This window comes from Camelina sativa, chromosome 19, assembly GCF_030686135.1.
Source record: "Camelina sativa cultivar CO46 ecotype springtype chromosome 19, ASM3068613v1".
Classification (NCBI taxonomy): Eukaryota; Viridiplantae; Streptophyta; class Magnoliopsida; order Brassicales; family Brassicaceae; genus Camelina; species Camelina sativa.
This window is the reverse complement of record NC_141898.1, coordinates 21,342,689-21,486,867: the sequence shown is the minus strand read 5'-3', so window position 1 is coordinate 21,486,867 and position 144,179 is coordinate 21,342,689.

Sequence of the window (144,179 nt, the reverse complement as noted above, 5' to 3'; positions counted from 1 at the left end):
GTCCAATACATTGGATTGTCATATATGCTGACCCTAAAAACAGTAACAAAGCTGCTTACTTCTTAGAATCAATGTTTTCTCAGTTTTAGCTTGTTTTGGGATAAAACGGGTTTAAGTATTGTCTAAACACTCCAAATTCATCTCGAATTCTTAAAATTAGTCAAATGCATTGGATTGTTACATATTTTGACCCTAAAAAGAGTAACATATCAGTTTACTGCTTCCAAACAATGTTTTCTCTCGGTTTTAGCCTGTTTCTCGTTTTAACCACGTTTTGGGATAAAACGGTTTTAAGTGTTGTCTAAACACTCCAAATTCATCCCGAACTCTTACAATTAGTCAAATGCATTGGATTGTCACACATTATGACCTTAGAAACATTAACAAAGAGGTTTACTGCTTCCAATCAATGTTTTCTCGGTTTTAGCTTGTTTCGGGACATATTGGGTAAATTGTTGTCTAAAATCCAAATTCATCCCGAACTCTTACAATTAGTCAAATGCATTGGATTGTCAAACATTCTGACCCTAGAAACAGTAACAATGCTGGTTACAGCTTAGAATCAATGTTTTCTCGGTTTAAGCCTGTTTTGGGATAAAACGGGTTTAAGTGTTGTCTAAACACTCCAAATTCATCTTGAATTCTTAAAATTAGTCAAATGTATGAAACCGCACACACACCTTGTCCGTACATCCGTCCGTACAACCATCACCATTGGGCCGTCCGTACAGCTAAAGGCCTACCAAGCTCAACCCATGAGGATCACGAGTCCATTCCATGCTCACCAGCCTCCAACGGTCACAAGAGCTTCTCGATCCTTCTCCTCATAGCCGTTAGTGTAGAGTGCGCAAGTGGGAAGGATCACATGTCTTCTTAAGGACATGTCGCTATCTTTATATGTAAATGTGCCTAGGATCATCTTAGTATATTCTTTTGTATATGTCTATAAGTAGATTGTAATTATGTTCTAAATGAGGTAAGAAGAGATAATATCTCTTTCTCCACAATACTCTCTCTATACTCTCTTACTATACTCTCAACGATTCTCACTCTCTTGTTATTCAAATCTTCTCACTAAACTCATAATCGATCCTATTAATTCTTACATGGTATCAGAGCCTGGTTGCTCGTCATTCTAAAGTTTTTGATCATCACTTACTTCCGCTTCTCCTTCTCTCTCATTTTCTGTTTTTTGACTTGAAAGTCATTTTCTTTAACCGTTGGATAATAGCTTTACCTAACGGTCTCTTCATCATGGAAAGTGTCAAAACCATGGTTGTTCCGGTGACTCTCAAGGGAGAGAACTATCTGCTGTGGGCGAGGACCACGAAAACTGCCCTTTGTGGCCGAGGCCTTTGGTCTCACGTTGAGAAGAGCGAAGCTCCGAGTGGTGAGGCCACCAAGGACGGCAAGGAACTTGCCGGAGATGAAAAGAACAAATGGTTCCAAGAAGACCAAGGGGTCTTAGCCATCATTCAAAACTCTCTAGATGCCCCCATTCTTGAAGCCTACTCCTACTGCGAGACGGCGAAGGACTTGTGGGACACCCTCAAGAACGTTTTTGGTAATATTACCAATGTCAATCGTATCTTCGAGATTAAAAGGGCCATCAATAACCTCAACCAAGAGGATATGGAGTTTACAAAGCATTTTGGGAAGTTTAGGTCCCTTTGGGCTGAACTAGAAATGCTGCGACCGGCGACAATTGATCCGGCCATACTGAACGAGAGGCGTGAACAAGACAAAGTGTTTGGGCTGCTCTTGACCCTAAACCCCTCCTACAATGATCTCATCAAACACATCTTGCGGTCAGATAAACTCCCAAGCCTTGATGATGTTTGTAACCAAATTCAAAAGGAGCATGGCTCCATGGGATTGTTCGGCAGCAAGGGAGAGCTGGTGACCGCTAACAAAGCTGAGATGGCATCAGCAAACAAAGGCTACTACCGACCGGAGGACAAGAACAACCCGCCGGTTTGTGAGCACTGTAAGAAACTTGGCCACTTCAAGAGCCGCTGCTGGATCCTACATCCGCATCTAGCACCACCACCGGGAACAATCCGAGGTGGACGACCAAACCGCGGAGGACAACCGAGAGCTCACCAAGCAACTGCCGTGGGGGAGCCATTGATCTCTGAGCAGCCTCAACAAGTGACCGGTGGAACTGCTGCAGCATCGTCCGAGCTGGTAAGGCGGTCCGACCTTGATGCGCTCATCAAAGCCCTCAAGGAGGCCACCGGTAAGGCGTTTCTTACTTCAAACAAAACTAAGTCTCTTATTGTTGATTCTGGTGCATCTCATCACATGATTAGTGATTCTAGGTTAATGAGTGATATTAAGCCTGCTAATGGTAATGTTGTGATAGCTAATGGTGAGAAAGTTCCAATTAAAGGCATAGGGAATTTAAAGTTATTTAACAAAGAAACTAAAGCTTTCTATATGCCAAATTTCACATCTAATTTGCTATCAGTTAAGAGGGCCACCACTGATTTAAATTGTTATGCAATATTTGGTCCTAACAAGGTTCATTTTCAGGATATTGAGACAAGTAAAGTTCTTGGTCAAGGAGGTTCCAAGGATGATCTATATGTGCTTGAGGACTTGAATCTATCTTCTTCTACTGCATCTTGTTTTAATTCGGTTATTATTAAACCTAGTGATTCTATTTTACATGCTAGGCTAGGACATCCTCATACTAGAGCTTTATCATTAATGTTTCCTAATATTTCTTTTAAAAATGATGAGTGTGAGGCATGTATTCTTGGTAAACATTGCAAGGCTGTTTTTCCTAAATCTATGACTATTTATGAAAATTGTTTTGATTTAATCCATTCAGATGTTTGGACTTCCCCTTGCTTGTCTAGAGAAAATCAAAAATATTTTGTGACTTTTATTGATGAAAAATCAAAATATACTTGGCTGACCTTGCTTCCTTCTAAAGATAGAGTTCTTGAAGCCTTCACTAATTTTCAAAAATATGTGACTAACCATTATAATGCAAAGATTAAAATTTTGAGATCAGATAATGGAGGAGAGTATACAAGCCATGCCTTCAAACAATACCTAGCAAACCATGGGATTATTCATCAAACAAGCTGTCCATATACACCCCAACAAAATGGTGTTGCTGAAAGGAAGAATAGGCACCTCATGGAAGTGGCAAGATCCATGATGTTTCACACCAATGTTCCAAAGAAGTTTTGGGGAGATGCTGTTCTTGCGGCTTGCTACCTCATTAACCGGACACCAACCAAAGTTCTTCAAGACAGTTCACCGTTTGAGGTAATAAACAAGGTAAAACCCTCATTTGATCATTTAAGAGTATTTGGCTGCGTGTGTTATGTGTTGAAGCCAGGAGAACTGCGCGACAAGCTTGATGCTAAGAGTGTTAAGAGCATGTTCCTTGGGTACTCGACGACTCAAAAAGGCTACAAGTGCTACGAGCCGAACATGAAGCGCGTTTTTGTCTCTCGTGATGTTAAGTTCGTGGAGTCTAAAGGCTTCTATGAGGAAAAGAACTGGGAGAGCCTTCGAGACTTGTCCACCTCACCATCTGACCGAGCTAACAACCTTCGCATCCTTCTCGAGAGACTCGGTGTTGACAATGCCCCCGCGTCAACACCTGCACCCCCAGTCAATACACCGGCCACTTCACCGCCGGAGTCTCTAGACTATGATCCCTCGGCTGCACTTGATGAACACTCGGCTGAACTTGATGAACAATCCGATGATGAAAATGGTTTAAATTCAGTTCCGGTGGACAATGCTTCCGGTGATGAGGATTATGTGCCCACCGAGGAAGACAATGACGATGAGGCCACACCACAGGAAGTTATCCCACTTCGCCGCAGTGAACGCCTCAAGTTTCCCCCCTCCAATTGGCGAAACACTCGGGTCTACTACAACAACGTTGCTGTAGCTCATCCGATTCAAGCGGTATGCACCTTGGCTCATTTTCCTCCACACCATCAAGTGTTTCTTGGCAAGATTGATGCTCATTGGATTCCCAAAGACTATGAAGAAGCCAAGAATCATAAGGAATGGTGTGATGCTGTCAATGCCGAGAAGAATGCAATGGAGGCCAATCATACATGGGACGAGGCTGACTTACCCAAAGGCAAGAAGGCTGTGACATCCAGGTGGATCTTTACCATTAAATATAAGAGTGATGGGGAGATCGAACGCTACAAAGCCAGACTCGTTGCAAGGGGGTTCACTCAAACGTATGGGGAGGACTACCAAGATACGTTTGCACCGGTGGCCAAACTTCACACGGTTCGAGTTGTTCTCTCTCTTGCAACCAACCTTGACTGGGACTTATGGCAAATGGATGTTAAGAACGCCTTCTTACAAGGAGAGCTCGAGGATGAAGTTTATATGAGGCCACCTCCGGGTTTAGAAGACATCATTGGTCCCGGGAAAGTATTAAAACTGAACAAGGCGATTTATGGACTCAAACAGTCCCCTAGGGCTTGGTATCACAAGTTAAGCACCACACTCCTTGAGAAAGGCTTCCGCAAATCAGAGGCTGACCACACTCTATTCACCTTACCAAGTGAAAAAGGTATTATAGTCATTCTAGTTTATGTTGATGATATCATCATAACTGGAAGTGACAAGGTAGGCATTCAAGAGACTAAGGCTTACCTTAAGTCAGTTTTTGATATCAAAGACCTAGGAGAACTTAAATATTTTCTTGGTATAGAAGTATATAGGACTAATGAAGGATTGTTTTTATCACAAAGAAAATATGCTCTTGATTTATTGAGTGAAGCAGGGAAGCTAGGTTCAAAAGCTGTATCTACACCCCTTGATGAAAACTATAAGGCCGGAGGAAAGGGGGAGTTTGATGCAGCTCCATTTCAAGACGTCAAGCGATACCGGCGGCTAGTAGGTAAGCTTATATACCTTACTATCACTAGACCTGATATTTGCTTTGCTGTTAATCAGGTGAGCCAACACATGCAAAGTCCTACCGTGCATCATTGGGGTATGGTGAACCGCATCCTCAAATATCTCAAGGGCTCGCCGGGGCAAGGCATATGGATGGGTCGAAATGAAAGCACGGAGCTAGTAGGGTATTGTGATGCGGATTACGCCGGAGACCGTGGAGACCGTCGCTCCACTACAGGCTATTGCACGTTCCTAGGAGGCAACTTGATCACATGGAAGAGCAAGAAACAAAAGGTGGTATCCCTATCAAGTGCTGAATCGGAGTATAGAGCCATGAGAAAGTTAACAACCGAGTTGATGTGGCTCAAGGCACTCATCAAGGATCTTGGAATCGAGTCACCTAAGCCTATTACTATGCATTGCGACAATGAGGCAGCTATTCACATCGCAACAAACTCGGTGTTCCATGAGAGAACCAAGCACATTGAAGTCGACTGCCACAAAGTCCGAGAGCAAATTAAACTTGGAGTTGTTCTACCATGTCACACCGAGAGCTCTGAACAATTGGCTGACGTTTTCACCAAGGCGGCCAGTCCACAAGTGTGTGAGTACATTCACTCCAAACTTGGCCTCAAAGATCTTACTCGGCCATGATTGTCTTCACATGATGCCCACACTCTTTTTCCCTTAAGTATAGTTTTTCCCAAGTGGTTTTCTATACTAAGGTTTTTAATGAGGTGGGTGTGCATGAGTCCAAGCTTGATCAATGCTCATGATCAAGCTTGAGGGGGAGTATGAAACCGCACACACACCTTGTCCGTACATCCGTCCGTACAACCATCACCATTGGGCCGTCCGTACAGCTAAAGGCCTACCAAGCTCAACCCATGAGGATCACGAGTCCATTCCATGCTCACCAGCCTCCAACGGTCACAAGAGCTTCTCGATCCTTCTCCTCATAGCCGTTAGTGTAGAGTGCGCAAGTGGGAAGGATCACATGTCTTCTTAAGGACATGTCGCTATCTTTATATGTAAATGTGCCTAGGATCATCTTAGTATATTCTTTTGTATATGTCTATAAGTAGATTGTAATTATGTTCTAAATGAGGTAAGAAGAGATAATATCTCTTTCTCCACAATACTCTCTCTATACTCTCTTACTATACTCTCAACGATTCTCACTCTCTTGTTATTCAAATCTTCTCACTAAACTCATAATCGATCCTATTAATTCTTACAAAATGCATTGGATTGTTACATATTTTGACCCTAAAAAGAGTAACATATCTGTTTACTGCTTCCAAACAATGTTTTCTCTCGGTTTTAGCCTGTTTCTCGTTTTAACCATGTTTTGGGATAAAACGGTTTTAAGTGTTGTCTAAACACTCCAAATTCATCCCGAACTCTTACAATTAGTCAAATGCATTGGATTGTCATACATGCTGACCCTAAAAACCGTAACAAAGCTGCTTACTTCTTAGAATCAATATTTTCTCAGTTTTAACCTGTTTTGGGATAAAACAGGTTTAAGTGTTGTCTAAACACTCCAAATTCATCCCAAACTCTTAAAATTAGTCAAATGCATTGGATTGTCACACATTATGACCCTAGAAACAGTAACAAAGCTGTTTACTGCTTCCAATCAATGTTTTCTCGGTTTTAGCCTGTTTTCTCGGTTTAAGCATGTTTTGGGATAAAACAGGTTTAAGTGTTGTCTAAACACTCCAAATTCATCCCGAACTCTTACAATTAGTCAAATGCATTGTATTGTCATATATTAAGATCCTAGAAACAGTAAAAATCTGTTTACTGCTTACAATCAATGTTTTCTCGGTTTTAGCCTGTTTTCTCGATTTAAGGATGTTTTGGGATAAAACGGGTTTAAGTGTTGTCTAAACACTCCAAATTCATCCCAAACTTTTTCCATTAGTCAAATACATTGGATTGTCACACATTCTGACCCTAGAAACCGTAACAAAGCTGTTTACTGCTTAGAATCAACGTTTTCTCAGTTTTATCCTGTTTCGGGACAAAATGGGTATAAGTGTTGTCTAAACACTCCAAATTCATCCCGAACTCTTACAATTAGTCAAATGCATTGGATTGTCATACATTCTGACCCGAAAAAGAGTAACAAAGCTGCTTACTTCTTAGAATCAATGTTTTCTCGGTTTTAGCCTGTTTTGGGATAAAACGCGTTTAAGTGTTGTCTAAACACTCCAAATTCATCCCGAACTCTTACAATTAGTCAAATGCATTGGATTGTCAAACATTCTGACCCTAGAAACAGTAACAATGCTGCTTACAGCTTAGAATCAATGTTTTCTCGGTTTAAGCCTGTTTTGGGATAAAACGGGTTTAAGTGTTGTCTAAACACTCCAAATTCATCTCGAATTTTTAAAATTAGTCAAATGCATTGGATTGTTACATATTTTGACCCTAAAAAGAGTAACATATCTGTTTACTGCTTCCAAACAATGTTTTCTCTCGGTTTTCGCCTGTTTCTCGTTTTAAGCATGTTTTGGGATAAAACGGTTTTAAGTGTTGTCTAAACACTCCAAATTCATCCTGAACTCTTACAATTAGTCCAATGCATTGGATTGTCATACATGCTAACCCTAAAAACAGTAACAAAGCTGCTTACTTCTTAGAATCAATGTTTTCTCAGTTTTAGCCTGTTTTGGGATAAAACAGGTTTACGTGTTGTCTAAACACTCCAAATTCATCCCAAACTCTTACAATTAGTCAAATGCATTGGATCTTCACACATTATGACCCTAGAAACAATAATAAAGCTGTTTACTGCTTCCAATCAATGTTTTCTCGGTTTTAGCCTGTTTTCTCGGTATAAGCATGTTTTGGGATAAAACGGGTTTAAGTGTTGTCTAAACACTCCAAATTCATCCTGAACTCTTACAATTAGTCAAATGCATTGGATTGTCACATATTAAGATTCTAGAAACAGTAAAAATCTGTTTACTGCTGACAATCAATGTTTTCTCGGTTTTTGCCTGTTTTCTCGATTTAAGCATGTTTTGGGATAAAACAGGTTTAAGTGTTGTCTAAACACTCCAAATTCATCCCGAACTTTTTCAATTAGTCAAATGCATTGGATTGTTACACATTCTGACCCTAGAAACAGTAACAATGCTGCTTACTGCTTAGAATCAACGTTTTCTCAGTTTTAGCTTGTTTCGGGACAAAATGGGTAAAAGTGTTGTCTAAAAACTCCAAATTCATCCCGAACGCTGACAATTAGTCAAATGCATTGGATTGTCAAACATTCTGACCCTAGAAACAGTAACAATGCTGCTTACAGCTTAGAATCAATGTTTTCTCGGTTTAAGCCTGTTTTGGGATAAAACGGGTTTAAGAGTTGTCTAAACACTCCATATTCATCTCGAATTCTTAAAATTAGTCAAATGCATTGGATTGTTACATATTTTGACCCTAAAAAGAGTAACATATCTGTTTACTGCTTCCAAACAATGTTTTCTCTCGGTTTTAGCCTGTTTCTCGTTTTAAGCATGTTTTGGGATAAAACGGGTTTAAGTGTTGTCTAAACACTCCAAATTCATCCCTAACTCTTACAATTAGTCAAATGCATTGGATTGTCACACATTCTAACCCTAGAAACAGTAACAATGCTGCTTACTGCTTAGAATCAACGTTTTCTCAGTTTTAGCTTGTTTCGGGACAAAATGGGTAAAAGTGTTGTCTAAAAACTCCAAATTCATTCCGAACTCTTACAATTAGTCAAATGCATTGGATTGTCACACATTATGACCCTAGAAACATTAACAATGCTGCTTACTGCTTAGAATCAATGTTTTCTCGGTTTAAGCCTGTTTTGGGATAAAACGGGTTTAAGTGTTGTCTAAACACTCCAAATTCATCCCGAACTCTTACAATTAGTCAAATGCATTGGATTGTCACACATTCTGACCCCAGAAATAGTAACAAAGCTGTTTACTGCTTCCAAACAATGTTTTCTCTTCGTTTTAGCCTGTTTCTCGTTTTAACCATGTTTTGGGATAAAACGGTTTTAAATGTTGTCTAAACACTCCAAAATCATCCCGAACTCTTACAATTAGTCCAATGCATTAGATTGTCATACATGCTGACCCTAAAAACAGTAACAAAGCTGCTTACTTCTTAGAATCAATGTTTTCTCAGTTTTAGCCTGTTTTGGGATAAAACAGGTTTAAGTGTTGTCTAAACACTCCAAATTCATCCCGAACTCTTACAATTAGTCAAATGCATTGGATTGTCACATATTATGACCCTAGAAACAGTAACAAAGCTGTTTACTGCTTCCAATCAATGTTTTCTCGGTTTTAGCCTGTTTTCTCGGTTTAAGCATGTTTTGGGATAAAACGGGTTTAAGTGTTGTCAAAACACTCCAAATTCATCCCGAACTCTTACAATTAGTCAATTGCATTGGATTGTCACATATTAAGATCCTAAAAACAGTAAAAATCTGTTACTGCTTACAATCAATGTTTTCTCGGTTTTAGCCTGTTTTCTCGATTTAAGCCTGTTTTGGGATAAAACGGGTTTAAGTGTTGTCTAAACACTCCAAATTCATCTCGAATTTTTAAAATTAGTCAAATACATTGGATTGTTACATATTTTGACCCTAAAAAGAGTAACATATCTGTTTACTGCTTCCAAACAATGTTTTCTCTCGGTTTTCGCCTGTTTCTCGTTTTAAGCATGTTTTGGGATAAAACGGTTTTAAGTGTTGTCTAAACACTCCAAATTCATCCTGAACTCTTACAATTAGTCCAATGCATTGGATTGTCATACATGCTGACCCTAAAAACAGTAACAAAGCTGCTTACTTCTTAGAATCAATGTTTTCTCAGTTTTAGCCTGTTTTGGGATAAAACAGGTTTACGTGTTGTCTAAACACTCTAAATTCATCCCAAACTCTTACAATTAGTCAAATGCATTGGATCTTCACACATTATGACCCTAGAAACAATAATAAAGCTGTTTACTGCTTCCAATCAATGTTTTCTCGGTTTTAGCCTGTTTTCTCGGTTTAAGCATGTTTTGGGATAAAACGGGTTTAAGTGTTGTCTAAACACTCCAAATTCATCCTGAACTCTTACAATTAGTCAAATGCATTGGATTGTCACATATTAAGATTCTAGAAACAGTAAAAATCTGTTTACTGCTGACAATCAATGTTTTCTCGGTTTTTGCCTGTTTTCTCGATTTAAGCATGTTTTGGGATAAAACAGGTTTAAGTGTTGTCTAAACACTCCAAATTCATCCCGAACTTTTTCAATTAGTCAAATGCATTGGATTGTTACACATTCTGACCCTAGAAACAGTAACAATGCTGCTTACTGCTTAGAATCAACGTTTTCTCAGTTTTAGCTTGTTTCGGGACAAAATGGGTAAAAGTGTTGTCTAAAAACTCCAAATTCATCCCGAACTCTGACAATTAGTCAAATGCATTGGATTGTCAAACATTCTGACCCTAGAAACAGTAACAATGCTGCTTACAGCTTAGAATCAATGTTTTCTCGGTTTAAGCCTGTTTTGGGATAAAACGGGTTTAAGAGTTGTCTAAACACTCCATATTCATCTCGAATTCTTAAAATTAATCAAATGCATTGGATTGTTACATATTTTGACCCTAAAAAGAGTAACATATCTGTTTACTGCTTCCAAACAATGTTTTCTTTCGGTTTTAGCCTGTTTCTCGTTTTAAGCATGTTTTGGGATAAAACGGGTTTAAGTGTTGTCTAAACACTCCAAATTCATCCCTAACTCTTACAATTAGTCAAATGCATTGGATTGTCACACATTCTAACCCTAGAAACAGTAACAATGCTGCTTACTGCTTAGAATCAACGTTTTCTCAGTTTTAGCTTGTTTCGGGACAAAATGGGTAAAAGTGTTGTCTAAAAACTCCAAATTCATTCCGAACTCTTACAATTAGTCAAATGCATTGGATTGTCACACATTATGACCCTAGAAACATTAACAATGCTGCTTACTGCTTAGAATCAATGTTTTCTCGGTTTAAGCCTGTTTTGGGATAAAACGGGTTTAAGTGTTGTCTAAACACTCCAAATTCATCCCGAACTCTTACAATTAGTCAAATGCATTGGATTGTCACACATTCTGACCCCAGAAATAGTAACAAAGCTGTTTACTGCTTCCAAACAATGTTTTCTCTTCGTTTTAGCCTGTTTCTCGTTTTAACCATGTTTTGGGATAAAACGGTTTTAAATGTTGTCTAAACACTCCAAAATCATCCCGAACTCTTACAATTAGTCCAATGCATTGGATTGTCATACATGCTGACCCTAAAAACAGTAACAAAGCTGCTTACTTCTTAGAATCAATGTTTTCTCAGTTTTAGCCTGTTTTGGGATAAAACAGGTTTAAGTGTTGTCTAAACACTCCAAATTCATCCCGAACTCTTACAATTAGTCAAATGCATTGGATTGTCACATATTATGACCCTAGAAACAGTAACAAAGCTGTTTACTGCTTCCAATCAATGTTTTCTCGGTTTTAGCCTGTTTTCTCGGTTTAAGCATGTTTTGGGATAAAACGGGTTTAAGTGTTGTCTAAACACTCCAAATTCATCCCGAACTCTTACAATTAGTCAATTGCATTGGATTGTCACATATTAAGATCCTAAAAACAGTAAAAATCTGTTTACTGCTTACAATCAATGTTTTCTCGGTTTTAGCCTGTTTTCTCGATTTAAGCATGTTTTGGGATAAAACGGGTTTAAGTGTTGTCTAAACACTCCAAATTCATCCCAAACTCTTTCAATTAGTCAAATGCATTGGATTGTCACACATTCTGACCCTAGAAACAGTAACAAAGCTGTTTACTGCTTAGAATCAACGTTTTCTCAGTTTTAGCTTGTTTCGGGACAAAATGGGTATAAGTGTTGTCTAAACACTCCAAATTCATCCCGAACTCTTACAATTAGTCAAATGCATTGGATTGTCATACAGTCTGACCCGAAAAACAGTAACAAAGCTGCTTACTTCTTAGAATCAATGTTTTCTCGGTTTTAGCCTGTTTTGGGATAAAACGGGTTTAAGTGTTGTCTAAACACTCCAAATTCATCCCGAACTCTAACAATTAGTCAAATGCATTGGATTGTCACACATTCCGACCCTAGAAACAGTAACAAAGCTGTTTACTGCTTCCAATCAATGTTTTCTCGGTTTTAGCCTGTTTTCTCGGTTTAAGCATTTTTTGGGATAAAACGGGTTTAAGTGTTGTCTAAACACTCCAAATTCATCCCGAACTCTTACAATTAGTCAAATGCATTGGATTGTCACACATTCTGACCCTAGAAGCAGTAAAAAAGTTGTTTACTGCGTACAATCAATGTTTTCTCGGTTTTAGCCTTTTTTCTCGGTTTAAGCATGTTTTGGGATAAAACCGGTTTAAGTGTTGTCTAAACACTCCAAATTTATCCCGAACTCTTACAATTAGTCCAATGCATTGGATTGTCATACATGCTGACCCTAAAAACAGTAACAAAGCTGCTTACTTCTTAGAATCAATGTTTTCTCAGTTTTAGCCTGTTTTGGGATAAAACAGGTTTACGTGTTGTCTAAACACTCCAAATTCATCCCAAACTCTTACAATTAGTCAAATGCATTGGATCTTCACACATTATGACCCTAGAAACAATAATAAAGCTGTTTACTGCTTCCAATCAATGTTTTCTCGGTTTTAGCCTGTTTTCTCGGTTTAAGCATGTTTTGGGATAAAACGGGTTTAAGTGTTGTCTAAACACTCCAAATTCATCCCGAACTCTTACAATTAGTCAAATGCATTGGATTGTCACATATTAAGATACTAGAAACAGTAAAAATCTGTTTACTGCTGACAATCAATGTTTTCTCGGTTTTTGCCTGTTTTCTCGATTTAAGCATGTTTTGGAATAAAACAGGTTTAAGTGTTGGCTAAACACTCCAAATTCATCCCGAACTTTTTCAATTAGTCAAATGCATTGGATTGTTACACATTCTGACCCTAGAAACAGTAACAATGCTGCTTACTGCTTAGAATCAACGTTTTCTCAGTTTTAGCTTGTTTCGGGACAAAATGGGTAAAAGTGTTGTCTAAAAACTCCAAATTCATCCCGAACTCTGACAATTAGTCAAATGCATTGGATTGTCAAACATTCTGACCCTAGAAACAGTAACAATGCTGCTTACAGCTTAGAATCAATGTTTTCTCGGTTTAAGCCTGTTTTGGGATAAAACGGGTTTAAGAGTTGTCTAAACACTCCATATTCATCTCGAATTCTTAAAATTAGTCAAATGCATTGGATTGTTACATATTTTGACCCTAAAAAGAGTAACATATCTGTTTATTGCTTCCAAACAATGTTTTCTCTCGGTTTTAGCCTGTTTCTCGTTTTAAGCATGTTTTGGGATAAAACGGGTTTAAGTGTTGTCTAAACACTCCAAATTCATCCCTAACTCTTACAATTAGTCAAATGCATTGGATTGTCACACATTATGACCCTAGAAACAGTAACAAAGCTGTTTACTACTTTCAATCAATGTTTTCTCGGACTAATTATAAGAGTTCGGGATGAATTTGGAGTGTTTAGACAACACTTATACCCATTTTGTCCCGAAACAGGATAAAACTGAGAAAACGTTAATTCTAAGCAGTAAACAACTTTGTTACTGTTTCTAGGGTCAGAATGTGTGACAATCCAATGCATTTGACTAATTGTAAGAGTTCGGGATGAATTTGGAGTGTTTAGACAACACTTAAACCCGTTTTATCCCAAAACATGCTTAAAACGAGAAAACAGGCTAAAACCAAGAAAAAATTGATTGGAAGCAGTAAACAGCTTTGTTACTGTCTCTAGGGTCATAATGTGTGACAATCCAATGCATTTGACTAATTGTAAGAGTTCGGGATGAATTTGGAGTGTTTAGACAACACTTAAACCCGTTTTATCCCAAAACATGCTTAAAACGAGAAACAGGCTAAAACCGAGAGAAAACATTGTTTGGAAGCAGTAAACAGATATGTTACTATTTTTAGAGTCAAAATATGTAACAATCCAATGCATTTGACTAATTTTAAGAATTCGAGATGAATTTGGAGTGTTTAGACAACACTTAAACCCGTTTTATCTCAAAACAGGCTTAAACCGAGAAAACATTGATTCTAAGCTGTAAGCAGCACTGTTACTGTTTCTAGGGTCAGAATGTTTGACAATCCAATGCATTTGACTAATTGTAAGAGTTCGGGATGAATTTGGAGTTTTTAGACAACACTTTTACCCATTTTGTCCCGAAACAAGCTAAAACTGAGAAAACGTTGATTCTAAGCAGTAAGCAGCATTGTTAATGTTTCTAGGGTCATAATGTGTGACAATCCGATGCATTTGACTAATTGTAAGAGTTCGGGATGATTTTAGAGTGTTTAGACAACACTTAAACCCGTTTTATCCCAAAACATGCTTAAACCGAGAAAACAGGCTAAAACCGAGAAAACATTGATTGAAAGCAGTAAACAGCTTTGTTACTGTTTCTAGGGTCATAATGTGTGACAATCCAATGCATTTGACTAATTGTAAGAGTTCGGGATGAATTTGGAGTGTTTAGACAACACTTAAACCCGTTTTATCCCAAAACATGCTTAAAACGAGAAACAGGCTAAAACCGAGAGAAAACATTGTTTGGAAGCAGTAAACAGATATGTTACTATTTTTAGAGTCAAAATATGTAACAATCCAATGCATTTGACTAATTTTAAGAATTCGAGATGAATTTGGAGTGTTTAGACAACACTTAAACCCGTTTTATCCCAAAACAGGCTTAAACCGAGAAAACATTGATTCTAAGCTGTAAGCAGCATTGTTACTGTTTCTAGGGTCAGAATGTTTGACAATCCAATGCATTTGATTAATTGTAAGAGTTCGGGATGAATTTGGAGTTTTTAGACAACACTTTTACCCATTTTGTCCCGAAGCAAGCTAAAACTGAGAAAACGTTGATTCTAAGCAGTAAGCAGCATTGTTAATGTTTCTAGGGTCATAATGTGTGACAATCCGATGCATTTGACTAATTGTAAGAGTTCGGGATGATTTTGGAGTGTTTAGACAACACTTAAACCGATTTTATCCCAAAACATGCTTAAACCGAGAAAACAGGCTAAAACCGAGAAAACATTGATTGGAAGCAGTAAACAGCTTTATTACTGTTTCTAGGGTCATAATGTGTGACAATCCAATGCATTTGACTAATTGTAAGAGTTTGGGATGAATTTGGAGTGTTTAGACAACACTTAAACCTGTTTTATCCCAAAACAAGCTAAAACTGAGAAAACATTGATTCTAAGAAGTAAGCAGCTTTGTTACTGTTTTTAGGGTCAGCATGTATGACAATCCAATGCATTGGACTAATTGTAAGAGTTCGGGATGAATTTGGAGTGTTTAGACAACACTTAAAACCGTTTTATCCCAAAACATGCTTAAAACGAGAAACAGGCTAAAACCAAGAGAAAACATTGTTTGGAAGCAGTAAACAGATATGTTACTATTTTTAGAGTCAAAATATGTAACAATCCAATGCATTTGACTAATTTTAAGAATTCGAGATGAATTTGGAGTGTTTAGACAACACTTAAACCCGTTTTATCCCAAAACAGGCTTAAACCGAGAAAACATTGATTCTAAGAAGTAAGCAGCTTTGTTACTCTTTTTCGGGTCAGAATGTATGAAAACCCAATGCCTTTGACTAATTATTAGAGTTCGCGATGATTTTGGAGTGTTTAGACAACACTTAAACGCGTTTTATCCCAAAACAGGCTAAAACCGAGAAAACATTGATTCTAAGAAGTAAGCAGCTTTGTTACTGTTTCTAGGGTCAGAATGTGTGACAATCCGATGCATTTGACTAATTGTAAGAGTTCGGATGATTTTGGAGTGTTTAGACAACACTTAAACCCGTTTTATCCCAAAACATGCTTAAACCGAGAAAACAGGCTAAAACCGAGAAAACATTGATTGAAAGCAGTAAACAGCTTTGTTACTGTTTCTAGGGTCATAATGTGTGACAATCCAATGCATTTGACTAATTGTAAGAGTTCGGGATGAATTTGGAGTGTTTAGACAACACTTAAACCCGTTTTATCCCAAAACATGCTTAAACCGAGAAAACAGGCTAAAACCAAGAAAAAATTGATTGGAAGCAGTAAACAGCTTTGTTACTGTCTCTAGGGTCATAATGTGTGACAATCCAATGCATTTGACTAATTGTAAGAGTTCGGGATGAATTTGGAGTGTTTAGACAACACTTAAACGCGTTTTATCCCAAAACAGGCTAAAACCGAGAAAACATTGATTCTAAGAAGTAAGCAGCTTTGTTACTCTTTTTCGGGTCAGAATGTATGACAATCCAATGCATTTGACTAATTATAAGAGTTCGGGATGAATTTGGAGTGTTTAGACAACACTTATACCCATTTTGTCCCGAAACAGGCTAAAACTGAGAAAACGTTGATTCTAAGCAGTAAACAGCTTTGTTACTGTTTCTAGGGTCAGAATGTGTGACAATCCAATGCATTTGACTAATTGAAAAAGTTCGGGATGAATTTGGAGTGTTTAGACAACACTTAAACCCGTTTTATCCCAAAACATGCTTAAAACGAGAAAACAGGCTAAAACCAAGAAAAAATTGATTGGAAGCAGTAAACAGCTTTGTTACTGTCTCTAGGGTCATAATGTGTGACAATCCAATGCATTTGACTAATTGTAAGAGTTCGGGATGAATTTGGAGTGTTTAGACAACACTTAAACCCGTTTTATCCCAAAACATGCTTAAAACGAGAAACAGGCTAAAACCGAGAGAAAATATTGTTTGGAAGCAGTAAACAGATATGTTACTATTTTTAGAGTCAAAATATGTAACAATCCAATGCATTTGACTAATTTTAAGAATTCGAGATGAATTTGGAGTGTTTAGACAACACTTAAACCCGTTTTATCCCAAAACAGGCTTAAACCGAGAAAACATTGATTCTAAGCTGTAAGCAGCATTGTTACTGTTTCTAGGGTCAGAATGTTTGACAATCCAATGCATTTGACTAATTGTAAGAGTTCGGGATGAATTTGGAGTTTTTAGACAACACTTTTACCCATTTTGTCCCGAAACAAGCTAAAACTGAGAAAACGTTGATTCTAAGCAGTAAGCAGCATTGTTAATGTTTCTAGGGTCATAATGTGTGACAATCTGATGCATTTGACTAATTGTAAGAGTTCAGGATGATTTTAGAGTGTTTAGACAACACTTAAACCCGTTTTATCCCAAAACATGCTTAAACCGAGAAAACAGGCTAAAACCGAGAAAACATTGGATTGTTAGCATGTATGACAATCCAATGCATTGGACTAATTGTAAGAGTTCGGGATGAATTTGGAGTGTTTAGACAACACTTAAAACCGTTTTATCCCAAAACATGCTTAAAACGAGAAACAGGCTAAAACCAAGAGAAAACATTGTTTGGAAGCAGTAAACAGATATGTTACTATTTTTAGAGTCAAAATATGTAACAATCCAATGCATTTGACTAATTTTAAGAATTCGAGATGAATTTGGAGTGTTTAGACAACACTTAAACCCGTTTTATCCCAAAACAGGCTTAAACCGAGAAAACATTGATTCTAAGAAGTAAGCAGCTTTATTACTCTTTTTCGGGTCAGAATGTATGAAAATCCAATGCATTTGACTAATTATAAGAGTTCGGGATGAATTTGGAGTGTTTACACAACACTTATACCCATTTTGTCCCGAAACAGGCTAAAACTGAGAAAACGTTGATTCTAAGCAGTAAACAACTTTGTTACTGTTTCTAGGGTCAGAATGTGTGACAATCCAATGCATTTGACTAATTGAAAAAGTTCGGGATGAATTTGGAGTGTTTAGACAACACTTAAACCCGTTTTATCCCAAAACATGCTTAAATCGAGAAAACAGGCTAAAACCGAGAAAACATTGATTGTAAGCAGTAAACAGATTTTTACTGTTTTTAGGATCTTAATATGTGACAATCCAATGCATTTGACTAATTGTAAGAGTTCGGGATGAATTTGGAGTGTTTAGACAACACTTAAAACCGTTTTATCCCAAAACATGCTTAAAACGAGAAACAGGCTAAAACCGAGAGAAAACATTGTTTGGAAGCAGTTAACAGATATGTTACTATTTTTAGAGTCAAAATATGTAACAATCCAATGCATTTGACTAATTTTAAGAATTCGAGATGAATTTGGAGTGTTTAGACAACACTTAAACCCGTTTTATCCCAAAACAGGCTTAAACCGAGAAAACATTGATTCTAAGCTATAAGCAGCATTGTTACTGTTTCTAGGGTCAGAATGTTTGACAATCCAATGCATTTGATTAATTGTAAGAGTTCGGGATGAATTTGGAGTTTTTAGACAACACTTTTACCCATTTTGTCCCGAAACAAGCTAAAACTGAGAAAACGTTGATTCTAAGCAGTAAGCAGCATTGTTAATGTTTCTAGGGTCATAATGTGTGACAATCCGATGCATTTGACTAATTGTAAGAGTTCGGGATGATTTTGGAGTGTTTAGACAACACTTAAACCGGTTTTATCCCAAAACATGCTTAAACCGAGAAAACAGGCTAAAACCGAGAAACATTGATTGGAAGCAGTAAACAGCTTTATTACTGTTTCTAGGGTCATAATGTGTGACAATCCAATGCATTTGACTAATTGTAAGAGTTTGGGATGAATTTGGAGTGTTTAGACAACACTTAAACCTGTTTTATCCCAAAACAAGCTAAAACTGAGAAAACATTGATTCTAAGAAGTGAGCAGCTTTGTTACTGTTTTTAGCGTCAGCATGTATGACAATCCAATGCATTGGACTAATTTTAAGAGTTCGGGATGAATTTGGAGTGTGTAGACAACACTTAAAACCGTTTTATCCCAAAACATGCTTAAAACGAGAAACAGGCTAAAACCAAGAGAAAACATTGTTTGGAAGCAGTAAACAGATATGTTACTATTTTTAGAGTCAAAATATGTAACAATCCAATGCATTTGACTAATTTTAAGAATTCGAGATGAATTTGGAGTGTTTAGACAACACTTAAACCCGTTTTATCCCAAAACAGGCTTAAACCGAGAAAACATTGATTCTAAGAAGTAAGCAGCTTTGTTACTCTTTTTCGGGTCAGAATGTATGAAAATCCAATGCATTTAACTAATTATAAGAGTTCGGGATGAATTTGGAGTGTTTACACAACACTTATACCCATTTTGTCCCGAAACAGGCTAAAACTGAGAAAACGTTGATTCTAAGCAGTAAACAACTTTGTTACTGTTTCTAGGGTCAGAATGTGTGACAATCCAATGCATTTGACTAATTGAAAAAGTTCGGGATGAATTTGGAGTGTTTAGACAACACTTAAACCCGTTTTATCCCAAAACATGCTTAAATCGAGAAAACAGGCTAAAACCGAGAAAACATTGATTGTAAGCAGTAAACAGATTTTTACTGTTTTTAGGATCTTAATATGTGACAATCCAATGCATTTGACTAATTGTAAGAGTTCGGGATGAATTTGGAGTGTTTAGACAACACTTAAACCCGTTTTATCCCAAAACATGCTTAAAACGAGAAACAGGCTAAAACCGAGAGAAAACATTGTTTGGAAGCAGTAAACAGATATGTTACTATTTTTAGAGTCAAAATATGTAACAATCCAATGCATTTGACTAATTTTAAGAATTCGAGATGAATTTGGAGTGTTTAGACAACACTTAAACCCGTTTTATCCCAAAACAGGCTTAAACCGAGAAAACATTGATTCTAAGCTATAAGCAGCATTGTTACTGTTTCTAGGGTCAGAATGTTTGTCAATCCAATGCATTTGATTAATTGTAAGAGTTCGGGATGAATTTGGAGTTTTTAGACAACACTTTTACCCATTTTGTCCCGAAACAAGCTAAAACTGAGAAAACGTTGATTCTAAGCAGTAAGCAGCATTGTTAATGTTTCTAGGGTCATAATGTGTGACAATCCGATGCATTTGACTAATTGTAAGAGTTCGGGATGATTTTGGAGTGTTTAGACAACACTTAAACCGGTTTTATCCCAAAACATGCTTAAACCGAGAAAACAGGCTAAAACCGAGAAAACATTGATTGGAAACATTGATTGGAAGCAGTAAACAGCTTTATTACTGTTTCTAGGGTCATAATGTGTGACAATCCAATGCATTTGACTAATTGTAAGAGTTTGGGATGAATTTGGAGTGTTTAGACAACACTTAAACCTGTTTTATCCCAAAACAAGCTAAAACTGAGAAAACATTGATTCTAAGAAGTAAGCAGCTTTGTTACTGTTTTTAGGGTCAGCATGTATGACAATCCAATGCATTGGACTAATTGTAAGAGTTCGGGATGAATTTGGAGTGTTTAGACAACACTTAAAACCGTTTTATCCCAAAACATGCTTAAAACGAGAAACAGGCTAAAACCAAGAGAAAACATTGTTTGGAAGCAGTAAACAGATATGTTACTATTTTTAGAGTCAAAATATGTAACAATCCAATGCATTTGACTAATTTTAAGAATTCGAGATGAATTTGGAGTGTTTAGACAACACTTAAACCCGTTTTATCCCAAAACAGGCTTAAACCGAGAAAACATTGATTGTAAGAAGTAAGCAGCTTTGTTACTCTTTTTCGGGTCAGAATGTATGAAAATCCAATGCATTTGACTAATTATAAGAGTTCGGGATGAATTTGGAGTGTTTACACAACACTTATACCCATTTTGTCCCGAAACAGGCTAAAACTGAGAAAACGTTGATTCTAAGCAGTAAACAACTTTGTTACTGTTTCTAGGGTCAGAATGTGTGACAATCCAATGCATTTAACTAATTGAAAAAGTTCGGGATGAATTTGGAGTGTTTAGACAACACTTAAACCCGTTTTATCCCAAAACATGCTTAAATCGAGAAAACAGGCTAAAACCGAGAAAACATTGATTGTAAGCAGTAAACAGATTTTTACTGTTTTTAGGATCTTAATATGTGACAATCCAATGCACTTGACTAATTATAAGAGTTCGGGATGAATTTGGAGTGTTTACACAACACTTATACCCATTTTGTCCCGAAACATTCTTAAACCGAGAAAACAGGCTAAAACCGAGAAAACATTGATTGAAAGCAGTAAACAGCTTTGTTACTGTTTCTAGGGTCATAATGTGTGACAATCCAATGCATTTTTACTAATTGTAAGAGTTCGGGATGAATTTGGAGTGTTTAGACAACACTTAAACCGGTTTTATCCCAAAACATGCTTAAACCGAGAAAACAGGCTAAAACCGAGAAAACATTGATTGGAAGCAGTAAACAGCTTTATTACTGTTTCTAGGATCATAATGTGTGACAATCCACTGCATTTGACTAATTGTAATAGTTTGGGATGAATTTGGAGTGTTTAGACAACACTTAAACCTGTTTTATCCCAAAACAAGCTAAAACTGAGAAAACATTGATTCTAAGAAGTAAGCAGCTTTGTTACTGTTTTTAGGGTCAGCATGTATTACAATCCAATGCATTGGACTAATTGTAAGAGTTCGGGATGAATTTGGAGTGTTTAGACAACACTTAAAACCGTTTTATCCCAAAACATGCTTAAAACGAGAAACAGGCTAAAACCGAGAGAAAACATTGTTTGGAAGCAGTAAACAGATATGTTACTATTTTTAGAGTCAAAATATGTAACAATCCAATGCATTTGACTAATTTTAAGAATTGGAGATGAATTTGGAGTGTTTAGACAACACTTAAACCCGTTTTATCCCAAAACAGGCTTAAACCGAGAAAACATTGATTCTAAGAAGTAAGCAGCTTTGTTACTCTTTTTCGGGTCAGAATGTTTGACAATCCAATGCATTTGATTAATTGTAAGAGTTCGGGATGAATTTGGAGTTTTTAGACAACACTTTTACCCATTTTGTCCCGAAACAAGCTAAAACTGAGAAAACGTTGATTCTAAGCAGTAAGCAGCATTGTTAATGTTTCTAGGGTCATAATGTGTGACAATCCGATGCATTTGACTAATTGTAAGAGTTCGGGATGATTTTGGAGTGTTTAGACCACACTTAAACCGGTTTTATCCCAAAACATGCTTAAACCGAGAAAACAAGCTAAAACCGAGAAAACATTGATTGGAAGCAGTAAACAGCTTTATTACTGTTTTTAGGGTCATAATGTGTGACAATCCAATGCATTTGACTAATTGTAAGAGTTTGGGATGAATTTGGAGTGTTTAGACAACACTTAAACCTGTTTTATCCTAAAACAAGCTAAAACTGAGAAAACATTGATTCTAAGAAGTAAGCAGCTTTGTTGCTGTTTTTAGGGTCAGCATGTATGACAATCCAATGCATTGGACTAATTGTAAGAGTTCGGGATGAATTTGGAGTGTTTAGACAACACTTAAAACCGTTTTATCCCAAAACATGCTTAAAACGAGAAACAGGCTAAAACCAAGAGAAAACATTGTTTGGAAGCAGTAAACAGATATGTTACTATTTTTAGAGTCAAAATATGTAACAATCCAATGCATTTGACTAATTTTAAGAATTCGAGATGAATTTGGAGTGTTTAGACAACACTTAAACCCGTTTTATCCCAAAACAGGCTTAAACCGAGAAAACATTGATTCTAAGAAGTAAGCAGCTTTGTTACTCTTTTTCGGGTCAGAATGTATGACAATCCAATGCATTTGACTAATTATAAGAGTTCGGGATGAATTTGGAGTGTTTAGACAACACTTATACCCATTTGTCCCGAAACAGGCTAAAACTGAGAAAACGTTGATTCTAAGCAGTAAACAACTTTGTTACTGTTTCTAGGGTCAGAATGTGTGACAATCCAATGCATTTGACTAATTGAAAAAGTTCGGGATGAATTTGGAGTGTTTAGACAACACTTAAACCGGTTTTATCCCAAAACATGCTTAAACCGAGAAAACAGGCTAAAACCGAGAAAACATTGATTGGAAGCAGTAAACAGCTTTATTACTATTTCTAGGGTCATAATGTGTGACAATCCAATGCATTTGACTAATTGTAAGAGTTTGGGATGAATTTGGAGTGTTTAGACAACACTTAAACCTGTTTTATCCCAAAACAAGCTAAAACTGAGAAAACATTGATTCTAAGAAGTAAGCAGCTTTGTTACTGTTTTTAGGGTCAGCATGTATGACAATCCAATGCATTGGACTAATTGTAAGAGTTCGGGATGAATTTGGAGTGTTTAGACAACACTTAAAACCGTTTTATCCCAAAACATGCTTAAAACGAGACACAGGCTAAAACCGAGAGAAAACATTGTTTGGAAGCAGTAAACAGATATGTTACTATTTTTAGAGTCAAAATATGTAACAATCCAATGCATTTGACTAATTTTAAGAATTCGAGATGAATTTGGAGTGTTTAGACAACACTTAAACCCGTTTTATCCCAAAACAGGCTTAAACCGAGAAAACATTGATTCTAAGAAGTAAGCAGCTTTGTTACTCTTTTTCGGGTCAGAATGTATGACAATCCAATGCATTTGACTAATTATAAGAGTTCGGGATGAATTTGGAGTGTTTAGACAACACTTATACCCATTTTGTCCCGAAATAAGCTAAAACTGAGAAAACGTTGATTCTAAGCAGTAAACAACTTTGTTACTGTTTCTAGGGTCAGAATGTGTGAAAATCCAATGCATTTGACTAATTGTAAGAGTTCGGGATGATTTTGGAGTGTTTAGACAACACTTAAACCCGTTTTATCCCAAAACATTCTTAAACCGAGAAAACAGGCTAAAACCGAGAAAACATTGATTGAAAGCAGTAAACAGCTTTGTTACTGTTTCTAGGGTCATAATGTGTGACAATCCAATGCATTTGACTAATTGTAAGAGTTCGGGATGAATTTGGAGTGTTTAGACAACACTTTAACCCGTTTTATCCCAAAACATGCTTAAAACGAGAAACAGGCTAAAACCGAGAGAAAACATTGTTTGGAAGCAGTAAACAGATATGTTACTATTTTCAGGGTCAAAATATGTAACAATCCAATGCATTTGACTAATTTTAAGAATTCGAGATGAATTTGGAGTGTTTAGACAACACTTAAACCCGTTTTATCCCAAAACAGGCTTAAACCGAGAAAACATTGATTCTAAGCTGTAAGCAGCATTGTTACTGTTTCTAGGGTCAGAATGTTTGACAATCCAATGCATTTGATTAACTATAAGAGTTCGGGATGAATTTGGAGTTTTTAGACAACACTTTTACCCATTTTGTCCCGAAACAAGCTAAAACTGAGAAAACGTTGATTCTAAGCAGTAAGCAGCATTGTTAATGTTTCTAGGGTCATAATGTGTGACAATCCGATGCATTTGACTAATTGTAAGAGTCCGGGATGATTTTGGAGTGTTTAGACAACACTTAAACCCGTTTTATCCCAAAACATGCTTAAACCGAGAAAACAGGCTAAAACCGAGAAAACATTGATTGAAAGCAGTAAACAGCTTTGTTACTGTTTCTCGGGTCATAATGTGTGACAATCCAATGCATTTGACTAATTGTAAGAGTTCGGGATGAATTTGGAGTGTTTAGACAACACTTAAACCCGTTTTATCCCAAAACATGCTTAAAACGAGAAACAGGCTAAAACCGAGAGAAAACATTGTTTGGAAGCAGTAAACAGATATGTTACTATTTTTAGAGTCAAAATATGTATCAATCCAATGCATTTGACTAATTTTAAGAATTCGAGATGAATTTGGAGTGTTTAGACAACACTTAAACCCGTTTTATCCCAAAACAGGCTTAAACCGAGAAAACATTGATTCTAAGCTGTAAGCAGCATTGTTACTGTTTCTAGGGTCAGAATGTTTGACAATCCAATGCATTTGATTAATTGTAAGAGTTCGGGATGAATTTGGAGTTTTTAGACAACACTTTTACCCATTTTGTCCCGAAACAAGCTAAAACTGAGAAAACGTTGATTCTAAGCAGTAAGCAGCATTGTTAATGTTTCTAGGGTCATAATGTGTGACAATCCGATGCATTTGACTAATTGTAAGAGTTCGGGATGATTTTGGAGTGTTTAGACAACACTTAAACCGGTTTTATCCCAAAACATGCTTAAACCGAGAAAACAGGCTAAAACCGAGAAAACATTGATTGGAAGCAGTAAACAGCTTTATTACTGTTTCTAGGGTCATAATTGTTGGGATTTATGAGACAAAGCTCACAAGAGAGGGTAGACAAACACTTGGTGAATGAATCCCCCTTTACCCACAACAAACTAACTCATTCTCAAGGGGGAGGAGAGAACATCAACTTGTGATGAACTCCCCATAAACAAGCTAGATAGAACCCAAATACTAGAGAGTAAGCGGATCCTACCTAGGAGAAGCACTAGTTTGAGACTATCCCCTTCTAGTATCACAACACTTAGAGTTTGTGTACTTAGGAGAAGGAGGATTAGAATCAGTAATCTAGGCTAAGTAAAGCAGTAAATAAAGAAGAGTTTAGGTGGGTTTGAGAAGAGAATTAGGCTGCCATAAGGGCAGCCCCTAACCGCTAATCACCTAAACAATCTACATTGTGAATATGAACAAGAACACAAGTAGAGAGGGGAAATCGGATTCTCTTCTATTAATAATAATGTGATGTTTTACATATGAGAGATTACATCTTAATATAGAAAAAAACAAGGTCCTATGACCGTTAGACACAAAGAGAGAAGGGGAAGGTATGAAAGTGACTTGTAGCCGTTTGTCTCGAGTAGAGGAAGAAGAGAGCGACTTCTCTCTTCCTTCACCTAACCAAAAGCACACGTGAATCTCCCTTCCTTCCTTTTCCTTCTTCCTTCCTTTTCCTTGTGAGATGGGCCTCTCTCTCTTGTAAGGCCTCGTTTTCCTTCTCCTAAGCCACTCAAACTTCGGCCTTTCCATCACATGGACCGAGAGCAGCCCTAAGAGCACGACCGTACGGACGGGCCTTCTCTTCATCGTACGGACGGGCCTTCTCTTCATCGTACGGACGGGCCTGTACGGACGGGCCTGTACGGACGGGCCTGTACGGACGGGCCTGTACGGACGGGCCTTCTCTTCAATGTGTTCACGGCCTAACTGGCCGCTCACCGGACATGGGTCCGTTCACGGACCGTTACATGGTACCGGACACGGTACATGGTCGCTCACGGACACGGACATGGCCTTACCGGCCTTTACATGGCCTTTCCGGCCTTTCTTCTCTTCTTCCAAGGCTCGGCCTTACCGGCCTCTCCTCTCTCCTCCTTGGTACATTCTAATACTCCCCCGCACGCTTGATCGGTGGGACACCATGGGGACCAAAGATCAAGGGTGGACTAGTGTCATCTACCTCATTAAAAACCTCAACAAAGAAAACCTCTTGGGATAAAACTTTGTTAAGGGAAAAAGAGTATAGACTCCACTATCCATGATGTCCCTTGACCTTGGTTTGCAAAGAACTAGTTCCCTTCTCTTCATGATTTGAACCGCTCCTACTCCTTAGCCCACCTTGCCTTTAGCACATTCCTTATGATCTCCATCCTTGCGCCTTTAGAGTTTCTTTGAGGCTCTCATAGTCTCCTTTACCCCTTAAACAAGTGATAAAGAAGAAAAGAATAAGTGTTTGCTATGAGGAATATCAAAGAAAATTTCTAAAAATGTGACAATTTAAGAGAACATATTAAAGAGTAAAGACTAGTAATGAAGCTAAGGTAATGAATTTAAGAAATTTAAATAGAGTAGAGTTTAGAGCACAGCCTTTATGGTGTTTTGATGGATAGGAAGGAGAGAGTTGATCACTGATGCGGTTTGGAATTCCTCCTTGAGACCGCTTCTCTAACCATGGTTTTAAACCCGGCTAGCTTTATTCGTCAGACTGACATATGCCCACTGAATCAGGCATAACTTTCGAACGGCTGCTCGGATTGGTATGATTCCACTTCCACTGGCAAGATGACTCTGTGGTCTCGAACTTTAATGAAGAACGCGGAAGCCGAATCGCAGTGGAAGGGTTTCGTCCGAGTCGATCTTTGAGACGCTTCGGCTGAGCTTTAAGTAAAGACTTTTGCTTGTGGCCGAGCAGAATCTGTGAGGTACGGTCTGAAGTCACTTGATCTCCCCCGTAACCTTTACTTGATGATGGGCTGAAACCTCATCACCTCAGTTGAAGCCTTGTGCATCACCGTTCTTGTGCACATCCAATCAACAGTTGAAACCTTGTGCATCACCTTTCCTAAAGACCATTGTGCACATCCGATCAACAACTTGGCACTAACACACATGCTCTTGGACTGATTCATCACCTTCCACCAGCTTAACAAAGACTTGGTGGCCCTTGGTTCTAACTCCAGGCATTGTGCTGCGCTCTTACATGGCTATCTTGTAGCCTTCAACCTCGCCACTTCTTCTCCTTGAGATAGTGAGCGAACTCCACACAATCTTCAATGCTGAAACTGAAACCAAAAATCAATGGAACAGATTCTAAACAAGAGATTGTTAGAGATTAGAGTATAGAGAATAATACTGAAATTAAATAGAGAATTTAGAGAATTAATAAGAGTATATATGGAGAATAGAAAGTGAGAGTATAAGGGAGAGTATTGGCGGTAGTATAAGATGAATGGAGAGTAGAATAGAGAATCTGCTCAAGAGTTCTTATGGACAGAGTTTAACTCTGTTTTCTTGAGTTGAAAGAAGCTTTGACAGCCAAGAACATCCAAGAAGACAATCTCTTTTGGTGCTTTAATGGCTGAAACACAATGGACCTTATGGAAAATTAGTTTCTCCAAAGGTTTAACAACAAAACTCCTTGTAGAATCACTTAAACAAGTGTTCTTCAAGAGATTAAGGCTTTAGATCCACGAAGATAACATATAGAAGATGTTTTTCGTGGTCCCAAGCAAAGAAGAAACAACAAAAGCCTTTGGAACAGCCTATTGTCCAACGGTTAAAAGAATGCATCTTGGAACAGCTTTAGTCTAGTTGACCAAGCGGACATGAGATGCGAAAATTAAGATCTCTCTCTTCTTCAAGCTTGAATCTGGACACACCATAGGGCCAGAAACAAAACTTTCTCAACATTGAGAAGAAGAAGTAGCGATTTAGTAATTAAGCCTTTAAAGGAAATTTAACAAAAGCAAAATTAAACCTCTAGAGGAAAATTAACTAAATCCTAAGAGAACTAAATCCTAAGAATTTCGTGGCTCATACAAGCACACAAAAACGTGAATCCTTACCAAGAACAAAACCGATTTGCTCCTTGGTTCATCACCACCTCATTTAAACCCAAGCTTTCACCAAATCGGTAAGCCTAAAGATGAGGTTTTAAAATCGATTTCTTTCACACACTTGGTCTACAAATTCTAACAAGACAAGAGACCAAGCTTACTCAACAATGAGCTGCTAGAGAATCGATTTAACAACAAAAGCAAAATTAAAGCTTTAAAGAACTAAGCTAAGCGAATTAACACCTAAGCTAGGATTAAAACTTTAACTAAGCTAACTCCTAAGAAAACGACATTGAGAATGAGTTTGAATCACCAAGAACAGAACCTGCTCTGATACCATGTTGGGATTTATGAGACAAAGCTCACAAGAGAGGGTAGACAAACACTTGGTGAATGAATCCCCCTTTACCCACAACAAACTAACTCATTCTCAAGGGGGAGGAGAGAACATCAACTTGTGATGAACTCCCCATAAACAAGCTAGATAGAACCCAAATACTAGAGAGTAAGCGGATCCTACCTAGGAGAAGCACTAGTTTGAGACTATCCCCTTCTAGTATCACAACACTTAGAGTTTGTGTACTTAGGAGAAGGAGGATTAGAATCAGTAATCTAGGCTAAGTAAAGCAGTAAATAAAGAAGAGTTTAGGTGGGTTTGAGAAGAGAATTAGGCTGCCATAAGGGCAGCCCCTAACCGCTAATCACCTAAACAATCTACATTGTGAATATGAACAAGAACACAAGTAGAGAGGGGAAATCGGATTCTCTTCTATTAATAATAATGTGATGTTTTACATATGAGAGATTACATCTTAATATAGAAAAAAACAAGGTCCTATGACCGTTAGACACAAAGAGAGAAGGGGAAGGTATGAAAGTGACTTGTAGCCGTTTGTCTCGAGTAGAGGAAGAAGAGAGCGACTTCTCTCTTCCTTCACCTAACCAAAAGCACACGTGAATCTCCCTTCCTTCCTTTTCCTTCTTCCTTCCTTTTCCTTGTGAGATGGGCCTCTCTCTCTTGTAAGGCCTCGTTTTCCTTCTCCTAAGCCACTCAAACTTCGGCCTTTCCATCACATGGACCGAGAGCAGCCCTAAGAGCACGACCGTACGGACGGGCCTTCTCTTCATCGTACGGACGGGCCTTCTCTTCATCGTACGGACGGGCCTGTACGGACGGGCCTGTACGGACGGGCCTGTACGGACGGGCCTGTACGGACGGGCCTGTACGGACGGGCCTTCTCTTCAATGTGTTCACGGCCTAACTGGCCGCTCACCGGACATGGGTCCGTTCACGGACCGTTACATGGTACCGGACACGGTACATGGTCGCTCACGGACACGGACATGGCCTTACCGGCCTTTACATGGCCTTTCCGGCCTTTCTTCTCTTCTTCCAAGGCTCGGCCTTACCGGCCTCTCCTCTCTCCTCCTTGGTACATTCTAATAATAATGTGTGACAATCCAATGCATTTGACTCATTGTAAGAGTTTGGGATGAATCTGGAGTGTTTAGACAACACTTAAACCTGTTTTATCCCAAAACAAGCTAAAACTGAGAAAACATTGATTCTAAGAAGTAAGCAGCTTTGTTACTGTTTTTAGGGTCAGCATGTATGACAATCCAATGCATTGGACTAATTGTAAGAGTTCGGGATGAATTTGGAGTGTTTAGACAACACTTAAAACCGTTTTATCCCAAAACATGCTTAAAACGAGAAACAGGCTAAAACCGAGAGAAAACATTGTTTGGAAGCAGTAAACAGATATGTTACTCTTTTTAGGGTCAAAATATGTAACAATCCAATGCATTTGACTAATTTTAAGAATTCGAGATGAATTTGGAGTGTTTAGACAACACTTAAACCCGTTTTATCCCAAAACAGGCTTAAACCGAGAAAACATTGATTCTAAGCTGTAAGCAGCATTGTTACTGTTTCTAGGGTCAGAATGTTTGACAATCTGATATGATCCTCCCAAGGATTCGACGCCTTCGAGTTGGTTGATAGAGACACCTTGATTCTAAGTACGACGAAGCCTCAAGAATAAGGATGGTGGAATGAATGGTCGCACAAGAGTTGCGGAAAGACTCTTGATATACCGGTTTGATCTTTCAGCCTCGCACCAAAAAGATCGGATCTCTCAGCCTCGCACCAAGGAGATCGGGGTTTTGACTATCAGAATCACACTAAGTAGTCAGTTTTGATTGTTGGAATCACACCAAGCAATCGGTTTTGTTCACAAAGAACAGAAGAGAATCACTCTCAAAAAGAAAAGGTTTTGATAAAAAGTTGGATTGTTGATTATTTCTTTACTCTTACATGAGTTTATATAAGATAAGAAAATTTGGTAACAAAGCCAAGTATTATTCTTGAAACTAAAAACAATAAAGATAGATAGTTGAATGAAGATTCAACTCTTGAATTTTGTCTTCCCAAGGTTTCCTTCCCAAGGTGAGTTGAACTCCAATTTTCGTCACTTCTCTTTGACCACAAAATAAAGTGATTATTTTGGGCTTTCTTGGACTTGAATTAGGCTCAAACTGGGCTGGACTTGATAGGTATCATCCCCAAAATAATTTCCCATGCTCTCTTTTGCCATAAGTTCTTGTATTAGCCCATTAAGTACCTCCTTGATCTTTTTAACTCTCTTTGACTCCTTGATCCAATTTGCTGATGAGAAACAGCATGGGCTGTATCATTTCTTCATCTTGGGCTTAGTAGAAAACAACTCCTGGTTGCCAAACATAATTCTGGAAGCTCTTAAACCAACTGGACCTGAAACTCATCAAGTTAAGAAATAGATCCACCTCCTTTGGCTAATGGGACGTAACTCTGTGGTTTGTTGGCCAAATCTTGTGTTCTTGAGCTTGTTGGAAACATAAGAGATCCATTGAGATCCTCCAGTTGATTTCGTGTCCAAATTGATTCTGAGTTGGTCTGTGTAACACGATCTTTGGCTCAGACGCGAAAATGGAACTAGGACAGATCCACTAACTTGAAATATCCATATCTTTCAAGTATGAACTGATTTTAACGTGCTTCCAATTCTCAGTGGTTCTAGGATGGATCAAGATTTCAGAACAGTTTTGTTCATAGCTTGAGTAATTCTGGCTTGGTCGGAATCCTCCTTTGAATTCTCGTAGGTCTAAGTCGCGTAGCCATGAGTTCACCTGATTTGTAAAATGAATAACTCCTTCACCTAAACTCTGATTGGACTGATTCAACTTCGAGATATGCTCTAGATGAGGTAAGAATGCATCCCAAATAGCAGTTTGGTAGGAAGAGTTGATCTTTTACTTCGTTCGTGTTGAGCAAGACTCAAGGGTCGTCTTGGATGGTCTCATGATCATATCATACCCCTCCTCTTGAAAAAGTTTCGTCCTCGAAACTGTAAGACTTTGGGTTGGAGAGTGTTGAAGTGACTCTGGTGGCTTACCATGAGGAAGATTTGCACAGTTTATAGTGAGATCTTTCTTGGTTCCTACAAAAATCATCAACTTGCTCTATCTTGCTTGACGATAAATGTAATGTTGGCTTTTCTCTCCTTGTTGGTTCATCAGATGAATCATCCATACTATCAAGGTTGTTGATGATAATGCCTTTCTTCGCGGCTTCCTAACTCTGATCTTTGCTGATCTCTTTGTGCTTTGGTTCCTCGGCTTCTGTTTGCTCACTCGGTGATTTTGCTATTTCTAACAGATTTTTCTGAACCAACAACTCCTTGTGCTCCTTTGGTGATGGTAACGAAACAAAAGCAGCTTTCTCTTTTTTAAAAACAAGAGATGTCCTTTCTCGTTGGTAACTTGGTGTGACAGTAGACGCTCCATCAGTTGGTCTAGAAGGCCTCCTTAGAATATGATTTGAACCAAGATGGTGATGGTTGGGAACATATCGTTTCCTCAAAATAGACTTCAATTCTTCCCAAGTCTCAATAGGGTGTTCTCCATTTCTCCTCCTGCTTATCACCAACTGATCCCACCAAGTAATGGCATAATCACAAAATCCAGTGACTGCAACTCGTACCTTCTTCATTTCGCAATAGTTTTGACAACTAAATGTTAGAATAAGCGGAAGACTTAAGAGAATAAGAGAGGTTTTGATGTTGTAAGGTTAAATAAAAGAGAGAGATAAGTGTGTAACAAAGAGAATAATCGAATAGACTAGTATAGAATGTTTCTTATGTTGTTTACAAGACTAGATATAGTGAGAACAAGAAGAATTAGCCGTTAGGTACAAGAGAGAGGGAGAGAGCCACTTGTGTGGTCCATGGTCCAACATTAATGAGGTGAAAGCGACATGTCCTTGTTGGTTTGAATTGTGGAATCAACCACCAAGCCACCAAATGCACACGTGATTCTTCCTCCATTCGAGATCCTTCTTTCTAGTGGGCTTCTAGGGCCACCTCTTCCTTATTTCTCACTTCATGGCCTGATGGCCTTATGGCCTAGGCTATCCTGACCGTACGGACGGCCTATCGTACGGACGGCCTATCACATAAACGGCCATGGTCGGTCTATCACATACACGGCCATGGTCAATACTCCCCCTCAAGCTTAGCCGAATGAATTGGCTAAGCTTGGAACCCATGAAGCAGCACCTCATTAAAAACCTTGGTTTAGAAAACCTCATGGGACAAAACTAAGTCAAGGGAAAAAGAGTGTGCTGTCCACGGATTAGAGGAGTCGATCAAGGTCTTGTAATGTCTACAAGCCCAAGTTTGGTATGAATGTAGTCACAAACCTTAGGACTTGCAGATTTGGTGAAGATATCGGCCAACTGATCTTGACTCCGAGTGTGACACGGTAGTATAACTCCTTCCTCAATCTTCTCCCTAACTTTGTGTTAATCACTTTCAATGTGCTTGGTTCTCTCATGGAAGACAGAGTTGGTGGCTATGTGGATTGCAGCCTCATTGTCACAATGCATCGTAATCGGTTGTTTTGAGTCAATACCAAGATCCTTGAGAAGCCCCTTCAACCAAGTCAACTCGTTGGTTAGCTTCCTCATTGCTCGATACTCGGCTTTGGCGCTTGAGCAAGATACCACCTTCTGCTTCTTTGACTTCCATGTAACTAGGTTCCCACCGATGAAGGTGCAATATCCAGTGGTTGACCTCCTATCTAAAGTATCCCCATTGTAGTCCGCATCACAATAGCCTACTAGTTCAGTATTATCATTCTTGCCCATCCAAATGCCTTGACCCGGACTGCCTTTGAGATAGCTTAGAATTCTTTCGACCATGCTCCATTGATACTTGCTTGGAGCCTTCATGTGCTGACTAACCTGGTTCACAGCATAACATATGTCAGGTCGCATGATGGTAAGATATATTAACTTACCTACAAGCCAGCGATAGCGTGTGACATCCGGGAATGGTTCGTCCATGGGCTCTCGCGGCTTGCCTTCTTTTGCCCTAATGCTCTCCCCCTTTCGCTTGAGCCGGTAGTCCTCAGCTAGGGGCGTAGCCGCCGGAGACACACCAAGCTTACCGGTTTCAGCTAGCAAGTCAAGAGTATACTTGCGTTGGGAAAGAAAGAGTCCCTCCGGAGAGCGACAGATTTCAATCCCAAGGAAGTATTTGAGCTCGCCGAGGTCCTTGATCTCAAATGCAGACTTGAGAGATTGCTTGGTGTCTGCAATGCCAGCTTTATCATCGCCAGTCACAATAATGTCGTCGACATAGATAAGGACCACGACCAGGCCAAGGGATGTTTGAAGCGTAAAAAGGGTGTGATCGGCCTCTGATCGCATAAAACCGTGAGTTTTGAGGGTGGAGCTCAGCTTATGGTACCAGGCTTGCGGAGACTGCTTGAGGCCATAGATGGCCTTGCGCAGCCTTAAGACTTTCCCGGGAGCAACCAAGTCTTCAAGGCCCGGAGGAGGCGTCATATAAACCTCTTCGTCCAATTCGCCTTGGAGAAAGGCATTTTTGACATCCATTTGCCACAGATCCCACGAGAGGTTGACCGCGAGAGAGAGAACGACCCGAACCGTATGGAGCTTGGCCACCGGGGCAAATGTCTCCGTGTAGTCATCACCATATGTTTGGGTAAAACCTCGGGCGACCAGTCGAGCCTTGTGGCGTTCAATGGCGCATGTACTCAAGAACTTGATGGTGAAGACCCATTTGGAGCTCACAACCTTTTTACCCTTGGGAAGGTCAGCCTCATCCCACGTGTGGTTCCTGATCATGGCACCAGTTTCGTCTTGGACAGCAGCTAACCACTCTTGGTGTGCCTTAGCCTCATCATAAGTTTGAGGAACCCAATGAGCATCGACTTGGCCAAAGAAAGCTTGATGCTCGACCGGAAGCAGCTCAAGCGAACAAACGGCCTGAATAGGATGTGCAACGGCCTGGCTGTTGTAGTAGACTCGTTTGTCCTTCCATGTGGACGGGTGAGATCGAACACGTTCACTTCGGCGTAGACCCGGTTGAGAAGGCAGTTCTATTGGTTGTACGTCAACCGTGTCACTGACCGTGGAAGCCTCTTCCCGGTGGTCCGTAGTAGGTGTTAAGGAGACATCATGGGGTCCGGCCGGCAAAGTTGGCACAGGAAGAGCATGATCTGAAGGTAATTCATCCTCGAGGACGGCCGCGAGGTCCAGTCCATTCTCTGTACTGGTTGGACTTGACTCGAGCCGTGTAGGGGCCATCGGTGGAGATGAATTCCCAAGGTGATCGAGGAGGAATTTTAGGCTAGAGGCCCGGTCATTAGGTGAGGAGGAGAGGTCTTTGAGGCTGTTCCAGTCCTTGTTGTCGAAATAGCCCACATTTTCCATGAAGCGAACATCTCGAGAAACATACAAACGACTTGTCGTTGGATCATAGCACTTGTATCCCTTTTGAGTCGTGGAATAGCCAATGAACATGCACCTCACGCTTTTAGGATCAAGCTTACTCCGCTGTTCCCCTGGTACAAACATGAAACAAACACAACCGAATACGCGTAAGTGATCTAGGGATGGTTTAAATTTGTTCAATACCTCAAACGGTGACAAGTCACTAAGGACTTTGGTTGGTGTTCGATTAATCAAGTAACACGCCATCAGCACGGCATCGCCCCAATATCGTCTTGTCACATGTGAGTGGAACATCATGGACCGTGCGACCTCCATGAGGTGTCTGTTCTTCCTCTCGGCCACACCATTTTGTTGGGGTGTATATGGACAGCTGGTTTGGTGTAAAATGCCATGCTTAGCCAAGTGTTCTTTGAACTTGTGACTTGTATATTCTCCACCATTGTCTGATCTAAGTATCTTAATTTTAGCATTGAAATGATTAGTAACATAATTTTGGAAATTTATGAATGCATCAAACACTCTATCCTTTGAAGGTAACAAAGTAACCCATGTATACTTAGATTTTTCATCAATAAAAGTCACAAAGTATTTGTTATTATCTCTAGAAAGACATGGTGAGGTCCACACATCAGAATGCACTAGATCAAAGCAATGCTCATAAATAGTATTGGACTTAGGGAAAATAGATTTGCAATGTTTACCAAGAATACAAGACTCACACATTGAGTTATCAAAAGAAACATTTGGTAACATTAAAGCAAGAGCCCTAGAGTGAGGATGGCCTAGTCTAGCATGCCACATACTGTCCGAATTAACAACAAAACAAGACTTAATAGAAGTAGATAAGCTAGGTGAGGGTTTCTCTAGGACATAAAGATCTCCATTTCCTTGTCCTTCTCCAAGAACTTTCCCAGTCTCAATATCCTGAAAATGAACACTATTAGGACCAAAGATTGCATAACAATTCAAATCATTAGTAGCCCTCTTAACTGATAGGAGATTAGAAGTGAAGGTAGGCATAAAGAAAGCTTTTGATGTCTTATCAAATAGTTTCAATTCCCCTATCCCTTTCACAGGTATTTGTTCTCCATTAGCAATAATAACATTCCCTAAAGCCGGTTTTATGTTGTTAAGTAAACTAGGGTTACTAATCATGTGATGAGAAGCCCCTGAGTCAACAACAAGAGATTTACTCGGTTTAGAGGTAAAGAGAGAGATACCAGACTCTCTGAGTGAAGCAATGGAGCGAATGAGTGCTTCTAGGTCTGATTTCCTCACCACTTCTCCATAGGCTGCGGTCATGGCCGCCTCATCTCCTTGCTTGGATGAACCGGCTCCCTTGTCATTAGATGCTTCCTTTGATAGGTTAGCCTTAAACTTGGCCGGTTTGAGATGGGGATGGAGAATCCAGCACTTGTCTTTCATATGACCTCGCTTCTTGCAATGGTCACATATCCACACCTTCCTATCCTCTTGTTTGTACACTCCTTTGTTAGTTGTAACAAGCTCCCCCTTGCCGCTAAACAGGTCAAACGATCCTTGTTCTCTTTGGATTTGAGAGCAGATGTCTTCAAAGGAGGGTAGCTTCTCAGCCCTGAGGATGTGCTTCAAGAGGTCATTGAAAGATGGGTTTAAGGTAAGGAGAAGTCCAAAGACCTTGTCTTGCTCCTTCCTTTCGGTCAGCACCATTGGATCGAGTGTACTTGGCCGTAACATGTCAAGTTCGGACCATAGTGCTCTAAACTTCCCAAGATGTTTAGTGAACTCCACATCATCTTGATTGAGCTCATTTATAGCCTTCTTGACTTCAAAGACTCTAGTCAAGTTAGATACATTACCATAAACACTTTTACGTGTTTCCCAAAGCTCCTTGGCCGTTTCACAATAGGAGTAGGCTTCAAGGATTGATGTGTCAAGAGAGTTTTGGAGGACAGATAGAACAACTTGGTCTTCTTGAAACCACTTGGCCTTCCTCTCACTCTCTTCCTCTACTTCCACCTCGGAAGCGCCTTCATCTTCTCCTTTGTGGTTTTGCTTTGGAACATAGTCAGTTTCGACATGATTCCAAAGACCACGACCTCCAAGGGCAGTTCTTGTGGTTCTTGTCCACATCAGGTAGTTTGTTCCCCTAAGAACAATGGGAGTAACAATGGGTTTGGTGTTTTCCATGGTTTAAATGCTATGGACCGTTGGATAAACCGTTTACCCGGAGAATAAAAGAAAAAAAGACTAAAAAACAAGTGAACAGAGATGAAGAATGGAAGAATAGGAGAGTAGATTGTCAAGAACAATAACCTAGCTCTGATACCATGTTAGAATAAGCGGAAGACTTAAGAGAATAAGAGAGGTTTTGATGTTGTAAGGTTAAATAAAAGAGAGAGATAAGTGTGTAACAAAGAGAATAATCGAATAGACTAGAATAGAATGTTTCTTATGTTGTTTACAAGACTAGATATAGTGAGAACAAGAAGAATTAGCCATTAGGTACAAGAGAGAGGGAGAGAGCCACTTTTGTGGTCCATGGTCCAACATTAATGAGGTGAAAGCGACATGTCCTTGTTGGTTTGAATTGTGGAATCAACCACCAAGCCACCAAATGCACACGTGATTCTTCCTCCATTCGAGATCCTTCTTTCTAGTGGGCTTCTAGGGCCACCTCTTCCTTATTTCTCACTTCATGGCCTGATGGCCTTATGGCCTAGGCTATCCTGACCGTACGGACGGCCTATCGTACGGACGGCCTATCACATAAACGGCCATGGTCGGTCTATCACATACACGGCCATGGTCAATACTAAAAACCGACTCAATCTTTTTCTCCCACTCTAGGTATGCATCTGGGTCATTCCTGCCTTGAAAGGTAGGAATCTCCAACTTATTACCTCCAATGTTGTCATAAGTTTGATCCATGCCATCTCTGTGTTGTGGCCTCCTATGGCTTGTTCTTGATGATTGAGTAGTGTAATAATCGTCAGCCCTTAATACTCTAAGTTGATCTCTTTTTCTTCTATGCTGCAACATTTGTGGTTGTCTTTGTTGTGCCTCCACTTGAACTTCATCCAACCTCTTGTAGATTGCACTCATCTCAACCCTCATCAACCGTTGCATCTCTCCCATAAGTGCTTGAACTTGTGGATCATTAGACATTTTTTTCTTCTTTTTTTTTTTGCTTTTTTTTTCCTTTTTTTTTCTTCTCTGTTTTTTCTTTTTTTTCTTTTTTTTTCTTTTTTCTTTCTTTTTCTTTTTTTTTTTCTTCCTTCTTTTTTTTTCTCGTTTTTTTTTTTTTTTGCCTTTTTTTTTTTTAAAATAAAATAAATAGAAATAGAAGATGAAAAGATGAGAAGATGAAAATAAAGAAGATGGAAAGATAGAAAGATGAAAAGATGAGAAGATGAAAATAAAGAAGATGGAAAGATAGAAAGATGATAGATAGAAGATTGAAAGATAGAAAATGATAGGAAGAAGATGAACAGTTAGAAGATGATAGAATGATAGAATACCAAACTCAAGGGTGTGTTCTGATACCACTTGATATGATCCTCCCAAGGATTCGGCACCTTCGAGTTGGTTGATAGAGACACCTTGATTCTAAAGACGACGAAGCCTCAAGAATAAGGATGGTGGAATGAATGGTCACACAAGAGTTGCGGAAAGAATCTTGATATACCGGTTTGATCTTTCAGCCTCGCACCAAAAAGATCGGATCTCTCAGCCTCGCACCAAGGAGATCGGGGTTTTGACTATCGGAATCACACCAAGTAGTCGGTTTTGATTGTTGGAATCACACCGAGCAATCGGTTTTGTTCACAAAGAACAGAAGAGAATCACTCTCAAAAAGAAAAAGTTTTGATAAAAAGTTGGATTGTTGATTATTTCTTTACTCTTACATGAGTTTATATAAGATAAGAAAACTTGGTAACAAAGCCAAGTATTATTCTTGAAACTAAAAACAATAAAGATAGATAGTTGAATGAAGATTCAACTCTTGAATTTTGTCTTCCCAAGGTTTCCTTCCCAAGGTGAGTTGAACTCCAATTTTCGTCACTTCTCTTTGACCACAAAAAAGTGATTATTTTGGGCTTTCTTGAACTTGAATTAGGCTCAAACTGGGCTGGACTTGATAGGTATCATCCCCAAAATAATTTCCCATGCTCTCTTTTGCCATAAGTTCTTGTATTAGCCCATTAAGTACCTCCTTGATCTTTTTAACTCTCTTTGACTCCTTGATCCAATTTGCTGATGAGAAACAGCATGGGCTGTATCATTTCTTCATCTTGGGCTTAGTAGAAAACAACTCCTGGTTGCCAAACATAATTCTGGAAGCTCTTAAACCAACTGGACCTGAAACTCATCAAGTTAAGAAATAGATCCACCTCCTTTGGCAAATGGAACGTAACTCTGTGGTTTGTTGGCCAAATCTTGTGTTCTTGAGCTTGTTGGAAACATAAGAGATCCATTGAGATCCTCCAGTTGATTTCGTGTCCAAATTGATTCTGAGTTGGTCTGTGTAACACGATCTTTGGCTCAGACGCGAAAATGGAACTAGGACAGATCCACTGACTTGAAATATCCATATCTTTCAAGTATGAACTGATTTTAACGTGCTTCCAATTCTCAGTGGTTCTAGGATGGATCAAGATTTCAGAATAGTTTTGTTCATAGCTTGAGTACTTCTGGCTTGGTCGGAATCCTCCTTTGAATTCTCGTAGGTCTAAGTCGCGTAGCCATGAGTTCACCTGATTTGTAAAATGAATAACTCCTTCACCTAAACTCTGATTGGACTGATTCAACTTCGAGATATGCTCTAGATGAGGTAATAATGCATCCCAAATAGCAGTTTGGTAGGAAGAGTTGATCTTTGACTTCGTTCGTGTTGAGCAAGACTCAAGGGTCGTCTTGGATGGTCTCATGATCATATCACAATCCAATGCATTTGACTAATTGTAAGAGTTCGCGATGAATTTGGAGTTTTTAGACAACACTTTTATCCATTTTGTCCCGAAACAAGCTAAAACTGAGATAACGTTGATTCTAAGCAGTAAGCAGCATTGTTAATGTTTCTAGGGTCAAAATGTGTGACAATCCAATGCATTTGACTAATTGTAAGAGTTCGGGATGAACTTGGAGTGTTTAGACAACACTTAAACCCGTTTTATCCCAAAACATGCTTAACCCGAGAAAACAGGCTAAAACCAAGAAAAATTGATTGGAAGCAGTAAACAGCTTTCTTACTGTCTCTAGGGTCATAATGTGTGACAATCCAATGCATTTGACTAATTGTAAGAGTTCGGGATGAATTTGGAGTGTTTAGACAACACTTAAACGCGTTTTATCCCAAAACAGGCTAAAACCGAGAAAACATTGATTCTAAGAAGTAAGCAGCTTTGTTACTCTTTTTCGGGTCAGAATGTATGACAATCCAATGCATTTGACTAATTGTAAGAGTTCGGGATGAATTTGGAGTGTTTAGACAACACTTATACCCATTTTGTCCCGAAACAGGCTAAAACTGAGAAAACGTTGATTCTAAGCAGTAAACAGCTTTGTTACTGTTTCTAGGGTCAGAATGTGTGACAATCCAATGTATTTGACTAATTGAAAAAGTTCGGGATGAATTTGGAGTGTTTAGACAACACTTAAACCCGTTTTATCCCAAAACATGCCTAAATCGAGAAAACAGGCTAAAACCGAGAAAACATTGATTGTAAGCAGTAAACAGATTTTTACTGTTTTTAGGATCTTAATATGTGACAATCCAATGCATTTGACTAATTGTAAGAGTTCGGGATGAATTTGGAGTGTTTAGACAACACTTAAACCCGTTTTATCCCAAAACATGCTTAAACCGAGAAACAGGATAAAACCAAGAGAAAACATTGATTGGAAGCAGTAAACAGATATTTTACTCTTTTTAGGGTCAAAATATGTAACAATCCAATGCATTTGACTAATTTTAAAAATTCGAGATGAATTTGGAGTGTTAGAAAACACTTAAACCCGTTTTATCCCAAACCGAGAAAACATTGATTCTAAGCAGTAAGCAGCTTTGTTACTGCTTCTAGGGTCAGAATGTTTGACAATCCAATGCATTTGACTAATTGTAAGAGTTCGGGATGAATTTGGAGTGTATAGACAACACTTATACCCTTTTTTTCCCGAAACAGGCTAAAACTGCGAAAACGTTGATTCTAAGCAGTAAACAGCTTTGTTACTGTTTCTAGGGTTAGAATGTGTGATAATCCAATGCATTTGAATAATTGTAAGAGTTCGGGATGAATTTGGAGTGTTTAGACAACACTTAAACCCGTTTTATCCCAAAACATGCTTAAACCGAGAAAACAGGCTAAAACCGAGAAAACATTGATTGTAAGCAGTAGACAGCTTTGTTACTGTTTCTAGGGTCATAATGTGTGACAATCCAATGCATTTGACTAATTGTAAGAGTTCGGGATGAATTGGAGTGTTTAGACAACACTTATACCCATTTTGTCCCGAAACAGGCTAAAACTGAGAAAACGTTGATTCTAAGCAGTAAACAGCTTTGTTACTGTTTCTAGGGTCAGAATGTGTGACAATCCAATGTATTTGACTAATTGAAAAAGTTCAGGATGAATTTGGAGTGTTTAGACAACACTTAAACCCGTTTTATCCCAAAACATGCCTAAATCGAGAAAACAGGCTAAAACCGAGAAAACATTGATTGTAAGCAGTAAACTGATTTTTACTGTTTTTAGGATCTTAATATGTGACAATCCAATGCATTTGACTAATTGTAAGAGTTCGGGATGAATTTGGAGTGTTTAGACAACACTTAAACCCGTTTTATCCCAAAACATGCTTAAACCGAGAAAACAGGCTAAAACCGAGAAAACATTGATTGTAAGCAGTAGACAGCTTTGTTACTGTTTCTAGGGTCATAATGTGTGACAATCCAATGCATTTGACTAATTGTAAGAGTTCGGGATGAATTTGGAGTGTTTAGACAACACTTATACCCATTTTATCCCGAAACAGGCTAAAACTGAGAAAACGTTGATTCTAAGCAGTAAACAGCTTTGTTACTGTTTCTAGGGTCAGAATGTGTGACAATCCAATGTATTTGACTAATTGAAAAAGTTCGGGATGAATTTGGAGTGTTTAGACAACACTTAAACCCGTTTTATCCCAAAACATGCCTAAATCGAGAAAACAGGCTTAAACTGAGAAAACATTGATTGTAAGCAGTAAACAGATTTTTACTGTTTTTAGGATCTTAATATGTGACAATCCAATGCATTTGACTAATTGTAAGAGTTCGGGATGAATTTGGAGTGTTTAGACAACACTTAAACCCGTTTTATCCCAAAACATGCTTAAACCGAGAAAACAGGCTAAAACCGAGAAAACATTGATTGAAAGCAGTAAACAGCTTTGTTACTGTTTCTAGGGTCATAATGTGTGACAATCCAATGCATTTGACTAATTGTAAGAGTTCGGGATGAATTTGGAGTGTTTAGACAACACTTAAACCCGTTTTATCCCAAAACATGCTTAAAACGAGAAACAGGCTAAAACCGAGAGAAAACATTGTTTGGAAGCAGTAAACAGATATGTTACTATTTTTAGGGTCAAAATATGTAACAATCCAATGCATTTGACTAATTTTAAGAATTCGAGATGAATTTGGAGTGTTTAGACAACACTTAAACCCGTTTTATCCCAAAACAGGCTTAAACCGAGAAAACATTGATTCTAAGCTGTAGGCAGCATTGTTACTGTTTCTAGGGTCAGAATGTTTGACAATCCAATGCATTTGATTAATTGTAAGAGTTCGGGATGAATTTGGAGTTTTTAGACAACACTTTTACCCATTTTGTCCCGAAACAAGCTAAAACTGAGAAAACGTTCATTCTAAGCAGTAAGCAGCATTGTTAATGTTTCTAGGGTCATAATGTGTGACAATCCAATGCATTTGACTAATCGTAAGAGTTCGGGATGATTTTGGAGTGTTTAGACAACACTTAAACCCGTTTTATCCCAAAACATGCTTAAACCGAGAAAACAGGCTAAAACCGAGAAAAAATTGATTGGAAGCAGTAAATAGCTTTGTTACTGTTTCTAGGGTCATAATGTGTGACAATCCAATGCATTTGACTAATTGTAAGAGTTCGGGATGAATTTGGAGTGTTTAGACAACACTTAAACGCGTTTTATCCCAAAACAGGCGAAAACCGAGAAAACATTGATTCTAAGAAGTAAGCAGCTTTGTTACTCTTTTTCGGGTCAGAATGTATGACAATCCAATGCATTTGACTAATTGTAAGAGTTCGGGATGAATTTGGAGTGTTTAGACAACACTTATACCCATTTTGTCCCGAAACAGGCTAAAACTGAGAAAACGTTGATTCTAAGCAGTAAACAGCTTTGTTACTGTTTCTAGGGTCAGAATGTGTGACAATCCAATGCATTTGACTAATTGAAAAAGTTCGGGATGAATTTGGAGTGTTTAGACAACACTTAAACCCGTTTTATCCCAAAACATGCTTAAATCGAGAAAACAGGCTAAAACCGAGAAAACATTGATTGTAAGCAGTAAACAGATTTTTACTGTTTTTAGGATCTTAATATGTGACAATCCAATGCATTTGACTAATTGTAAGAGTTCGGGATGAATTTGGAGTGTTTAGACAACACTTAAACCCGTTTTATCCCAAAACATGCTTAAACCGAGAAAACAGGCTAAAGCCGAGAAAACATTGATTGAAAGCAGTAAACAGCTTTGTTACTGTTTCTAGGGTCATAATGTGTGACAATCCAATGCATTTGACTAATTGTAATAGTTCGGGATGAATTTGGAGTGTTTAGACAACACTTAAACCCGTTTTATCCCAAAACATGCTTAAAACGAGAAACAGGCTAAAACCGAGAGAAAACATTGTTTGGAAGCACTAAACAGATATGTTACTCTTTTTAGGGTCAAAATATGTAACAATCCAATGCATTTGACTAATTTTAAGAATTCGAGATGAATTTGGAGTGTTTAGACAACACTTAAACCCGTTTTATCCCAAAACAGGCTTAAACCGAGAAAACATTGATTCTAAGCTGTAAGCAGCATTGTTACTGTTTCTAGGGTCAGAATGTTTGACAATCCAATGCATTTGATTAATTGTAAGAGTTCGGGATGAATTTGGAGTTTTTAGACAACACTTTTACCCATTTTGTCCCGAAACAAGCTAAAACTGAGAAAACGTTGATTCTAAGCAGTAAGCAGCATTGTTAATGTTTCTAGGGTCATAATGTGTGACAATCCAATGCATTTGACTAATTGTAAGAGTTCGGGATGATTTTGGAGTGTTTAGACAACACTTAAACCCGTTTTATCCCAAAACATGCTTAAACCGAGAAAACAGGCTAAAACCGAGAAAAAATTGATTGGAAGCAGTAAATAGCTTTGTTACTGTTTCTAGGGTCATAATGTGTGACAATCCAATGCATTTGACTAATTGTAAGAGTTTGGGATGAATTTGGAGTGTTTAGACAACACTTAAACCTGTTTTATCCCAAAACAGGCTAAAACCGAGAAAACATTGATTGAAAGCAGTAAACAGCTTTGTTACTGTTTCTAGGGTCATAATGTGTGACAATCCAATGCATTTGACTAATTGTAATAGTTCGGGATGAATTTGGAGTGTTTAGACAACACTTAAACCCGTTTTATCCCAAAACATGCTTAAAACGAGAAACAGGCTAAAACCGAGAAAAATTGATTGGAAGCAGTAAACAGCTTTGTTACTGTTTCTAGGGTCATAATGTGTGACAATCCAATGCATTTGACTAATTGTAAGAGTTCGGGATGAATTTGGAGTGTTTAGACAACACTTAAACCCGTTTTATCCCAAAACAGGCTTAAACCGAGAAAACATTGATTCTAAGCTGTAAGCAGCATTGTTACTGTTTCTAGGGTCAGAATGTTTGACAATCCAATGCATTTGATTAATTGTAAGAGTTCGGGATGAATTGGAGTGTTTAGACAACACTTATACCCATTTTGTCCCGAAACAGGCTAAAACTGAGAAAACGTTGATTCTAAGCAGTAAACAGCTTTGTTACTGTTTCTAGGGTCAGAATGTGTGACAATCCAATGTATTTGACTAATTGAAAAAGTTCAGGATGAATTTGGAGTGTTTAGACAACACTTAAACCCGTTTTATCCCAAAACATGCCTAAATCGAGAAAACAGGCTAAAACCGAGAAAACATTGATTGTAAGCAGTAAACTGATTTTTACTGTTTTTAGGATCTTAATATGTGACAATCCAATGCATTTGACTAATTGTAAGAGTTCGGGATGAATTTGGAGTGTTTAGACAACACTTAAACCCGTTTTATCCCAAAACATGCTTAAACCGAGAAAACAGGCTAAAACCGAGAAAACATTGATTGTAAGCAGTAGACAGCTTTGTTACTGTTTCTAGGGTCATAATGTGTGACAATCCAATGCATTTGACTAATTGTAAGAGTTCGGGATGAATTTGGAGTGTTTAGACAACACTTATACCCATTTTATCCCGAAACAGGCTAAAACTGAGAAAACGTTGATTCTAAGCAGTAAACAGCTTTGTTACTGTTTCTAGGGTCAGAATGTGTGACAATCCAATGTATTTGACTAATTGAAAAAGTTCGGGATGAATTTGGAGTGTTTAGACAACACTTAAACCCGTTTTATCCCAAAACATGCCTAAATCGAGAAAACAGGCTTAAACTGAGAAAACATTGATTGTAAGCAGTAAACAGATTTTTACTGTTTTTAGGATCTTAATATGTGACAATCCAATGCATTTGACTAATTGTAAGAGTTCGGGATGAATTTGGAGTGTTTAGACAACACTTAAACCCGTTTTATCCCAAAACATGCTTAAACCGAGAAAACAGGCTAAAACCGAGAAAACATTGATTGAAAGCAGTAAACAGCTTTGTTACTGTTTCTAGGGTCATAATGTGTGACAATCCAATGCATTTGACTAATTGTAAGAGTTCGGGATGAATTTGGAGTGTTTAGACAACACTTAAACCCGTTTTATCCCAAAACATGCTTAAAACGAGAAACAGGCTAAAACCGAGAGAAAACATTGTTTGGAAGCAGTAAACAGATATGTTACTATTTTTAGGGTCAAAATATGTAACAATCCAATGCATTTGACTAATTTTAAGAATTCGAGATGAATTTGGAGTGTTTAGACAACACTTAAACCCGTTTTATCCCAAAACAGGCTTAAACCGAGAAAACATTGATTCTAAGCTGTAAGCAGCATTGTTACAGTTTCTAGGGTCAGAATAATTGACAATCCAATGCATTTGATTAATTGTAAGAGTTCGGGATGAATTTGGAGTTTTTAGACAACACTTTTACCCATTTTGTCCCGAAACAAGCTAAAACTGAGAAAACGTTCATTCTAAGCAGTAAGCAGCATTGTTAATGTTTCTAGGGTCATAATGTGTGACAATCCAATGCATTTGACTAATCGTAAGAGTTCGGGATGATTTTGGAGTGTTTAGACAACACTTAAACCCGTTTTATCCCAAAACATGCTTAAACCGAGAAAACAGGCTAAAACCGAGAAAAAATTGATTGGAAGCAGTAAATAGCTTTGTTACTGTTTCTAGGGTCATAATGTGTGACAATCCAATGCATTTGACTAATTGTAAGAGTTCGGGATGAATTTGGAGTGTTTAGACAACACTTAAACGCGTTTTATCCCAAAACAGGCGAAAACCGAGAAAACATTGATTCTAAGAAGTAAGCAGCTTTGTTACTCTTTTTCGGGTCAGAATGTATGACAATCCAATGCATTTGACTAATTGTAAGAGTTCGGGATGAATTTGGAGTGTTTAGACAACACTTATACCCATTTTGTCCCGAAACAGGCTAAAACTGAGAAAACGTTGATTCTAAGCAGTAAACAGCTTTGTTACTGTTTCTAGGGTCAGAATGTGTGACAATCCAATGCATTTGACTAATTGAAAAAGTTCGGGATGAATTTGGAGTGTTTAGACAACACTTAAACCCGTTTTATCCCAAAACATGCTTAAATCGAGAAAACAGGCTAAAACCGAGAAAACATTGATTGTAAGCAGTAAACAGATTTTTACTGTTTTTAGGATCTTAATATGCGACAATCCAATGCATTTGACTAATTGTAAGAGTTCGGGATGAATTTGGAGTGTTTAGACAACACTTAAACCCGTTTTATCCCAAAACATGCTTAAACCGAGAAAACAGGCTAAAACCGAGAAAACATTGATTGAAAGCAGTAAACAGCTTTGTTACTGTTTCTAGGGTCATAATGTGTGACAATCCAATGCATTTGACTAATTGTAATAGTTCGGGATGAATTTGGAGTGTTTAGACAACACTTAAACCCGTTTTATCCCAAAACATGCTTAAAACGAGAAACAGGCTAAAACCGAGAGAAAACATTGTTTGGAAGCACTAAACAGATATGTTACTCTTTTTAGGGTCAAAATATGTAACAATCCAATGCATTTGACTAATTTTAAGAATTCGAGATGAATTTGGAGTGTTTAGACAACACTTAAACCCGTTTTATCCCAAAACAGGCTTAAACCGAGAAAACATTGATTCTAAGCTGTAAGCAGCATTGTTACTGTTTCTAGGGTCAGAATGTTTGACAATCCAATGCATTTGATTAATTGTAAGAGTTCGGGATGAATTTGGAGTTTTTAGACAACACTTTTACCCATTTTGTCCCGAAACAAGCTAAAACTGAGAAAACGTTGATTCTAAGCAGTAAGCAGCATTGTTAATGTTTCTAGGGTCATAATGTGTGACAATCCAATGCATTTGACTAATTGTAAGAGTTCGGGATGATTTTGGAGTGTTTAGACAACACTTAAACCCGTTTTATCCCAAAACATGCTTAAACCGAGAAAACAGGCTAAAACCGAGAAAAAATTGATTGGAAGCAGTAAATAGCTTTGTTACTGTTTCTAGGGTCATAATGTGTGACAATCCAATGCATTTGACTAATTGTAAGAGTTTGGGATGAATTTGGAGTGTTTAGACAACACTTAAACCTGTTTTATCCCAAAACAGGCTAAAACCGAGAAAACATTGATAGAAAGCAGTAAACAGCTTTGTTACTGTTTCTAGGGTCATAATGTGTGACAATCCAATGCATTTGACTAATTGTAATAGTTCGGGATGAATTTGGAGTGTTTAGACAACACTTAAACCCGTTTTATCCCAAAACATGCTTAAAACGAGAAACAGGCTAAAACCGAGAGAAAACATTGTTTGGAAGCACTAAACAGATATGTTACTCTTTTTAGGGTCAAAATATGTAACAATCCAATGCATTTGACTAATTTTAAGAATTCGAGATGAATTTGGAGTGTTTAGACAACACTTAAACCCGTTTTATCCCAAAACAGGCTTAAACCGAGAAAACATTGATTCTAAGCTGTAAGCAGCATTGTTACTGTTTCTAGGGTCAGAATGTTTGACAATCCAATGCATTTGATTAATTGTAAGAGTTCGGGATGAATTTGGAGTTTTTAGACAACACTTTTACCCATTTTGTCCCGAAACAAGCTAAAACTGAGAAAACGTTGATTCTAAGCAGTAAGCAGCATTGTTAATGTTTCTAGGGTCATAATGTGTGACAATCCGATGCATTTGACTAATTGTAAGAGTTCGGGATGATTTTGGAGTGTTTAGACCACACTTAAACCGGTTTTATCCCAAAACATGCTTAAACCGAGAAAACAGGCTAAAACCGAGAAAACATTGATTGGAAGCAGTAAACAGCTTTATTACTGTTTTTAGGGTCATAATGTGTGACAATCCAATGCATTTGACTAATTGTAAGAGTTTGGGATGAATTTGGAGTGTTTAGACAACACTTAAACCTGTTTTATCCTAAAACAAGCTAAAACTGAGAAAACATTGATTCTAAGAAGTAAGCAGCTTTGTTGCTGTTTTTAGGGTCAGCATGTATGACAATCCAATGCATTGGACTAATTGTAAGAGTTCGAGATGAATTTGGAGTGTTTAGACAACACTTAAAACCGTTTTATCCCAAAACATGCTTAAAACGAGAAACAGGCTAAAACCAAGAGAAAACATTGTTTGGAAGCAGTAAACAGATATGTTACTATTTTTAGAGTCAAAATATGTAACAATCCAATGCATTTGACTAATTTTAAGAATTCGAGATGAATTTGGAGTGTTTAGACAACACTTAAACCCGTTTTATCCCAAAACAGGCTTAAACCGAGAAAACATTGATTCTAAGAAGTAAGCAGCTTTGTTACTCTTTTTCGGGTCAGAATGTATGACAATCCAATGCATTTGACTAATTATAAGAGTTCGGGATGAATTTGGAGTGTTTAGACAACACTTATACCCATTTGTCCCGAAACAGGCTAAAACTGAGAAAACGTTGATTCTAAGCAGTAAACAACTTTGTTACTGTTTCTAGGGTCAGAATGTGTGACAATCCAATGCATTTGACTAATTGAAAAAGTTCGGGATGAATTTGGAGTGTTTAGACAACACTTAAACCGGTTTTATCCCAAAACATGCTTAAACCGAGAAAACAGGCTAAAACCGAGAAAACATTGATTGGAAGCAGTAAACAGCTTTATTACTGTTTCTAGGGTCATAATGTGTGACAATCCAATGCATTTGACTAATTGTAAGAGTTTGGGATGAATTTGGAGTGTTTAGACAACACTTAAACCTGTTTTATCCCAAAACAAGCTAAAACTGAGAAAACATTGATTCTAAGAAGTAAGCAGCTTTGTTACTGTTTTTAGGGTCAGCATGTATGACAATCCAATGCATTGGACTAATTGTAAGAGTTTGGGATGAATTTGGAGTGTTTAGACAACACTTAAAACCGTTTTATCCCAAAACATGCTTAAAACGAGACACAGGCTAAAACCGAGAGAAAACATTGTTTGGAAGCAGTAAACAGATATGTTACTATTTTTAGAGTCAAAATATGTAACAATCCAATGCATTTGACTAATTTTAAGAATTCGAGATGAATTTGGAGTGTTTAGACAACACTTAAACCCGTTTTATCCCAAAACAGGCTTAAACCGAGAAAACATTGATTCTAAGAAGTAAGCAGCTTTGTTACTCTTTTTCGGGTCAGAATGTATGACAATCCAATGCATTTGACTAATTATAAGAGTTCGGGATGAATTTGGAGTGTTTAGACAACACTTATACCCATTTGTCCCGAAACAGGCTAAAACTGAGAAAACGTTGATTCTAAGCAGTAAACAACTTTGTTACTGTTTCTAGGGTCAGAATGTGTGACAATCCAATGCATTTGACTAATTGAAAAAGTTCGGGATGAATTTGGAGTGTTTAGACAACACTTAAACCGGTTTTATCCCAAAACATGCTTAAACCGAGAAAACAGGCTAAAACCGAGAAAACATTGATTGGAAGCAGTAAACAGCTTTATTACTGTTTCTAGGGTCATAATGTGTGACAATCCAATGCATTTGACTAATTGTAAGAGTTTGGGATGAATTTGGAGTGTTTAGACAACACTTAAACCTGTTTTATCCCAAAACAAGCTAAAACTGAGAAAACATTGATTCTAAGAAGTAAGCAGCTTTGTTACTGTTTTTAGGGTCAGCATGTATGACAATCCAATGCATTGGACTAATTGTAAGAGTTTGGGATGAATTTGGAGTGTTTAGACAACACTTAAAACCGTTTTATCCCAAAACATGCTTAAAACGAGACACAGGCTAAAACCGAGAGAAAACATTGTTTGGAAGCAGTAAACAGATATGTTACTATTTTTAGAGTCAAAATATGTAACAATCCAATGCATTTGACTAATTTTAAGAATTCGAGATGAATTTGGAGTGTTTAGACAACACTTAAACCCGTTTTATCCCAAAACAGGCTTAAACCGAGAAAACATTGATTCTAAGAAGTAAGCAGCTTTGTTACTCTTTTTCGGGTCAGAATGTATGACAATCCAATGCATTTGACTAATTATAAGAGTTCGGGATGAATTTGGAGTGTTTAGACAACACTTATACCCATTTGTCCCGAAACAGGCTAAAACTGAGAAAACGTTGATTCTAAGCAGTAAACAACTTTGTTACTGTTTCTAGGGTCAGAATGTGTGACAATCCAATGCATTTGACTAATTGAAAAAGTTCGGGATGAATTTGGAGTGTTTAGACAACACTTAAACCGGTTTTATCCCAAAACATGCTTAAACCGAGAAAACAGGCTAAAACCGAGAAAACATTGATTGGAAGCAGTAAACAGCTTTATTACTGTTTCTAGGGTCATAATGTGTGACAATCCAATGCATTTGACTAATTGTAAGAGTTTGGGATGAATTTGGAGTGTTTAGACAACACTTAAACCTGTTTTATCCCAAAACAAGCTAAAACTGAGAAAACATTGATTCTAAGAAGTAAGCAGCTTTGTTACTGTTTTTAGGGTCAGCATGTATGACAATCCAATGCATTGGACTAATTGTAAGAGTTCGGGATGAATTTGGAGTGTTTAGACAACACTTAAAACCGTTTTATCCCAAAACATGCTTAAAACGAGACACAGGCTAAAACCGAGAGAAAACATTGTTTGGAAGCAGTAAACAGATATGTTACTATTTTTAGAGTCAAAATATGTAACAATCCAATGCATTTGACTAATTTTAAGAATTCGAGATGAATTTGGAGTGTTTAGACAACACTTAAACCCGTTTTATCCCAAAACAGGCTTAAACCGAGAAAACATTGATTCTAAGAAGTAAGCAGCTTTGTTACTCTTTTTCGGGTCAGAATGTATGACAATCCAATGCATTTGACTAATTATAAGAGTTCGGGATGAATTTGGAGTGTTTAGACAACACTTATACCCATTTTGTCCCGAATTAGGCTAAAACTGAGAAAACGTTGATTCTAAGCAGTAAACAACTTTGTTACTGTTTCTAGGGTCAGAATGTGTGAAAATCCAATGCATTTGACTAATTGTAAGAGTTCGTGATGATTTTGGAGTGTTTAGACAACACTTAAACCCGTTTTATCCCAAAACATTCTTAAACCGAGAAAACAGGCTAAAACCGAGAAAACATTGATTGAAAGCAGTAAACAGCTTTGTTACTGTTTCTAGGGTCATAATGTGTGACAATCCAATGCATTTGACTAATTGTAAGAGTTCGGCATGAATTTGGAGTGTTTAGACAACACTTAAACCCGTTTTATCCCAAAACATGCTTAAACCGAGAAAACAGGCTAAAACCGAGAAAAAATTGATTGGAAGCAGTAAATAGCTTTGTTACTGTTTCTAGGGTCATAATGTGTGACAATCCAATGCATTTGACTAATTGTAAGAGTTTGGGATGAATTTGGAGTGTTTAGACAACACTTAAACCTGTTTTATCCCAAAACAGGCTAAAACCGAGAAAACATTGATTGAAAGCAGTAAACAGCTTTGTTACTGTTTCTAGGGTCATAATGTGTGACAATCCAATGCATTTGACTAATTGTAATAGTTCGGGATGAATTTGGAGTGTTTAGACAACACTTAAACCCGTTTTATCCCAAAACATGCTTAAAACGAGAAACAGGCTAAAACCGAGAGAAATAATTGTTTGGAAGTAGTAAACAGATATGTTACTCTTTTTAGGGTCAAAATATGTAACAATCCAATGCATTTGACTAATTTTAAGAATTCGAGATGAATTTGGAGTGTTTAGACAACACTTAAACCCGTTTTATCCCAAAACAGGCTTAAACCGAGAAAACATTGATTCTAAGCTGTAAGCAGCATTTTTACTGTTTCTAGGGTCAGAATGTTTGACAATCCAATGCATTGGACTAATTGTAAGAGTTTGGGATGAATTTGGAGTTTTTAGACAACACTTTTACCCATTTTGTCCCGAAACAAGCTAAAACTGAGAAAACGTTGATTCTAAGCAGTAAGCAGCATTGTTACTGTCTCTAGGGTCATAATGTGTGACAATCCAATGCATTTGACTAATTGTAAGAGTTCGGGATGAATTTGGAGTGTTTAGACAACACTTAAACGCGTTTTATCCCAAAACAGGCGAAAACCGAGAAAACATTGATTCTAAGAAGTAAGCAGCTTTGTTACTCTTTTTCGGGTCAGAATGTATGACAATCCAATGCATTTGACTAATTGTAAGAGTTCGGGATGAATTTGGAGTGTTTAGACAACACTTATACCCATTTTGTCCCGAAACAGGCTAAAACTGAGAAAACGTTGATTCTAAGCAGTAAACAGCTTTGTTACTGTTTCTAGGGTCAGAATGTGTGACAATCCAATGCATTTGACTAATTGAAAAAGTTCGGGATGAATTTGGAGTGTTTAGACAACACTTAAACCCGTTTTATCCCAAAACATGCTTAAATCGAGAAAACAGGCTAAAACCGAGAAAACATTGATTGTAAGCAGTAAACAGATTTTTACTGTTTTTAGGATCTTAATATGCGACAATCCAATGCATTTGACTAATTGTAAGAGTTCGGGATGAATTTGGAGTGTTTAGACAACACTTAAACCCGTTTTATCCCAAAACATGCTTAAACCGAGAAAACAGGCTAAAACCGAAAAAACATTGATTGAAAGCAGTAAACAGCTTTGTTACTGTTTCTAGGGTCATAATGTGTGACAATCCAATGCATTTGACTAATTGTAATAGTTCGGGATGAATTTGGAGTGTTTAGACAACACTTAAACCCGTTTTATCCCAAAACATGCTTAAAACGAGAAACAGGCTAAAACCGAGAGAAAACATTGTTTGGAAGCACTAAACAGATATGTTACTCTTTTTAGGGTCAAAATATGTAACAATCCAATGCATTTGACTAATTTTAAGAATTCGAGATGAATTTGGAGTGTTTAGACAACACTTAAACCCGTTTTATCCCAAAACAGGCTTAAACCGAGAAAACATTGATTCTAAGCTGTAAGCAGCATTGTTACTGTTTCTAGGGTCAGAATGTTTGACAATCCAATGCATTTGATTAATTGTAAGAGTTCGGGATGAATTTGGAGTTTTTAGACAACACTTTTACCCATTTTGTCCCGAAACAAGCTAAAACTGAGAAAACGTTGATTCTAAGCAGTAAGCAGCATTGTTAATGTTTCTAGGGTCATAATGTGTGACAATCCAATGCATTTGACTAATTGTAAGAGTTCGGGATGATTTTGGAGTGTTTAGACAACACTTAAACCCGTTTTATCCCAAAACATGCTTAAACCGAGAAAACAGGCTAAAACCGAGAAAAAATTGATTGGAAGCAGTAAATAGCTTTGTTACTGTTTCTAGGGTCATAATGTGTGACAATCCAATGCATTTGACTAATTGTAAGAGTTTGGGATGAATTTGGAGTGTTTAGACAACACTTAAACCTGTTTTATCCCAAAACAGGCTAAAACCGAGAAAACATTGATTGAAAGCAGTAAACAGCTTTGTTACTGTTTCTAGGGTCATAATGTGTGACAATCCAATGCATTTGACTAATTGTAATAGTTCGGGATGAATTTGGAGTGTTTAGACAACACTTAAACCCGTTTTATCCCAAAACATGCTTAAAACGAGAAACAGGCTAAAACCGAGAGAAAACATTGTTTGGAAGCACTAAACAGATATGTTACTCTTTTTAGGGTCAAAATATGTAACAATCCAATGCATTTGACTAATTTTAAGAATTCGAGATGAATTTGGAGTGTTTAGACAACACTTAAACCCGTTTTATCCCAAAACAGGCTTAAACCGAGAAAACATTGATTCTAAGCTGTAAGCAGCATTGTTACTGTTTCTAGGGTCAGAATGTTTGACAATCCAATGCATTTGATTAATTGTAAGAGTTCGGGATGAATTTGGAGTTTTTAGACAACACTTTTACCCATTTTGTCCCGAAACAAGCTAAAACTGAGAAAACGTTGATTCTAAGCAGTAAGCAGCATTGTTAATGTTTCTAGGGTCATAATGTGTGACAATCCGATGCATTTGACTAATTGTAAGAGTTCGGGATGATTTTGGAGTGTTTAGACCACACTTAAACCGGTTTTATCCCAAAACATGCTTAAACCGAGAAAACAGGCTAAAACCGAGAAAACATTGATTGGAAGCAGTAAACAGCTTTATTACTGTTTTTAGGGTCATAATGTGTGACAATCCAATGCATTTGACTAATTGTAAGAGTTTGGGATGAATTTGGAGTGTTTAGACAACACTTAAACCTGTTTTATCCTAAAACAAGCTAAAACTGAGAAAACATTGATTCTAAGAAGTAAGCAGCTTTGTTGCTGTTTTTAGGGTCAGCATGTATGACAATCCAATGCATTGGACTAATTGTAAGAGTTCGGGATGAATTTGGAGTGTTTAGACAACACTTAAAACCGTTTTATCCCAAAACATGCTTAAAACGAGAAACAGGCTAAAACCAAGAGAAAACATTGTTTGGAAGCAGTAAACAGATATGTTACTATTTTTAGAGTCAAAATATGTAACAATCCAATGCATTTGACTAATTTTAAGAATTCGAGATGAATTTGGAGTGTTTAGACAACACTTAAACCCGTTTTATCCCAAAACAGGCTTAAACCGAGAAAACATTGATTCTAAGAAGTAAGCAGCTTTGTTACTCTTTTTCGGGTCAGAATGTATGACAATCCAATGCATTTGACTAATTATAAGAGTTCGGGATGAATTTGGAGTGTTTAGACAACACTTATACCCATTTGTCCCGAAACAGACTAAAACTGAGAAAACGTTGATTCTAAGCAGTAAACAACTTTGTTACTGTTTCTAGGGTCAGAATGTGTGACAATCCAATGCATTTGACTAATTGAAAAAGTTCGGGATGAATTTGGAGTGTTTAGACAACACTTAAACCGGTTTTATCCCAAAACATGCTTAAACCGAGAAAACAGGCTAAAACCGAGAAAACATTGATTGGAAGCAGTAAACAGCTTTATTACTGTTTCTAGGGTCATAATGTGTGACAATCCAATGCATTTGACTAATTGTAAGAGTTTGGGATGAATTTGGAGTGTTTAGACAACACTTAAACCTGTTTTATCCCAAAACAAGCTAAAACTGAGAAAACATTGATTCTAAGAAGTAAGCAGCTTTGTTACTGTTTTTAGGGTCAGCATGTATGACAATCCAATGCATTGGACTAATTGTAAGAGTTCGGGATGAATTTGGAGTGTTTAGACAACACTTAAAACCGTTTTATCCCAAAACATGCTTAAAACGAGACACAGGCTAAAACCGAGAGAAAACATTGTTTGGAAGCAGTAAACAGATATGTTACTATTTTTAGAGTCAAAATATGTAACAATCCAATGCATTTGACTAATTTTAAGAATTCGAGATGAATTTGGAGTGTTTAGACAACACTTAAACCCGTTTTATCCCAAAACAGGCTTAAACCGAGAAAACATTGATTCTAAGAAGTAAGCAGCTTTGTTACTCTTTTTCGGGTCAGAATGTATGACAATCCAATGCATTTGACTAATTATAAGAGTTCGGGATGAATTTGGAGTGTTTAGACAACACTTATACCCATTTTGTCCCGAAACATGCTAAAACTGAGAAAACGTTGATTCTAAGCAGTAAACAACTTTGTTACTGTTTCTAGGGTCAGAATGTGTGAAAATCCAATGCATTTGACTAATTGTAAGAGTTCGGGATGAATTTGGAGTGTTTAGACAACACTTTAACCCGTTTTATCCCAAAACATGCTTAAAACGAGAAACAGGCTAAAACCGAGAGAAAACATTGTTTGGAAGCAGTAAACAGATATGTTACTATTTTCAGGGTCAAAATATGTAACAATCCAATGCATTTGACTAATTTTAAGAATTCGAGATGAATTTGGAGTGTTTAGACAACACTTAAACCCGTTTTATCCCAAAACAGGCTTAAACCGAGAAAACATTGATTCTAAGCTGTAAGCAGCATTGTTACTGTTTCTAGGGTCAGAATGTTTGACAATCCAATGCATTTGATTAACTATAAGAGTTCGGGATGAATTTGGAGTTTTTAGACAACACTTTTACCCATTTTGTCCCGAAACAAGCTAAAACTGAGAAAACGTTGATTCTAAGCAGTAAGCAGCATTGTTAATGTTTCTAGGGTCATAATGTATGACAATCCGATGCATTTGACTAATTGTAAGAGTCCGGGATGATTTTGGAGTGTTTAGACAACACTTAAACCCGTTTTATCCCAAAACATGCTTAAACCGAGAAAACAGGCTAAAACCGAGAAAACATTGATTGAAAGCAGTAAACAGCTTTGTTACTGTTTCTCGGGTCATAATGTGTGACAATCCAATGCATTTGACTAATTGTAAGAGTTCGGGATGAATTTGGAGTGTTTAGACAACACTTAAACCCGTTTTATCCCAAAACATGCTTAAAACGAGAAAAAGGCTAAAACCGAGAGAAAACATTGTTTGGAAGCAGTAAACAGATATGTTACTATTTTTAGAGTCAAAATATGTATCAATCCAATGCATTTGACTAATTTTAAGAATTCGAGATGAATTTGGAGTGTTTAGACAACACTTAAACCCGTTTTATCCCAAAACAGGCTTAAACCGAGAAAACATTGATTCTAAGCTGTAAGCAGCATTGTTACTGTTTCTAGGGTCAGAATGTTTGACAATCCAATGCATTTGGTTAATTGTAAGAGTTCGGGATGAATTTGGAGTTTTTAGACAACACTTTTACCCATTTTGTCCCGAAACAAGCTAAAACTGAGAAAACGTTGATTCTAAGCAGTAAGCAGCATTGTTAATGTTTCTAGGGTCATAATGTGTGACAATCCGATGCATTTGACTAATTGTAAGAGTTTGGGATGATTTTGGAGTGTTTAGACAACACTTAAACCGGTTTTATCCCAAAACATGCTTAAACCGAGAAAACAGGCTAAAACCGAGAAAACATTGATTGGAAGCAGTAAACAGCTTTATTACTGTTTCTAGGGTCATAATGTGTGACAATCCAATGCATTTGACTCATTGTAAGAGTTTGGGATGAATCTGGAGTGTTTAGACAACACTTAAACCTGTTTTATCCCAAAACAAGCTAAAACTGAGAAAACATTGATTCTAAGAAGTAAGCAGCTTTGTTACTGTTTTTAGGGTCAGCATGTATGACAATCCAATGCATTGGACTAATTGTAAGAGTTCGGGATGAATTTGGAGTGTTTAGACAACACTTAAAACCGTTTTATCCCAAAACATGCTTAAAACGAGAAACAGGCTAAAACCGAGAGAAAACATTGTTTGGAAGCAGTAAACAGATATGTTACTCTTTTTAGGGTCAAAATATGTAACAATCCAATGCATTTGACTAATTTTAAGAATTCGAGATGAATTTGGAGTGTTTAGACAACACTTAAACCCGTTTTATCCCAAAACAGGCTTAAACCGAGAAAACATTGATTCTAAGCTGTAAGCAGCATTGTTACTGTTTCTAGGGTCAGAATGTTTGACAATCTGATATGATCCTCCCAAGGATTCGACGCCTTCGAGTTGGTTGATAGAGACACCTTGATTCTAAGTACGACGAAGCCTCAAGAATAAGGATGGTGGAATGAATGGTCGCACAAGAGTTGCGGAAAGACTCTTGATATACCGGTTTGATCTTTCAGCCTCGCACCAAAAAGATCGGATCTCTCAGCCTCGCACCAAGGAGATCGGGGTTTTGACTATCAGAATCACACTAAGTAGTCAGTTTTGATTGTTGGAATCACACCAAGCAATCGGTTTTGTTCACAAAGAACAGAAGAGAATCACTCTCAAAAAGAAAAGGTTTTGATAAAAAGTTGGATTGTTGATTATTTCTTTACTCTTACATGAGTTTATATAAGATAAGAAAATTTGGTAACAAAGCCAAGTATTATTCTTGAAACTAAAAACAATAAAGATAGATAGTTGAATGAAGATTCAACTCTTGAATTTTGTCTTCCCAAGGTTTCCTTCCCAAGGTGAGTTGAACTCCAATTTTCGTCACTTCTCTTTGACCACAAAATAAAGTGATTATTTTGGGCTTTCTTGGACTTGAATTAGGCTCAAACTGGGCTGGACTTGATAGGTATCATCCCCAAAATAATTTCCCATGCTCTCTTTTGCCATAAGTTCTTGTATTAGCCCATTAAGTACCTCCTTGATCTTTTTAACTCTCTTTGACTCCTTGATCCAATTTGCTGATGAGAAACAGCATGGGCTGTATCATTTCTTCATCTTGGGCTTAGTAGAAAACAACTCCTGGTTGCCAAACATAATTCTGGAAGCTCTTAAACCAACTGGACCTGAAACTCATCAAGTTAAGAAATAGATCCACCTCCTTTGGCTAATGGGACGTAACTCTGTGGTTTGTTGGCCAAATCTTGTGTTCTTGAGCTTGTTGGAAACATAAGAGATCCATTGAGATCCTCCAGTTGATTTCGTGTCCAAATTGATTCTGAGTTGGTCTGTGTAACACGATCTTTGGCTCAGACGCGAAAATGGAACTAGGACAGATCCACTAACTTGAAATATCCATATCTTTCAAGTATGAACTGATTTTAACGTGCTTCCAATTCTCAGTGGTTCTAGGATGGATCAAGATTTCAGAACAGTTTTGTTCATAGCTTGAGTAATTCTGGCTTGGTCGGAATCCTCCTTTGAATTCTCGTAGGTCTAAGTCGCGTAGCCATGAGTTCACCTGATTTGTAAAATGAATAACTCCTTCACCTAAACTCTGATTGGACTGATTCAACTTCGAGATATGCTCTAGATGAGGTAAGAATGCATCCCAAATAGCAGTTTGGTAGGAAGAGTTGATCTTTTACTTCGTTCGTGTTGAGCAAGACTCAAGGGTCGTCTTGGATGGTCTCATGATCATATCATACCCCTCCTCTTGAAAAAGTTTCGTCCTCGAAACTGTAAGACTTTGGGTTGGAGAGTGTTGAAGTGACTCTGGTGGCTTACCATGAGGAAGATTTGCACAGTTTATAGTGAGATCTTTCTTGGTTCCTACAAAAATCATCAACTTGCTCTATCTTGCTTGACGATAAATGTAATGTTGGCTTTTCTCTCCTTGTTGGTTCATCAGATGAATCATCCATACTATCAAGGTTGTTGATGATAATGCCTTTCTTCGCGGCTTCCTAACTCTGATCTTTGCTGATCTCTTTGTGCTTTGGTTCCTCGGCTTCTGTTTGCTCACTCGGTGATTTTGCTATTTCTAACAGATTTTTCTGAACCAACAACTCCTTGTGCTCCTTTGGTGATGGTAACGAAACAAAAGCAGCTTTCTCTTTTTTAAAAACAAGAGATGTCCTTTCTCGTTGGTAACTTGGTGTGACAGTAGACGCTCCATCAGTTGGTCTAGAAGGCCTCCTTAGAATATGATTTGAACCAAGATGGTGATGGTTGGGAACATATCGTTTCCTCAAAATAGACTTCAATTCTTCCCAAGTCTCAATAGGGTGTTCTCCATTTCTCCTCCTGCTTATCACCAACTGATCCCACCAAGTAATGGCATAATCACAAAATCCAGTGACTGCAACTCGTACCTTCTTCATTTCGCAATAGTTTTGACAACTAAATGTTAGAATAAGCGGAAGACTTAAGAGAATAAGAGAGGTTTTGATGTTGTAAGGTTAAATAAAAGAGAGAGATAAGTGTGTAACAAAGAGAATAATCGAATAGACTAGTATAGAATGTTTCTTATGTTGTTTACAAGACTAGATATAGTGAGAACAAGAAGAATTAGCCGTTAGGTACAAGAGAGAGGGAGAGAGCCACTTGTGTGGTCCATGGTCCAACATTAATGAGGTGAAAGCGACATGTCCTTGTTGGTTTGAATTGTGGAATCAACCACCAAGCCACCAAATGCACACGTGATTCTTCCTCCATTCGAGATCCTTCTTTCTAGTGGGCTTCTAGGGCCACCTCTTCCTTATTTCTCACTTCATGGCCTGATGGCCTTATGGCCTAGGCTATCCTGACCGTACGGACGGCCTATCGTACGGACGGCCTATCACATAAACGGCCATGGTCGGTCTATCACATACACGGCCATGGTCAATACTCCCCCTCAAGCTTAGCCGAATGAATTGGCTAAGCTTGGAACCCATGAAGCAGCACCTCATTAAAAACCTTGGTTTAGAAAACCTCATGGGACAAAACTAAGTCAAGGGAAAAAGAGTGTGCTGTCCACGGATTAGAGGAGTCGATCAAGGTCTTGTAATGTCTACAAGCCCAAGTTTGGTATGAATGTAGTCACAAACCTTAGGACTTGCAGATTTGGTGAAGATATCGGCCAACTGATCTTGACTCCGAGTGTGACACGGTAGTATAACTCCTTCCTCAATCTTCTCCCTAACTTTGTGTTAATCACTTTCAATGTGCTTGGTTCTCTCATGGAAGACAGAGTTGGTGGCTATGTGGATTGCAGCCTCATTGTCACAATGCATCGTAATCGGTTGTTTTGAGTCAATACCAAGATCCTTGAGAAGCCCCTTCAACCAAGTCAACTCGTTGGTTAGCTTCCTCATTGCTCGATACTCGGCTTTGGCGCTTGAGCAAGATACCACCTTCTGCTTCTTTGACTTCCATGTAACTAGGTTCCCACCGATGAAGGTGCAATATCCAGTGGTTGACCTCCTATCTAAAGTATCCCCATTGTAGTCCGCATCACAATAGCCTACTAGTTCAGTATTATCATTCTTGCCCATCCAAATGCCTTGACCCGGACTGCCTTTGAGATAGCTTAGAATTCTTTCGACCATGCTCCATTGATACTTGCTTGGAGCCTTCATGTGCTGACTAACCTGGTTCACAGCATAACATATGTCAGGTCGCATGATGGTAAGATATATTAACTTACCTACAAGCCAGCGATAGCGTGTGACATCCGGGAATGGTTCGTCCATGGGCTCTCGCGGCTTGCCTTCTTTTGCCCTAATGCTCTCCCCCTTTCGCTTGAGCCGGTAGTCCTCAGCTAGGGGCGTAGCCGCCGGAGACACACCAAGCTTACCGGTTTCAGCTAGCAAGTCAAGAGTATACTTGCGTTGGGAAAGAAAGAGTCCCTCCGGAGAGCGACAGATTTCAATCCCAAGGAAGTATTTGAGCTCGCCGAGGTCCTTGATCTCAAATGCAGACTTGAGAGATTGCTTGGTGTCTGCAATGCCAGCTTTATCATCGCCAGTCACAATAATGTCGTCGACATAGATAAGGACCACGACCAGGCCAAGGGATGTTTGAAGCGTAAAAAGGGTGTGATCGGCCTCTGATCGCATAAAACCGTGAGTTTTGAGGGTGGAGCTCAGCTTATGGTACCAGGCTTGCGGAGACTGCTTGAGGCCATAGATGGCCTTGCGCAGCCTTAAGACTTTCCCGGGAGCAACCAAGTCTTCAAGGCCCGGAGGAGGCGTCATATAAACCTCTTCGTCCAATTCGCCTTGGAGAAAGGCATTTTTGACATCCATTTGCCACAGATCCCACGAGAGGTTGACCGCGAGAGAGAGAACGACCCGAACCGTATGGAGCTTGGCCACCGGGGCAAATGTCTCCGTGTAGTCATCACCATATGTTTGGGTAAAACCTCGGGCGACCAGTCGAGCCTTGTGGCGTTCAATGGCGCATGTACTCAAGAACTTGATGGTGAAGACCCATTTGGAGCTCACAACCTTTTTACCCTTGGGAAGGTCAGCCTCATCCCACGTGTGGTTCCTGATCATGGCACCAGTTTCGTCTTGGACAGCAGCTAACCACTCTTGGTGTGCCTTAGCCTCATCATAAGTTTGAGGAACCCAATGAGCATCGACTTGGCCAAAGAAAGCTTGATGCTCGACCGGAAGCAGCTCAAGCGAACAAACGGCCTGAATAGGATGTGCAACGGCCTGGCTGTTGTAGTAGACTCGTTTGTCCTTCCATGTGGACGGGTGAGATCGAACACGTTCACTTCGGCGTAGACCCGGTTGAGAAGGCAGTTCTATTGGTTGTACGTCAACCGTGTCACTGACCGTGGAAGCCTCTTCCCGGTGGTCCGTAGTAGGTGTTAAGGAGACATCATGGGGTCCGGCCGGCAAAGTTGGCACAGGAAGAGCATGATCTGAAGGTAATTCATCCTCGAGGACGGCCGCGAGGTCCAGTCCATTCTCTGTACTGGTTGGACTTGACTCGAGCCGTGTAGGGGCCATCGGTGGAGATGAATTCCCAAGGTGATCGAGGAGGAATTTTAGGCTAGAGGCCCGGTCATTAGGTGAGGAGGAGAGGTCTTTGAGGCTGTTCCAGTCCTTGTTGTCGAAATAGCCCACATTTTCCATGAAGCGAACATCTCGAGAAACATACAAACGACTTGTCGTTGGATCATAGCACTTGTATCCCTTTTGAGTCGTGGAATAGCCAATGAACATGCACCTCACGCTTTTAGGATCAAGCTTACTCCGCTGTTCCCCTGGTACAAACATGAAACAAACACAACCGAATACGCGTAAGTGATCTAGGGATGGTTTAAATTTGTTCAATACCTCAAACGGTGACAAGTCACTAAGGACTTTGGTTGGTGTTCGATTAATCAAGTAACACGCCATCAGCACGGCATCGCCCCAATATCGTCTTGTCACATGTGAGTGGAACATCATGGACCGTGCGACCTCCATGAGGTGTCTGTTCTTCCTCTCGGCCACACCATTTTGTTGGGGTGTATATGGACAGCTGGTTTGGTGTAAAATGCCATGCTTAGCCAAGTGTTCTTTGAACTTGTGACTTGTATATTCTCCACCATTGTCTGATCTAAGTATCTTAATTTTAGCATTGAAATGATTAGTAACATAATTTTGGAAATTTATGAATGCATCAAACACTCTATCCTTTGAAGGTAACAAAGTAACCCATGTATACTTAGATTTTTCATCAATAAAAGTCACAAAGTATTTGTTATTATCTCTAGAAAGACATGGTGAGGTCCACACATCAGAATGCACTAGATCAAAGCAATGCTCATAAATAGTATTGGACTTAGGGAAAATAGATTTGCAATGTTTACCAAGAATACAAGACTCACACATTGAGTTATCAAAAGAAACATTTGGTAACATTAAAGCAAGAGCCCTAGAGTGAGGATGGCCTAGTCTAGCATGCCACATACTGTCCGAATTAACAACAAAACAAGACTTAATAGAAGTAGATAAGCTAGGTGAGGGTTTCTCTAGGACATAAAGATCTCCATTTCCTTGTCCTTCTCCAAGAACTTTCCCAGTCTCAATATCCTGAAAATGAACACTATTAGGACCAAAGATTGCATAACAATTCAAATCATTAGTAGCCCTCTTAACTGATAGGAGATTAGAAGTGAAGGTAGGCATAAAGAAAGCTTTTGATGTCTTATCAAATAGTTTCAATTCCCCTATCCCTTTCACAGGTATTTGTTCTCCATTAGCAATAATAACATTCCCTAAAGCCGGTTTTATGTTGTTAAGTAAACTAGGGTTACTAATCATGTGATGAGAAGCCCCTGAGTCAACAACAAGAGATTTACTCGGTTTAGAGGTAAAGAGAGAGATACCAGACTCTTTGAGTGAAGCAATGGAGCGAATGAGTGCTTCTAGGTCTGATTTCCTCACCACTTCTCCATAGGCTGCGGTCATGGCCGCCTCATCTCCTTGCTTGGATGAACCGGCTCCCTTGTCATTAGATGCTTCCTTTGATAGGTTAGCCTTAAACTTGGCCGGTTTGAGATGGGGATGGAGAATCCAGCACTTGTCTTTCATATGACCTCGCTTCTTGCAATGGTCACATATCCACACCTTCCTATCCTCTTGTTTGTACACTCCTTTGTTAGTTGTAACAAGCTCCCCCTTGCCGCTAAACAGGTCAAACGATCCTTGTTCTCTTTGGATTTGAGAGCAGATGTCTTCAAAGGAGGGTAGCTTCTCAGCCCTGAGGATGTGCTTCAAGAGGTCATTGAAAGATGGGTTTAAGGTAAGGAGAAGTCCAAAGACCTTGTCTTGCTCCTTCCTTTCGGTCAGCACCATTGGATCGAGTGTACTTGGCCGTAACATGTCAAGTTCGGACCATAGTGCTCTAAACTTCCCAAGATGTTTAGTGAACTCCACATCATCTTGATTGAGCTCATTTATAGCCTTCTTGACTTCAAAGACTCTAGTCAAGTTAGATACATTACCATAAACACTTTTAAGTGTTTCCCAAAGCTCCTTGGCCGTTTCACAATAGGAGTAGGCTTCAAGGATTGATGTGTCAAGAGAGTTTTGGAGGACAGATAGAACAACTTGGTCTTCTTGAAACCACTTGGCCTTCCTCTCACTCTCTTCCTCTACTTCCACCTCGGAAGCGCCTTCATCTTCTCCTTTGTGGTTTTGCTTTGGAACATAGTCAGTTTCGACATGATTCCAAAGACCACGACCTCCAAGGGCAGTTCTTGTGGTTCTTGTCCACATCAGGTAGTTTGTTCCCCTAAGAACAATGGGAGTAACAATGGGTTTGGTGTTTTCCATGGTTTAAATGCTATGGACCGTTGGATAAACCGTTTACCCGGAGAATAAAAGAAAAAAAGACTAAAAAACAAGTGAACAGAGATGAAGAATGGAAGAATAGGAGAGTAGATTGTCAAGAACAATAACCTAGCTCTGATACCATGTTAGAATAAGCGGAAGACTTAAGAGAATAAGAGAGGTTTTGATGTTGTAAGGTTAAATAAAAGAGAGAGATAAGTGTGTAACAAAGAGAATAATCGAATAGACTAGAATAGAATGTTTCTTATGTTGTTTACAAGACTAGATATAGTGAGAACAAGAAGAATTAGCCATTAGGTACAAGAGAGAGGGAGAGAGCCACTTTTGTGGTCCATGGTCCAACATTAATGAGGTGAAAGCGACATGTCCTTGTTGGTTTGAATTGTGGAATCAACCACCAAGCCACCAAATGCACACGTGATTCTTCCTCCATTCGAGATCCTTCTTTCTAGTGGGCTTCTAGGGCCACCTCTTCCTTATTTCTCACTTCATGGCCTGATGGCCTTATGGCCTAGGCTATCCTGACCGTACGGACGGCCTATCGTACGGACGGCCTATCACATAAACGGCCATGGTCGGTCTATCACATACACGGCCATGGTCAATACTAAAAACCGACTCAATCTTTTTCTCCCACTCTAGGTATGCATCTGGGTCATTCCTGCCTTGAAAGGTAGGAATCTCCAACTTATTACCTCCAATGTTGTCATAAGTTTGATCCATGCCATCTCTGTGTTGTGGCCTCCTATGGCTTGTTCTTGATGATTGAGTAGTGTAATAATCGTCAGCCCTTAATACTCTAAGTTGATCTCTTTTTCTTCTATGCTGCAACATTTGTGGTTGTCTTTGTTGTGCCTCCACTTGAACTTCATCCAACCTCTTGTAGATTGCACTCATCTCAACCCTCATCAACCGTTGCATCTCTCCCATAAGTGCTTGAACTTGTGGATCATTAGACATTTTTTTCTTCTTTTTTTTTTTGCTTTTTTTTTCCTTTTTTTTTCTTCTCTGTTTTTTCTTTTTTTTTCTTTTTTTTTCTTTTTTCTTTCTTTTTCTTTTTTTTTTTCTTCCTTCTTTTTTTTTCTCGTTTTTTTTTTTTTTTTTGCCTTTTTTTTTTTTAAAATAAAATAAATAGAAATAGAAGATGAAAAGATGAGAAGATGAAAATAAAGAAGATGGAAAGATAGAAAGATGAAAAGATGAGAAGATGAAAATAAAGAAGATGGAAAGATAGAAAGATGATAGATAGAAGATTGAAAGATAGAAAATGATAGGAAGAAGATGAACAGTTAGAAGATGATAGAATGATAGAATACCAAACTCAAGGGTGTGTTCTGATACCACTTGATATGATCCTCCCAAGGATTCGGCACCTTCGAGTTGGTTGATAGAGACACCTTGATTCTAAAGACGACGAAGCCTCAAGAATAAGGATGGTGGAATGAATGGTCACACAAGAGTTGCGGAAAGAATCTTGATATACCGGTTTGATCTTTCAGCCTCGCACCAAAAAGATCGGATCTCTCAGCCTCGCACCAAGGAGATCGGGGTTTTGACTATCGGAATCACACCAAGTAGTCGGTTTTGATTGTTGGAATCACACCGAGCAATCGGTTTTGTTCACAAAGAACAGAAGAGAATCACTCTCAAAAAGAAAAAGTTTTGATAAAAAGTTGGATTGTTGATTATTTCTTTACTCTTACATGAGTTTATATAAGATAAGAAAACTTGGTAACAAAGCCAAGTATTATTCTTGAAACTAAAAACAATAAAGATAGATAGTTGAATGAAGATTCAACTCTTGAATTTTGTCTTCCCAAGGTTTCCTTCCCAAGGTGAGTTGAACTCCAATTTTCGTCACTTCTCTTTGACCACAAAAAAGTGATTATTTTGGGCTTTCTTGAACTTGAATTAGGCTCAAACTGGGCTGGACTTGATAGGTATCATCCCCAAAATAATTTCCCATGCTCTCTTTTGCCATAAGTTCTTGTATTAGCCCATTAAGTACCTCCTTGATCTTTTTAACTCTCTTTGACTCCTTGATCCAATTTGCTGATGAGAAACAGCATGGGCTGTATCATTTCTTCATCTTGGGCTTAGTAGAAAACAACTCCTGGTTGCCAAACATAATTCTGGAAGCTCTTAAACCAACTGGACCTGAAACTCATCAAGTTAAGAAATAGATCCACCTCCTTTGGCAAATGGAACGTAACTCTGTGGTTTGTTGGCCAAATCTTGTGTTCTTGAGCTTGTTGGAAACATAAGAGATCCATTGAGATCCTCCAGTTGATTTCGTGTCCAAATTGATTCTGAGTTGGTCTGTGTAACACGATCTTTGGCTCAGACGCGAAAATGGAACTAGGACAGATCCACTGACTTGAAATATCCATATCTTTCAAGTATGAACTGATTTTAACGTGCTTCCAATTCTCAGTGGTTCTAGGATGGATCAAGATTTCAGAATAGTTTTGTTCATAGCTTGAGTACTTCTGGCTTGGTCGGAATCCTCCTTTGAATTCTCGTAGGTCTAAGTTGCGTAGCCATGAGTTCACCTGATTTGTAAAATGAATAACTCCTTCACCTAAACTCTGATTGGACTGATTCAACTTCGAGATATGCTCTAGATGAGGTAATAATGCATCCCAAATAGCAGTTTGGTAGGAAGAGTTGATCTTTGACTTCGTTCGTGTTGAGCAAGACTCAAGGGTCGTCTTGGATGGTCTCATGATCATATCACAATCCAATGCATTTGACTAATTGTAAGAGTTCGCGATGAATTTGGAGTTTTTAGACAACACTTTTATCCATTTTGTCCCGAAACAAGCTAAAACTGAGATAACGTTGATTCTAAGCAGTAAGCAGCATTGTTAATGTTTCTAGGGTCAAAATGTGTGACAATCCAATGCATTTGACTAATTGTAAGAGTTCGGGATGAACTTGGAGTGTTTAGACAACACTTAAACCCGTTTTATCCCAAAACATGCTTAACCCGAGAAAACAGGCTAAAACCAAGAAAAATTGATTGGAAGCAGTAAACAGCTTTCTTACTGTCTCTAGGGTCATAATGTGTGACAATCCAATGCATTTGACTAATTGTAAGAGTTCGGGATGAATTTGGAGTGTTTAGACAACACTTAAACGCGTTTTATCCCAAAACAGGCTAAAACCGAGAAAACATTGATTCTAAGAAGTAAGCAGCTTTGTTACTCTTTTTCGGGTCAGAATGTATGACAATCCAATGCATTTGACTAATTGTAAGAGTTCGGGATGAATTTGGAGTGTTTAGACAACACTTATACCCATTTTGTCCCGAAACAGGCTAAAACTGAGAAAACGTTGATTCTAAGCAGTAAACAGCTTTGTTACTGTTTCTAGGGTCAGAATGTGTGACAATCCAATGTATTTGACTAATTGAAAAAGTTCGGGATGAATTTGGAGTGTTTAGACAACACTTAAACCCGTTTTATCCCAAAACATGCCTAAATCGAGAAAACAGGCTAAAACCGAGAAAACATTGATTGTAAGCAGTAAACAGATTTTTACTGTTTTTAGGATCTTAATATGTGACAATCCAATGCATTTGACTAATTGTAAGAGTTCGGGATGAATTTGGAGTGTTTAGACAACACTTAAACCCGTTTTATCCCAAAACATGCTTAAACCGAGAAACAGGATAAAACCAAGAGAAAACATTGATTGGAAGCAGTAAACAGATATTTTACTCTTTTTAGGGTCAAAATATGTAACAATCCAATGCATTTGACTAATTTTAAAAATTCGAGATGAATTTGGAGTGTTAGAAAACACTTAAACCCGTTTTATCCCAAACCGAGAAAACATTGATTCTAAGCAGTAAGCAGCTTTGTTACTGCTTCTAGGGTCAGAATGTTTGACAATCCAATGCATTTGACTAATTGTAAGAGTTCGGGATGAATTTGGAGTGTATAGACAACACTTATACCCTTTTTTTCCCGAAACAGGCTAAAACTGCGAAAACGTTGATTCTAAGCAGTAAACAGGTTTGTTACTGTTTCTAGGGTTAGAATGTGTGATAATCCAATGCATTTGAATAATTGTAAGAGTTCGGGATGAATTTGGAGTGTTTAGACAACACTTAAACCCGTTTTATCCCAAAACATGCTTAAACCGAGAAAACAGGCTAAAACCGAGAAAACATTGATTGTAAGCAGTAGACAGCTTTGTTACTGTTTCTAGGGTCATAATGTGTGACAATCCAATGCATTTGACTAATTGTAAGAGTTCGGGATGAATTGGAGTGTTTAGACAACACTTATACCCATTTTGTCCCGAAACAGGCTAAAACTGAGAAAACGTTGATTCTAAGCAGTAAACAGCTTTGTTACTGTTTCTAGGGTCAGAATGTGTGACAATCCAATGTATTTGACTAATTGAAAAAGTTCAGGATGAATTTGGAGTGTTTAGACAACACTTAAACCCGTTTTATCCCAAAACATGCCTAAATCGAGAAAACAGGCTAAAACCGAGAAAACATTGATTGTAAGCAGTAAACTGATTTTTACTGTTTTTAGGATCTTAATATGTGACAATCCAATGCATTTGACTAATTGTAAGAGTTCGGGATGAATTTGGAGTGTTTAGACAACACTTAAACCCGTTTTATCCCAAAACATGCTTAAACCGAGAAAACAGGCTAAAACCGAGAAAACATTGATTGTAAGCAGTAGACAGCTTTGTTACTGTTTCTAGGGTCATAATGTGTGACAATCCAATGCATTTGACTAATTGTAAGAGTTCGGGATGAATTTGGAGTGTTTAGACAACACTTATACCCATTTTATCCCGAAACAGGCTAAAACTGAGAAAACGTTGATTCTAAGCAGTAAACAGCTTTGTTACTGTTTCTAGGGTCAGAATGTGTGACAATCCAATGTATTTGACTAATTGAAAAAGTTCGGGATGAATTTGGAGTGTTTAGACAACACTTAAACCCGTTTTATCCCAAAACATGCCTAAATCGAGAAAACAGGCTTAAACTGAGAAAACATTGATTGTAAGCAGTAAACAGATTTTTACTGTTTTTAGGATCTTAATATGTGACAATCCAATGCATTTGACTAATTGTAAGAGTTCGGGATGAATTTGGAGTGTTTAGACAACACTTAAACCCGTTTTATCCCAAAACATGCTTAAACCGAGAAAACAGGCTAAAACCGAGAAAACATTGATTGAAAGCAGTAAACAGCTTTGTTACTGTTTCTAGGGTCATAATGTGTGACAATCCAATGCATTTGACTAATTGTAAGAGTTCGGGATGAATTTGGAGTGTTTAGACAACACTTAAACCCGTTTTATCCCAAAACATGCTTAAAACGAGAAACAGGCTAAAACCGAGAGAAAACATTGTTTGGAAGCAGTAAACAGATATGTTACTATTTTTAGGGTCAAAATATGTAACAATCCAATGCATTTGACTAATTTTAAGAATTCGAGATGAATTTGGAGTGTTTAGACAACACTTAAACCCGTTTTATCCCAAAACAGGCTTAAACCGAGAAAACATTGATTCTAAGCTGTAAGCAGCATTGTTACAGTTTCTAGGGTCAGAATAATTGACAATCCAATGCATTTGATTAATTATAAGAGTTCGGGATGAATTTGGAGTTTTTAGACAACACTTTTACCCATTTTGTCCCGAAACAAGCTAAAACTGAGAAAACGTTCATTCTAAGCAGTAAGCAGCATTGTTAATGTTTCTAGGGTCATAATGTGTGACAATCCAATGCATTTGACTAATCGTAAGAGTTCGGGATGATTTTGGAGTGTTTAGACAACACTTAAACCCGTTTTATCCCAAAACATGCTTAAACCGAGAAAACAGGCTAAAACCGAGAAAAAATTGATTGGAAGCAGTAAATAGCTTTGTTACTGTTTCTAGGGTCATAATGTGTGACAATCCAATGCATTTGACTAATTGTAAGAGTTTGGGATGAATTTGGAGTGTTTAGACAACACTTAAACCTGTTTTATCCCAAAATAGGCTAAAACTGACAAAAACATTGATTCTAAGAAGTAAGCAGCTTTGTTACTGTTTTTAGGGTCAGCATGTATGACAATCCAATGCATTGGACTAATTGTAAGAGTTCGGGATGAATTTGGAGTGTTTAGACAACACTTAAAACCGTTTTATCCCAAAACATGCTTAAAACGAGAAACAGGCTAAAACCGAGAGAAATAATTGTTTGGAAGTAGTAAACAGATATGTTACTCTTTTTAGGGTCAAAATATGTAACAATCCAATGCATTTGACTAATTTTAAGAATTCGAGATGAATTTGGAGTGTTTAGACAACACTTAAACCCGTTTTATCCCAAAACAGGCTTAAACCGAGAAAACATTGATTCTAAGCTGTAAGCAGCATTTTTACTGTTTCTAGGGTCAGAATGTTTGACAATCCAATGCATTGGACTAATTGTAAGAGTTTGGGATGAATTTGGAGTTTTTAGACAACACTTTTACCCATTTTGTCCAGAAACAAGCTAAAACTGAGAAAACGTTGATTCTAAGCAGTAAGCAGCATTGTTACTGTCTCTAGGGTCATAATGTGTGACAATCCAATGCATTTGACTAATTGTAAGAGTTCGGGATGAATTTGGAGTGTTTAGACAACACTTAAACGCGTTTTATCCCAAAACAGGCGAAAACCGAGAAAACATTGATTCTAAGAAGTAAGCAGCTTTGTTACTCTTTTTCGGGTCAGAATGTATGACAATCCAATGCATTTGACTAATTGTAAGAGTTCGGGATGAATTTGGAGTGTTTAGACAACACTTATACCCATTTTGTCCCGAAACAGGCTAAAACTGAGAAAACGTTGATTCTAAGCAGTAAACAGCTTTGTTACTGTTTCTAGGGTCAGAATGTGTGACAATCCAATGCATTTGACTAATTGAAAAAGTTCGGGATGAATTTGGAGTGTTTAGACAACACTTAAACCCGTTTTATCCCAAAACATGCTTAAATCGAGAAAACAGGCTAAAACCGAGAAAACATTGATTGTAAGCAGTAAACAGATTTTTACTGTTTTTAGGATCTTAATATGCGACAATCCAATGCATTTGACTAATTGTAAGAGTTCGGGATGAATTTGGAGTGTTTAGACAACACTTAAACCCGTTTTATCCCAAAACATGCTTAAACCGAGAAAACAGGCTAAAACCGAGAAAACATTGATTGAAAGCAGTAAACAGCTTTGTTACTGTTTCTAGGGTCATAATGTGTGAAAATCCAATGCATTTGACTAATTGTAATAGTTCGGGATGAATTTGGAGTGTTTAGACAACACTTAAACCCGTTTTATCCCAAAACATGCTTAAAACGAGAAACAGGCTAAAACCGAGAGAAAACATTGTTTGGAAGCACTAAACAGATATGTTACTCTTTTTAGGGTCAAAATATGTAACAATCCAATGCATTTGACTAATTTTAAGAATTCGAGATGAATTTGGAGTGTTTAGACAACACTTAAACCCGTTTTATCCTAAAACAGGCTTAAACCGAGAAAACATTGATTCTAAGCTGTAAGCAGCATTGTTACTGTTTCTAGGGTCAGAATGTTTGACAATCCAATGCATTTGATTAATTGTAAGAGTTCGGGATGAATTTGGAGTTTTTAGACAACACTTTTACCCATTTTGTCCCGAAACAAGCTAAAACTGAGAAAACGTTGATTCTAAGCAGTAAGCAGCATTGTTAATGTTTCTAGGGTCATAATGTGTGACAATCCAATGCATTTGACTAATTGTAAGAGTTCGGGATGAACTTGGAGTGTTTAGACAACACTTAAACCCGTTTTATCCCAAAACATGCTTAACCCGAGAAAACAGGCTAAAACCAAGAAAAAATTGATTGGAAGCAGTAAACAGCTTTGTTACTGTCTCTAGGGTCATAATGTGTGACAATCCAATGCATTTGACTAATTGTAAGAGTTCGGGATGAATTTGGAGTGTTTAGACAACACTTAAACGCGTTTTATCCCAAAACAGGCGAAAACCGAGAAAACATTGATTCTAAGAAGTAAGCAGCTTTGTTACTCTTTTTCGGGTCAGAATGTATGACAATCCAATGCATTTGACTAATTGTAAGAGTTCGGGATGAATTTGGAGTGTTTAGACAACACTTATACCCATTTTGTCCCGAAACAGGCTAAAACTGAGAAAACGTTGATTCTAAGCAGTAAACAGCTTTGTTACTGTTTCTAGGGTCAGAATGTGTGACAATCCAATGCATTTGACTAATTGAAAAAGTTCGGGATGAATTTGGAGTGTTTAGACAACACTTAAACCCGTTTTATCCCAAAACATGCTTAAATCGAGAAAACAGGCTAAAACCGAGAAAACATTGATTGTAAGCAGTAAACAGATTTTTACTGTTTTTAGGATCTTAATATGCGACAATCCAATGCATTTGACTAATTGTAAGAGTTCGGGATGAATTTGGAGTGTTTAGACAACACTTAAACCCGTTTTATCCCAAAACATGCTTAAACCGAGAAAACAGGCTAAAACCGAGAAAACATTGATTGAAAGCAGTAAACAGCTTTGTTACTGTTTCTAGGGTCATAATGTGTGACAATCCAATGCATTTGACTAATTGTAATAGTTCGGGATGAATTTGGAGTGTTTAGACAACACTTAAACCCGTTTTATCCCAAAACATGCTTAAAACGAGAAACATGCTAAAACCGAGAGAAAACATTGTTTGGAAGCACTAAACAGATATGTTACTCTTTTTAGGGTCAAAATATGTAACAATCCAATGCATTTGACTAATTTTAAGAATTCGAGATGAATTTGGTCTGAAATGGGACACCACCGTCCGTACGGCCGTACGGACGTCCGTACTGTTATCAAAGTGGGCCGTCCGTACAACCATCGAGGATATCAGGTCCAGCCCATCAGTGAGAGCCTCCAACGGTCACAAGCCTTCGAGATCCTTCCTCCTTCATAACCGTTGACAAGCTGTGCAAGTGGAAGGGAAAGGAAGATCACATGTTGTGATTAAGGAGGTGTCACTATCTCCATTTGTAAATGTGTATAGCATCTTAGAGGAATATTCTTGTATGTATGACTATAATAAGGATGTAACTAGGTTACTAATAAAGTAAGAAGAGAAAATATCTCTTTCTCCTATTCTCTCCATACGCCTACTCTCTTCCCTTCTCTATCCGATCTCTATTCTTAGTTACTCTCAAATCTCTCTAATTTAAAACTTACATGGTATCAGAGCAGATTGTTCCTGTTCTTTGACTTCATCTCCATCACAATCTTCCGCATTCTCTCTATCTTGTGCTTTCAAATCTCTTTGTTCCCAAAATTTCTGTTAACCGTTGGGTAAACACCTAAACCACCGAATTCATCATGGAAAACACCAAAACTATGATTGTTCCGGTTACTCTCAAGGGAGAGAACTACTTACTGTGGGCTAGAACCACGAAGACAGCCCTATGCGGCCGAGGACTTTGGTCCCATGTTGAAGCGAGTGAGGCTCCAAGTGGCGAGGCCACCAAAGACGACAAGGATCTTGTCGCAGACGAAAGGAACAAGTGGTTTCAAGAAGACCAAGGAGTCCTAGCCATTATTCAAAACTCCCTAGATGCCCCCATCCTTGAAGCTTACTCCTATTGCGAAACTGCAAAGGACTTATGGGACACTCTTAAGAATGTCTTTGGAAATGTTACTAACGTGAACCGGATCTTCGAGATTAAGAGAACCATCAACAATCTCAACCAGGAAGACATGGAGTTCACTAAACACTTTGGAAAGTTTAGGTCACTTTGGGCTGAACTAGAGATGCTCCGGCCGGCGACCGTAGATCCAGCCATCTTGAACGAAAGGCGTGAACAAGATAAAGTGTTCGGCTTACTCTTAACGTTGAACCCCTCCTACAACGACCTTATCAAGCATATCCTACGATCTGACAAGCTTCCTAGCCTAGACGACGTATGTAACCAAATTCAAAAGGAACATGGTTCCATGGGGCTATTCGGAGGCAAAGGGGAGTTAATAACTGTCAACAAGGTGGAAATGGCATCGGCTAACCGAGGATACTACAAGCCGGACGACAAGAATCCACCAGTATGTGAACATTGTAAGAAAGTGGGTCACTTCAAGAGCCGCTGCTGGATCCTTCACCCACACCTTCGCCGTGGAGGACCAAACCGTGGAGGACCACCAAGAGCCCATCAAGCCGCTGTAATGGGAGAAACACCAACCGAACCATCCCAACAAGCTACTGCACTCACGGCGTCCTCCGAGCTGGTGAGGAAGTCCGACCTTGATGCGCTCATCAAAGCCCTCAAGGAGGCCTCCGGTAAATCTTTTCTCGCCCTAAACAAAACTAAACCTCTTATTGTTGACTCCGGTGCATCTCATCACATGATTAGTGATTCTAGATTAATAAGTGATATTACACCGGCAAATGGTAATGTTGTTATAGCTAATGGCGAGAAGGTACCGGTTAAAGGTGTAGGAAATTTGAAATTGTTTGACAAAGTAACCAAGGCTTTTTATATGCCAACTTTCACATCAAATTTACTATCCGTTAAGAGAGCTACCACTGATTTGAATTGTTATGCAATATTTAGTCCTAACAAGGTTCATTTTCAGGATATTGAAACAAGTAAAGTTCTTGGACAAGGAGGTTCTAAGGATGATCTCTATGTGCTTGAGGACTTGAATCTATCTTCTACTTCTGCATCTTGTTTTAAATCGGTTGTTGTTAAACCTAATGACTCTATTCTTCATGCTAGATTAGGACATCCTCACACTAGAGCCTTAACCTTGATGTTTCCTAGTATTTCTTTTAAAAATGATGAATGTGAGGCTTGTATCCTTGGTAAACATTGCAAAACTGTTTTTCCTAAATCTATTACTATGTATGAAAACTGTTTTGATTTAGTCCATTCTGATGTTTGGACATCTCCTTGCCTTTCTAGAGAAAATCAAAAGTATTTTGTTATTTTTATTGATGAAAAATCGAAATATACTTGGTTGACCTTACTCCCTTCTAAGGATAGAGTTCTTGAGGCCTTTACTAATTTCCAAAATTATGTTACTAACCACTATCATGCAAAGATTAAAATTTTGAGATCAGATAATGGTGGAGAATACACAAGTCATGCCTTTAAACAACATCTAGCCAAACATGGAATTCTTCACCAAACTAGTTGCCCATACACACCACAACAAAATGGAGTGGCTGAGAGGAAGAATAGGCATCTCATGGAGGTTGCAAGGTCTATGATGTTCCATACAACGGTTCCAAAGCGTTTTTGGGGTGATGCTGTCCTTACGGCCTGTTACCTTATTAATCGCACACCAACGAAGATCCTTAATGACATATCCCCATTTGAGGTATTAAACAAGGCTAAACCTACATTTGACCATCTAAGGGTGTTTGGTTGTGTTTGTTATGTGTTGCGACCAGGTGAACTACGAGACAAACTCGATGCCAAGAGTGTTAAGAGCATGTTTATCGGCTACTCCACAACACAAAAGGGCTATAAGTGCTATGATCCGGCGACAAGGAGAGTTCTCATATCTCGTGATGTCAAGTTTGTGGAGACAAAAGGATTCTATGACGAGCCCAACTGGGATGAACTACGTAACCTATCAACCACCCCATCGGATCGAACGCGGAACCTACGTGTCATCCTTGAGCGGCTAGGCATTGAAAACGATCGGGCCGCCAATGATCCTGCCGAGCCAACTGAACCTTCTGTCCCATCTACTGATCCTGTTCCTGTCGAGCCAAATGCACCAGAAACATCTATGGAAGATCATGGTACCGCGGACTCCGGACACGGACACGGACACGGACACGGACACGGACACGGACATGGACATGGACACGGACACGGACACGGACACGGACATGGACACGGACACGGACACGGACACGGACACGGACACGGTACCACGGACACGGACACGGACACGGACACGGACACAGTACCATTCACGGAACCGGAAGTTCCAGTCAGTGCTGAGTCCGAGGCTGGGCCTATCGTTCCTCTCCGACGAAGTCAGCGCATCAAGTTTCACCCCAACAACTGGACGAACACTCGAGTGTACTACAACAACATGGCCGTCGTGCACCCAATTCAGGCCGTATGTTCACTTGCTCATCTCCCGATTGATCATCAAGTCTTTCTTGGCCACATTGATGCGAACTGGATTCCCCAGACCTATGCTGAGGCCAAGGACCACAAGGAATGGCAAGATGCGATCAACGCTGAAAACACGGCCATGGTCCAAAACCGTACGTGGGATGAAGCCGATTTGCCCAACGGCAAGAAGGCCGTTACCTCGCGTTATATCTTCACCATCAAATACAAGAGCAATGGTGAGATCGAACGCTACAAAGCCCGGCTTGTTGCACGAGGATTCACACAAACGTATGGGGAGGACTATCTTGATACGTTTGCTCCGGTGGCCAAGCTTCACACCGTTCGAGTCGTTCTCTCTCTTGCCACCAACCTCGATTGGGAACTTTGGCAAATGGATGTTAAGAACGCCTTCTTGCAAGGAGAGCTTGAAGACGAAGTGTATATGCGGCCACCACCGGGCTTAGAAGACACCATTAGTCCGGGCAAGGTGTTAAAACTCAACAAAGCAATCTATGGCCTAAAACAGTCTCCAAGAGCATGGTACCACAAGCTAAGCACCACTCTCCTTGACAAAGGATTCCGAAAATCCGAGGCTGATCATACTCTATTCACGCTAACAAGCACAAAAGGTATAATAGTCATTCTAGTGTATGTTGATGATATCATCATCACTGGAAGTGACTCGGTAGGTATTCAAACCACTAAAACCTTTTTGAAATCAGTTTTTGATATTAAAGACCTTGGAGAGTTGAAATATTTTCTTGGGATAGAAGTTTACAGATCGGATAAAGGTCTATTCTTGTCACAAAGGAAATATGCACTTGACTTGTTGAGTGAAACAGGAAAATTAGGTTCAAAAGCGGTGTCTACACCCCTTGAAGAGAACTACAAGGCCGGAGGACAGGGGGAGCTTGATACAGCTCCGTTCAAGGACGTTAGCCTATACCGGCGCCTAGTAGGTAAGCTTATCTACTTAACGATCACACGACCTGATATTTGTTTTGCTGTGAACCAGGCCAGCCAGCATATGAAGAACCCAACGATCCATCATTGGAACATGGTGACACGAATCCTCAAGTACATCAAAGGCTCACCGGGACAAGGCATTTGGATGGGACGCAATAAGAACACCGAACTAGTGGGCTATTGCGATGCTGACTATGCCGGAGATCGAGAGGACCGCCGCTCAACTACAGGCTACTGCACGTTCCTTGGTGGTAACTTGGTCACTTGGAAGAGCAAGAAGCAAAAGGTCGTATCACTTTCAAGTGCGGAGTCCGAGTATAGAGCTATGAGGAAACTAACAACGGAACTGATGTGGTTAAAGGCACTCCTCAAGGATCTTGGAATTGAATCACCGAAACCAATCACTATGCATTGTGATAATGAAGCCGCCATCCATATCGCCACCAATTCAGTGTTTCATGAGAGAACCAAGCATATTGAAGTCGATTGTCATAAAGTTAGAGAGCAAATCAAGCTTGGGGTTGTCCTACCATGTCATACCGAAAGCAAAGAACAACTGGCTGACATCCTCACCAAAGCAGCAAGCCCACAAGTGTGTGAATACATTCACTCGAAGCTTGGCCTCATAGACCTTACTCGGCCATGAGATCCTAAATCGGCACCTACACTCTTTTTCCCTTGTGTATAGTTTTTCCCAAGTGGTTTTCTATACTAAGGTTTTTAATGAGGTGGGTGCCCATTTAGTCAAGCTTGATCCATGGCCTTAGTCAAGCTTGAGGGGGAGTCTGAAATGGGACACCACCGTCCGTACGGCCGTACGGACGTCCGTACTGTTATCAAAGTGGGCCGTCCGTACAACCATCGAGGATATCAGGTCCAGCCCATCAGTGAGAGCCTCCAACGGTCACAAGCCTTCGAGATCCTTCCTCCTTCATAACCGTTGACAAGCTGTGCAAGTGGAAGGGAAAGGAAGATCACATGTTGTGATTAAGGAGGTGTCACTATCTCCATTTGTAAATGTGTATAGCATCTTAGAGGAATATTCTTGTATGTATGACTATAATAAGGATGTAACTAGGTTACTAATAAAGTAAGAAGAGAAAATATCTCTTTCTCCTATTCTCTCCATACGCCTACTCTCTTCCCTTCTCTATCCGATCTCTATTCTTAGTTACTCTCAAATCTCTCTAATTTAAAACTTACATTTGGAGTGTTTAGACAACACTTAAACCCGTTTTATCCCAAAACAGGCTTAAACCGAGAAAACATTGATTCTAAGCTGTAAGTAGCATTGTTACTGTTTCTAGGGTCAGAATGTTTGACAATCCAATGCATTTGATTAATTGTAAGAGTTCGGGATGAATTTGGAGTTTTTAGACAACACTTTTACCCATTTTGTCCCGAAACAAGCTAAAACTGAGAAAACGTTGATTCTAAGCAGTAAGCAGCATTGTTAATGTTTCTAGGGTCATAATGTGTGACAATCCAATGCATTTGACTAATTGTAAGAGTTCGGGATGATTTTGGAGTGTTTAGACAACACTTAAACCCGTTTTATCCCAAAACATGCTTAAACCGAGAAAACAGGCTAAAACCGAGAAAAAATTGATTGGAAGCAGTAAATAGCTTTGTTACTGTTTCTAGGGTCATAATGTGTGATAATCCAATGCATTTGACTAATTGTAAGAGTTTGGGATGAATTTGGAGTGTTTAGACAACACTTAAACCTGTTTTATCCCAAAACAGGCTAAAACTGAGAAAACATTGATTCTAAGAAGTAAGCAGCTTTGTTACTGTTTTTAGGGTCAGCATGTATGACAATCCAATGCATTGGACTAATTGTAAGAGTTCAGGATGAATTTGGAGTGTTTAGACAACACTTAAAACCGTTTTATCCCAAAACATGCTTAAAACGAGAAACAAGCTAAAACAGAGAGAAATTATTGTTTGGAAGCAGTAAACAGATATGTTACTCTTTTTAGGGTCAAAATATGTAACAATCCAATGCATTTGACTAATTTTAAGAATTCGAGATGAATTTGGAGTGTTTAGACAACACTTAAACCCGTTTTATCCCAAAACAGGCTTAAACCGAGAAAACATTGATTCTAAGCTGTAAGCAGCATTTTTACTGTTTCTAGGGTCAGAATGTTTGACAATCCAATGCATTGGACTAATTGTAAGAGTTCGGGATGAATTTGGAGTTTTTAGACAACACTTTTACCCATTTTGTCCCGAAACAAGCTAAAACTGAGAAAACGTTGATTCTAAGCAGTAAGCAGCATTGTTAATGTTTCTAGGGTCATAATGTGTGACAATCTAATGCATTTGACTAATTGTAAGAGTTCGGGATGAACTTGGAGTGTTTAGACAACACTTAAACCCGTTTTATCCCAAAACATGCTTAACCCGAGAAAACAGGCTAAAACCAACAAAAAATTGATTGGAAGAAGTAAACAGCTTTGTTATTGTCTCTAGGGTCATAATGTGTGACAATCCAATGCATTTGACTAATTGTAAGAGTTCGGGATGAATTTGGAGTGTTTAGACAACACTTAAACGCGTTTTATCCCAAAACAGGCGAAAACCGAGAAAACATTGATTCTAAGAAGTAAGCAGCTTTGTTACTCTTTTTCGGGTCAGAATGTATGACAATCCAATGCATTTGACTAATTGTAAGAGTTCGGGATGAATTTGGAGTGTTTAGACAACACTTATACCCATTTTGTCCCGAAACAGGCTAAAACTGAGAAAACGTTGATTCTAAGCAGTAAACAGCTTTGTTACTGTTTCTAGGGTCAGAATGTGTGACAATCCAATGCATTTGACTAACTGAAAAAGTTCGGGATGAATTTGGAGTGTTTAGACAACACTTAAACCCGTTTTATCCCAAAACATGCTTAAATCGAGAAAACAGGCTAAAACCGAGAAAACATTGATTGTAAGCAGTAAACAGATTTTTACTGTTTTTAGGATCTTAATATGCGACAATCCAATGCATTTGACTAATTGTAAGAGTTCGGGATGAATTTGGAGTGTTTAGACAACACTTAAACCCGTTTTATCCCAAAACATGCTAAAACCGAGAAAACAGGCTAAAACCGAGAAAACATTGATTGAAAGCAGTAAACAGCTTTGTTACTGTTTCTAGGGTCATAATGTGTGACAATCCAATGCATTTGACTAATTGTAATAGTTCGGGATGAATTTGGAGTGTTTAGACAACACTTAAACCCGTTTTATCCCAAAACATGCTTAAAACGAGAAACAGGCTAAAACCGAGAGAAAACATTGTTTGGAAGCAGTAAACAGATATGTTACTATTTTTAGGGTCAAAATATGTAACAATCCAATGCATTTGACTAATTTTAAGAATTCGAGATGAATTTGGAGTGTTTAGACAACACTTAAACCCGTTTTTTCCCAAAACAGGCTTAAACCGAGAAAACATTGATTCTAAGCTGTAAGCAGCATTGTTACTGTTTCTAGGGTCAGAATGTTTGACAATCCAATGCATTTGATTAATTGTAAGAGTTCGGGATGAATTTGGAGTTTTTAGACAACACTTTTACCCCTTTTGTCCCGAAACAAGCTAAAACTGAGAAAACGTTGATTCTAAGCAGTAAGCAGCATTGTTAATGTTTCTAGGGTCATAATGTGTGACAATCCAATGCATTTGACTAATTGTAAGAGTTCGGGATGAACTTGGAGTGTTTAGACAACACTTAAACCCGTTTTATCCCAAAACATGCTTAACCCGAGAAAACATGCTAAAACCAAGAAAAAATTGATTGGAAGCAGTAAACAGCTTTGTTACTGTCTCTAGGGTCATAATGTGTGACAATCCAATACATTTGACTAATTGTAAGAGTTCGGGATGAATTTGGAGTGTTTAGACAACACTTAAACGCGTTTTATCCCAAAACACGCTAAAACCGAGAAAACATTGATTCTAAGAAGTAAGCAGCTTTGTTACTCTTTTTCGGGTCAGAATGTATGACAATCCAATGCATTTGACTAATTGTAAGAGTTCGGGATGAATTTGGAGTGTTTAGACAACATTTATACCCATTTTGTCCAGAAAAAGGCTAAAACTCAGAAAACGTTGATTCTAAGCAGTAAACAGCTTTGTTACTGTTTCTAGGGTCAGAATGTGTGACAATCCAATGCATTAGACTAATTGAAAAAGTTCGGGATGAATTTGGAGTGTTTAGACAACACTTAAACCCGTTTTATCCCAAAACATGCTTAAATCGAGAAAACAGGCTAAAACCGAGAAAACATTGATTGTAAGCAGTAAACAGATATTTACTATTTTTAGGATCTTAATATGTGACAATCCAATGCATTTGACTAATTGTAAGAGTTCGGGATGAATTTGGAGTGTTTAGACAACACTTAAACCCGTTTTATCCCAAAACATGCTTAAACCGAGAAAACAGGCTAAAACCGAGAAAACATTGATTGAAAGCAGTAAACAGCTTTGTTACTGTTTCTAGGGTCATAATGTGTGACAATCCAATGCATTTGACTAATTGTAAGAGTTCGGCATGAATTTGGAGTGTTTAGACAACACTTAAACCCGTTTTATCCCAAAACATGCTTAAAACGAGAAACAGGCTAAAACTGAGAGAAAACATTGTTTGGAAGCAGTAAACAGATATGTTACTCTTTTTAGGGTCAAAATATGTAACAATCCAATGCATTTGACTAATTTTAAGAATTCGAGATGAATTTGGAGTGTTTAGACAACACTTAAACCCGTTTTATCCCAAAACAGGCTTAAACCGAGAAAACATTGATTCTAAGCTGTAAGCAGCATTGTTACTGTTTCTAGGGTCAGAATGTTTGACAATCCAATGCATTTGACTAATTGTAAGAGTTCAGGATGAATTTGGAGTTTTTAGACAACACTTTTACCCATTTTGTCCCGAAACAAGCTAAAACTGAGAAAACGTTGATTCAAAGCAGTAAGCAGCATTGTTAATGTTTCTAGGGTCATAATGTGTGACAATCCAATGCATTTGACTAATTGTAAGAGTTCGGGATGAACTTGGAGTGTTTAGACAACACTTAAACCCGTTTTATCCCAAAACATGCTTAACCCGAGAAAACAGGCTAAAACCAAGAAAAAATTGATTGGAAGCAGTAAACAGCTTTGTTACTGTCTCTAGGGTCATAATGTGTGACAATCCAATGCATTTGACAAATTGTAAGAGTTCGGGATGAATTTGGAGTGTTTAGACAACACTTAAACGCGTTTTATCCCAAAACAGGCGAAAACCGAGAAAACATTGATTCTAAGAAGTAAGCAGCTTTGTTACTCTTTTTCGGGTCAGAATGTATGACAATCCAATGCATTTGACTAATTGTAAGAGTTCGGGATGAATTTGGAGTGTTTAGACAACACTTATACCCATTTTGTCCCGAAACAGGCTAAAACTGAGAAAACGTTGATTCTAAGCAGTAAACAGCTTTGTTACTGTTTCTAGGGTCAGAATGTGTGACAATCCAATGCATTTGACTAATTGAAAAAGTTCGGGATGAATTTGGAGTGTTTAGACAACACTTAAACCCGTTTTATCCCAAAACATGCTTAAATCGAGAAAACAGGCTAAAACCGAGAAAACATTGATTGTAAGCAGTAAACAGATTTTTACTGTTTTTAGGATCTTAATATGCGACAATCCAATGCATTTGACTAATTGTAAGAGTTCGGGATGAATTTGGAGTGTTTAGACAACACTTAAACCCGTTTTATCCCAAAACATGCTTAAACCGAGAAAACAGGCTAAAACCAAGAAAACATTGATTGAAAGCAGTAAACAGCTTTGTTACTGTTTCTAGGGTCATAATGTGTGACAATCCAATGCATTTGACTAATTGTAATAGTTCGGGATGAATTTGGAGTGTTTAGACAACACTTAAACCCGTTTTATCCCAAAACATGCTTAAAACGAGAAACAGGCTAAAACCGAGAGAAAACATTGTTTGGAAGCTGTAAACAGATATGTTACTATTTTTAGGGTCAAAATATGTAACAATCCAATGCATTTGACTAATTTTAAGAATTCGAGATGAATTTGGAGTGTTTAGACAACACTTAAACCCGTTTTATCCCAAAACAGGATTAAACCGAGAAAACATTGATTCTAAGATGTAAGCAGCATTATTACTGTTTCTAGGGTCGGAATGTTTGACAATCCAATGCATTTGATTAATTGTAAGAGTTCGGGATGAATTTGGAGTTTTTAGACAACACTTTTACCCATTTTGTCCCGAAACAAGCTAAAACTGAGAAAACGTTGATTCTAAGCAGTAAGCAGCATTGTTAATGTTTCTAGGGTCATAATGTGTGACAATCCAATGCATTTGACTAATTGTAAGAGTTCGGGATGATTTTGGAGTGTTTAGACAACACTTAAACCCGTTTTATCCCAAAACATGCTAAACCCGAGAAAACAGGCTAAAACCGAGAAAACATTGATTGAAAGCAGTAAACAGCTTTGTTACTGTTTCTAGGGTCATAATGTGTGACAATCCAATGCATTTGACTAATTGTAAGAGTTCGGCATGAATTTGGAGTGTTTAGACAACACTTAAACCCGTTTTATCCCAAAACATGCTTAAAACGAGAAACAGGCTAAAACCGAGAGAAAACATTGTTTGGAAGCTGTAAACAGATATGTTACTATTTTTAGGGTCAAAATATGTAACAATCCAATGCATTTGACTAATTTTAAGAATTCGAGATGAATTTGGAGTGTTTAGACAACACTTAAACCCGTTTTATCCCAAAACAGGATTAAACCGAGAAAACATTGATTCTAAGATGTAAGCAGCATTATTACTGTTTCTAGGGTCGGAATGTTTGACAATCCAATGCATTTGATTAATTGTAAGAGTTCGGGATGAATTTGGAGTTTTTAGACAACACTTTTACCCATTTTGTCCCGAAACAAGCTAAAACTGAGAAAACGTTGATTCTAAGCAGTAAGCAGCATTGTTAATGTTTCTAGGGTCATAATGTGTGACAATCCAATGCATTTGACTAATTGTAAGAGTTCGGGATGATTTTGGAGTGTTTAGACAACACTTAAACCCGTTTTATCCCAAAACATGCTAAACCCGAGAAAACAGGCTAAAACCGAGAAAACATTGATTGAAAGCAGTAAACAGCTTTGTTACTGTTTCTAGGGTCATAATGTGTGACAATCCAATGCATTTGACTAATTGTAAGAGTTCGGCATGAATTTGGAGTGTTTAGACAACACTTAAACCCGTTTTATCCCAAAACATGCTTAAAACGAGAAACAGGCTAAAACTGAGAGAAAACATTGTTTGGAAGCAGTAAACAGATATGTTACTCTTTTTAGGGTCAAAATATGTAACAATCCAATGCATTTGACTAATTTTAAGAATTCGAGATGAATTTGGAGTGTTTAGACAACACTTAAACCCGTTTTATCCCAAAACAGGCTTAAACCGAGAAAACATTGATTCTAAGCTGTAAGCAGCATTGTTACTGTTTCTAGGGTCAGAATGTTTGACAATCCAATGCATTTGATTAATTGTAAGAGTTCAGGATGAATTTGGAGTTTTTAGACAACACTTTTACCCCTTTTGTCCCGAAACAAGCTAAAACTGAGAAAACGTTGATTCTAAGCAGTAAGCAGCATTGTTAATGTTTCTAGGGTCATAATGTGTGACAATCCAATGCATTTGACTAATTGTAAGAGTTCGGGATGAACTTGGAGTGTTTAGACAACACTTAAACCCGTTTTATCCCAAAACATGCTTAACCCGAGAAAACATGCTAAAACCAAGAAAAAATTGATTGGAAGCAGTAAACAGCTTTGTTACTGTCTCTAGGGTCATAATGTGTGACAATCCAATACATTTGACTAATTGTAAGAGTTCGGGATGAATTTGGAGTGTTTAGACAACACTTAAACGCGTTTTATCCCAAAACACGCTAAAACCGAGAAAACATTGATTCTAAGAAGTAAGCAGCTTTGTTACTGTTTTTCGGGTCAGAATGTATGACAATCCAATGCATTTGACTAATTATAAGAGTTCGGGATGAATTTGGAGTGTTTAGACAACATTTATACCCATTTTGTCCAGAAACAGGCTAAAACTGAGAAAACGTTGATTCTAAGCAGTAAACAGCTTTGTTACTGTTTCTAGGGTCAGAATGTGTGACAATCCAATGCATTAGACTAATTGAAAAAGTTCGGGATGAATTTGGAGTGTTTAGACAACACTTAAACCCGTTTTATCCCAAAACATGCTTAAATCGAGAAAACAGGCTAAAACCGAGAAAACATTGATTGTAAGCAGTAAACAGATATTTACTATTTTTAGGATCTTAATATGTGACAATCCAATGCATTTGACTAATTGTAAGAGTTTGGGATGAATTTGGAGTGTTTAGACAACACTTAAACCCGTTTTATCCCAAAACATGCTTAAACCGAGAAAACAGGCTAAAACCGAGAAAACATTGATTGAAAGCAGTAAACAGCTTTGTTACTGTTTCTAGGGTCATAATGTGTGACAATCCAATGCATTTGACTAATTGTAAGAGTTCGGCATGAATTTGGAGTGTTTAGACAACACTTAAACCCGTTTTATCCCAAAACATGCTTAAAACGAGAAACAGGCTAAAACTGAGAGAAAACATTGTTTGGAAGCAGTAAACAGATATGTTACTCTTTTTAGGGTCAAAATATGTAACAATCCAATGCATTTGACTAATTTTAAGAATTCGAGATGAATTTGGAGTGTTTAGACAACACTTAAACCCGTTTTATCCCAAAACAGGCTTAAACCGAGAAAACATTGATTCTAAGCTGTAAGCAGCATTGTTACTGTTTCTAGGGTCAGAATGTTTGACAATCCAATGCATTTGACTAATTGTAAGAGTTCAGGATGAATTTGGAGTTTTTAGACAACACTTTTACCCATTTTGTCCCGAAACAAGCTAAAACTGAGAAAACGTTGATTCAAAGCAGTAAGCAGCATTGTTAATGTTTCTAGGGTCATAATGTGTGACAATCCAATGCATTTGACTAATTGTAAGAGTTCGGGATGAACTTGGAGTGTTTAGACAACACTTAAATCCGTTTTATCCCAAAACATGCTTAACCCGAGAAAACAGGCTAAAACCAAGAAAAAATTGATTGGAAGCAGTAAACAGCTTTGTTACTGTCTCTAGGGTCATAATGTGTGACAATCCAATGCATTTGACAAATTGTAAGAGTTCGGGATGAATTTGGAGTGTTTAGACAACACTTAAACGCGTTTTATCCCAAAACAGGCGAAAACCGAGAAAACATTGATTCTAAGAAGTAAGCAGCTTTGTTACTCTTTTTCGGGTCAGAATGTATGACAATCCAATGCATTTGACTAATTGTAAGAGTTCGGGATGAATTTGGAGTGTTTAGACAACACTTATACCCATTTTGTCCCGAAACAGGCTAAAACTGAGAAAACGTTGATTCTAAGCAGTAAACAGCTTTGTTACTGTTTCTAGGGTCAGAATGTGTGACAATCCAATGCATTTGACTAATTGAAAAAGTTTGGGATGAATTTGGAGTGTTTAGACAACACTTAAACCCGTTTTATCCCAAAACATGCTTAAATCGAGAAAACAGGCTAAAACCGAGAAAACATTGATTGTAAGCAGTAAACAGATTTTTACTGTTTTTAGGATCTTAATATGCGACAATCCAATGCATTTGACTAATTGTAAGAGTTCGGGATGAATTTGGAGTGTTTAGACAACACTTAAACCCGTTTTATCCCAAAACATGCTTAAACCGAGAAAACAGGCTAAAACTGAGAAAACATTGATTCTAAGAAGTAAACAGCTTTGTTACTGTTTTTAGGGTCAGCATGTATGACAATCCAATGCATTGGACTAATTGTAAGAGTTCGGGATGAATTTGGAGTGTTTAGACAACACTTAAAACCGTTTTATCCCAAAACATGCTTAAAACGAGAAACAAGCTAAAACAGAGAGAAATTATTGTTTGGAAGCAGTAAACAGATATGTTACTCTTTTTAGGGTCAAAATATGTAACAATCCAATGCATTTGACTAATTTTAAGAATTCGAGATGAATTTGGAGTGTTTAGACAACACTTAAACCCGTTTTATCCCAAAACAGGCTTAAACCGAGAAAACATTGATTCTAAGCTGTAAGCAGCATTTTTACTGTTTCTAGGGTCAGAATGTTTGACAATCCAATGCATTGGACTAATTGTAAGAGTTCGGGATGAATTTGGAGTTTTTAGACAACACTTTTACCCATTTTGTCCCGAAACAAGCTAAAACTGAGAAAACGTTGATTCTAAGCAGTAAGCAGCATTGTTAATGTTTCTAGGGTCATAATGTGTGACAATCTAATGCATTTGACTAATTGTAAGAGTTCGGGATGAACTTGGAGTGTTTAGACAACACTTAAACCCGTTTTATCCCAAAACATGCTTAACCCGAGAAAACAGGCTAAAACCAACAAAAAATTGATTGGAAGAAGTAAACAGCTTTGTTATTGTCTCTAGGGTCATAATGTGTGACAATCCAATGCATTTGACTAATTGTAAGAGTTCGGGATGAATTTGGAGTGTTTAGACAACACTTAAACGCGTTTTATCCCAAAACAGGCGAAAACCGAGAAAACATTGATTCTAAGAAGTAAGCAGCTTTGTTACTCTTTTTCGGGTCAGAATGTATGACAATCCAATGCATTTGACTAATTGTAAGAGTTCGGGATGAATTTGGAGTGTTTAGACAACACTTATACCCATTTTGTCCCGAAACAGGCTAAAACTGAGAAAACGTTGATTCTAAGCAGTAAACAGCTTTGTTACTGTTTCTAGGGTCAGAATGTGTGACAATCCAATGCATTTGACTAACTGAAAAAGTTCGGGATGAATTTGGAGTGTTTAGACAACACTTAAACCCGTTTTATCCCAAAACATGCTTAAATCGAGAAAACAGGCTAAAACCGAGAAAACATTGATTGTAAGCAGTAAACAGATTTTTACTGTTTTTAGGATCTTAATATGCGACAATCCAATGCATTTGACTAATTGTAAGAGTTCGGGATGAATTTGGAGTGTTTAGACAACACTTAAACCCGTTTTATCCCAAAACATGCTAAAACCGAGAAAACAGGCTAAAACCGAGAAAACATTGATTGAAAGCAGTAAACAGCTTTGTTACTGTTTCTAGGGTCATAATGTGTGACAATCCAATGCATTTGACTAATTGTAATAGTTCGAGATGAATTTGGAGTGTTTAGACAACACTTAAACCCGTTTTATCCCAAAACATGCTTAAAACGAGAAACAGGCTAAAACCGAGAGAAAACATTGTTTGGAAGCAGTAAACAGATATGTTACTATTTTTAGGGTCAAAATATGTAACAATCCAATGCATTTGACTAATTTTAAGAATTCGAGATGAATTTGGAGTGTTTAGACAACACTTAAACCCGTTTTTTCCCAAAACAGGCTTAAACCGAGAAAACATTGATTCTAAGCTGTAAGCAGCATTGTTACTGTTTCTAGGGTCAGAATGTTTGACAATCCAATGCATTTGATTAATTGTAAGAGTTCGGGATGAATTTGGAGTTTTTAGACAACACTTTTACCCCTTTTGTCCCGAAACAAGCTAAAACTGAGAAAACGTTGATTCTAAGCAGTAAGCAGCATTGTTAATGTTTCTAGGGTCATAATGTAAGACTTTGTAGAATAAAGAAGAGAATCAAGAGATTGATGAGAGATATCGGTAGACAAAGAGAATGAGGAAGAAGAAAAGATTAGGTTATTGTTCCATAAGAATACATATTACAATGTAGGCTAAAGTCTATATATATCAAGGGAAAATTAGGGCTACACCCTCTACCAACCGATCGTATAAGTGATAGGGACAAGGAGAGAGATAGAACTAATCCCAACGGTGATAGTGACCCGTCCTAGTCTCCTTAAACACAACATAACCCGTGACTCCACTTGTTCCTCCTCTCTAACGGCTACAAGCGACATTCTAGATCCTTCTCATGGGCCTAAGGAGAGCAGGCCTCCTCATTGTCTTTACACACTTACATGACTCGGCCTTATTGCTTGGTTGTACGGACGGCCCCATAATTGTACGGACGGCCATGGCTGCCTTAGGCTTATTCTCTTGATCAATACTCCCCCTCAAGCTTAGCCGAGTGAAATGGCTAAGCTTGGAACCCGTGAAGCAGCACCTCATTAAAAACCTTGACTTAGAAAACCTCATGGGACAAAACCAAGTCAAGGGAAAAAGAGTGTGCTGTCCACGGATTAGGGAAGCTTGATCATGGCCGTGTAATGTCTACAAGTCCAAGTTTGCTGTAGATGTGATCACAAACCTTGGAGCTTGCAGACTTGGTGAAGATGTCAGCTAGCTGATCTTGACTCCTTGTGTGGCATGGTAACACCACTCCTTCTTCAATCTTCTCTCTCACCTTGTGGCAATCGCTTTCTATGTGCTTGGTCCTCTCATGAAAGACTGAGTTTGTGGCAATGTGGATAGCCGCTTCATTGTCGCAGTGCATGGTCATGGGCTGCTTTGTCTCGATGCCTAAGTCCTTGAGTAGGCCCTTCAGCCATGTCATCTCGTTAGTGAGCTTCCTCATAGCTCTATACTCGGCCTCGGCGCTAGAGCATGAAACCACCTTTTGTTTCTTAGACCTCCATGTAACCAAGTTGCCTCCAACAAACGTGCAGTACCCAGTGGTGGATCTCCTATCCAGCGTGTCGCCATTGTAATCCGCATCACAATAGCCAACGATTTCGGTGTTGTCATTCTTGCCCATCCAAATACCTTGACCCGGACTGCCCTTGAGATAGCTTAGGATCCTTTCGACTTGACTCCATTGGTACTTGCTTGGTGCCTTCATATGTTGGCTAACCTGATTCACAGCATAGGATATGTCAGGTCGTGTGATAGTAAGGTATATCAGCTTACCTACAAGCCGGCGGTAGCGTGTGACGTCTAAGAATGGCTCGTCCATTGGTTCCTTAGGTCGGCCTTCTTTTGCCCGTAAGCTCTCCCCCTTTCGCTTGAGCTGGTAATCTTCATCAAGGGGCGTAGCAACCGGAGACACACCAAGCTTGCCAGTCTCCTCTAACAAGTCAAGAGTAAACTTGCGTTGTGAGAGGAAGAGTCCTTCCGGTGAGCGACAAATCTCAATACCAAGAAAGTATTTGAGTTCCCCAAGGTCCTTGATGTCAAATACCGACTTGAGAGAGTCCTTGGTGTCCTGAATGGCCGCCTTATCATCACCAGTCACGATGATGTCGTCGACGTATATGAGCACCACCACCCAACCAATAGAGGTGCGACGCGTGAAGAGAGTATGATCAGCCTCCGATCGCGTAAAACCATCAGTCTTGAGAGTGGAGCTTAGTTTGTGGTACCACGCTCGTGGGGACTGCTTAAGGCCATAGATGGCCTTACGTAGCCTCAAGACTTTTCCGGGTGTAACCATGTCTTCAAGGCCGGGAGGAGGCGTCATGTACACTTCTTCATCAAGTTCACCTTGAAGGAAGGCGTTCTTCACATCCATCTGCCATAAGTCCCATGAGAGGTTGACAGCAAGAGACAGCACAACCCGAACCGTATGGAGCTTGGCCACGGGTGCAAAGGTGTCCGTGTAGTCCGCGCCATAGGTTTGGGTGAAGCCACGGGCCACTAACCTGGCTTTATGCCGTTCAATGTCACCATTGCTCAAATACTTTATGGTAAACACCCATTTGGAGCTAACTGCCCGCTTGCCTTGAGGAAGATCCGATTCGTCCCACGTATGATTCCGGATCATGGCGCCAGTTTCATTCTTGACCGCATCTAACCAAACTTGATGTTCCTTAGCTTCATCATATGTCTGCGGGATCCAATTGGCGTCCACTTGGCCGAAGAAAGCTTGGTGATCAGCAGGTAACAGCTCAAGGGAACAAACGGACTGAATGGGATGAGCAACAGCTTGGCTGTTGTAATAGACACGCTTGTTCTTCCAAGTGGAGGGATCTGATCGAGGTCTGGTGCTCCGACGCAGGACTGGTGCCGGAAGTGGATCCACGCTAGGCAACACGGTGGACGTACCGTCCGTAGGAGCCGTCTCCGTGTTTTCCTCGGTAGAGGCCGCCGCCGGAGCATGCGTGTCCGTTGTAGGGCCAGGGACGGGAACACCGGTTATGGGTAGGCCAGACCCGAGAGATTCACCATCTTGGGCTGAACCATTGTCATTTGCATCTCCTTGGTCAGACCCACCATCGGTAGAATTTTGACTTAGTGTTGGCCGCACGGCACCCGTTGGTGGAGATGGGTTGCCAAGGTGATCAAGAAGGAACCGTAGACTCGAAGCTCGGTCATTAGGTGAGTGAGAGAGATCTTTAAGGTTGTTCCAATCCCTCTTGTCATGGTAGCCCACATGTTCTAGAAACCGGACGTCTCGAGAGACATATAGTCGACTTGTGGCCGGATCATAACATTTGTACCCCTTTTGTGTGGTGGAGTAGCCAATGAACATACACTTTGTACTTTTGGCATCCAGCTTACCCCTTTGTTCTCCTGGTACTAACACAAAACAAACACAGCCGAAAACTCGTAAGTGATCAAGAGATGGTTTAAATTTGTTTAGTACTTCAAATGGAGATAAGTCATGAAGAACTCTAGTTGGTGTTCGGTTGATTAGGTAGCATGCAGTCATCACGGCATCACCCCAATATCGTTTAGGAACACTCGAATGGAACATGATTGCCCGCGCCACTTCCATGAGGTGCCGGTTCTTCCTCTCGGCCACACCATTTTGTTGTGGCGTGTAGGGACAACTAGTTTGATGGAGAATGCCATGCTTGGAGAGATGTTCTTTGAACTTGCAACTTGTGTATTCCCCCCCATTATCAGACCTAAGTACCTTAAGTTTAGCATTGAAGTGATTAGTCACATAATTTTGAAAATTGATAAAGGCATCAAATACTCTATCTTTAGATGGCAACAAGGTAATCCAAGTGTATTTTGATTTTTCATCAATAAAAGTCACAAAATACTTGTTATTATCTCTAGATAGGCATGGTGATGTCCAAACATCTGAGTGAACCAAATCAAAACAATTCTCATAAATAGTAGTTGACTTAGGAAAGATAGACTTGCAATGTTTTCCAAGAATACAAGGTTCACAAGTAGAATTATCAAAAGAAATATTAGGAAACATCAACCCTAAAGCACGTGAATGTGGGTGGCCTAGCCTAGCATGCCACACCATATTCGAATCAACAACAAAACAAGACTTAGTAGAGGATAAATTTGGATCGGTTTTCTCTAGGACATAGAGATCTCCACTCCCTTGCCCTTCTCCAAGAACCTTTCCAGTCTCAATATCCTGAAAATAAACATTGTTAGGACCAAAGATTGCATAACAATTCAAATCATTTGTGGCCCTCTTAACCGATAGTAAATTGGAGGTAAAGGTAGGCATAAAGAAAGCTTTTGAGGTTTTATCAAATAGTTTCAAGTCCCCTATTCCCTTTACTGGTATTTGTTCTCCATTTGCAATAACAACATTTCCTAAGGCCGGTTTTATGTTGTCAATTAAACTAGGGTTACTAATCATATGATGTGAGGCTCCCGAGTCAATAACAAGCGATTTGCTAGGCCTAGAAGTAAAGAAAGAGATACCAGACTCCTTGAGTGAGGCAATGGAGCGGATGAGAGCCTCAAGGTCTGACTTCCTCACCACATCTCCGTAGGCTGCGGTCATGGCCACCTCATCTCCCTGCTTTGATGATCCGGCTCCTTTATCGCTAACCGCTTCCTTTGAGAGGTTGGCTTTGAACTTGGCCGGCTTGAGATGAGGATGGAGAACCCAGCACTTGTCTTTCAGATGACCCCGCTTCTTGCAGTGGTCGCACACCAACAACTTCCTCTCCTCTTGCTTGTACATTCCTTTGTTGGCCGAAGCAAGCTCCCCCTTACCGCTAAACAAATCAAGGGATCCTTGCTCTTTCTGAATTTGGGAGCAAATATCCTCAAAGGAGGGGAGCTTCTCTGCCCTTAGGATGTGCTTCAAGAGGTCGTTGAAGGACGGGTTCAAGGTAAGTAGGAGTCCGAAGACTTTGTCTTGCTCCTTTCTTTCGTTTAGCACACTTGCCTCAAGTGTACTTGGCCGCAACATGTCAAGCTCGGACCATAGTGCACGGAACTTACCAAGATGCTTAGTGAACTCCACATCATCTTGGTTAAGATCATTTATGGCCTTCTTGACCTCAAAGACTCTAGTCATGTTAGAGACATTACCATACACGCCTTTAAGTGTTTCCCACAGTTCCTTGGCCGTCTCGCAATATGAGTAGGCCTCAAGGATAGGCGTGTCCAGAGAGTTTTGGAGAACAGATAGGACAACTTGGTCTTCTTGGAACCATTTGGCCTTCCTCTCGCTCTCTTCCTCCGCTTCCGCCTCGGAAGCGTCCTCTCCTTTGGGGTTTTTCTTTGGGACATAGTCGGACTCGACATGACTCCAAAGGCCACGACCTCCAAGGGCGGTTCTTGTGGTTCTTGTCCACAGCAAGTAGTTTGTCCCCTTTAGGACAACCGGTGAAACAATGGGCTTGGCGTTTTCCATGGTCGGATTTCTATGGACCGATGGGTAAAGCTTTTACCCGGAGAATAAAGAAGATGCGAGTAAGAAGAAACGAAGATAAGGAGACTAGAGTGTAGAAATGAGTAGGAGAATGAGATTAGACTGTAGAGAATCGAGGAACTTGCTCTGATACCATGTAAGACTTTGTAGAATAAAGAAGAGAATCAAGAGATTGATGAGAGATATCGGTAGACAAAGAGAATGAGGAAGAAGAAAAGATTAGGTTATTGTTCCATAAGAATACATATTACAATGTAGGCTAAAGTCTATATATATCAAGGGAAAATTAGGGCTACACCCTCTACCAACCGATCGTATAAGTGATAGGGACAAGGAGAGAGATAGAACTAATCCCAACGGTGATAGTGACCCGTCCTAGTCTCCTTAAACACAACATAACCCGTGACTCCACTTGTTCCTCCTCTCTAACGGCTACAAGCGACATTCTAGATCCTTCTCATGGGCCTAAGGAGAGCAGGCCTCCTCATTGTCTTTACACACTTACATGACTCGGCCTTATTGCTTGGTTGTACGGACGGCCCCATAATTGTACGGACGGCCATGGCTGCCTTAGGCTTATTCTCTTGATCAATACATAATGTGTGACAATCCAATGCATTTGACTAATTGTAAGAGTTCGGGATGAACTTGGAGTGTTTAGACAACACTTAAACCCGTTTTATCCCAAAACATGCTTAACCCGAGAAAACATGCTAAAACCAAGAAAAAATTGATTGGAAGCAGTAAACAGCTTTGTTACTGTCTCTAGGGTCATAATGTGTGACAATCCAATACATTTGACTAATTGTAAGAGTTCGGGATGAATTTGGAGTGTTTAGACAACACTTAAACGCGTTTTATCCCAAAACACGCTAAAACCGAGAAAACATTGATTCTAAGAAGTAAGCAGCTTTGTTACTCTTTTTCGGGTCAGAATGTATGACAATCCAATGCATTTGACTAATTGTAAGAGTTCGGGATGAATTTGGAGTGTTTAGACAACATTTATACCCATTTTGTCCAGAAACAGGCTAAAACTGAGAAAACGTTGATTCTAAGCAGTAAACAGCTTTGTTACTGTTTCTAGGGTCAGAATGTGTGACAATCCAATGCATTAGACTAATTGAAAAAGTTCGGGATGAATTTGGAGTGTTTAGACAACACTTAAACCCGTTTTATCCCAAAACATGCTTAAATCGAGAAAACAGGCTAAAACCGAGAAAACATTGATTGTAAGCAGTAAACAGATATTTACTATTTTTAGGATCTTAATATGTGACAATCCAATGCATTTGACTAATTGTAAGAGTTCGGGATGAATTTGGAGTGTTTAGACAACACTTAAACCCGTTTTATCCCAAAACATGCTTAAACCGAGAAAACAGGCTAAAACCGAGAAAACATTGATTGAAAGCAGTAAACAGCTTTGTTACTGTTTCTAGGGTCATAATGTGTGACAATCCAATGCATTTGACTAATTGTAAGAGTTCGGCATGAATTTGGAGTGTTTAGACAACACTTAAACCCGTTTTATCCCAAAACATGCTTAAAACGAGAAACAGGCTAAAACTGAGAGAAAACATTGTTTGGAAGCAGTAAACAGATATGTTACTCTTTTTAGGGTCAAAATATGTAACAATCCAATGCATTTGACTAATTTTAAGAATTCGAGATGAATTTGGAGTGTTTAGACAACACTTAAACCCGTTTTATCCCAAAACAGGCTTAAACCGAGAAAACATTGATTCTAAGCTGTAAGCAGCATTGTTACTGTTTCTAGGGTCAGAATGTTTGACAATCCAATGCATTTGATTAATTGTAAGAGTTCGGGATGAATTTGGAGTTTTTAGACAACACTTTTACCCATTTTGTCCCGAAACAAGCTAAAACTGAGAAAACGTTGATTCTAAGCAGTAAGGAGCATTGTTAATGTTTCTAGGGTCAAAATGTTTGACAATCCAATGCATTTGACTAATTGTAAGAGTTCGGGATGATTTTGGAGTGTTTAGACAACACTTAAACCCGTTTTATCCCAAAACATGCTTAACCCGAGAAAACAGGCTAAAACCAAGAAAAAATTGATTGGAAGCAGTAAACAGCTTTGTTACTGTCTCTAGGGTCATAATGTGTGACAATCCAATGCATTTGACTAATTGTAAGAGTTTGGGATGAATTTGGAGTGTTTAGACAACACTTAAACCTGTTTTATCCCAAAACAGGCTAAAACTGAGAAAACATTGATTCTAAGAAGTAAGCAGCTTTGTTACGGTTTTTAGGGTCAGCATGTATGACAATCCAATGCATTGGACTAATTGAAAAAGTTCGGGATGAATTTGGAGTGTTTAGACAACACTTAAAACCGTTTTATCCCCAAAACATGCTTAAAACGAGAAACAGGCGAAAACCGAGAGAAAACATTGTTTGGAAGCAGTAAACAGATATGTTACTCTTTTTAGGGTCAAAATATGTAACAATCCAATGCATTTGACTAATTTTAAGAATTCGAGATGAATTTGGAGTGTTTAGACAACACTTAAACCCGTTTTATCCCAAAACAGGCTTAAACCGAGAAAACATTGATTCTAAGCTGTAAGCAGCATTGTTACTGTTTCTAGGGTCATAATGTGTGACAATCCAATGCATTTGACTAATTGTAAGAGTTCGGGATGATTTTGGAGTGTTTAGACAACACTTAAACCCGTTTTATCCCAAAACATGCTTAAACCGAGAAAACAGGCTAAAACCGAGAAAACATTGATTGGAAGCAGTAAACAGCTTTATTACTGTTTCTACGGTCATAATGTGTGACAGTCCAATGCATTTGACTAATTGTAAGAGTTTGGGATGAATTTGGAGTGTTTAGACAACACTTAAACCTGTTTTATCCCAAAACAGGCTAAAACTGAGAAAACATTGATTCTAAGAAGTAAGCAGCTTTGTTACTGTTTTTAGGGTCAGCATGTATGACAATCCAATGCATTTGACTAATTGTAAGAGTTCGGGATGAATTTGGAGTGTTTAGACAACACTTTTACCCATTTTGTCCCGAAACAAGCTAAAACTGAGAAAACGTTGATTCTAAGCAGTAAGCAGCATTGTTAATGTTTCTAGGGTCATAATGTGTGACAATCCAATGCATTTGACTAATTGTAAGAGTTCGGGATGATTTTGGAGTGTTTAGACAACACTTAAACCCGTTTTATCCCAAAACATGCTTAAACCGAGAAAACAGGCTAAAACCGAGAAAACATTGATTGGAAGCAGTAAACAGCTTTATTACTGTTTCTACGGTCATAATGTGTGACAATCCAATGCATTTGACTAATTGTAAGAGTTTGGGATGAATTTGGAGTGTTTAGACAACACTTAAACCTGTTTTATCCCAAAACAGGCTAAAACTGAGAAAACATTGATTCTAAGAAGTAAGCAGCTTTGTTACTGTTTTTAGGGTCAGCATGTATGACAATCCAATGCATTTGACTAATTGTAAGAGTTCGGGATGAATTTGGAGTGTTTAGACAACACTTAAACCCGTTTTATCCCAAAACATGCTTAAATCGAGAAAACAGGCTAAAACCGAGAAAACATTGATTGTAAGCAGTAAACAGATTTTTACTGTTTTTAGGATCTTAATATATGACAATCCAATGCATTTGACTAATTGTAAGAGTTTGGGATGAATTTGGAGTGTTTAGACACCACTTAAACCCATTTTATCCCAAAACATGCTTAAACCGAGAAAACAGGCTAAAACCGAGAAAACATTGATTGAAAGCAGTAAACAGCTTTGTTACTGTTTCTAGGGTCATAATGTGTGACAATCCAATGCATTTGACTATTTGTAAGAGTTCGGGATGAATTTGGAGTGTTTAGACAACACTTAAACCCGTTTTATCCCAAAACATGCTTAAAACAAGAAACAGGCTAAAACCGAGAGAAAACATTGTTCGGAAGCAGTAAACAGATATGTTACTATTTTTAGGGTCAAAATATGTAACAATCCAATGCATTTGACTAATTTTAAGAATTCGAGATGAATTTGGAGTGTTTAGACAACACTTAAACCCGTTTTTTCCCAAAACAGGCTTAAACCGAGAAAACATTGATTCTAAGCTGTAAGCAGCATTGTTACTGTTTCTAGGGTCAGAATGTTTGACAATCCAATGCATTTGATTAATTGTAAGAGTTCGGGATGAATTTGGAGTTTTTAGACAACACTTTTACCCATTTTGTCCCGAAACAAGCTAAAACTGAGAAAACGTTGATTCTAAGCAGTAAGGAGCATTGTTAATGTTTCTAGGGTCAAAATGTTTGACAATCCAATGCATTTGACTAATTGTAAGAGTTCGGGATGATTTTGGAGTGTTTAGACAACACTTAAACCCGTTTTATCCCAAAACATGCTTAACCCGAGAAAACAGGCTAAAACCAAGAAAAAATTGATTGGAAGCAGTAAACAGCTTTGTTACTGTCTCTAGGGTCATAATGTGTGACAATCCAATGCATTTGACTAATTGTAAGAGTTTGGGATGAATTTGGAGTGTTTAGACAACACTTAAACCTGTTTTATCCCAAAACAGGCTAAAACTGAGAAAACATTGATTCTAAGAAGTAAGCAGCTTTGTTACTGTTTTTAGGGTCAGCATATATGACAATCCAATGCATTGGACTAATTGTAAGAGTTCAGGATGAATTTGGAGTGTTTAGACAACACTTAAAACCGTTTTATCCCCAAAACATGCTTAAAACGAGAAACAGGCGAAAACCGAGAGAAAACATTGTTTGGAAGCAGTAAACAGATATGTTACTCTTTTTAGGGTCAAAATATGTAACAATCCAATGCATTTGACTAATTTTAAGAATTCGAGATGAATTTGGAGTGTTTAGACAACACTTAAACCCGTTTTATCCCAAAACAGGCTTAAACCGAGAAAACATTGATTCTAAGCTGTAAGCAGCATTGTTACTGTTTCTAGGGTCAGAATGTTTGACAATCCAATGCATTTGACTAATTGTAAGAGTTCAGGATGAATTTGGAGTTTTTAGACAACACTTTTACCCATTTTGTCCCGAAACAAGCTAAAACTGAGAAAACGTTGATTCTAAGCAGTAAGAAGCATTTTTAATGTTTCTAGGGTCATAATGTGTGACAATCCAATGCATTTAACTAATTGTAAGATTTCGGGATGATTTTGGAGTGTTTAGACAACACTTAAACCCGTTTTCTCCCAAAACATGCTTAACCCGAGAAAACAGGCTAAAACCAAAAAAAAATTGATTGGAAGCAATAAACAGCTTTGTTACTGTCTCTAGGGTCATAATGTGTGACAGTCCAATGCATTTGACTAATTGTAAGAGTTCGGGATGAATTTGGAGTGTTTAGACAACACTTAAACGCGTTTTATCCCAAAACACGCTAAAACCGAGAAAACATTGATTCTAAGAAGTAAGCAGCTTTGTTACTGTTTTTCGGGTCAGAATGTATGACAATCCAATGCATTTGACTAATTGTAAGAGTTCGGGATGAATTTGGAGTGTTTAGACAACATTTATACCCATTTTGTCCCGAAACAGAAAACGTTGATTCTAAGCAGTAAACAGCGTTGTTACTGTTTCTAGGGTCAGAATGTGTGACAATCCAATGCATTTGACTAATTGAAAAAGTTCGGGATGAATTTGGAGTGTTTAGACAACACTTAAACCCGTTTTATCCCAAAACATGCTTAAATCGAGAAAACAGGCTAAAACCGAGAAAACATTGATTGTAAGCAGTAAACAGATTTTTACTGTTTTTAGGATCTTAATATGCGACAATCCAATGCATTTGACTAATTGTAAGAGTTCGGGATGAATTTGGAGTGTTTAGACAACACTTAAACCCGTTTTATCCCAAAACATGCTAAAACCGAGAAAACAGGCTAAAACCGAGAAAACATTGATTGAAAGCAGTAAACAGCTTTGTTACTGTTTCTAGGGTCATAATGTGTGACAATCCAATGCATTTGACTAATTGTAATAGTTCGGGATGAATTTGGAGTGTTTAGACAACACTTAAACCCGTTTTATCCCAAAACATGCTTAAAACGAGAAACAGGCTAAAACCGAGAGAAAACATTGTTTGGAAGCAGTAAACAGATATGTTACTATTTTTAGGGTCAAAATATGTAACAATCCAATGCATTTGACTAATTTTAAGAATTCGAGATGAATTTGGAGTGTTTAGACAACACTTAAACCCGTTTTTTCCCAAAACAGGCTTAAACCGAGAAAACATTGATTCTAAGCTGTAAGCAGCATTGTTACTGTTTCTAGGGTCAGAATGTTTGACAATCCAATGCATTTGATTAATTGTAAGAGTTCGGGATGAATTTGGAGTTTTTAGACAACACTTTTACCCCTTTTGTCCCGAAACAAGCTAAAACTGAGAAAACGTTGATTCTAAGCAGTAAGCAGCATTGTTAATGTTTCTAGGGTCATAATGTGTGACAATCCAATGCATTTGACTAATTGTAAGAGTTCGGGATGAACTTGGAGTGTTTAGACAACACTTAAACCCGTTTTATCCCAAAACATGCTTAACCCGAGAAAACATGCTAAAACCAAGAAAAAATTGATTGGAAGCAGTAAACAGCTTTGTTACTGTCTCTAGGGTCATAATGTGTGACAATCCAATACATTTGACTAATTGTAAGAGTTCGGGATGAATTTGGAGTGTTTAGACAACACTTAAACGCGTTTTATCCCAAAACACGCTAAAACCGAGAAAACATTGATTCTAAGAAGTAAGCAGCTTTGTTACTCTTTTTCGGGTCAGAATGTATGACAATCCAATGCATTTGACTAATTGTAAGAGTTCGGGATGAATTTGGAGTGTTTAGACAACATTTATACCCATTTTGTCCAGAAACAGGCTAAAACTGAGAAAACGTTGATTCTAAGCAGTAAACAGCTTTGTTACTGTTTCTAGGGTCAGAATGTGTGACAATCCAATGCATTAGACTAATTGAAAAAGTTCGGGATGAATTTGGAGTGTTTAGACAACACTTAAACCCGTTTTATCCCAAAACATGCTTAAATCGAGAAAACAGGCTAAAACCGAGAAAACATTGATTGTAAGCAGTAAACAGATATTTACTATTTTTAGGATCTTAATATGTGACAATCCAATGCATTTGACTAATTGTAAGAGTTCGGGATGAATTTGGAGTGTTTAGACAACACTTAAACCCGTTTTATCCCAAAACATGCTTAAACCGAGAAAACAGGCTAAAACCGAGAAAACATTGATTGAAAGCAGTAAACAGCTTTGTTACTGTTTCTAGGGTCATAATGTGTGACAATCCAATGCATTTGACTAATTGTAAGAGTTCGGCATGAATTTGGAGTGTTTAGACAACACTTAAACCCGTTTTATCCCAAAACATGCTTAAAACGAGAAACAGGCTAAAACTGAGAGAAAACATTGTTTGGAAGCAGTAAACAGATATGTTACTCTTTTTAGGGTCAAAATATGTAACAATCCAATGCATTTGACTAATTTTAAGAATTCGAGATGAATTTGGAGTGTTTAGACAACACTTAAACCCGTTTTATCCCAAAACAGGCTTAAACCGAGAAAACATTGATTCTAAGCTGTAAGCAGCATTGTTACTGTTTCTAGGGTCAGAATGTTTGACAATCCAATGCATTTGACTAATTATAAGAGTTCAGGATGAATTTGGAGTTTTTAGACAACACTTTTACCCATTTTGTCCCGAAACAAGCTAAAACTGAGAAAACGTTGATTCAAAGCAGTAAGCAGCATTGTTAATGTTTCTAGGGTCATAATGTGTGACAATCCAATGCATTTGACTAATTGTAAGAGTTCGGGATGAACTTGGAGTGTTTAGACAACACTTAAACCCGTTTTATATCAAAACATGCTTAACCCGAGAAAACAGGCTAAAACCAAGAAAAAATTGATTGGAAGCAGTAAACAGCTTTGTTACTGTCTCTAGGGTCATAATGTGTGACAATCCAATGCATTTGACAAATTGTAAGAGTTCGGGATGAATTTGGAGTGTTTAGACAACACTTAAACGCGTTTTATCCCAAAACAGGCGAAAACCGAGAAAACATTGATTCTAAGAAGTAAGCAGCTTTGTTACTCTTTTTCGGGTCAGAATGTATGACAATCCAATGCATTTGACTAATTGTAAGAGTTCGGGATGAATTTGGAGTGTTTAGACAACACTTATACCCATTTTGTCCCGAAACAGGCTAAAACTGAGAAAACGTTGATTCTAAGCAGTAAACAGCGTTGTTACTGTTTCTAGGGTCAGAATGTGTGACAATCCAATGCATTTGACTAATTGAAAAAGTTCGGGATGAATTTGGAGTGTTTAGACAACACTTAAACCCGTTTTATCCCAAAACATGCTTAAATCGAGAAAACAGGCTAAAACCGAGAAAACATTGATTGTAAGCAGTAAACAGATTTTTACTGTTTTTAGGATCTTAATATGCGACAATCCAATGCATTTGACTAATTGTAAGAGTTCGGGATGAATTTGGAGTGTTTAGACAACACTTAAACCCGTTTTATCCCAAAACATGCTAAAACCGAGAAAACAGGCTAAAACCGAGAAAACATTGATTGAAAGCAGTAAACAGCTTTGTTACTGTTTCTAGGGTCATAATGTGTGACAATCCAATGCATTTGACTAATTGTAATAGTTCGGGATGAATTTGGAGTGTTTAGACAACACTTAAACCCGTTTTATCCCAAAACATGCTTAAAACGAGAAACAGGCTAAAACCGAGAGAAAACATTGTTTGGAAGCAGTAAACAGATATGTTACTATTTTTAGGGTCAAAATATGTAACAATCCAATGCATTTGACTAATTTTAAGAATTCGAGATGAATTTGGAGTGTTTAGACAACACTTAAACCCGTTTTTTCCCAAAACAGGCTTAAACCGAGAAAACATTGATTCTAAGCTGTAAGCAGCATTGTTACTGTTTCTAGGGTCAGAATGTTTGACAATCCAATGCATTTGATTAATTGTAAGAGTTCGGGATGAATTTGGAGTTTTTAGACAACACTTTTACCCCTTTTGTCCCGAAACAAGCTAAAACTGAGAAAACGTTGATTCTAAGCAGTAAGCAGCATTGTTAATGTTTCTAGGGTCATAATGTGTGACAATCCAATGCATTTGACTAATTGTAAGAGTTCGGGATGAACTTGGAGTGTTTAGACAACACTTAAACCCGTTTTATCCCAAAACATGCTTAACCCGAGAAAACATGCTAAAACCAAGAAAAAATTGATTGGAAGCAGTAAACAGCTTTGTTACTGTCTCTAGGGTCATAATGTGTGACAATCCAATACATTTGACTAATTGTAAGAGTTCGGGATGAATTTGGAGTGTTTAGACAACACTTAAACGCGTTTTATCCCAAAACACGCTAAAACCGAGAAAACATTGATTCTAAGAAGTAAGCAGCTTTGTTACTCTTTTTCGGGTCAGAATGTATGACAATCCAATGCATTTGACTAATTGTAAGAGTTCGGGATGAATTTGGAGTGTTTAGACAATATTTATACCCATTTTGTCCAGAAACAGGCTAAAACTGAGAAAACGTTGATTCTAAGCAGTAAACAGCTTTGTTACTGTTTCTAGGGTCAGAATGTGTGACAATCCAATGCATTAGACTAATTGAAAAAGTTCGGGATGAATTTGGAGTGTTTAGACAACACTTAAACCCGTTTTATCCCAAAACATGCTTAAATCGAGAAAACAGGCTAAAACCGAGAAAACATTGATTGTAAGCAGTAAACAGATATTTACTATTTTTAGGATCTTAATATGTGACAATCCAATGCATTTGACTAATTGTAAGAGTTCGGGATGAATTTGGAGTGTTTAGACAACACTTAAACCCGTTTTATCCCAAAACATGCTTAAACCGAGAAAACAGGCTAAAACCGAGAAAACATTGATTGAAAGCAGTAAACAGCTTTGTTACTGTTTCTAGGGTCATAATGTGTGACAATCCAATGCATTTGACTAATTGTAAGAGTTCGGCATGAATTTGGAGTGTTTAGACAACACTTAAACCCGTTTTATCCCAAAACATGCTTAAAACGAGAAACAGGCTAAAACTGAGAGAAAACATTGTTTGGAAGCAGTAAACAGATATGTTACTCTTTTTAGGGTCAAAATATGTAACAATCCAATGCATTTGACTAATTTTAAGAATTCGAGATGAATTTGGAGTGTTTAGACAACACTTAAACCCGTTTTATCCCAAAACAGGCTTAAACCGAGAAAACATTGATTCTAAGCTGTAAGCAGCATTGTTACTGTTTCTAGGGTCAGAATGTTTGACAATCCAATGCATTTGACTAATTATAAGAGTTCAGGATGAATTTGGAGTTTTTAGACAACACTTTTACCCATTTTGTCCCGAAACAAGCTAAAACTGAGAAAACGTTGATTCAAAGCAGTAAGCAGCATTGTTAATGTTTCTAGGGTCATAATGTGTGACAATCCAATGCATTTGACTAATTGTAAGAGTTCGGGATGAACTTGGAGTGTTTAGACAACACTTAAACCCGTTTTATCCCAAAACATGCTTAACCCGAGAAAACAGGCTAAAACCAAGAAAAAATTGATTGGAAGCAGTAAACAGCTTTGTTACTGTCTCTAGGGTCATAATGTGTGACAATCCAATGCATTTGACAAATTGTAAGAGTTCGGGATGAATTTGGAGTGTTTAGACAACACTTAAACGCGTTTTATCCCAAAACAGGCGAAAACCGAGAAAACATTGATTCTAAGAAGTAAGCAGCTTTGTTACTCTTTTTCGGGTCAGAATGTATGACAATCCAATGCATTTGACTAATTGTAAGAGTTCGGGATGAATTTGGAGTGTTTAGACAACACTTATACCCATTTTGTCCCGAAACAGGCTAAAACTGAGAAAACGTTGATTCTAAGCAGTAAACAGCTTTGTTACTGTTTCTAGGGTCAGAATGTGTGACAATCCAATGCATTTGACTAATTGAAAAAGTTCGGGATGAATTTGGAGTGTTTAGACAACACTTAAACCCGTTTTATCCCAAAACATGCTTAAATCGAGAAAACAGGCTAAAACCGAGAAAACATTGATTGTAAGCAGTAAACAGATTTTTACTGTTTTTAGGATCTTAATATGCGACAATCCAATGCATTTGACTAATTGTAAGAGTTTGGGATGAATTTGGAGTGTTTAGACACCACTTAAACCCATTTTATCCCAAAACATGCTTAAACCGAGAAAACAGGCTAAAACCGAGAAAACATTGATTGAAAGCAGTAAACAGCTTTGTTACTGTTTCTAGGGTCATAATGTGTGACAATCCAATGCATTTGACTAATTGTAATAGTTCGGGATGAATTTGGAGTGTTTAGACAACACTTAAACCCGTTTTATCCCAAAACATGTTTAAAACGAGAAACAGGCTAAAACCGAGAGAAAACATTGTTTGGAAGCAGTAAACAGATATGTTACTATTTTTAGGGTCAAAATATGTAACAATCCAATGCAATTGACTAATTTTAAGAATTCGAGATGAATTTGGAGTGTTTAGACAACACTTAAACCCGTTTTATCCCAAAACAGGATTAAACCGAGAAAACATTGATTCTAAGATGTAAGCAGCATTATTACTGTTTCTAGGGTCGGAATGTTTGACAATCCAATGCATTTGATTAATTGTAAGAGTTCGGGATGAATTTGGAGTTTTTAGACAACACTTTTACCCATTTTGTCCCGAAACAAGCTAAAACTGAGAAAACGTTGATTCTAAGCAGTAAGCAGCATTGTTAATGTTTCTAGGGTCATAATGTGTGACAATCCAATGCATTTGACTAATTGTAAGAGTTCGGGATGATTTTGGAGTGTTTAGACAACACTTAAACCCGTTTTATCCCAAAACATGCTAAAACCGAGAAAACAGGCTAAAACCGAGAAAACATTGATTGAAAGCAGTAAACAGCTTTGTTACTGTTTCTAGGGTCATAATGTGTGACAATCCAATGCATTTGACTAATTGTAAGAGTTCGGCATGAATTTGGAGTGTTTAGACAACACTTAAACCCGTTTTATCCCAAAACATGCTTAAAACGAGAAACAGGCTAAAACTGAGAGAAAACATTGTTTGGAAGCAGTAAACAGATATGTTACTCTTTTTAGGGTCAAAATATGTAACAATCCAATGCATTTGACTAATTTTAAGAATTCGAGATGAATTTGGAGTGTTTAGACAACACTTAAACCCGTTTTATCCCAAAACAGGCTTAAACCGAGAAAACATTGATTCTAAGCTGTAAGCAGCATTGTTACTGTTTCTAGGGTCAGAATGTTTGACAATCCAATGCATTTGATTAATTGTAAGAGTTCAGGATGAATTTGGAGTTTTTAGACAACACTTTTACCCCTTTTGTCCCGAAACAAGCTAAAACTGAGAAAACGTTGATTCTAAGCAGTAAGCAGCATTGTTAATGTTTCTAGGGTCATAATGTGTGACAATCCAATGCATTTGACTAATTGTAAGAGTTTGGGATGAACTTGGAGTGTTTAGACAACACTTAAACCCGTTTTATCCCAAAACATGCTTAACCCGAGAAAACATGCTAAAACCAAGAAAAAATTGATTGGAAGCAGTAAACAGCTTTGTTACTGTCTCTAGGGTCATAATGTGTGACAATCCAATACATTTGACTAATTGTAAGAGTTCGGGATGAATTTGGAGTGTTTAGACAACACTTAAACGCGTTTTATCCCAAAACACGCTAAAACCGAGAAAACATTGATTCTAAGAAGTAAGCAGCTTTGTTACTGTTTTTCGGGTCAGAATGTATGACAATCCAATGCATTTGACTAATTGTAAGAGTTCGGGATGAATTTGGAGTGTTTAGACAACACTTAAACCCGTTTTATCCCAAAACAGGATTAAACCGAGAAAACATTGATTCTAAGATGTAAGCAGCATTATTACTGTTTCTAGGGTCGGAATGTTTGACAATCCAATGCATTTGATTAATTGTAAGAGTTCGGGATGAATTTGGAGTTTTTAGACAACACTTTTACCCATTTTGTCCCGAAACAAGCTAAAACTGAGAAAACGTTGATTCTAAGCAGTAAGCAGCATTGTTAATGTTTCTAGGGTCATAATGTGTGACAATCCAATGCATTTGACTAATTGTAAGAGTTCGGGATGATTTTGGAGTGTTTAGACAACACTTAAACCCGTTTTATCCCAAAACATGCTAAAACCGAGAAAACAGGCTAAAACCGAGAAAACATTGATTGAAAGCAGTAAACAGCTTTGTTACTGTTTCTAGGGTCATAATGTGTGACAATCCAATGCATTTGACTAATTGTAAGAGTTCGGCATGAATTTGGAGTGTTTAGACAACACTTAAACCCGTTTTATCCCAAAACATGCTTAAAACGAGAAACAGGCTAAAACTGAGAGAAAACATTGTTTGGAAGCAGTAAACAGATATGTTACTCTTTTTAGGGTCAAAATATGTAACAATCCAATGCATTTGACTAATTTTAAGAATTCGAGATGAATTTGGAGTGTTTAGACAACACTTAAACCCGTTTTATCCCAAAACAGGCTTAAACCGAGAAAACATTGATTCTAAGCTGTAAGCAGCATTGTTACTGTTTCTAGGGTCAGAATGTTTGACAATCCAATGCATTTGATTAATTGTAAGAGTTCAGGATGAATTTGGAGTTTTTAGACAACACTTTTACCCCTTTTGTCCCGAAACAAGCTAAAACTGAGAAAACGTTGATTCTAAGCAGTAAGCAGCATTGTTAATGTTTCTAGGGTCATAATGTGTGACAATCCAATGCATTTGACTAATTGTAAGAGTTTGGGATGAACTTGGAGTGTTTAGACAACACTTAAACCCGTTTTATCCCAAAACATGCTTAACCCGAGAAAACATGCTAAAACCAAGAAAAAATTGATTGGAAGCAGTAAACAGCTTTGTTACTGTCTCTAGGGTCATAATGTGTGACAATCCAATACATTTGACTAATTGTAAGAGTTCGGGATGAATTTGGAGTGTTTAGACAACACTTAAACGCGTTTTATCCCAAAACACGCTAAAACCGAGAAAACATTGATTCTAAGAAGTAAGCAGCTTTGTTACTGTTTTTCGGGTCAGAATGTATGACAATCCAATGCATTTGACTAATTGTAAGAGTTCGGGATGAATTTGGAGTGTTTAGACAACATTTATACCCATTTTGTCCAGAAACAGGCTAAAACTGAGAAAACGTTGATTCTAAGCAGTAAACAGCTTTGTTACTGTTTCTAGGGTCAGAATGTGTGACAATCCAATGCATTAGACTAATTGAAAAAGTTCGGGATGAATTTGGAGTGTTTAGACAACACTTAAACCCGTTTTATCCCAAAACATGCTTAAATCGAGAAAACAGGCTAAAACCGAGAAAACATTGATTGTAAGCAGTAAACAGATATTTACTATTTTTAGGATCTTAATATGTGACAATTGTTGGTTTAAATTGAGTATGCGGAAGCAAATTAGAGAGAATGTGAGATAAAATGAGAGCTTGTATTAGAATAGCTTTTACAATGTCGGCCAAAGGCCTTAAATAGAATGAAAACTAGGTTAACAATCCCACCAACTCGACAACTTGTAGATAGAGACATGAAGAGAGAGAAGGGAGCGATCCCAAGATAGAAAGCGACGTGACCTTGTCTCCCTAAGGGAAGCTATCTCGTGACTCTTATCCTCCAACGGTCACATTCTTCTTCGAGATCCTTCTAATGGGCTTGGTATTGTTTCCAACCCCAAGCCTTCTCATTTCTCTCAATAGGCCTCAACCTTAAGGGTGGCCATTAGGACGATCGTACGGACGTCCGTACGGACAACCTCCAAGTCTTAAGTAACATGGTCAATACTCCCCCTCAAGCTTAGCCAAGTGAAACGGCTAAGCTTGGAACCCGCACAAGACCACCTCGTTAAAAACCTTAATATGGAAAACCACATGGGACAAAACCATATCAAGGAAAAGAGTGTGCTCTCCACGGGTTAGAGGAGTCTTCTCATGGATGTGTAGGATCGACTAGTCCAAGTTTGCTAGAGATATACTCGCAAATCTGTGGACTAGTGGCTTTTGTGAAAATATCGGCCAGTTGGTCCTTGCTCGGCGTGTGACACGGTAAGACAACCCCTTCTTCAATCTTCTCTCGCACTGTGTGGCAGTCTACTTCGATATGCTTGGTCCTCTCATGGAAAACAGAGTTGGTTGCTATATGTATTGCAGCCTTGTTGTCACAGTGCATAGTGATGGGTTCATCTATCTCCACTCCAAGGTCCTTGAGAAGACCTTTGAGCCAAGTTAGCTCGTTTGTGAGCTTCTTCATGGCCCTATATTCTGACTCGGCACTTGATTGAGACACCACCTTCTGTTTCTTCGACTTCCAAGTGACTAGGTTCCCACCAACAAACGTACAGTATCCTGTTGTAGACCTTCTATCGGTTGTGTCGCCCGCATAATCCGCGTCGCAATAGCCAACAAGCTCGGTATTGTTGTTCTTTCCCATCCAAATGCCGCGGCCAGGGCTTCCCTTTAGATAGCATAGGATCCTCTCAACAGTGTTCCAATCAAAGTTTGTTGGTGCTTTCATGTGCTGGCTTACTTGGTTCACAGCATAGCACAGATCCGGCCGTGTGATGGTGAGGTAAATCAGCTTCCCAACCAGCCGCCTATATCTGCCCACGTCCTCATATGGCTCAGCCAACTTGTTCGGTAACGTCTTCATCTCCCCCTTTCGCTTGACCTGGTAGCCTTCTTCTAGTGGCGTAGAGACCGGTTTAGCCCCCAGCTTACAAGTTTCCTTGAGCAAGTCCAGCGTGTACTTCCGTTGGGAGAGAAAGAGTCCTTCCGGCGATCGGGAGATTTCAATCCCAAGAAAATATTTCAGTTCGCCGAGGTCCTTGATGTCAAAGGCTGAGTGAAGGAGAGTCTTGGTAGTGGAAATACCTTCCTTGTCATCGCCAGTGATGATTATATCATCGACATAGACGAGCACCACGACGCGACCGCCGGCAGTCCGTAGAGTGAACAATGTGTGGTCGGCTTCCGAGCGTCGAAAACCATTGGTGCGAAGTGTCGAGCTGAGTTTGTGGTACCACGCCCGAGGGGATTGTTTGAGGCCGTAGATGGCCTTGCGAAGGCGGAGAACTTTGCCCGGAGCCACAAGATGTTCGAAGCCCGGAGGTGGGTGCATATACACTTCTTCTTCAAGCTCCCCCTGAAGGAAGGCATTCTTGACGTCCATCTGCCAAAGGTCCCACGAGAGGTTTGTAGCCAAGGAGAGAACGACACGAACGGTGTGCAGCTTGGCGACCGGGGCAAACGTGTCCGTATAGTCGGTACCGTATGTTTGTGTGAAACCGCGAGCCACAAGGCGAGCCTTATAGCGCTCCACGTCGCCATTGCTCAGGTACTTAATTGTGAAGACCCATTTTGAGCTGACCACCTTCTTTCCCTTGGGAAGATCCGCTTCGTCCCAAGTGTGGTTCCGGATCATAGCATCGGTCTCAGCATCAACCGCCGCTAACCACTCTTTGTGCTCTTTGGCTTCATCATAGGTTTGAGGAACGAATTGAGCATCAATCTTGGTGAGGAAGGCAGCGTGTTCCTGAGGAACCAGGTCAAGTGAACACACCGCTTGGATAGGATGGGCCACGACCTGATTGTTGTAGTAGACCCGCTTATCTTTCCATGTCGAAGGATGAAACTTTAGACGTTGACTTCGCCGGGGAAGAGCAACCATAGATTCCCGTGGGAGAGCATCGGTTGAGGTCACGAGATGATCATTGTCCTCATGAGTAGGCTCGGCACATGGTTCAGCCGGAGGAGGAACAGGCGGCACGGAGGCATTTTCTTGAACTTCTTCTTCTACGGGTGAGATAGCGGGTACATCCGGTTCATGTGAGGTCGGAGTAGGCTGAGCATGGCTCGACGGGCTTGATGGAGTGGTGATGCCGAGGTGATCGAGGAGGAACCGTAGGTTGGCCGAACGATCAGAGTTGGACCGAGAGAGATCCTTGAGACTGTCCCAATCCTTTGTCGCATAGTATCCTTGGTGTTCAAGGAACCGCACTTCTCGAGAGATATGTAGGCGGCCAGCAGCTGGATCATAGCACTTATAGCCCTTCTGACTTGTCGAGTAGCCAATGAACATACATTTGGTGCTTTTGGCGTCGAGCTTAGTCCTTTGTTCCCCTGGAACCAAAACAAAGCATACACACCCGAAAACGCGTAAGTGATCCAAAGATGGTTTAAATTGATTGAGTACCTCATATGGAGATTTGTCTTGTAGAACTTTGGTAGGAGTCCTATTAATCAAGTAGCAAGCCGTCATGACAGCATCTCCCCAGAATCGTTTGGTGACATTGGTTTGGAACATCATCGACCTCGCCACTTCCATAAGGTGCCGGTTCTTCCTCTCGGCCACGCCATTCTGTTGGGGCGTATATGGACAACTCGTTTGTTGTAGAATGCCGTGTTTGGACAAATGATCTTTGAGTCTATGACTGATGTACTCTCCCCCATTATCTGATCTTAGTACCTTTATTTTTGCATTGAAATGATTAGTAACATAATTCTGAAAATTAACAAATGCATCATAAACCCTATCTTTAGATGGTAACAATGTGAGCCAAGTATATTTTGATTTTTCATCAATAAAAGTCACAAAATACTTGTTATTGTCTCTAGATAGGCATGGTGAGGTCCAAACATCAGAATGTACTAAGTCAAAACAATGTTCATAAATGGTAGTAGATTTAGGGAAAACCGATTTGCAATGTTTGCCAAGAATACAAGGTTCACAACTTGAACTATCAAAAGAAAATTTAGGCAACATTAATTGAAAAGCTCTAGAGTGAGGGTGGCCTAGTCTAGCATGCCACACTTCACTTGAAATACTACTAAGGTCCGATTTAAAAGAAAACATATTAGGTGAACTTGATGAGTTTTTCTCTAGGACATAGAGATCTCCCTTAGCATCTCCACCTCCAAGAATCTTGCCAGTCTCAATATCCTGAAAATGCACACTGTTAGGACCAAATATGGTATAACAATTCAAATCGGTTGTAGCTCTCTTAACCGATAATAGGTTAGAAGTGAAAGTAGGCATAAAGAAGGCCTTTGAGTTCTTATCAAACAACTTTAAATCTCCTACACCTTTAACTGGTATCCTATCCCCATTTGCAATAATCACATTTCCCACAGTCGGCTTTATGTTGTGTATAAGGCTCGGGTTACTTATCATGTGATGAGAAGCACCCGAGTCTACAACAAGCGTTTTACTAGGTTGTGAAGCGAAGAAAGTGATACCAGATTCCTTTAGGGCTGCGATGGACTTGATGAGGGCCTCCAGGTCTGATTTCCTCACAAGATCTCCAAGAGAGGCCGCCATGGCCGTAGCCGCCGCGTTGCCTTGGTTTGCTGCACCGAAACCTTGGCCGCTTGGTCCTTCTTGCGAGATATGCGCCTTGAACTTAGCCGGTTTGAGATGAGGGTGAAGGATCCAGCACTTGTCCTTCATGTGTCCCTTCTTCTTGCAATGGTCGCACACCATTGTTTTCCGGTCATCTTGCTTGTAGACTCCTTTGTTCGCGGTAGCCAAGTCGTCCTTTCCACAAAAGAGACCAAGTGAACCTTGTTCCTTTTGCACTTGAGAACACACGTCTTCAAGAGTAGGTAGCTTGTCTCCACGGAGGATGTGCTTAATCAGGTCATTGAACGCCGGATTGAGAGTGAGCAGGAGACCAAACACCTTGTCTTGCTCCTTTCGTTCATTGAGGATGGCCGGATCGATAGTACTTGGCCGGAGCATCTCCAACTCGGCCCACAATGACCGGAACTTCCCAAAATGCTTGGTAAACTCCAAGTCTTCTTGATGGAGACCGTTGATAGCCTTCTTGACCTCAAATACCCGAGTCAAGTTGGTCACGTTCCCATACACATTCGCTAGCGTCTCCCATAGTTCTTTGGCCGTCTCGCAGTACGAGTAGGCTTCAAGAATAGGTGCGTCTAGCGAGTTTTGGAGAATGGCAAGCACGGTCTGATCTTCTTGGAACCACTTGACTTCCTTCTCGAGATCAGCCTCCTTGTCTTCTTCCGTTCCTTCTTTACCGTCCTCCTTAGTGGCTTTCTTGGGGAGTTGGTCCGTTTCTACATGGATCCAAAGTCCCCGGCCACTGAGAGCGGTCTTTGTGGTTCTTTTCCACAACAGGTAGTTTGCTCCTTTGAGCACCACCGGGGTAACAATAGGCTTGTTGTTGTCCATTGTTAGGTAGAGTAGCGAGAAAAACGATAGAGTAGCGGATAGAATGAAGCGCGAATGAGTGAGTAGAATGAAGAATGGAGTAAAGGAGTAGTATACGAGTAGAGAATGCAAAGTAGAATCAAATAAGAACAAGAGAAAGAAGAGGAGAAAGTTTATAGAACCATGGATCAATAAACTTGCTCTGATACCATGTTGGTTTAAATTGAGTATGCGGAAGCAAATTAGAGAGAATGTGAGATAAAATGAGAGCTTGTATTAGAATAGCTTTTACAATGTCGGCCAAAGGCCTTAAATAGAATGAAAACTAGGTTAACAATCCCACCAACTCGACAACTTGTAGATAGAGACATGAAGAGAGAGAAGGGAGCGATCCCAAGATAGAAAGCGACGTGACCTTGTCTCCCTAAGGGAAGCTATCTCGTGACTCTTATCCTCCAACGGTCACATTCTTCTTCGAGATCCTTCTAATGGGCTTGGTATTGTTTCCAACCCCAAGCCTTCTCATTTCTCTCAATAGGCCTCAACCTTAAGGGTGGCCATTAGGACGATCGTACGGACGTCCGTACGGACAACCTCCAAGTCTTAAGTAACATGGTCAATAACAATCCAATGCATTTGACTAATTGTAAGAGTTTGGGATGAATTTGGAGTGTTTAGACAACACTTAAACCCGTTTTATCCCAAAACATGCTTAAACCGAGAAAACAGGCTAAAACCGAGAAAACATTGATTGAAAGCAGTAAACAGCTTTGTTACTGTTTCTAGGGTCATAATGTGTGACAATCCAATGCATTTGACTAATTGTAAGAGTTCGGCATGAATTTGGAGTGTTTAGACAACACTTAAACCCGTTTTATCCCAAAACATGCTTAAAACGAGAAACAGGCTAAAACTGAGAGAAAACATTGTTTGGAAGCAGTAAACAGATATGTTACTCTTTTTAGGGTCAAAATATGTAAGAATCCAATGCATTTGACTAATTTTAAGAATTCGAGATGAATTTGGAGTGTTTAGACAACACTTAAACCCGTTTTATCCCAAAACAGGCTTAAACCGAGAAAACATTGATTCTAAGCTGTAAGCAGCATTGTTACTGTTTCTAGGGTCAGAATGTTTGACAATCCAATGCATTTGACTAATTGTAAGAGTTCAGGATGAATTTGGAGTTTTTAGACAACACTTTTACCCATTTTGTCCCGAAACAAGCTAAAACTGAGAAAACGTTGATTCAAAGCAGTAAGCAGCATTGTTAATGTTTCTAGGGTCATAATGTGTGACAATCCAATGCATTTGACTAATTGTAAGAGTTCGGGATGAACTTGGAGTGTTTAGACAACACTTAAACCCGTTTTATCCCAAAACATGCTTAACCCGAGAAAACAGGCTAAAACCAAGAAAAAATTGATTGGAAGCAGTAAACAGCTTTGTTACTGTCTCTAGGGTCATAATGTGTGACAATCCAATGCATTTGACAAATTGTAAGAGTTCGGGATGAATTTGGAGTGTTTAGACAACACTTAAACGCGTTTTATCCCAAAACAGGCGAAAACCGAGAAAACATTGATTCTAAGAAGTAAGCAGCTTTGTTACTCTTTTTCGGGTCAGAATGTATGACAATCCAATGCATTTGACTAATTGTAAGAGTTCGGGATGAATTTGGAGTGTTTAGACAACACTTATACCCATTTTGTCCCGAAACAGGCTAAAACTGAGAAAACGTTGATTCTAAGCAGTAAACAGCTTTGTTACTGTTTCTAGGGTCAGAATGTGTGACAATCCAATGCATTTGACTAATTGAAAAAGTTTGGGATGAATTTGGAGTGTTTAGACAACACTTAAACCCGTTTTATCCCAAAACATGCTTAAATCGAGAAAACAGGCTAAAACCGAGAAAACATTGATTGTAAGCAGTAAACAGATTTTTACTGTTTTTAGGATCTTAATATGCGACAATCCAATGCATTTGACTAATTGTAAGAGTTCGGGATGAATTTGGAGTGTTTAGACAACACTTAAACCCGTTTTATCCCAAAACATGCTTAAACCGAGAAAACAGGCTAAAACCAAGAAAACATTGATTGAAAGCAGTAAACAGCTTTGTTACTGTTTCTAGGGTCATAATGTGTGACAATCCAATGCATTTGACTAATTGTAATAGTTCGGGATGAATTTGGAGTGTTTAGACAACACTTAAACCCGTTTTATCCCAAAACATGCTTAAAACGAGAAACAGGCTAAAACCGAGAGAAAACATTGTTTGGAAGCAGTAAACAGATATGTTACTATTTTTAGGGTCAAAATATGTAACAATCCAATGCATTTGACTAATTTTAAGAATTCGAGATGAATTTGGAGTGTTTAGACAACACTTAAACCCGTTTTATCCCAAAACAGGATTAAACCGAGAAAACATTGATTCTAAGATGTAAGCAGCATTATTACTGTTTCTAGGGTCGGAATGTTTGACAATCCAATGCATTTGATTAATTGTAAGAGTTCGGGATGAATTTGGAGTTTTTAGACAACACTTTTACCCATTTTGTCCCGAAACAAGCTAAAACTGAGAAAACGTTGATTCTAAGCAGTAAGCAGCATTGTTAATGTTTCTAGGGTCATAATGTGTGACAATCCAATGCATTTGACTAATTGTAAGAGTTCGGGATGATTTTGGAGTGTTTAGACAACACTTAAACCCGTTTTATCCCAAAACATGCTTAAACCGAGAAAACAGGCTAAAACCGAGAAAACATTGATTGGAAGCAGTAAACAGCTTTATTACTGTTTCTACGGTCATAATGTGTGACAATCCAATGCATTTGACTAATTGTAAGAGTTTGGGATGAATTTGGAGTGTTTAGACAACACTTAAACCTGTTTTATCCCAAAACAGGCTAAAACTGAGAAAACATTGATTCTAAGAAGTAAGCAGCTTTGTTACTGTTTTTAGGGTCAGCATGTATGACAATCCAATGCATTGGACTAATTGTAAGAGTTCGGGATGAATTTGGAGTGTTTAGACAACACTTATACCCATTTTGTCCCAAAACAGGCTAAAACTGAGAAAACGTTGATTCTAAGCAGTAAACAGCGTTGTTACTGTTTCTAGGGTCAGAATGTGTGACAATCCAATGCATTTGACTAATTGAAAAAGTTCGGGATGAATTTGGAGTGTTTAGACAACACTTAAACCCGTTTTATCCCAAAACATGCTTAAATCGAGAAAACAGGCTAAAACCGAGAAAACATTGATTGTAAGCAGTAAACAGATTTTTACTGTTTTTAGGATCTTAATATATGACAATCCAATGCATTTGACTAATTGTTAGAGTTTGGGATGAATTTGGAGTGTTTAGACACCACTTAAACCCATTTTATCCCAAAACATGCTTAAACCGAGAAAACAGGCTAAAACCGAGAAAACATTGATTGAAAGCAGTAAACAGCTTTGTTACTGTTTCTAGGGTCATAATGTGTGACAATCCAATGCATTTGACTAATTGTAAGAGTTCGGGATGAATTTGGAGTGTTTAGACAACACTTAAACCCGTTTTATCCCAAAACATGCTTAAAACAAGAAACAGGCTAAAACCGAGAGAAAACATTGTTCGGAAGCAGTAAACAGATATGTTACTATTTTTAGGGTCAAAATATGTAACAATCCAATGCATTTGACTAATTTTAAGAATTCGAGATGAATTTGGAGTGTTTAGACAACAATTAAACCCGTTTTTTCCCAAAACAGGCTAAACCGAGAAAACATTGATTCTAAGCTGTAAGCAGCATTGTTACTGTTTCTAGGGTCAGAATGTTTGACAATCCAATGCATTTGATTAATTGTAAGAGTTCGGGATGAATTTGGAGTTTTTAGACAACACTTTTACCCATTTTGTCCCGAAACAAGCTAAAACTGAGAAAACGTTGATTCTAAGCAGTAAGGAGCATTGTTAATGTTTCTAGGGTCAAAATGTTTGACAATCCAATGCATTTGACTAATTGTAAGAGTTCGGGATGATTTTGGAGTGTTTAGACAACACTTAAACCCGTTTTATCCCAAAACATGCTTAACCCGAGAAAACAGGCTAAAACCAAGAAAAAATTGATTGGAAGCAGTAAACAGCTTTGTTACTGTCTCTAGGGTCATAATGTGTGACAATCCAATGCATTTGACTAATTGTAAGAGTTTGGGATGAATTTGGAGTGTTTAGACAACACTTAAACCTGTTTTATCCCAAAACAGGCTAAAACTGAGAAAACATTGATTCTAAGAAGTAAGCAGCTTTGTTACGGTTTTTAGGGTCAGCATGTATGACAATCCAATGCATTGGACTAATTGTAAGAGTTCAGGATGAATTTGGAGTGTTTAGACAACACTTAAAACCGTTTTATCCCCAAAACATGCTTAAAACGAGAAACAGGCGAAAACCGAGAGAAAACATTGTTTGGAAGCAGTAAACAGATATGTTACTCTTTTTAGGGTCAAAATATGTAACAATCCAATGCATTTGACTAATTTTAAGAATTCGAGATGAATTTGGAGTGTTTAGACAACACTTAAACCCGTTTTATCCCAAAACAGGCTTAAACCGAGAAAACATTGATTCTAAGCTGTAAGCAGCATTGTTACTGTTTCTAGGGTCATAATGTGTGACAATCCAATGCATTTGACTAATTGTAAGAGTTCGGGATGATTTTGGAGTGTTTAGACAACACTTAAACCCGTTTTATCCCAAAACATGCTTAAACCGAGAAAACAGGCTAAAACCGAGAAAACATTGATTGGAAGCAGTAAACAGCTTTATTACTGTTTCTACGGTCATAATGTGTGACAGTCCAATGCATTTGACTAATTGTAAGAGTTTGGGATGAATTTGGAGTGTTTAGACAACACTTAAACCTGTTTTATCCCAAAACAGGCTAAAACTGAGAAAACATTGATTCTAAGAAGTAAGCAGCTTTGTTACTGTTTTTAGGGTCAGCATGTATGACAATCCAATGCATTTGACTAATTGTAAGAGTTCGGGATGAATTTGGAGTGTTTAGACAACACTTTTACCCATTTTGTCCCGAAACAAGCTAAAACTGAGAAAACGTTGATTCTAAGCAGTAAGCAGCATTGTTAATGTTTCTAGGGTCATAATGTGTGACAATCCAATGCATTTGACTAATTGTAAGAGTTCGGGATGATTTTGGAGTGTTTAGACAACACTTAAACCCGTTTTATCCCAAAACATGCTTAAACCGAGAAAACAGGCTAAAACCGAGAAAACATTGATTGGAAGCAGTAAACAGCTTTATTACTGTTTCTACGGTCATAATGTGTGACAATCCAATGCATTTGACTAATTGTAAGAGTTTGGGATGAATTTGGAGTGTTTAGACAACACTTAAACCTGTTTTATCCCAAAACAGGCTAAAACTGAGAAAACATTGATTCTAAGAAGTAAGCAGCTTTGTTACTGTTTTTAGGGTCAGCATGTATGACAATCCAATGCATTTGACTAATTGTAAGAGTTCGGGATGAATTTGGAGTGTTTAGACAACACTTAAACCCGTTTTATCCCAAAACATGCTTAAATCGAGAAAACAGGCTAAAACCGAGAAAACATTGATTGTAAGCAGTAAACAGATTTTTACTGTTTTTAGGATCTTAATATATGACAATCCAATGCATTTGACTAATTGTAAGAGTTTGGGATGAATTTGGAGTGTTTAGACACCACTTAAACCCATTTTATCCCAAAACATGCTTAAACCGAGAAAACAGGCTAAAACCGAGAAAACATTGATTGAAAGCAGTAAACAGCTTTGTTACTGTTTCTAGGGTCATAATGTGTGACAATCCAATGCATTTGACTATTTGTAAGAGTTCGGGATGAATTTGGAGTGTTTAGACAACACTTAAACCCGTTTTATCCCAAAACATGCTTAAAACAAGAAACAGGCTAAAACCGAGAGAAAACATTGTTCGGAAGCAGTAAACAGATATGTTACTATTTTTAGGGTCAAAATATGTAACAATCCAATGCATTTGACTAATTTTAAGAATTCGAGATGAATTTGGAGTGTTTAGACAACACTTAAACCCGTTTTTTCCCAAAACAGGCTTAAACCGAGAAAACATTGATTCTAAGCTGTAAGCAGCATTGTTACTGTTTCTAGGGTCAGAATGTTTGACAATCCAATGCATTTGATTAATTGTAAGAGTTCGGGATGAATTTGGAGTTTTTAGACAACACTTTTACCCATTTTGTCCCGAAACAAGCTAAAACTGAGAAAACGTTGATTCTAAGCAGTAAGGAGCATTGTTAATGTTTCTAGGGTCAAAATGTTTGACAATCCAATGCATTTGACTAATTGTAAGAGTTCGGGATGATTTTGGAGTGTTTAGACAACACTTAAACCCGTTTTATCCCAAAACATGCTTAACCCGAGAAAACAGGCTTAAACCAAGAAAAAATTGATTGGAAGCAGTAAACAGCTTTGTTACTGTCTCTAGGGTCATAATGTGTGACAATCCAATGCATTTGACTAATTGTAAGAGTTTGGGATGAATTTGGAGTGTTTAGACAACACTTAAACCTGTTTTATCCCAAAACAGGCTAAAACTGAGAAAACATTGATTCTAAGAAGTAAGCAGCTTTGTTACTGTTTTTAGGGTCAGCATATATGACAATCCAATGCATTGGACTAATTGTAAGAGTTCAGGATGAATTTGGAGTGTTTAGACAACACTTAAAACCGTTTTATCCCCAAAACATGCTTAAAACGAGAAACAGGCGAAAACCGAGAGAAAACATTGTTTGGAAGCAGTAAACAGATATGTTACTCTTTTTAGGGTCAAAATATGTAACAATCCAATGCATTTGACTAATTTTAAGAATTCGAGATGAATTTGGAGTGTTTAGACAACACTTAAACCCGTTTTATCCCAAAACAGGCTTAAACCGAGAAAACATTGATTCTAAGCTGTAAGCAGCATTGTTACTGTTTCTAGGGTCAGAATGTTTGACAATCCAATGCATTTGACTAATTGTAAGAGTTCAGGATGAATTTGGAGTTTTTAGACAACACTTTTACCCATTTTGTCCCGAAACAAGCTAAAACTGAGAAAACGTTGATTCTAAGCAGTAAGAAGCATTGTTAATGTTTCTAGGGTCATAATGTGTGACAATCCAATGCATTTAACTAATTGTAAGATTTCGGGATGATTTTGGAGTGTTTAGACAACACTTAAACCCGTTTTCTCCCAAAACATGCTTAACCCGAGAAAACAGGCTAAAACCAAAAAAAAATTGATTGGAAGCAGTAAACAGCTTTGTTACTGTCTCTAGGGTCATAATGTGTGACAGTCCAATGCATTTGACTAATTGTAAGAGTTCGGGATGAATTTGGAGTGTTTAGACAACACTTAAACGCGTTTTATCCCAAAACACGCTAAAACCGAGAAAACATTGATTCTAAGAAGTAAGCAGCTTTGTTACTGTTTTTCGGGTCAGAATGTATGACAATCCAATGCATTTGACTAATTGTAAGAGTTCGGGATGAATTTGGAGTGTTTAGACAACATTTATACCCATTTTGTCCCGAAACAGAAAACGTTGATTCTAAGCAGTAAACAGCGTTGTTACTGTTTCTAGGGTCAGAATGTGTGACAATCCAATGCATTTGACTAATTGAAAAAGTTCGGGATGAATTTGGAGTGTTTAGACAACACTTAAACCCGTTTTATCCCAAAACATGCTTAAATCGAGAAAACAGGCTAAAACCGAGAAAACATTGATTGTAAGCAGTAAACAGATTTTTACTGTTTTTAGGATCTTAATATATGACAATCCAATGCATTTGACTAATTGTAAGAGTTTGGGATGAATTTGGAGTGTTTAGACACCACTTAAACCCATTTTATCCCAAAACATGCTTAAACCGAGAAAACAGGCTAAAACCGAGAAAACATTGATTGAAAGCAGTAAACAGCTTTGTTACTGTTTCTAGGGTCATAATGTGTGACAATCCAATGCATTTGACTAATTGTAAGAGTTCGGGATGAATTTGGAGTGTTTAGACAACACTTAAACCCGTTTTATCCCAAAACATGCTTAAAACAAGAAACAGGCTAAAACCGAGAGAAAACATTGTTCGGAAGCAGTAAACAGATATGTTACTATTTTTAGGGTCAAAATATGTAACAATCCAATGCATTTGACTAATTTTAAGAATTCGAGATGAATTTGGAGTGTTTAGACAACAATTAAACCCGTTTTTTCCCAAAACAGGCTTAAACCGAGAAAACATTGATTCTAAGCTGTAAGCAGCATTGTTACTGTTTCTAGGGTCAGAATGTTTGACAATCCAATGCATTTGATTAATTGTAAGAGTTCGGGATGAATTTGGAGTTTTTAGACAACACTTTTACCCATTTTGTCCCGAAACAAGCTAAAACTGAGAAAACGTTGATTCTAAGCAGTAAGGAGCATTGTTAATGTTTCTAGGGTCAAAATGTTTGACAATCCAATGCATTTGACTAATTGTAAGAGTTCGGGATGATTTTGGAGTGTTTAGACAACACTTAAACCCGTTTTATCCCAAAACATGCTTAACCCGAGAAAACAGGCTAAAACCAAGAAAAAATTGATTGGAAGCAGTAAACAGCTTTGTTACTGTCTCTAGGGTCATAATGTGTGACAATCCAATGCATTTGACTAATTGTAAGAGTTTGGGATGAATTTGGAGTGTTTAGACAACACTTAAACCTGTTTTATCCCAAAACAGGCTAAAACTGAGAAAACATTGATTCTAAGAAGTAAGCAGCTTTGTTACGGTTTTTAGGGTCAGCATGTATGACAATCCAATGCATTGGACTAATTGTAAGAGTTCAGGATGAATTTGGAGTGTTTAGACAACACTTAAAACCGTTTTATCCCCAAAACATGCTTAAAACGAGAAACAGGCGAAAACCGAGAGAAAACATTGTTTGGAAGCAGTAAACAGATATGTTACTCTTTTTAGGGTCAAAATATGTAACAATCCAATGCATTTGACTAATTTTAAGAATTCGAGATGAATTTGGAGTGTTTAGACAACACTTAAACCCGTTTTATCCCAAAACAGGCTTAAACCGAGAAAACATTGATTCTAAGCTGTAAGCAGCATTGTTACTGTTTCTAGGGTCATAATGTGTGACAATCCAATGCATTTGACTAATTGTAAGAGTTCGGGATGATTTTGGAGTGTTTAGACAACACTTAAACCCGTTTTATCCCAAAACATGCTTAAACCGAGAAAACATGCTAAAACCGAGAAAACATTGATTGGAAGCAGTAAACAGCTTTATTACTGTTTCTACGGTCATAATGTGTGACAGTCCAATGCATTTGACTAATTGTAAGAGTTTGGGATGAATTTGGAGTGTTTAGACAACACTTAAACCTGTTTTATCCCAAAACAGGCTAAAACTGAGAAAACATTGATTCTAAGAAGTAAGCAGCTTTGTTACTGTTTTTAGGGTCAGCATGTATGACAATCCAATGCATTTGACTAATTGTAAGAGTTCGGGATGAATTTGGAGTGTTTAGACAACACTTTTACCCATTTTGTCCCGAAACAAGCTAAAACTGAGAAAACGTTGATTCTAAGCAGTAAGCAGCATTGTTAATGTTTCTAGGGTCATAATGTGTGACAATCCAATGCATTTGACTAATTGTAAGAGTTCGGGATGATTTTGGAGTGTTTAGACAACACTTAAACCCGTTTTATCCCAAAACATGCTTAAACCGAGAAAACAGGCTAAAACCGAGAAAACATTGATTGGAAGCAGTAAACAGCTTTATTACTGTTTCTACGGTCATAATGTGTGACAATCCAATGCATTTGACTAATTGTAAGAGTTTGGGATGAATTTGGAGTGTTTAGACAACACTTAAACCTGTTTTATCCCAAAACAGGCTAAAACTGAGAAAACATTGATTCTAAGAAGTAAGCAGCTTTGTTACTGTTTTTAGGGTCAGCATGTATGACAATCCAATGCATTTGACTAATTGTAAGAGTTCGGGATGAATTTGGAGTGTTTAGACAACACTTAAACCCGTTTTATCCCAAAACATGCTTAAATCGAGAAAACAGGCTAAAACCGAGAAAACATTGATTGTAAGCAGTAAACAGATTTTTACTGTTTTTAGGATCTTAATATATGACAATCCAATGCATTTGACTAATTGTAAGAGTTTGGGATGAATTTGGAGTGGTTAGACACCACTTAAACCCATTTTATCCCAAAACATGCTTAAACCGAGAAAACAGGCTAAAACCGAGAAAACATTGATTGAAAGCAGTAAACAGCTTTGTTACTGTTTCTAGGGTCATAATGTGTGACAATCCAATGCATTTGACTATTTGTAAGAGTTCGGGATGAATTTGGAGTGTTTAGACAACACTTAAACCCGTTTTATCCCAAAACATGCTTAAAACAAGAAACAGGCTAAAACCGAGAGAAAACATTGTTCGGAAGCAGTAAACAGATATGTTACTATTTTTAGGGTCAAAATATGTAACAATCCAATGCATTTGACTAATTTTAAGAATTCGAGATGAATTTGGAGTGTTTAGACAACACTTAAACCCGTTTTTTCCCAAAACAGGCTTAAACCGAGAAAACATTGATTCTAAGCTGTAAGCAGCATTGTTACTGTTTCTAGGGTCAGAATGTTTGACAATCCAATGCATTTGATTAATTGTAAGAGTTCGGGATGAATTTGGAGTTTTTAGACAACACTTTTACCCATTTTGTCCCGAAACAAGCTAAAACTGAGAAAACGTTGATTCTAAGCAGTAAGGAGCATTGTTAATGTTTCTAGGGTCAAAATGTTTGACAATCCAATGCATTTGACTAATTGTAAGAGTTCGGGATGATTTTGGAGTGTTTAGACAACACTTAAACCCGTTTTATCCCAAAACATGCTTAACCCGAGAAAACAGGCTAAAACCAAGAAAAAATTGATTGGAAGCAGTAAACAGCTTTGTTACTGTCTCTAGGGTCATAATGTGTGACAATCCAATGCATTTGACTAATTGTAAGAGTTTGGGATGAATTTGGAGTGTTTAGACAACACTTAAACCTGTTTTATCCCAAAACAGGCTAAAACTGAGAAAACATTGATTCTAAGAAGTAAGCAGCTTTGTTACTGTTTTTAGGGTCAGCATATATGACAATCCAATGCATTGGACTAATTGTAAGAGTTCAGGATGAATTTGGAGTGTTTAGACAACACTTAAAACCGTTTTATCCCCAAAACATGCTTAAAACGAGAAACAGGCGAAAACCGAGAGAAAACATTGTTTGGAAGCAGTAAACAGATATGTTACTCTTTTTAGGGTCAAAATATGTAACAATCCAATGCATTTGACTAATTTTAAGAATTCGAGATGAATTTGGAGTGTTTAGACAACACTTAAACCCGTTTTATCCCAAAACAGGCTTAAACCGAGAAAACATTGATTCTAAGCTGTAAGCAGAATTGTTACTGTTTCTAGGGTCAGAATGTTTGACAATCCAATGCATTTGACTAATTGTAAGAGTTCAGGATGAATTTGGAGTTTTTAGACAACACTTTTACCCATTTTGTCCCGAAACAAGCTAAAACTGAGAAAACGTTGATTCTAAGCAGTAAGAAGCATTGTTAATGTTTCTAGGGTCATAATGTGTGACAATCCAATGCATTTAACTAATTGTAAGATTTCGGGATGATTTTGGAGTGTTTAGACAACACTTAAACCCGTTTTATCCCAAAACATGCTTAACCCGAGAAAACAGGCTAAAACCAAAAAAAAATTGATTGGAAGCAGTAAACAGCTTTGTTACTGTCTCTAGGGTCATAATGTGTGACAGTCCAATGCATTTGACTAATTGTAAGAGTTCGGGATGAATTTGGAGTGTTTAGACAACACTTAAACGCGTTTTATCCCAAAACACGCTAAAACCGAGAAAACATTGATTCTAAGAAGTAAGCAGCTTTGTTACTGTTTTTCGGGTCAGAATGTATGACAATCCAATGCATTTGACTAATTGTAAGAGTTCGGGATGAATTTGGAGTGTTTAGACAACATTTATACCCATTTTGTCCCGAAACAGAAAACGTTGATTCTAAGCAGTAAACAGCTTTGTTACTGTTTCTAGGGTCAGAATGTGTGACAATCCAATGCATTTGACTAATTGAAAAAGTTCGGGATGAATTTGGAGTGTTTAGACAACACTTAAACCCGTTTTATCCCAAAACATGCTTAAATCGTGAAAACAGGCTAAAACCGAGAAAACATTGATTGTAAGCAGTAAACAGATATTTACTGTTTTTAGGATCTTAATATGTGACAATCCAATGCATTTGACTAATTGTAAGAGTTCGGGATGAATTTGGAGTGTTTAGACAACACTTAAACCCGTTTTATCCCAAAACATGCTTAAACCGAGAAAACAGGCTAAAACCGAGAAAACATTCATTGAAAGCAGTAAACAGCTTTGTTACTGTTTCTAGGGTCATAATGTGTGACAATCCAATGCATTTGACTATTTGTAAGAGTTCGGGATGAATTTGGAGTGTTTAGACAACACTTAAACCCGTTTTATCCCAAAACATGCTTAAAACAAGAAACAGGCTAAAACCGAGAGAAAACATTGTTCGGAAGCAGTAAACAGATATGTTACTATTTTTAGGGTCAAAATATGTAACAATCCAATGCATTTGACTAATTTTAAGAATTCGAGATGAATTTGGAGTGTTTAGACAACACTTAAACCTGTTTTATCCCAAAACAGGCTTAAACCAAGAAAACATTGATTCTAAGCTGTAAGCAGCATTGTTACTGTTTCTAGGGTCAGAATGTTTGACAATCCAATGCATTTGACTAATTGTAAGAGTTCAGGATGAATTTGAAGTTTTTAGACAACACTTTTACCCATTTTGTCCCGAAACAAGCTAAAACTGAGAAAACGTTGATTCTAAGCAGTAAGAAGCATTGTTAATGTTTCTAGGGTCATAATGTGTGACAATCCAATGCATTTAACTAATTGTAAGATTTCGGGATGATTTTGGAGTGTTTAGACAACACTTAAACCCGTTTTATCCCAAAACATGCTTAACCCGAGAAAACAGGCTAAAACCAAGAAAAAATTGATTGGAAGCAGTAAACAGCTTTGTTACTGTCTCTAGGGTCATAATGTGTGACAGTCCAATGCATTTGACTAATTGTAAGAGTTCGGGATGAATTTGGAGTGTTTAGACAACACTTAAACGCGTTTTATCCCAAAACACGCTAAAACCGAGAAAACATTGATTCTAAGAAGTAAGCAGCTTTGTTACTGTTTTTCGGGTCAGAATGTATGACAATCCAATGCATTTGACTAATTGTAAGAGTTCGGGATGAATTTGGAGTGTTTAGACAACATTTATACCCATTTTGTCCCGAAACAGGCTAAAACTGAGAAAACGTTGATTCTAAGCAGTAAACAGCTTTGTTACTGTTTCTAGGGTCAGAATGTGTGACAATCCAATGCATTTGACTAATTGAAAAAGTTCGGGATGAATTTGGAGTGTTTAGACAACACTTAAACCCGTTTTATCCCAAAACATGCTTAAATCGAGAAAACAGGCTAAAACCGAGAAAACATTGATTGTAAGCAGTAAACAGATATTTACTGTTTTTAGGATCTTAATATGTGACAATCCAATGCATTTGACTAATTGTAAGAGTTCGGGATGAATTTGGAGTGTTTAGACAACACTAAAACCCGTTTTATCCCAAAACATGCTTAAACCGAGAAAACAGGCTAAAACCGAGAAAACATTCATTGAAAGCAGTAAACAGCTTTGTTACTGTTTCTAGGGTCATAATTATTAGAATGTACCAAGGAGGAGAGAGGAGAGGCCGGTAAGGCCGAACCTTGGAAGAAGAGAAGAAAGGCCGGAAAGGCCATGTAAAGGCCGGTAAGGCCATGTCCGTGTCCGTGAGCGACCATGTACCGTGTCCGGTACCATGTACCGTGTCCGTGAACGGACCCATGTCCGGAGAGCGGCCAGTTAGGCCGTGAACACATTGAAGAGCAGGTCCGTCCGTACAGGCCCGTCCGTACAGGCCCGTCCGTACTATTAGTATATATGAAGGAGAAGAGAGAGTGAGGCCGGTGAGGCCGAGCTGCACAAGGAAGAAGAGAGTGGCCGGTAAGGCTGCTAGTACAAGAAGTGTGGCCGGTAAGGCCATGAGTGGTGTGGGAGCGGCCAGTAAGGCCGTGAGCACAATAAGAGTGGCCAATAAGGCCATGTGGGCCGTGAGAACAATGAGAGTGGTCAGCAAGGCCATAAGAGCAATGTGAGAAGAATTGTGAAGTAAAGGCCTTATAAGAAGAAGAGGCCCAAGAAGAAGTTAAATGTCTCACAAAGGGAAAAGAAGGGAAGGAAGGAAGCATGTGAGACCTTGGTTGGTGAAGAATGAGACAACCAAGGGAAGGAGCTGTCCCTTTCACCATACACCCACTTGTGCACCAACGGCTATATGTCACTCTCACCTCTCATTTATCTCAAACGGCCATATACATTTGTTCTCCTATATTAAGCATTGTAATCTCTCATTTTGTAAAAACAACAACACATTATTCAATAGAAGAGAAACCGATTTCCTCTCTATACTTGTGTTCTTGTTTCATATTAACAATGTAGAGAGTTTAGGATTAGCGGTTAGGGGCTGCCCTTAAGGCAGCCTATTCTCTTCTCAAATCCACCTAAACTCTTCTTATTTACTGCTTTACTTAGCCTAGATTACTGATTCTTAATCCTCCTTCTCCTAAGTACACAAACTCTAAGTGTTGTGATACTAGAAGAGGATAAGTCTCAAACTAGTGCTTCTCCTAGTTAGGATCCGCTTACTCTCTAGTATTTGGGTTCTATCTAGCTTGTTTATGGGGAGTTCATCACAAGTTGATGTTCTCTCCTCCCCCTTGAGAATGAGTTAGTTTGTTGTGGGTAAAGGGGGATTCATTCACCAAGTGTTTGTCTACCCTCTCTTGTGAGCTTTGTCTCATAAATCCCAACATGGTATCAGAGCAGGTTCTGTTCTTGGTGATTCAAACTCATGCTCAATGTCGTTTTCTTAGGAGTTAGCTTAGTTAAAGTTTTAATCCTAGCTTAGGTGTTAATTCGCTTAGCTTAGTTCTTTAAAGCTTTAATTTTGCTTTTGTTGTTAAATCGATTCTCTAGCAGCTCATTGTTGAGTAAGCTTGGTCTCTTGTCTTGTTAGAATTTGTAGACCAAGTGTGTGAAAGAAATCGATTTTAAAACCTCATCTTTAGGCTTACCGATTTGGTGAAAGCTTGGGTTTAAATGAGGTGGTGATGAACCAAGGAGCAAATCGGTTTTGTTCTTGGTAAGGATTCACGTTTTTGTGTGCTTGTATGAGCCACGAAATTCTTAGGATTTAGTTCTCTTAAGATTTAGTTAATTTTTCCTTTAAAGGTTTAATTTTGCTTTTGTTAAATTTCCTTTAAAGTTTAATTACTAAACTTCTTCTTCTTCTTCTTCTTCTCAAGGTTGAGAAAGCTTTGTTTCTGGTCATATGGTGTGTCCAGGTTCGAGTTTGAGGAAGAGAGAGACTTTATTTTAGCATGTAGAGCCCGCTTGGTCAAATAGATTCAAGTTGGTCCAAGATGCATTCTTTTAACCGTTGGACAATAGGCTGTTCCAAAGGCTTTTGTTGTTTCTTCTTTGCTTGGGACCACGAAAAACATCTTCTATATGTTATCTTCGTGGATCTAAAGCCTTAATCTCTTGAAGAACACTTGTTTAAGTGATTCTACAAGGAGTTTTGTTGTTAAACCTTTGGAGAAACTAATTTTCCATAAGGTCCATTGTGTTTCAGCCATTAAAGCACCAAAAGAGATTGTCTTCTTGGATGTTCTTGGCTGTCAAAGCTTCTTTCAACTCAAGAAAACAGAGTTAAACTCTGTCCATAAGAACTCTTGAGCAGATTCTCTATTCTACTCTCCATTCATCTTATACTACCGCCAATACTCTCCCTTATACTCTCACTTTCTATTCTCCATATATACTCTTATTAATTCTCTAAATTCTCTATTTAATTTCAGTAATATTCTCTATACTCTAATCTCTAACAATCTCTTGTTTAGAATCTGTTCCATTGATTTTTGGTTTCAGTTTCAGCATTGAAGATTGTGTGGAGTTCGCTCACTATCTCAAGGAGAAGAAGTGGCGAGGTTGAAGGCTACAAGATAGCCATGTAAGAGCGCAGCACAATGCCTGGAGTTAGAACCAAGGGCCACCAAGTCTTTGTTAAGCTGGTGGAAGGTGATGAATCAGTCCAAGAGCATGTGTGTTAGTGCCAAGTTGTTGATCGGATGTGCACAATGGTCTTTAGGAAAGGTGATGCACAAGGTTTCAACTGTTGATTGGATGTGCACAAGAACGGTGATGCACAAGGCTTCAACTGAGGTGATGAGGTTTCAGCCCATCATCAAGTAAAGGTTACGGGGGAGATCAAGTGACTTCAGACCGTACCTCACAGATTCTGCTCGGCCACAAGCAAAAGTCTTTACTTAAAGCTCAGCCGAAGCGTCTCAAAGATCGACTCGGACGAAACCCTTCCACTGCGATTCAGCTTCCGCGTTCTTCACAAAAGTTCTAGACCATGGAGTCATCTTGCCAGTGGAAGTGGAATCATACCAATCCGAGCAGCCGTTCGAAAGTTATGCCCGATTCAGTGGGCATATGTCAGTCTGACGAATAAAGCTAGCCGGGTTTAAAACCATGGTTAGAGAAGCGGTCTCAAGGAGGAATTCCAAACCGCATCAGTGATCAACTCTCTCCTTCCTATCCATCAAAACACCATAAAGGCTGTGCTCTAAACCCTTCTCTATTTTAATTCATAAATTCATTACCTTAGCTTCATTACTAGTCTTTAGTCTTTAATATGTTCTCTTAAATTGTCACACTTTTAGAAATTTTCTTTGATATTCCTCATAGCAAACACTTATTCTTTTCTTCTTTATCACTTGTTTAAGGGGTAAAGGAGACTATGAGAGCCTCAAAGAAATTCTAAAGGCGCAAGGATGGAGATCATAAGGAATGTGCTAAAGGCAAGGTGGGCTAAGGAGTAGGAGCGGTTCAAATCATGAAGAGAAGGGAGCTAGTTCTTTGCAAACCAAGGTCAAGGGACATCATGGATAGTGGAGTCTATACTCTTTTTCCCTTAACAAAGTTTTATCCCAAGAGGTTTTCTTTGTTGAGGTTTTTAATGAGGTAGATGACACTAGTCCACCCTTGATCTTTGGTCCCCATGGTGTCCCACCGATCAAGCGTGCGGGGGAGTATTAGAATGTACCAAGGAGGAGAGAGGAGAGGCCGGTAAGGCCGAACCTTGGAAGAAGAGAAGAAAGGCCGGAAAGGCCATGTAAAGGCCGGTAAGGCCATGTCCGTGTCCGTGAGCGACCATGTACCGTGTCCGGTACCATGTACCGTGTCCGTGAACGGACCCATGTCCGGAGAGCGGCCAGTTAGGCCGTGAACACATTGAAGAGCAGGTCCGTCCGTACAGGCCCGTCCGTACAGGCCCGTCCGTACTATTAGTATATATGAAGGAGAAGAGAGAGTGAGGCCGGTGAGGCCGAGCTGCACAAGGAAGAAGAGAGTGGCCGGTAAGGCTGCTAGTACAAGAAGTGTGGCCGGTAAGGCCATGAGTGGTGTGGGAGCGGCCAGTAAGGCCGTGAGCACAATAAGAGTGGCCAATAAGGCCATGTGGGCCGTGAGAACAATGAGAGTGGTCAGCAAGGCCATAAGAGCAATGTGAGAAGAATTGTGAAGTAAAGGCCTTATAAGAAGAAGAGGCCCAAGAAGAAGTTAAATGTCTCACAAAGGGAAAAGAAGGGAAGGAAGGAAGCATGTGAGACCTTGGTTGGTGAAGAATGAGACAACCAAGGGAAGGAGCTGTCCCTTTCACCATACACCCACTTGTGCACCAACGGCTATATGTCACTCTCACCTCTCATTTATCTCAAACGGCCATATACATTTGTTCTCCTATATTAAGCATTGTAATCTCTCATTTTGTAAAAACAACAACACATTATTCAATAGAAGAGAAACCGATTTCCTCTCTATACTTGTGTTCTTGTTTCATATTAACAATGTAGAGAGTTTAGGATTAGCGGTTAGGGGCTGCCCTTAAGGCAGCCTATTCTCTTCTCAAATCCACCTAAACTCTTCTTATTTACTGCTTTACTTAGCCTAGATTACTGATTCTTAATCCTCCTTCTCCTAAGTACACAAACTCTAAGTGTTGTGATACTAGAAGAGGATAAGTCTCAAACTAGTGCTTCTCCTAGTTAGGATCCGCTTACTCTCTAGTATTTGGGTTCTATCTAGCTTGTTTATGGGGAGTTCATCACAAGTTGATGTTCTCTCCTCCCCCTTGAGAATGAGTTAGTTTGTTGTGGGTAAAGGGGGATTCATTCACCAAGTGTTTGTCTACCCTCTCTTGTGAGCTTTGTCTCATAAATCCCAACATGGTATCAGAGCAGGTTCTGTTCTTGGTGATTCAAACTCATGCTCAATGTCGTTTTCTTAGGAGTTAGCTTAGTTAAAGTTTTAATCCTAGCTTAGGTGTTAATTCGCTTAGCTTAGTTCTTTAAAGCTTTAATTTTGCTTTTGTTGTTAAATCGATTCTCTAGCAGCTCATTGTTGAGTAAGCTTGGTCTCTTGTCTTGTTAGAATTTGTAGACCAAGTGTGTGAAAGAAATCGATTTTAAAACCTCATCTTTAGGCTTACCGATTTGGTGAAAGCTTGGGTTTAAATGAGGTGGTGATGAACCAAGGAGCAAATCGGTTTTGTTCTTGGTAAGGATTCACGTTTTTGTGTGCTTGTATGAGCCACGAAATTCTTAGGATTTAGTTCTCTTAAGATTTAGTTAATTTTTCCTTTAAAGGTTTAATTTTGCTTTTGTTAAATTTCCTTTAAAGTTTAATTACTAAACTTCTTCTTCTTCTTCTTCTTCTCAAGGTTGAGAAAGCTTTGTTTCTGGTCATATGGTGTGTCCAGGTTCGAGTTTGAGGAAGAGAGAGACTTTATTTTAGCATGTAGAGCCCGCTTGGTCAAATAGATTCAAGTTGGTCCAAGATGCATTCTTTTAACCGTTGGACAATAGGCTGTTCCAAAGGCTTTTGTTGTTTCTTCTTTGCTTGGGACCACGAAAAACATCTTCTATATGTTATCTTCGTGGATCTAAAGCCTTAATCTCTTGAAGAACACTTGTTTAAGTGATTCTACAAGGAGTTTTGTTGTTAAACCTTTGGAGAAACTAATTTTCCATAAGGTCCATTGTGTTTCAGCCATTAAAGCACCAAAAGAGATTGTCTTCTTGGATGTTCTTGGCTGTCAAAGCTTCTTTCAACTCAAGAAAACAGAGTTAAACTCTGTCCATAAGAACTCTTGAGCAGATTCTCTATTCTACTCTCCATTCATCTTATACTACCGCCAATACTCTCCCTTATACTCTCACTTTCTATTCTCCATATATACTCTTATTAATTCTCTAAATTCTCTATTTAATTTCAGTAATATTCTCTATACTCTAATCTCTAACAATCTCTTGTTTAGAATCTGTTCCATTGATTTTTGGTTTCAGTTTCAGCATTGAAGATTGTGTGGAGTTCGCTCACTATCTCAAGGAGAAGAAGTGGCGAGGTTGAAGGCTACAAGATAGCCATGTAAGAGCGCAGCACAATGCCTGGAGTTAGAACCAAGGGCCACCAAGTCTTTGTTAAGCTGGTGGAAGGTGATGAATCAGTCCAAGAGCATGTGTGTTAGTGCCAAGTTGTTGATCGGATGTGCACAATGGTCTTTAGGAAAGGTGATGCACAAGGTTTCAACTGTTGATTGGATGTGCACAAGAACGGTGATGCACAAGGCTTCAACTGAGGTGATGAGGTTTCAGCCCATCATCAAGTAAAGGTTACGGGGGAGATCAAGTGACTTCAGACCGTACCTCACAGATTCTGCTCGGCCACAAGCAAAAGTCTTTACTTAAAGCTCAGCCGAAGCGTCTCAAAGATCGACTCGGACGAAACCCTTCCACTGCGATTCAGCTTCCGCGTTCTTCACAAAAGTTCTAGACCATGGAGTCATCTTGCCAGTGGAAGTGGAATCATACCAATCCGAGCAGCCGTTCGAAAGTTATGCCCGATTCAGTGGGCATATGTCAGTCTGACGAATAAAGCTAGCCGGGTTTAAAACCATGGTTAGAGAAGCGGTCTCAAGGAGGAATTCCAAACCGCATCAGTGATCAACTCTCTCCTTCCTATCCATCAAAACACCATAAAGGCTGTGCTCTAAACCCTTCTCTATTTTAATTCATAAATTCATTACCTTAGCTTCATTACTAGTCTTTAGTCTTTAATATGTTCTCTTAAATTGTCACACTTTTAGAAATTTTCTTTGATATTCCTCATAGCAAACACTTATTCTTTTCTTCTTTATCACTTGTTTAAGGGGTAAAGGAGACTATGAGAGCCTCAAAGAAATTCTAAAGGCGCAAGGATGGAGATCATAAGGAATGTGCTAAAGGCAAGGTGGGCTAAGGAGTAGGAGCGGTTCAAATCATGAAGAGAAGGGAGCTAGTTCTTTGCAAACCAAGGTCAAGGGACATCATGGATAGTGGAGTCTATACTCTTTTTCCCTTAACAAAGTTTTATCCCAAGAGGTTTTCTTTGTTGAGGTTTTTAATGAGGTAGATGACACTAGTCCACCCTTGATCTTTGGTCCCCATGGTGTCCCACCGATCAAGCGTGCGGGGGAGTATTAGAATGTACCAAGGAGGAGAGAGGAGAGGCCGGTAAGGCCGAACCTTGGAAGAAGAGAAGAAAGGCCGGAAAGGCCATGTAAAGGCCGGTAAGGCCATGTCCGTGTCCGTGAGCGACCATGTACCGTGTCCGGTACCATGTACCGTGTCCGTGAACGGACCCATGTCCGGAGAGCGGCCAGTTAGGCCGTGAACACATTGAAGAGCAGGTCCGTCCGTACAGGCCCGTCCGTACAGGCCCGTCCGTACAGGCCCGTCCGTACAGGCCCGTCCGTACTATTAGTATATATGAAGGAGAAGAGAGAGTGAGGCCGGTGAGGCCGAGCTGCACAAGGAAGAAGAGAGTGGCCGGTAAGGCTGCTAGTACAAGAAGTGTGGCCGGTAAGGCCATGAGTGGTGTGGGAGCGGCCAGTAAGGCCGTGAGCACAATAAGAGTGGCCAATAAGGCCATGTGGGCCGTGAGAACAATGAGAGTGGTCAGCAAGGCCATAAGAGCAATGTGAGAAGAATTGTGAAGTAAAGGCCTTATAAGAAGAAGAGGCCCAAGAAGAAGTTAAATGTCTCACAAAGGGAAAAGAAGGGAAGGAAGGAAGCATGTGAGACCTTGGTTGGTGAAGAATGAGACAACCAAGGGAAGGAGCTGTCCCTTTCACCATACACCCACTTGTGCACCAACGGCTATATGTCACTCTCACCTCTCATTTATCTCAAACGGCCATATACATTTGTTCTCCTATATTAAGCATTGTAATCTCTCATTTTGTAAAAACAACAACACATTATTCAATAGAAGAGAAACCGATTTCCTCTCTATACTTGTGTTCTTGTTTCATATTAACAATGTAGAGAGTTTAGGATTAGCGGTTAGGGGCTGCCCTTAAGGCAGCCTATTCTCTTCTCAAATCCACCTAAACTCTTCTTATTTACTGCTTTACTTAGCCTAGATTACTGATTCTTAATCCTCCTTCTCCTAAGTACACAAACTCTAAGTGTTGTGATACTAGAAGAGGATAAGTCTCAAACTAGTGCTTCTCCTAGTTAGGATCCGCTTACTCTCTAGTATTTGGGTTCTATCTAGCTTGTTTATGGGGAGTTCATCACAAGTTGATGTTCTCTCCTCCCCCTTGAGAATGAGTTAGTTTGTTGTGGGTAAAGGGGGATTCATTCACCAAGTGTTTGTCTACCCTCTCTTGTGAGCTTTGTCTCATAAATCCCAACAATAATGTGTGACAATCCAATGCATTTGACTATTTGTAAGAGTTCGGGATGAATTTGGAGTGTTTAGACAACACTTAAACCCGTTTTATCCCAAAACATGCTTAAAACAAGAAACAGGCTAAAACCGAGAGAAAACATTGTTCGGAAGCAGTAAACAGATATGTTACTATTTTTAGGGTCAAAATATGTAACAATCCAATGCATTTGACTAATTTTAAGAATTCGGGATGATTTTGGAGTGTTTAGACAACACTTAAACCCGTTTTATCCCAAAACATGCTTAAACCGAGAAAACAGGCTAAAACCGAGAAAACATTGATTGGAAGCAGTAAACAGCTTTATTACTGTTTCTACGGTCATAATGTGTGACAATCCAATGCATTTGACTAATTGTAAGAGTTTGGGATGAATTTGGAGTGTTTAGACAACACTTAAACCTGTTTTATCCCAAAACAGGCTAAAACTGAGAAAACATTGATTCTAAGAAGTAAGCAGCTTTGTTACTGTTTTTAGGGTCAGCATGTATGACAATCCAATGCATTTGACTAATTGTAAGAGTTCGGGATGAATTTGGAGTATTTAGACAACACTTAAACCCGTTTTATCCCAAAACATGCTTAAATCGAGAAAACAGGCTAAAACCGAGAAAACATTGATTGTAAGCAGTAAACAGATTTTTACTGTTTTTAGGATCTTAATATATGACAATCCAATGCATTTGACTAATTGTAAGAGTTTGGGATGAATTTGGAGTGTTTAGACACCACTTAAACCCATTTTATCCCAAAACATGCTTAAACCGAGAAAACAGGCTAAAACCGAGAAAACATTGATTGAAAGCAGTAAACTGCTTTGTTACTGTTTCTAGGGTCATAATGTGTGACAGTCCAATGCATTTGACTAATTGTAAGAGTTCGGGATGAATTTGGAGTGTTTAGACAACACTTAAACGCGTTTTATCCCAAAACACGCTAAAACCGAGAAAACATTGATTCTAAGAAGTAAGCAGCTTTGTTACTGTTTTTCGGGTCAGAATGTATGACAATCCAATGTATTTGACTAATTGTAAGAGTTCGGGATGAATTTGGAGTGTTTAGACAACATTTATACCCATTTTGTCCCGAAACAGGCTAAAACTGAGAAAACGTTGATTCTAAGCAGTAAACAGCTTTGTTACTGTTTCTAGGGTCAGAATGTGTGACAATCCAATGCATTTGACTAATTGAAAAAGTTCGGGATGAATTTGGAGTGTTTAGACAACACTTAAACCCGTTTTATCCCAAAACATGCTTAAATCGAGAAAACAGGCTAAAACCGAGAAAACATTGATTGTAAGCAGTAAACAGATTTTTACTGTTTTTAGGATCTTAATATGTGACAATCCAATGCATTTGACTAATTGTAAGAGTTCGGGATGAATTTGGAGTGTTTAGACAACACTTAAACCCGTTTTATCCCAAAACATGCTTAAACCGAGAAAACAGGCTAAAACCGAGAAAACATTCATTGAAAGCAGTAAACAGCTTTGTTACTGTTTCTAGGGTCATAATGTGTGACAATCCAATGCATTTGACTATTTGTAAGAGTTCGGGATGAATTTGGAGTGTTTAGACAACACTTAAACCCGTTTTATCCCAAAACATGCTTAAAACAAGAAACAGGCTAAAACCGAGAGAAAACATTGTTCGGAAGCAGTAAACAGATATGTTACTATTTTTAGGGTCAAAATATGTAACAATCCAATGCATTTGACTAATTTTAAGAATTCGAGATGAATTTGGAGTGTTTAGACAACACTTAAACCTGTTTTATCCCAAAACAGGCTTAAACCAAGAAAACATTGATTCTAAGCTGTAAGCAGCATTGTTACTGTTTCTAGGGTCAGAATGTTTGACAATCCAATGCATTTGACTAATTGTAAGAGTTCAGGATGAATTTGAAGTTTTTAGACAACACTTTTACCCATTTTGTCCCGAAACAAGCTAAAACTGAGAAAACGTTGATTCTAAGCAGTAAGAAGCATTGTTAATGTTTCTAGGGTCATAATGTGTGACAATCCAATGCATTTAACTAATTGTAAGATTTCGGGATGATTTTGGAGTGTTTAGACAACACTTAAACCCGTTTTATCCCAAAACATGCTTAACCCGAGAAAACAGGCTAAAACCAAGAAAAAATTGATTGGAAGCAGTAAACAGCTTTGTTACTGTCTCTAGGGTCATAATGTGTGACAGTCCAATGCATTTGACTAATTGTAAGAGTTCGGGATGAATTTGGAGTGTTTAGACAACACTTAAACGCGTTTTATCCCAAAACACGCTAAAACCGAGAAAACATTGATTCTAAGAAGTAAGCAGCTTTGTTACTGTTTTTCGGGTCAGAATGTATGACAATCCAATGCATTTGACTAATTGTAAGAGTTCGGGATGAATTTGGAGTGTTTAGACAACATTTATACCCATTTTGTCCCGAAACAGGCTAAAACTGAGAAAACGTTGATTCTAAGCAGTAAACAGCTTTGTTACTGTTTCTAGGGTCAGAATGTGTGACAATCCAATGCATTTGACTAATTGAAAAAGTTCGGGATGAATTTGGAGTGTTTAGACAACACTTAAACCCGTTTTATCCCAAAACATGCTTAAATCGAGAAAACAGGCTAAAACCGAGAAAACATTGATTGTAAGCAGTAAACAGATATTTACTGTTTTTAGGATCTTAATATGTGACAATCCAATGCATTTGACTAATTGTAAGAGTTCGGGATGAATTTGGAGTGTTTAGACAACACTAAAACCCGTTTTATCCCAAAACATGCTTAAACCGAGAAAACAGGCTAAAACCGAGAAAACATTCATTGAAAGCAGTAAACAGCTTTGTTACTGTTTCTAGGGTCATAATGTGTGACAATCCAATGCATTTGACTATTTGTAAGAGTTCGGGATGAATTTGGAGTGTTTAGACAACACTTAAACCCGTTTTATCCCAAAACATGCTTAAAACAAGAAACAGGCTAAAACCGAGAGAAAACATTGTTCGGAAGCAGTAAACAGATATGTTACTATTTTTAGGGTCAAAATATGTAACAATCCAATGCATTTGACTAATTTTAAGAATTCGGGATGATTTTGGAGTGTTTAGACAACACTTAAACCCGTTTTATCCCAAAACATGCTTAAACCGAGAAAACAGGCTAAAACCGAGAAAACATTGATTGGAAGCAGTAAACAGCTTTATTACTGTTTCTACGGTCATAATGTGTGACAATCCAATGCATTTGACTAATTGTAAGAGTTTGGGATGAATTTGGAGTGTTTAGACAACACTTAAACCTGTTTTATCCCAAAACAGGCTAAAACTGAGAAAACATTGATTCTAAGAAGTAAGCAGCTTTGTTACTGTTTTTAGGGTCAGCATGTATGACAATCCAATGCATTTGACTAATTGTAAGAGTTCGGGATGAATTTGGAGTATTTAGACAACACTTAAACCCGTTTTATCCCAAAACATGCTTAAATCGAGAAAACAGGCTAAAACCGAGAAAACATTGATTGTAAGCAGTAAACAGATTTTTACTGTTTTTAGGATCTTAATATATGACAATCCAATGCATTTGACTAATTGTAAGAGTTTGGGATGAATTTGGAGTGTTTAGACACCACTTAAACCCATTTTATCCCAAAACATGCTTAAACCGAGAAAACAGGCTAAAACCGAGAAAACATTGATTGAAAGCAGTAAACTGCTTTGTTACTGTTTCTAGGGTCATAATGTGTGACAGTCCAATGCATTTGACTAATTGTAAGAGTTCGGGATGAATTTGGAGTGTTTAGACAACACTTAAACGCGTTTTATCCCAAAACACGCTAAAACCGAGAAAACATTGATTCTAAGAAGTAAGCAGCTTTGTTACTGTTTTTCGGGTCAGATTGTATGACAATCCAATGTATTTGACTAATTGTAAGAGTTCGGGATGAATTTGGAGTGTTTAGACAACATTTATACCCATTTTGTCCCGAAACAGGCTAAAACTGAGAAAACGTTGATTCTAAGCAGTAAGAAGCATTGTTAATGTTTCTAGGGTCAGAATGTGTGACAATCCAATGCATTTAACTAATTGTAAGATTTCGGGATGATTTTGGAGTGTTTAGACAACACTTAAACCCGTTTTATCCCAAAACATGCTTAACCCGAGAAAACAGGCTAAAACCAAGAAAAAATTGATTGGAAGCAGTAAACAGCTTTGTTACTGTCTCTAGGGTCATAATGTGTGACAGTCCAATGCATTTGACTAATTGTAAGAGTTCGGGATGAATTTGGAGTGTTTAGACAACACTTAAACGCGTTTTATCCCAAAACACGCTAAAACCGAGAAAACATTGATTCTAAGAAGTAAGCAGCTTTGTTACTGTTTTTCGGGTCAGAATGTATGACAATCCAATGCATTTGACTAATTGTAAGAGTTCGGGATGAATTTGGAGTGTTTAGACAACATTTATACCCATTTTGTCCCGAAACAGGCTAAAACTGAGAAAACGTTGATTCTAAGCAGTAAACAGCTTTGTTACTGTTTCTAGGGTCAGAATGTGTGACAATCCAATGCATTTGACTAATTGAAAAAGTTCGGGATGAATTTGGAGTGTTTAGACAACACTTAAACCCGTTTTATCCCAAAACATGCTTAAATCGAGAAAACAGGCTAAAACCGAGAAAACATTGATTGTAAGCAGTAAACAGATATTTACTGTTTTTAGGATCTTAATATGTGACAATCCAATGCATTTGACTAATTGTAAGAGTTCGGGATGAATTTGGAGTGTTTAGACAACACTAAAACCCGTTTTATCCCAAAACATGCTTAAACCGAGAAAACAGGCTAAAACCGAGAAAACATTCATTGAAAGCAGTAAACAGCTTTGTTACTGTTTCTAGGGTCATAATGTGTGACAATCCAATGCATTTGACTATTTGTAAGAGTTCGGGATGAATTTGGAGTGTTTAGACAACACTTAAACCCGTTTTATCCCAAAACATGCTTAAAACAAGAAACAGGCTAAAACCGAGAGAAAACATTGTTCGGAAGCAGTAAACAGATATGTTACTATTTTTAGGGTCAAAATATGTAACAATCCAATGCATTTGACTAATTTTAAGAATTCGGGATGATTTTGGAGTGTTTAGACAACACTTAAACCCGTTTTATCCCAAAACATGCTTAAACCGAGAAAACAGGCTAAAACCGAGAAAACATTGATTGGAAGCAGTAAACAGCTTTATTACTGTTTCTACGGTCATAATGTGTGACAATCCAATGCATTTGACTAATTGTAAGAGTTTGGGATGAATTTGGAGTGTTTAGACAACACTTAAACCTGTTTTATCCCAAAACAGGCTAAAACTGAGAAAACATTGATTCTAAGAAGTAAGCAGCTTTGTTACTGTTTTTAGGGTCAGCATGTATGACAATCCAATGCATTTGACTAATTGTAAGAGTTCGGGATGAATTTGGAGTATTTAGACAACACTTAAACCCGTTTTATCCCAAAACATGCTTAAATCGAGAAAACAGGCTAAAACCGAGAAAACATTGATTGTAAGCAGTAAACAGATTTTTACTGTTTTTAGGATCTTAATATATGACAATCCAATGCATTTGACTAATTGTAAGAGTTTGGGATGAATTTGGAGTGTTTAGACACCACTTAAACCCATTTTATCCCAAAACATGCTTAAACCGAGAAAACAGGCTAAAACCGAGAAAACATTGATTGAAAGCAGTAAACTGCTTTGTTACTGTTTCTAGGGTCATAATGTGTGACAGTCCAATGCATTTGACTAATTGTAAGAGTTCGGGATGAATTTGGAGTGTTTAGACAACACTTAAACGCGTTTTATCCCAAAACACGCTAAAACCGAGAAAACATTGATTCTAAGAAGTAAGCAGCTTTGTTACTGTTTTTCGGGTCAGATTGTATGACAATCCAATGTATTTGACTAATTGTAAGAGTTCGGGATGAATTTGGAGTGTTTAGACAACATTTATACCCATTTTGTCCCGAAACAGGCTAAAACTGAGAAAACGTTGATTCTAAGCAGTAAACAGCTTTGTTACTGTTTCTAGGGTCAGAATGTGTGACAATCCAATGCATTTGACTAATTGAAAAAGTTCGGGATGAATTTGGAGTGTTTAGACAACACTTAAACCCGTTTTATCCCAAAACATGCTTAAATCGAGAAAACAGGCTAAAACCGAGAAAACATTGATTGTAAGCAGTAAACAGATTTTTACTGTTTTTAGGATCTTAATATGTGACAATCCAATGCATTTGACTAATTGTAAGAGTTCGGGATGAATTTGGAGTGTTTAGACAACACTTAAACCCGTTTTATCCCAAAACATGCTTAAACCGAGAAAACAGGCTAAAACCGAGAAAACATTCATTGAAAGCAGTAAACAGCTTTGTTACTGTTTCTAGGGTCATAATGTGTGACAATCCAATGCATTTGACTATTTGTAAGAGTTCGGGATGAATTTGGAGTGTTTAGACAACACTTAAACCCGTTTTATCCCAAAACATGCTTAAAACAAGAAACAGGCTAAAACCGAGAGAAAACATTGTTCGGAAGCAGTAAACAGATATGTTACTATTTTTAGGGTCAAAATATGTAACAATCCAATGCATTTGACTAATTTTAAGAATTCGAGATGAATTTGGAGTGTTTAGACAACACTTAAACCTGTTTTATCCCAAAACAGGCTTAAACCAAGAAAACATTGATTCTAAGCTGTAAGCAGCATTGTTACTGTTTCTAGGGTCAGAATGTTTGACAATCCAATGCATTTGACTAATTGTAAGAGTTCAGGATGAATTTGAAGTTTTTAGACAACACTTTTACCCATTTTGTCCCGAAACAAGCTAAAATTGAGAAAACGTTGATTCTAAGCAGTAAGAAGCATTGTTAATGTTTCTAGGGTCATAATGTGTGACAATCCAATGCATTTAACTAATTGTAAGATTTCGGGATGATTTTGGAGTGTTTAGACAACACTTAAACCCGTTTTATCCCAAAACATGCTTAACCCGAGAAAACAGGCTAAAACCAAGAAAAAATTGATTGGAAGCAGTAAACAGCTTTGTTACTGTCTCTAGGGTCATAATGTGTGACAGTCCAATGCATTTGACTAATTGTAAGAGTTCGGGATGAATTTGGAGTGTTTAGACAACACTTAAACGCGTTTTATCCCAAAACACGCTAAAACCGAGAAAACATTGATTCTAAGAAGTAAGCAGCTTTGTTACTGTTTTTCGGGTCAGAATGTATGACAATCCAATGCATTTGACTAATTGTAAGAGTTCGGGAT